Raw genomic sequence first — 121,896 nt, forward strand, 5'->3', positions numbered from 1 at the left:
GTTCCCGGAATGTGCTTCAGCACAAAGTCAAACTCGAGAGGGAGGCCAAGGGCGTGAGCTGGACGCCACCTTCGACGGGGACCCGGAGGAGGTGGAGTATTTCACGATCCAGGCTAACAGCTACATGCACTACTGGGGGAACACTTTCCCCGACAAATTTAGCAGAGTGGACTACCTGGGGTCGAAATTGAAGGGGGCCGCGAAAAGATGGTACATGAACCTGTACAAAGCCATGAGCTGGGAACTGGACTATGTCATTCCGTTCCTCCAGGCCTTGATGGCTCAGTACGAAGATCCCCTTCAGGAGACCCGAGCATTGGCTGCCTTGCGCAACATGCAGTAAGGGTCCAAGTCAATTCGAGAGTGTGCTGCAGAGTTCCGGGCCAATGCAGCAAAAGTGAGAGGGTGGAGTGAGCTTATGAAAATCAAGCATTTCACCAGAGGGTTGAATGCGGGCATCCTGGACCAAGCCCTCACCCAGGCCAGACCCGCTACGTTGGTGGGCTGGATCCAATTGGTGGGTGAGGTCGAGACCAACATGAAGCTGGTGGCCATGCAACACCAAAGCGGCAAGGTGAGCCAAGACCCAAAGACAGGGAGTAAGCCGGAGGTGAAGAAAACACAAGGGGGAGGCGGCAGTGGAAAGGCTACAGGGTCCCGCAAGTGTTTCCGGTGCGGGGACCCCAACCATCTGGCCAGCAATTGCCCCAACCCACCCCAGGCACTTCCAAGTGCGTCCAAGTTGGGCACACCGGTGCCGAAGAAAATACCGAACCGCCCTAAGGAAGCGGCGAAAGGCAGCACTGCGGCCGTGGCAGAGCAGGATGATGAAGCCCTCATCGCGGACGAGCTGAGTGAGCTGGCGTGGCTGGATGAGCCGTCAGGAAACGAGGACGATCTGCTCTAAAGGGTGCCAACCAGCAGGTCGCGGAGGAACCGGCACCGCTCAGGGTGAGAGTAACGGGGTCGCTGTATTTTGTACCTGTGAAGCTATTGAACAGTAGACTCAAAAGATTTGTGCAGGTGAAAGCCCTGATCAATTCAGGGTGCAATCGGAACTTAATCACCCCTAAACTAGTGGAAGCATTGGGGTTGGCCACCACGGCCCTACCCTTCCCCATACAATTTGAGCAAATGGACGGGTCAGTTATGCGGCGGGAGCCCTGTGAACTAGAGACTCAGTTGGTGCCCATGGGGATCGAAGAGCATTGGGATCAAGAGACTTTTGTAATCGCCCCCTCATGTTCCTACGATGTGGTCATAGGGGTGGGGTGGTTGGCCAAACACGAGCCAAGCATCCGGTGGGGGGATCAAACTATAAAGTTTGTTTGGAGCCCGGACTGGGGTCCGCAACCTCCGCCTACAAAGGAGAGAGTCTGTTTAACTATGGAGGAGATCCCTGCCATCCCCAAGGCATACCAAGACTTAATGGGGGTGTTTAGTGAGCAGGGGGCGGATGAACTACCCCCCCACAGGAACACCGACTGTGCTATCGAACTGATACCAGGGCAGTCACTGCCTAAGGCTAAACTATACTCCATGGGGTGGGCAGAAAAAGTGGAACTGCGGAAGTTCCTAGACAGGAATCTGAAGAGGGGATTTATCAGACCAGCGACAGCCCCTCACGCCGCCCCCGTTTTATTTAGGAAGAAGGACGGCACGCTCTGGCTTTGCACGGACTTTCGAGGGATTAATGGGATTTCTACTTCAAATGCCTATCCCATCCCCCTCATCAAGGACTTACTAAGCACGGTGTCCGAAGGAAAGATTTTTACCAAACTGGACTTGAGGGATGCGTACTTTAGAGTACACATTAAGAAGGGGGATGAGTGGAAGATGGCTTTCAATACCCCTATGGGACAATTTGAGTATTTGGGGATGCCGTTCGGACTGCAGGGAGCACCGGGGGTGTTCATGAATTTTATCAATGATGTATTATGGAAGTTTTTGTTTAAGGGGGTGGTGGTGTAACTGGATGACAGCATTATTTATTCTCAGGATGAAAAGTCTCATGTAAAATTAGTGAGGGAGATGTTGAGTACCTTATTGAAGCATAAGTTATATGCCAAACTGTCCAAGTGTGAGTTCCACAAGACCGAATTAGATTACCTAGGGTTTAGGGTGTCTGCACAGGGGTTGGATATGGACCCGGCAAAGGTACAAGCGGTATTGGATTGGGCTCCCCCGAGGACACAAAGACAACTACAGTCTTTCCTCAGGTTCGCAAATTTCTACAGAAACTTCATTGTGGGGTTCGGCCAAATCATGCTCCCCCTCACAGAGCTATTAAAAACAAGGGGGAAGGGCCCCGAGGCGAAAAGACCGGGAGCCCGCCTAAATTGGACACCGAAATGCCAAGAGGTGTTCGACAGACTCAAGCAACTATTTTCTACCGAGCTGGTCCTGACCACCCTAATGAGTTGCGGCCCTTCATTGTGCAATGCAATGCCTCCAATGTGGCCGTAGGAGCCATTCTCATGCAGAAAGACGAAGAGGGGAGGCTGAGACCTTGCGCATATATTTCTAAAAAGTTCTCACCAGAGCAGAGGAACTGGTCAGTGTGGGATAAGGAGGCGTTTGCGGTAACTTATGCTTTGAAAACCTGGCGGTCATGGTTGGAATGGGCCAAAATCCCATTCGAGATCTGAACGGGCCATACGAATCTCGAAGCGCTCACAAGCCGGAAAAAAACTGAGCGAAAAACAAATTAGGTGGGCGGGGTTTTTCTCCAAGTTTGACTTTGTGCTGAAGCACATTCCGGGAACAACACTTTGATATATAGAAAAAGAATGGAAAGTAAAAGGACATTGGGTGATTTTTGAGAATACCACTTAGGTTTTTAGAAGAAGAAAGAAGATGAACTATAATAACTGGGTGGGACTTTATAAAGTATAATGTTATCACCCCTAGAGTGGCTACAGAGAATAGATGCTCTAGGATTTCTACTTCTCCAATGGCATACCATAGAGACTGGGAGAAAAAGTATTGATCTTTGTCTATAAAGCCACTAGGGGCTTGAAGCTGGTTAGGGATTGAGGGAGGGAATCATCAGGGCTGGCTCTAGGGCGCATAGCACCCCAGGCAGCCTCGCCACCCTGCCACCTCCCTCCCCCCCACGGCGCCTCCTCCCTCCCTTGTCCCTTTGTCACAATTTTAATGCCCGGGAACTGGTGGTGAAGCACCACACTCCTGGGCTCTTTAAAGGCTGACCCCCCTGCCAATCAGCTGATTGCTGGGTGAAACTGCGCTGGGGGCTAGCAACTCCTATGCCACCCCTCCGGTGTGCTCAAGATCAGTGCTGGGGCATCAGCGGTAAGCTAGCTGCTGAAAGAGCAGCTGCGCTTTCTCCTCCCTATTTCCTACCTGGATTGCATGGGATGAGGGAGGGAGGGAGAGAGGAGGAGGCCAATAGGGATTTGCCTAGGGGGCGGGGTGGGGGTATATGGAAATGTTGTTAGCCCAGATCTTTAGAGCAAGCCGGAAATCTGGTACGTACTTTTTAAATAGCCACAGCTGTGAGCAATAAACTCTTGGTTTTAATTTGTAGTATAGTAGCAAAAAAGAGAGCAAGCTTTTCTCTTTCTGTTGGTAAAGGCTGTTGGTGGGGGAGTGAGAAGAGACAGCAATCTTCACTCCTCAGACACTGGTTGACTGCTCAAGTTTGCTGAGATTTACATGCTCCTGTTTGTTTCTGTTTGCTCCAGGGGCGTTGTCCCACAGCCTGGCTTCAGAAGAGACTCTGACTTTTCTCCCTAATCAGCATGCTGGTATGGAGTTTTAACAACTTGACTGTTTGCTTATAGGACATGCTGTCCATGCAATGAAAGCTGTGCTTTGTTTTAATCTGATTCTTTTTTCTTTTTGTAATAAATTCTTGTTGGACTTTAATTGAAGAACGACGTGTGGAACAGCATTATTTGCAAGTGCCTTTTCCCTCTGGAATCGAACCCTAGATCAGAAAGGGTGGACTTTTGAAGGAGCAACCCTTTGTAATCAAAATAGACTGGATTCTGTCAGCCTAGAGTGCTTAGTAGCTTTATTGCAGAAGGAAGAGGCTCAGGGTGAGACCCTGAACCCATATGGGGGTGGGGCGAATTCAGCGCCCCTGCCCTGCTGGTGCCCTAGGCAAATGCCTAGTGGGCGGGCCGGCCCTGGGATCATGCTGATGTTTGCTGGAATTCTCCTCGGGGTCATAAGAGTGGATTTTTCTCTTCAGCACTGAGGAAAAACTGGGGATTTTGAGAGCTTTTTTTTAGGTTCATTGGAATATAGCTGGTATAGCATCCACCAGTAATACCATCACAAAAATTTAGGAAGAAAGATTTAGTATAACGAACAGAAACCTACAATAAATATATGGCAGAAGAAAACGATGGGGAAAGTAATATAGGACAAGAATTTTGAATTTAAAATTTGAATTTTGGCGGGAGGAATTGTCCTCAGAGGAATTGGAAGAGTTGAAGGAGCTGAACTTTGACATGGATATGACATCACAGAATGTGGCATCACAGGACATCCCAGCTGAACTCTCTCTCCTCCTCCTCACATTCTGTCTTCTCCAGGCACACCTGCCACAAATCTCCAGGGATTCCCCAAGCCAGGATTGGCAACCCTACCCAAATTCTAGGGGAAACACTGTGCCTCCTAATGCAATAATTACGCCATTGCTCCCTGGCAGAGCTTACCTGCAGAGCTGCAGGGAGGGGGTTATTGGTGGCCCCTCCAAACTTTAAACCCTGGTATGGCCCTGGTGGATAGATTCTTCTGACAAGCAGGGGCAGCTCATCCATTAGGCAGCCTGAGGTGGCTGCCTGGAGCACAGCCCTGGTGGGAGGGCACTGGTTTAAGACATAGCGAGCTTGGTGGACACTACTGCGGGGCTTCCAGCCTCAGTGCACACACATGACACTGGCTAGCCATCGCTCCACCCCTCGTGCCTGTGCTTCCAAGCACAAATGTGAGGGGTGCAGCACTGAGACCAGAAGCCCCACGGCAGTGGCTGCCTTGAGCACCAGCCTTGTGTGGGCTGTCTAGTGACAAGCACAATTTTAGCGAGAGCCCCGTGTTCTGCTGTTTTCTTTGAGATTTGATCTCACACACACACACAGATCCCATTCCCTCCATTGACTGACTCGGGTCTCCTCCTTTGGGAGGAAGGGTGGGGGATAGGGTTGCGAAGTCCAATTAAAGAAAAATCTGGGGACTTTGGGGGCAGAGCCAGGAGACTTTGGGGGCGGAGCCAGGAACAAGGGTGTGACAAGCATAATTGAACTCCAAGGGAGTTCTGGCCATCACATTTAAAGGGACAGCACCCCTTTTTAAATGCCTTTCTTCCATAGGAAATAATTAAGGATAAGGACACCATCTTTTGGGGCTCATAGAATCGGACCCTCTGGTCCAATCGTTTTGAAACTTGGGGAGTATTTTGGGGAGAGGCACTAGATGCTATACTAAAAATTTGGTGCCTCTATCTCAAAAAATAGCCCCTCCTAGAGCCCCCAATACCCATGGATCAATTCCCTACTATTCCCTATGGGAATCGTTCTCCATAGGGAATAATAGTGCCCAGTAGACATTCCCCCCCCCGCTTTCTAAAGTGGGGGGGGGTTCCAAACCAGGGAATCCCCTGCCCCCTCCCTCTCTCACACACACAAATACTTACTAGATCTTCTTCCTGCAGAACTCGCTGTGAAAATGAAAGCAAAAGAAAGGGAGGGGCCGTTCTCCATGGAAACTATTACTGACCCTTTCCAATGAAGCCCTTCCTGTTTCCTGCACAGCCTTAAAGGCACACATTTTACAAACGGATCAGTTTTCAGGTTTCTAAACCTGCAAGAGCTCTACAACTACATGATGCCTACATGCATGTTCTCCCCCCCCCCCTTCTGGATTTTTGGAGAGCGGGGGAGGAGGCTGCAAATTCGGGAGTCCCCCGCCAGGGCGGGGGGGGGGGTTGGGAAGCCTAGTGGGGGAGGCAAAGAGCAAGAGAGAGAGAGCAAAATCTGAGTCCCATGGTGAGTTCCCTTTAAGACCAGCAATGTTTTATTTCAGGTATAAGCTTTTGTGTGAACGCACATTTTTTCAGAGGGAGGGAGAGGGAGTGGGTGGAAACTTCCAACAAGCACTTGTTTAATGACTGGAAGTAGATAGCTAAGTATTTAAAATACATTTCTGGTTCCATATATTCCAGTTCAACATGTCTCCTTTTCTCCACTCCCACCTTGCTGGCTGCCTTTCTTCACTCCCCCTTTGCTTTTTAAACTGTTTCATTTTAATAATGAAACATTTTAATATATCCCGCCCTCCCTGCCAAAGCAGGCTCATCATTATCATCATTAGTCCACTCTGAAATCAACACATTATTTCACTTGAAGGGGGGGAAAGAAAGCCTAACTGCACACTTTGCAATCTTTTTTAGTAGAAACTAACAAGTGTCCAGTAGCACTGAACAAAATGTGTGGCCGCTTTTGTGAATCACTGCTCACTTCTTCAGATACAACCATGAGCATTGGTCCTTATATCTTGGAGAGTGGAGTGATTTCAGATGCCAAATGACAATTGCAAGCATTGGTAATGTGACAGAAAACCTAGGTTTCAATTCAGTCCTGGAAGATGCATTGAGCTTCATTATCAGTTGCAATTCAGCAGTCACTCTTTCTAATCTCCCTTTGAAATTACTTTATAGAGAACTACTACTCTCAGGTAAGCAACTAAGTGTCCTGGAAAGTTAAATGTTCCCCCACTGGGTTTTGAATGCTGTGGTTTCGAATGTCAGATTTATGTCCATTTATTCTTTGCATCCTCCTGGGCTTAATCCTCTTGGACCACACTGATAACTAGGTTTCCTGTCTCAGATTACCAATGCTGGTATCTCTACACCTACTACCCCTGTGCATATCACCTAATCCAATTAAGCCTGCTATTGTCATTCATCTGCTATTGCCATTTGGCCTCTGAAATCAGCTTTATAAAATTTATATCTCCATTACCTCATGTTACATGTTATGGCATAAATGGCCTGGCCCTGACCCTTGTAACAACTGAGTTTGACACCTCTACACTAAAAGTCCATAGACCTCTCAGTTTCGGGGGGGGGAGGGGAGCATGGGGCTGAACCTGGTCCAGATTAGGGTTGCTTGGTTGTTGTGGGTCAGCCAGGGCTCAGTGATAGTGAGGACTCCTCAGGAGTCCATGTAGTCAGCTCTGAGTCAGCAGAAGCTGGCAAGCAGGAAGATGAGCTGCAGGCTTGTCAGGATTCACAGCCAGCAGCTGGTGCAGAGCCACTGACACCCTCCAGCCCTGATTCAACAGGTGAAACTCAGTTGGTTGCTTCCAGCCCTCCAGTATCACCCATACCCTTAGAGTGCCACAGACAATGTCTAAGAACAAAACTACAGGAGAGACGACAAAGTGCACACCTTCTGGCCCCAATGCCAGCTGCTTGCTGATAGCAAAGAAAAGTAGTTGCAGAATTACTCCCAGTTGCAAGCATGACTCATAAGCATATGGCTATGAAAACCAGCCAAGGGAGACTGTTATGCATGGATGTGATGCATATACTTGCCTGATATTGGAGCAGATTTTAAAGGTATCAGTCAGCAAGCACATAAAGGACAACTTGGTGATCTGGAGAAGCCAGAGTGGATTTGTTTCAAACAGGTCCTGCCATACCAACTTCATTTCCTTCTTTGATCAAGTGATGAACATACTGGATTGAGGGAATGCTGTTGATGTTGTTTACCAGGATTTCAGTAAAACTTTTGACAAGGTTACCCATGATGTTCTGATGGATAAACTAGAAGATTATGGACTGGACTCTAGGATAATTAAGTGGATAGGGAACTGGTTGGAGAACCACACTGAAAGAGTAGTTGTCAGTGGCATTGCATCTGAATGGAGGGAGGTGTCCAGTGGGGTGCCACAGGGCTGTTCTGGGCCTGGTACTTTTCAGTATTTTTATCAGTGATCTGGATGAGGGTGTGGAGGGGCTACTCGTTAAATTTGCAGATGACTCCAAATTGGGAGGAGCAGTGAACACACCAAAAGATACAGAATTCAACATCCAAATTGCAAGATGTCATAGTCCTAGTGTACACTGCATTGGTCAGACCACACCTGGAGTATTGTGTGCAGTTTTGGAGGCTTCACTTCAAAAAGGATGTGGATAGAATAGAGCAGAAAGCGCAAAGAAGAGTGATGAGGATGATCAGGGGCCTGGAGACCAAGCCCTATGAGGAAAGGCTGAGGGACTTGGGAATGTTCAGAAGAGGAGATTGAGGGGAAACCTGATTGTTCTCTATAAGAATTTGAAGTGCGGTCACTTAGAGGAGGGCAGGGAGCTGTTTGTGTTGGCAGCAGAGGAGAGGACCTGCGATAATGGGTTTTAAGGGTGGTGTTATGTCTTGAACATAAGCTGTTGTACCGCATGGTGATCGCTGCTAAAGGCGACCTACGGGTCCCCGGATGTGGCTCGCCAGACACCCCACCCATCAAGATCTACGGCGGGAAGTTTGACTGGCCAGGATTGGTCTGGTCAGTCAAGGGGGCAGTTCCGGGTAATGTATATAAGCAGGACCTGGCCCGCGTGTTCTCTCTCATGATGTGCTACTGAATAAACCATGTTGCCTTCAAACCGTCTCGTTGAGGAATCCTTGAGGAAGCTGTGCCCACATGGCCGGCCCAGACTGCAACCGTCATGTTTTGTGCTACGGGACTTCCAGAAAAACCCCGTTCAGATCCTGGGATGGGCAACGGTGGGGGTGGAGTATAACGGGTTTAGGGATAAACTCGACATACTAGTGGTTAAATGGCAGCTCACCACCTTGTTGGGCCTGGCCTGGTTCAGGCCGCTGGGAATAAAGATCGTGGGGGTGCAGCGGCTGGGGACGCGGGGATTCGAAAATGTGTGCAGGGAGTTCCCTGAGGTGTTCGATGGGGCCCTGGGGTGCTACAAGGGCCCTCCCATATCCTTACCCCTCGATCCCCATGTGCGACCCATAAGGCTGAAGGCCAGGCGGGTTCCATTCGCTCTGAAGCCTAAAATTGAAGCAGAGCTAGACCGCCTCACAGCCCAGGGAGTGCTAGAACCCATGGCCTATGCCTCATGGAAAACCCCAATAGTTACCCCGGTGAAGCCAAACGGGGAGGTGCGCATATGCACCAATTATAAGTGCACCATTAACAAGGCACTACAAGATAACTCCTACCCCGTTCCAGTAATCAGCCACGTTCTGGCGGCATTAGCGGGGTCCAAAATCTTCGGGAAACTGGACTTGGCCCAGGCATACCAGCAGCTGCCCGTGGATGCTGCGATGGCAGAAGCACAGACCATAGTAACCCACAGGAGGGCGTTTAAGGTGCGACGGTTGCAGTTTGGGGTGAGCGTGGCCCCGGGAGTGTTTCAGAGCCTGATGGATTTTCTCCTCAAAGGGATCCCCGGAGTGCAACCGTTTTTCGACGACGTTTTGATCGCTGCACCAGACGCGGAGGAGTTTAGCAACTGGCTGCGAGAAGTACTCCGCCGTTTCTAAGAGGCCGGTCTGAAAGTTAAGCAAGAAAAGTGTTCCCTCGGGGTACCGAGGGTAGAGTTCTTGGGGTTTGCGGTAGACACAGCGGGGATCCACCCAACACCGGACAAAACTAAGGCCATAGTGGAAGCCCCCACCCCCAAGAGCAAGGCAAAGCTACAAAGTTTCTTGGGGTTATTAAACTTTTACCATTCGTTTCTGCCCCACAAAGCCGCCATAGCTGAACCCCTCCACAGACTCCTAGACAAAAATGCCGCGTGGGTCTGGGGAAAGAAGCAGGATGCCGCTTTCCAGGCGGTCAAAGGGCTGCTCATATCTAACAATGTGCCCCACCATTTTGATGAGAGCCTTCTGGTGATCTTAGCATGCGACGCGTCACCGTACGGGGTGCGCGCCGTCCTGGGTCACCAACTCCCGGACAGGAGGGAGGTCCCGGTAGTCTACTACTCAAGGACCCTGACGCCAGCGGAGCGAAACTATGCCCAGATAAAGAGGCCTTAGCGATCGTGGCAGGGGTGCAAAAGTTTAACGACTACCTGTATGGGAGACGTTTTACCATAGCCACGGAGTTCTTGCAGAGATACCTAATACACTGGGAGTTCTTGCAGAGATACCTAATACACCACATACGGTCCGCCCCATTCCATCCGGCCACCAATGGCCAAGCAGAGCGGATGGTGCGCACCACTAAAGAAGCCCTGGGTCGTATCGTGCAGGGGGATTGGGACCACCGCCTAGCCGCCTTCCTATTCGATAATAGGATAACCCCCAACCCAGTCACTGGGGTCAGCCCAGCCGAGCTATTAATGGGACGGAAGCTAATCACACGATTAGATCGGCTGCACCCCGACCGGGCCACTGACATCCGCAATTCCCCCGAGATCAGAGAAGCGGCCAGGGAATTCTTCCCAGGGGATCCGGTGTACGCGAGGAGCTATGCTAGCGGCCCCGAGTGGGTAGCGGGCCAGGTGCTACGAGTAATAGGGTCCCGCCACTATGACGTATCAACGGAAGGAGGCAGTATACTGCGGAGGCACATAGACCAAATGCGCCGCTGCACCTTGCCGGAAGAGCCAGCTGCAATACGGAATGAGGGGAAACCCACGGCCGCGCCCATGCACAGAGCCAGCCCGGCCCTGCTGACCGCTCCGGCCAATCGGGCGGTTGAGCCACTCCAAAGCGGGGGCGATCCCCCTAGAGTAGGGACACCAGACGAGCAGCAAGGCTCCGGCAACCTTAGGCCGGGGGTCCTCCCACGCGGGGAATCCGCCACCCCGTCCGCCACAGCAGACGTGGCCCCGGCGGCACCGGAAGCCGCTCCGACTCCACTAGCAACCCCGAGGAGGTCAACCCGGGAGCGTACAGCACCCACTTACTTGCGGGATTATGTGTCCTGAGCTAAGGGGGGAGGAGTGTTATGTCTTGAACATAAGCTGTTGTACCGCATGGCGATCGCTGCTAAAGGCGACCTACGGGTCCCCGGATGTGGCTCGCCAGATGCCCCGCCCATCAAGATCTACGGCGGGAAGTTTGACTGGCCAGGATTGGTCTGGTCAGTCAAGGGGGCAGTTCCGGGTAATGTATATAAGCGGGACCCAGCCCACGTGTTCTCTCTCTTGTGATGTGCTGCTGAATAAACCATGTTGCCTTCAAACCGTCTTGGTTCTCAGTACATTACAGGTGGGAAGGTACTGGCTGGATATTAGGAAAAACTTTTTTACAGTAAGAGTTGTTCAACAGTGGAATCAGCTACCTAGGGAGGTGGTGAGCTCCCCCTCACAGGCAGTCTTTAAGCAGCAGTTGGACAAAGACTAGTCAGGGATGCTTCTAGGCTGATCCTGCATTTAGCAGGGGGTTGGACTAGATGGCCTGTATGGCCCCATCCAACTCTGTGATTCTATGATTCTGGAACCCTTATGCACAAAAGAATATCAAAGAAATAACTGTAACTGTAATTCAGGGTGAGTCCAGGATTCGAATCTATGTATTCCTTTGCTCTGACAGAATTGAGGTGGGGGAAGGGCTTCTCAGAAAGGTAAAATAAGATGATTGCATCCAGACAAGGTGAATAAAAGAGCAGCTTGGATGAAGGCTTCACTCATGTCTGATGCAAGCTAGGAGATATTCAGGTAACATTAAGAAAAGGTAATTAAATGTACCTGAGATTTTGCACTCAGGAAGACTTTCATTTGTTGAGGAAATTACATGGGTGCAAAGTTTTGCAAGCTCGCTTGGGGATGAGAAGGCATGTGGATGTCCCATCAGTGAATCAGTCTCCCACCCAAGGTTTTGGTCACTCATTAGCATAGCCTATGGAGAGCCTTGATCTCATCTTCTTCAAAGCAAGGCATCGCTAGCTGCTAAATGGGTTTTTCCACTACAGATAGTATTATCCATTGAAACTCCCCTCCCAAACAATTCTGTGCCTACCATGAACTTAATAAGTTCCTAAAAACAAGGCTGACTGAACTTGAGAATCCAAAAGCTTGAGCAGCTTCGTTATGCTCCTGGCAGCCCAGGTGGGGCATTGCCCCCAGGGAGAAATGCAGGAGGCCCTGGCAAGTTTACACTCCTGCCCATTGCAACCATGATTGCTGATCAGCAAAATCTGGAAGCTGGCAAAGAATACTGGGAAATCTGGCTTTCACACCAAAAGGCACATTTCTAGCCCTTATACCACATTTCTAACCTTATACCAAGGTTGCAATTCCCTAATCTATGTGAACTGAAAACAGATGTCTGCAAGCAGATTTGCTATACCACAAGTTCAAAAAGCCTCCAGCACAGCAGAAAAGAAAACCACATCCAGAAATCCTGTAACCCACAAATAACCCACAGGAATCTCTGAGCACTCAAAACTTTGAAATGGATGCAGTGGCCTGTGAACAGCCTGACTGACAGGGAAGCAATGTGCAAGACCTTCCTTTTGGGACAGATCCAGGGCTTGACTATTCCTTCTATGATAGCAGCAGATAGCATACATGTGATTTGCCTGGCCTACTCCCAGAGGCATGATATTTCTCTCATCAAGGGCCATGCAAAGGCCATGCAGCCATCACAGATTCCAAACACCTTATTCTGAAGCAACCCCTCCCCAGTCTAGTTTGCAGCAGGGCAAGTCTAGACAAATGAATAAGGGCACCATTCATGAGCTGTGGCTAAATTTCTGGGTCACTGAAAATCCTACCGTAGATGGGAACAAGGCACAAATTCTCAGCTGTGATGGTGAGCAATCCTTGGTGCAACCAGCGAGGAACAGGAGGTAAATGAGCAGCAGGTTAAATGTTGAGGTAATAACCAATGGAACTGCCAGCTCCTAAGAAATTTCAAAATGATGATATGGTAAGTTTGTCCAGGAATACAGGGATTTCTGAAGCATCCATATCACTGCAACTGTCATGCAATTTATTGAAAAAAGGATGGCGCTATGCAAATGTTCACTTGCTGCCAGGCCTTCTGAGATAACCTCACTCAAATGGTGAAGACCATTAGGCTGGCCAATTCTAATCAACATGTTCACCACATGATAACTGCTATTATGTTATGATGACAACATGGGATGTATGAAAGAGATGTTTCTTCTCTTTGTTTCTTACTACTCCTTAGTATATTTGCTGATCATGTAAATAAGTCTTGATTCTGTTGGAGGAAAGAAGGTGCAAATGAGAAGCATGGGAGATTCTGGTGGTACAAGCATGTATGCATTTTATGTCACCAACATTCACGATTTTTGTAATGAATCCTGAAAACCATAGTATGGTGAGGTGCTTGTCATTAGAGATTATTATCTCCCCCCCCCCCCACACACACACTGAAATTGCCAGGATTCCATGTGAGGAGGGAATTACATTAACCTGTTTCAGTCTGTAATGTAGATACCAGAGCACAGTTATGGTCATAATGAACAAACTTTTTAAAAATAGCAAACCAATTTCCATTCTAACCATGGGTGAATTAGTAAGAGATTGGTTATAGGTAGGGTTGCCAAGTCCAATTCAAGAAATATCTGGGGACTTTGGGGGTGGAGCCAGGAGACTTTGGGGGTGGAGCCAGGAGACATTGGGGCGGAGCCAAGAACAAGGGTGTGACAAGCATAATTGAACTCCAAGAGAGTTCTGGCCATCACATTTAAAGGGACAGCACACTTTTTAAAATGTCTTCCTTCTATAGGAAATAACAAAGAATAGGGGCACCTTCTTTTGGGGCTCATAGAATTGGACCCCCTGGTCCAATCGTTTTGAAACTTGGAGGGTACTTTGGGGAGAGGCACTAGATACTATATTGAAAATTTGGTGCCTCTACCTCAAAAAACAGCTCCCCCAGAGCCCCCAAAACCTCCAGATTAATTCCCCATTATACCCTATGAGAATTGATCTCCACATAGGGAATAATGAAGACGTTTCCCTCTCCTCCTCCCTCCCCCCCCCCTTTCTGGCAACTGAAGCGAGGGACTGGCCTTTCTACTCACGAGTTGCTGCCAGCTTCTTTACAGCAGCAGTCACACCATCCCAAAGTGGAGCTTGCAATCAAGCCTCCGGAGGTGCAAAGGCACATGGTCCTTTGCAGGCGGGGCTTCTCTCCTCCCCCCCCCCCCCCAGCCAGCTGACTGGGCGCGGGAAGCAGCTTGCGAAAAGGAAGAACGGCTGCTGCAACGGGGCTGGGTGGGAAGGGAAGGGAGGAGGAGAAGCATCGGGCATTGGAGTCCGTCAAGACCCGCCTGCGTTCGGCAGCCACCTCCACCCGCTCGCTGGCGAGCCAGCCTCCCTTCTCAAGATTCCCTTGCCAGGCTCAGCGCCTCCTCCCCGGACGACGCAAATGCTCCTTGGCGCCATTCCCCCCTCCTCCCCCCGCTTCCAGAGTTTTGGAAAGCGGGAAAAGAGGCTGAAAATCCAGTATTCTCCCGCCAGGGCGGGAGGCTTGGGAAGCCTAGTTATAGGGCTGGGGCAATTCCACAAAGAGGAACAAATGGCTTTGGGGATTCCTAACTGGATATACAGATGAGCGTTTTAGCTGAAAAAAGGTGATATAGACCAGAGCTTATCCGTTGAACAAAGAAGGAAATTTAGTTCCCCCCTCTGTATAATTTCTTCAGTCAGTCACCAGGCTGCTGTATGCCTCAGGAGGTGTGTGTGTGTGGGGGGGGGGGGAACCAGATACCCATATTGTACCCACCTTTTTTCTCTACCAGTGTCTCAAGTATCCCACAAGAACAATTTTGGTTAGGGAAATCAGCGTGGGAGGAAAGGGTTGTTGTGGAGCAGTGCAGACTCCAACTCTAGCCAGATACCCCTTTTAAAGAGCCACTGCCCAAACAGCAGCTGATTAGTGGTGGCTGAGAGATAGGGCCCAAATATGAGAATGAGCCTATTGATTCCCTGTCTCTTGCAATGTGGACTAGTGTCCTCAAGAGAGATAATAAGCAGTGATGAGGTATGTGGGAGCTCCAGCACTGTCTTAAATGGGATCAAGGAAGAGGCCAGTGAAGAGGGGCTCTTTAGCTTGGAGAAATGATGACTGAGGGGTGACATGATAGAGGTTTACAAGGTTATGCATGGGATAGAGATGGTAGAGAAAGTTCTTTTCTCCCTTTCTCACAATACAAGAACTCGTGGGCAATCAATGAAACTGCTGAGCCGTCGGGCTAAAATGGATAAAAGGAAGTACTTCTTCAACCAAAGAGTGATTAACACATGGAATTCAATGCCATATATGGTGGTGGCAGCTACATGCATAGATGGCTTCAAGCGAGGGTTGGATAAACATATGGAGCAGAGGTGCATCAGTGGCTATTAGCCATAGAACTCCCTGTCTGGGACAAGCGATGCTCTGTATTCTTGGTGCTTGGAGTGAGGCACCAGTGAGAGGACTTCTAGTGACCTGACTCCACTGGTGGACCTCCTGATGGCACCTGGGTTTTTGGCCACTGTGTGATGGATGGGATCTCAAATGTCACATGTGGCTTGGCCCTGCGCCTGAGATGGCTTGGTGAATACTGGAAAGCCACAATGAACACACTAGCGGATTTCAGGAACTGGGACTTCGTTGCCCATGGTGTGGCTTGGTAGTGTGCATCCTGGTTCCTGCTTGCTTCTTGAGTCTTGGGGTGACACTGAGGCCCGGGCTTCCCTCCCCATGTAAACACCCCAATGGGATGTTTAAATGGGAAGGGGGAGGCAAATCACTTGCCTTTGCAGTCTCCCCAAGAGGCAGGGAGATAGCAAAGGCAGCCCCCAGGTTTCCTTTCCCATTTAAACACTCGATGAGGTGTTTACATGGGGAGGCGGAGTCAGATCGCCTGCCTTTGCAGTCTCCCCGCGAGGTGGGGAGACTGCAAAGGCAAACCCCATGGCTTTCCTCCCCATTTAAACACCCCACCTGCCTGCCTCCCATTTTTTGAGTGGGAGGGCACCATTTTTTGTTTTGCCCCCACTCAAAAAATATCTAGATCTGGCCCTGCTGCACTTACCCCCTTTCTCACCATTCCAAAATGTATCTCAGATCCAGTGAAGAAGAGCTGTGGTCCCCACCCTTTTTGGCACCAGGGACCAGTTTTGTGGAAGACAATTTTTCCACAGACCGGGGGAGGGGGGGTGTCAAGCATAGGTATTTCGAATAATCAAGCAATTGTATGATACAAAGACTTGCTTTATTAGAGATGGACAAATTAACTAAAACTTTAAGAGACTATGACTTAGACTTATTCAAAAAGGAGTGGAAGAAATTCAAAGGATATATGGAGAAAGAGTGGAACGTAAAAAGACATTGGACAATTTTTTAGTATTAATCAAAAGTATTACATTTTGATAGATTAGTGGTACCTTTAGAATTAACTGGAAATTTATAACTTCGGGGAAGTCAACATTGGAGGGAGGGGGGGGGTGAAATATCATATGGTTTAGTATAAGAAAAAGTTAATTAAATATTGTAACCATGGGTTATTAATAAATTCTTAAAACACAAAGATTTGCTTTATTCATAATCCATTGTTGCTCAAGGTGCAGTACCTTGAGAGTGATACAGAATTGCTAACGGCATAGTGTTTTAAGGATTACATCAAAGGGTATAGAAAAGATAGCCTCAGGACATAGCAATCATGTGTGAATTGTTACAACTATGCAAAATTACTACACAGTACTATCTTGTGGTTGAAATTTTCCTCGGTCTCATACATTCTCGCTCCTGTTGATAAACAATGAATGCGAACTGTTCGGGGGAGGCGCCTCCTTTCTTTCTATCATCAAAGTTACAGCATTCCTACATTTGCTACCCAGAGGTGGGAAAGAGGAAAGGGAGGTGAGAAAGTAAGAGGGGGGGGGGTGTTGAGCTTTGATATGCAGCTATGGGAAATAGCAGTTGTCAGAGCTAAAGAGGAAGGAATCAGAATCCAATAACAGTATTGATTTAATACACAGAAATAGCATGCTTGACAGGGGGGGATGGTTTCGGGATGAAACAACTGTGCACTTTATTTTGGTGTGATGGTTAAGTGTGCAGACTCTTATCTGGGAGAACCAGGTTTGATTCCCCCTTCTCCACTTGCAGCTGCTGGAATGGCCTTGGGTCAACTGTCCTTGAAAGGGCAAGCTGCTGTAAGAGCTCTCTCAGCCCCACCTACCTCACAGGGTGTCTGTTGTGGGGGAGGAAGATAAAGGAGATTGTGAGCCACTCTAAGATTTGGAGTGGAGAGCAGGATATAAATCAAATGTTGTCTTCTTATTGTTATTACTACATTGTAATATATAATAAAATAATTATACAACTCATGGCTCAGTTGCTAACAGGCCACGGAGCAGTACTGGGCCACGACCCTGAAGAAGATTATCCCAATCTGATCACCTGATTGGCTTTAAGAGGGGTTGTTTTGCTACCAGATTCTTAAGAGTCAAACTTGCTTAATGTAAGAGCCACAAAGAATAAACGTCAGGTGTTTGAAAGCCGCAAGACATTAACAAATATTACACACGTCTTTCTTAAAACTCTTAATACTGTCTTTGTACAGAAAGATAAAATACATATGTATGTGCTTGACAAGACCGTGCTAGGATACTTTAAAAAAAGAAGGTGTGAATAACAGTCCCCCATAAGACCAGCATAGGAAAAGGTTAGGGAATTGTTTTTTGGCACCAGTGAGAGAAGGAAATACGCATGTACCACATAAACCACTGACCACCATTTGCATTGTTATGTATCTCTCTTTGCCTTGACACCAAGGTTAGTAAATACAGCTCTACAAGAGCTATGAAACTAAGGGGAAACCCTGTGCCACCCTCTTAAATTCCGTCCCTCCTTCCTGTGACTCCCTCATCTCTTGCACTCTCTTTCCCCACTCTAGGTCTCCAGGCAATCTCTCCATTGTAGGAGAAGAGCTTGCAAACCTATTCTTCCCACCTTCTCTGCTTCACACATTTATTTTTATTTTATTTATTACTTTGCATTTATATCCCGCCCTCTCCGCAAGCGGACTCGGGGCGGCTTACAGTATCATAAAAACAATTCCATAAAACATATAAAACCATAATACATTTATCAGTTTAAAACTATTACGCTATCTCAATTCAGTCTGGCGGTATTCGGTTCTGACTATGACCACCAGCTTCTGTAGGATGTCCGGTGGCAGCCCATTTTCAGTCAACCAGAAAAGCCTGTCTAAACAGTTCGGTCTTACAGGCCCTGCGGAACGCCGACAAATCCCGCAGGGCCCTTATAGCTTCTGGGAGGGTGTTCCAGAGTTCTGGTGCTGCCACCGAGAAGGCCCTAGATCTTGTTGCGCATAGCCTGGCTTCTTTTGGGCCAGGGGCAGACAGCAGATTTTTTGTCCCTGATCGCAGTGCTCTCGGGGGGATATATGGGGAAAGGCGGTCCCGTAGATAGGCAGGTCCCTGACCATAAAGGGCTTTAAAGGTTAATACCAACACCTTGAAGCGAACTCGGAACACAACAGGCAACCAGTGCAGCTCTCTCAGCACTGGCCGAATGTGCTCCCGTCGTGGTAGCCCCATTAACAGCCGTGCCGCAGCGTTCTGCACTAGTTGTAGTCTCCGGGTTAGCGTCAGGGGTAGCCCCATGTAGAGAGCATTACAGTGATCTATTCTTGAGGTGACCGTAGCATGGATTACCGTCGCTAGGTCGCTGCAGTCCAGGTAAGGGGCCAGCTGCCATGCTTGCCGAAGATGGAAAAAGGCAGATCTAACAGTGGCTGCCACCTGAGCCTCCATTGTAAGGGAGGACTCAAGGAGCACGCCTAAGCTCTTGACCTTGGGGACCGGTATTAGTGGCACCCCATCAAGGGCCGGCAGCTGGATCTCTCTCCCCGGACCGCCCCGACCCAGGTAGAGAACCTCCGTCTTCGTCGGATTCAATTTCAGCCGACTCAGTCTGAGCCAGGAGGCCACGGCTTGTAATGCAGAAATAGTCACCTACCTATGGGTCAACACTCAGAGGCTGACTGAGGTCCCAATGCTAAGCAAGCTTACTGGAGAATAAGCCTGAATTAAGTTCTTCCTTGACCTCCAGAAGCTGCTCAATATGTGTGAAAGAGCTGCATGTGGCTTCTGAGCCACAGTTTGGCCACCCCTGTATTAGACAATCCTGTTCTGTTAGTAACCACAACAAAACATGTGGTTCAAGCTATGTAAAGATAATTGTGTGCAGTGCTTACCCAAACAGAATAGTCATTTAAGTTTTCATTTAATGAGTAGAGGAACTTTTCTGCAAGCACAGAAATGTTTTCTTCTTTCAAAAGGGTGTTGATTTTTTAAATATTGCCAACAGTACACTGAGGCAGACCAAGAAGGAGGGGAATAAGAAGCCGCCGGGACAGCCTTGCCTGAACAACCTTGAAACAAGAACATCTTTGACACTGTAAATGTCCAAACTGAGCTGTTTATTTACACAAAACACATTTCAAATTAGCTGTGCTGTAATTGTGTGAAAAGTTTCAATGGCTGACTCAGAAAATGCCAAGGCTGTGACGTTCACATTCAATGAGTCTTACCAGAAGGCTGCCCACAACCACTCCCCTACCAGGCACCCCACTCTTTGGGCATCATCATTAGACATTCTGCAATCCTCTCAGAAGCTTGGGGCATACCAAAACTTGTTTTTTTGTCAAGCTTTTCCAGAGTAGAACCCAGCAGTTCTTTGCATACCTATTTTTTACCTAGTCGGATTCATACAGATAATACTGATCATATACATAAGCGGGGCTTTTTCGGTAGCAGGACCTCCTTTGCATATTAGGCCACCCACCCCGGATGTAGCCAATCCTCCAAGAGCTCACAGGGCTCTTAGTAAAGGGCTATTGTAAGCTCCAGGAGGATTGGCTACATCAGGGGTGTGTGGCCTAATATGCAAAGAAGTTCCTGCTACAAAAAAAGCTCTGTACATAAGCATGGTGGTGTCTCTGCCCCTCCACAACAGTGTCACTATCCACCATGTATATGGGGAGGTCAGGAATGGGAACCCAATTATTCCACTGTACATTGGCCCACAAATACCCAGGGCAGGGACTGCCTCCTCTTCCCAGCCCTCATAAGCCTGTTGTACGGTAAGATGCATAGGAGTGATCTACTTACATACACATAAGTAATTTCAATATTCAGATCACAAGATCTAAAAATAAGGCATTCACTTATGAATCAGCCAATCCAGTCACTCCTAAGGACTGAACTGACACTGTACGGGAATAGAATAAGATTTTTTTTTTTTAGTCCATTAATTTCAGATAACCAGTTGAAGATACCCCTTGTGACCCTTTGGGCTCTGGCTAAATAGTCAGTGTGCCTATGGATTGTTGTCACATTTTCTCCCATTTAATACCTGTGTCTGCTTTCAGTCTCAAGCAATTGATGTGTCCTCTCCATGGTGGGAGGGTCTGAAGACCTAACTGCAGGCCAGAAATAAGAGGAACAGAGCCAGGAGATTCTGGAAAAAACATCAGACATAAACTAACTGCTAAAAATAAACTTAGGAAATGTGCACAAGAATGGGTGGAAATGCAATAGGAATCTTGAGTCTTGGGGAGTTCACAGGGAAAAGCTGAAAAGGAATTCAATAGACTATGGATTTCAGATACTTAGTAAAATGGAAAAAGAATACTATGTTGTAAGAAGGGTGTGGTAGGGGAGTGGGAAATCATCATTGACCCCCATTTAATCTGGCAATGGAGTACTACCACCCTCATAACCATTACAGCCAGACTTGGTATTATCTTGGTATTGCAGTAGTTGTATATACACAGCACGTCAAAGCAAATAAACAGAAATGCATTCTCTCACCCTGGAGGCTACATTGTGCATTGGCCATCAGGGATTAAAAATCTAGACTATAGTGTTTGTCCTTAGACGGTCAAGAATTAACAGCTAGTGCAGATGTTACCAGGGCTTTCTTTGTACAAAAAGTCCAGCAGGAATGCATTTGCATATTAGGCCACACACCCCTGACATCACCATTGTTTCACATAGGGCTTTTTTGTAGAAAAAGCCCAGCAGGAACTTATTTGCATATTAGGCCACACACCCCTGATACCAAGCCAGCCGGAACTACATTCCTGTGTGTTCCTGCTCAAAAAAAGCCCTGGAGGTTACTGACCTGGCTGACCTGCAAAAAGAACTGGTGTCTTCATACAAACAGTGAAACATTGGAGAAGGAGACTCACAAGATTCAGGTTGCTGAACCTCCAAGAGGGTTATCTCATAATCTTTTTTATGAATCCTCATCTCCCACATTACCTTGATTGTGCCTGCAGACTCAAATTTGAAAACTCAGGTACTTCTTGACCTAGAAAAGAATACACTAAACAGATGAAGACAGACATAACAGCAAGACTCATCAGCTTACTCTTACTTTCATAAGTGAACTGATAAGTGAATGCACATTTGGTCTTGGGAATGCTTACATCAGTTGCCAATGCCCAGAAGTGTAAGAGTTTATAGGAATTAAACTTGTAGGAGCTTTACTCATTTGGCTGTTGGGTCACATGCTTTGATCATGTGTGGGGGGGTGATGTCTGTATGCTACAAGTTCATTCTGCACCTCCTTCTCTTGATAACACTAAACATCAGAATAGACAGTGTGATTCGCACAGAGAACAATATTGCCTAAACTAGACTTATGAGGTAAGGCAGTTCTATGGAGCCAGTCCCTCCAGTTTCTGCTCGGCCTGTCTGAAGATGGAGAGTGGCTCTTTGGTGGCCAGTCAAGCTGCCAAGATTGTCTCTGATGCGGGAGAAGTAGCTGGAGAGGTTCACTGCTGGGCTAGAGGGGATACAGTTATGATGGGAGTACAGGTGTTCAAACCGTGCTTCATCACAGCTTCCACATGAACCTTTTAGACTGAAATTGCCATTATTTGCTTGCTCAGTTAGAATGAAGAACTCAGATGTTGCTGGTGACCCACTGCATTCCACCTTTTTCCTTGCTGTCCTCCTGTCTTTATTCAGGCCTGGTTTGTGGCATCTTTAAAAATGTATACAGATGCAGCACCAGACTGTCCCATGGAGAAATATATATACTGTATATATGAACATATGAAGCTGCCTTATCAGACCCTCGGTCCATCAAAGTCAGTATTGTCTACTCAGACTGGTAGCAGCTCTCCAGGGTCTCAAGCTGAGGTTTTTCACATCTACTTGCCTGGACCCTTTTTAGTTGGAGAGATGCTGGTGTCAAGCATGCTATTTCTCAGTGTTGCTTTATTCCTACTTTATCATTCTCCTGTCCTTCCCCGCCCCCCTCTTCAGCTTCCCTTCTTTCAGTAGATGCATAATAAATTTCCCTCTTTAAGATATATAAGTAACCTTGTATGAGAAATGTAAAAAGCCTCTTTCACAGGTTCTCACCAAAAGGTCTTATCAGCAAGTATAGAATGTGTGAGAAAAGGAGATGTCTACATTCTTTAGTAACCACAGAGACAGTTGTTAGTAGCTTTTGAACTGTCAATGCAATTAGCATCTATATGTTATTCTTTTGAAGTTATCTGCAATCCTGCCTTTGAAGTAACCTTTAAGATACTTTGCACTTTGACAATCTGTATCACTTCCAAGGTTTGAGTCTTTGGAACAAGTCATGAAGTTTCAATGAAACAAGTCTTTGATTTTTAAACAAAAGCTTGATTATTTCGAAATATTGATGCTTGACAGCTGGGGATTGAACCCCGGTCACCACGGTTGATACAGTATGTGAACTGGAAGCTCCTTGATCATTGTCTGGTCCTATATTGGACCACTTCAGTCGACTCACATTGGAGGATATAGACAGAATCCTGGCTGCGGTGAAGCCTACCACCTGCCCCCTGGATCCCTGCCCATCCTGGCTTGTGAAGGCCTGCCAGTTGGTGTCAGGGGCTCTCTGGGTGATATTGTCAACATGTCCCTCAAAACAGGGACATTCCCAGAGAAATTAAAGGAGGCAGTGATTCGGCCGCTTTTGAAAAAACCAGAACCCTAGGGTATTAGCCAACTACTGCACAGTCTCAAACTTACCGTTCCTGGGAAACGGTAGTTGAGAAAGTGATGGTGGAGCAGCTGCAGGTTTTCCTGGATGAAACATCTGCCCTGGACCCATTCCAGTCCAGTTTCTGCCCAGGCCATGTGATGGAGACAGTATTAGTCACCCTCATAGATGACCTAAGATGGCATCTCCTCGATCTGTCAGCAGTATTTGACATGGTAGACTATGACCTTTTGACTCACCACCTCACCTTCACCCGAGTACGGGGGGAGCCCTGCAATGGTTTTCCTCCTTCGGAGACGGGGACAAAGGGTGGTGCTTGGCAAGCAGACTTCCATGTGGCACCCACTTATATGTGGAGTGCTGCAGGGGGCTATTCTCTTGCCAATATTATTTAACATTTATGTGCGCCCCCTTGCCCAGATTGCCCGAGGCTTTGGACTGGACTGTCACCAGTATGCTGATGACACCCAGCTCTATCTGTTGATGGGTGGTGGACCATCTTCTGTCCGAGGCATTGGGAGCTGTGGCTGGATGGCTACAGCAGAGCCGACTGAAGTCAAATCCAACTAAGACAGAGGTACTGTGCCTAGGTCGAGGGGGGATGGGTCTGTGCATCCAACTCCCAGCCTTGGACGGTGCTGCTTTAGTAACGACCCAAAAGGTGAAGATTTGGGGGTGATCCTGGATTCCTCGCTTTCCATGGAGGCCCAGGTCACAATGGCTGCTGGGTCTGCCTTCTACCACTTCCAACAGATCAAGCAGCAAGCACCATATCTATCCCCCAAGACCTGGCTACAGTAATCCATATAATGGTCACTTCCAGATCAGAGTACTGTAACTCGCTCTGTGCTGGCTTGCCCTTGAAGCTGATCTAGAAACTGTAGCGGGTGCAGAATGCAGCCGGCACTCTGTGGCCTGCACTGGCTGCCTATAGAATACCAGATCCGTTTCAAGGTGTTAGTCTTGACTTTCAAAGCCTTGCGAGGCCTGGGACCAACATACCTGCGGGACCGTCTCTCCCCAAATATGCCTCAGAGGTCACTTCGTTTGGCCTCCCAAGATCTTCTGACCATCCCCGGCCCAAGAGATGCCCGTCTTACCTCTACCAGGGCCAGGACTTTTTTGGTCCTGGCCCCGACCTGGTGGAATCGTCTCCCTATGAAAATCCGGGCCCTACCTGGTTTGTTAGCCTTTCATAGGGCCTGTAAAATGGAGTTGTTCCACCAGGCTTTTGGATGAGGTGGCGGGAATCTACATGTTAGATTGGCTGCCCCCCGCCCCCGCTATATCACACTGCAGTGCTATCTTGTTATACCATCCTGCTGTACTATTAACTGGTTATTGGAACTGATTTTATTGTGATTGTCTTGTTATTTATATTGATGTAATTTACTTTGTGTACTCCGCCCTGAGCCCCCATGGGGGAATGGGTGGAATATAAATAAACAGATGATAATAATAATATAAATAAATAAATAAATAACAACCTGGGACCTTCTGCTTAACAAGCAGATGCTCTACCACTAAGCCACCATCCCGCCCTTAAATATTGACTTCTTTTCAATATTGACTTCTCTTAGGGCAACTGCCCCTTTAAAATTTACTTCTTTCTTTCTGCTTCCAGTTTAATTATTTCCTGTTCTTTCTTGTTCAGCTGCAGCACTTGTTATACCATTTAGGGGGAAGTGTTTGTGAGTTTCCCGCATTGTGCAGGGGGTTGGACTAGATGAATCAAATATCAAGTGTCAGTTCTTGGTGAGTGTGGGGTTTTTTTTGGGGGGGGGGGGATACTGCTTTTCATTTTGCAGTCAAAGTGATTACTTATTATTTTACTTTTATTTTGAAATCATAATTTTGTAATCACACTATTATATTAACAAAAATAGAATTTAAAAATGAGCAGTGCATCGCTTCTAAGTAAAAAGCCGAATTCTGTCTCTGCAGTAGGAAGAATTGATAAGGAACAGTTGATTTTTGAATGTAACGGCTAGAAAATAACAGGAAGCAATTAATTGGGTCATAAAGTGTAGGCATTATAATTTCAATGTGAAATAAATACGTTTCTTTTATGACATTGCAAATTTCATCAAGAATTTCCTTAGGAAAGTAATTCTTAAATGGTTGTTGTAGATTTTCTGGTCTTGGCGTTGTGAGACGTGATGTTTCGCCAGCAACTGTGACTGGCATCCTCAGAAGTGTTACCCAGAAAACTGGAGTTCTCTCTGGGTCAAATTGAAAAGAAGCTGGTAGGCAGGTAATTTATATCTACTCAGGCAGGTGGGGGTAGGGCTGAGAACCAATCGGTTAAAATTAAATTAAAAGAGTTTCCAGCTCAACATTAGGAAGAACTTCCTGACCGTTAGAGCGGTTCCTCAGTGGAACAGGCTTCCTCAGGAGGTGGTGGGTTCTCCTTCCTTGGAGGTTTTTAAACAGAGGCTAGATGGCCATCTGACAGCAATGAGGATCCTGTGAATTTAGGGGGAAGTGTTTATGAGTTTCCTGCATTGTGCAGGGGGTTGGACTAGATGACCCTAGAGGTCCTTTCCAACTCTATGATTCTATGATTATCTTGTAGGAGCTTCCTGGGCTGTGACATGCTAATGGAGGAGCCTAACTGAGGGGGTTCTTTTGTATATGGATTGGCTATTGAAATTCTAATCCTAACTGTCGTGCTGTTGTAAGTTGTAGGGCATTTTGTGTTTTTCAGGACTGGAAGCCATGCTGTGAGGAACCGGTCAGGGTCAGCTTGGAAGGGTGACCACTATGAATTTTTCCAGTCACCTTTCCCCAGTACCTCAGGCACACACACTGAAAACCCTGTCAGAAATTATAAACTAGGCACCAGACATTTTAAAGTCAAACACCAAAAGAATATTTATTGGTTCACAAAAGGTAAGGAATAAAATAATATTAATTAGGCTAATTAAAAGGCAAATCAGTTGGGCAGGCAGGAATTCAAAACAAACCATCTCTAAATTAGAGATTTGTCAGGCTGAAATACTAACAAAATTTTGTAAACTGGCAGAAGATATCTAAACGCTTTGAGCAGGGAGGCTTTTTAAATAAACAAGAACTTTGGATATGGAGGCAGTGCCCGTCTGGCCCCAGAAACACTAGCCAGAGATGGCATAGCCCTAAACTCAGGCTTCTTTAAATCATAAAGATAACAAACTGACATTAACTTTTCCATCCACACTGAGGACTCCTGACTTGTGCCAGATCAATACTCCCTCACAGATGTACACACTAGCATTCAGAATTCACACTTTTGAGAGCTAATTTCCAGCCCCTCAGTCCTGTGTGTCCCAGGTCCATTCTGCATAGACAGCTTACTTCTGATTTTCACCGAAGTTGAGTCAGTTGGGTTTACTTCGAATGCTGTACCTACATTCTACATCTTTCTCTCTCTCTGTGTGTGATTTCTATTGAGAGTTGCCGTGTATATATTCTACATACCAATGAGAAAAGCCAGGTACTATTCAATAATGCACAAGCATATTTTTTTTCACAATTGTTTTTAACCCCTCTTCACTCAACATACTACCTTACTAACCTTTTAACCAGCTTCATTCTCTAAAGAAATCCACATACCATTATTTATATTTGCATATCCAATCATAGGGCGGTGACCCATTCCATAGTTTATATTAATTCTATTCTGTTCACAGTATATTTCTTTCTTTCTTTCTTGGAGGATTGAGATCATTTGTACAAGCTAAAATTTTGACCTCTTCCTCACCAGCCATGGAGTTTTTCTTAAGACCTTAATCAGTAATTTTTAATGACTGATCTGTTAAAACTTTCCAACTTGCCTCCTTGCCCATTTTTCTGTTAGAGGTACTATGAACTTCCCTTGGAGAAGAATACTTTCTATTATGGGCTGAACTACCCTTATATGAACCCTCTATTTCTCCCTCTATATCCAAGGGCTCCATTTCCATAACTACTGCCAATGCATCACTTGATATTTGTGATAAATCTTGTTTTTGTTCTAGAACCTCTTGAGGTCTCAATTTATAAATTACCTGTTCCATCTCAGGATTAAGTAACCTTTCTTTTTCTATCTCTTGAGTTATCTTATTTACCTCCAATATTTGATTAGCAACCTTCCTTTTAATATCAAGAAGTTTTAAAGATTCAGCTAAGCCCAGAATTTCTTCCTTAGTTTCTATTATTTGTTCCTGTAGGCCGTCCATTTTTGAGTTCAACCCACCCATCTGTTCTGCTAGATTCACCTGCATCTGATTCAGTACTGTCCTGAAATATTGTGGGCCCCATTGATTTTGGGGCATGTAGTGAGGCTGCTGACTTGACTGATATACTCATTATTTTAAATAATGATATCTCTCACACCATTACCTTTCACACCTTTCTTTCCATTCTTTCCTTTTGATCACACACTCCTCCCTTCACACAACCTATACCCCTGCACAAATTGCACACATACACACAGTCACACCCAATCACTTCAATCTCTCCAGCAAAGTTCTTTGTATTTTCTTCCCTCCTTCTTGTCTTCCTCTCTCCCCCTCTCTTCTTATCTTCTCTTCTTCTTGTCTTCCTGTCTTCTAAACCCTTCTTCCCTTCCACTCCTCTATGTCTCCTCTACCTCTATGTCTCCTCTACACACAAAGTCATGTAGTCTCTGTTATTCTGTTCTGTATCTTTAAGGCTCTGTTGGTCTGTTGGTCTCTCTCGCTAGCTAGCATTGTGCTTTACACACTGACACACCATTCAAAACAGCACAACAACAAGCAACAGCTGCTTGTTACAGCCAACTGTCCTCCCGCTAAACTGGTTAGCTTACATTCCTCAAAGTCTATATGCACGGTTCCTTCTTCGCTGACTGCTGGCTCTTCAATTCACATGTCTTCATTCAGAAGCTTTCATTATGGACCGTTCCGCCTCTCGCTCTCTCATCACACCTCATTCTTCACCTCTCTTTTTGCCACTCCTCGTCCTCTTTCTCTCACCACTCGCTACCTCTTTACTCCAAATACTCTTTATCTGTTTGCCCTGTTCTTGGCATCATATTTCTCTACTTCTTAGGGCTTTTCTCACCTTTTGTGCCACCATTAATTGCTGCTTCCTCCTCACCTTTCACGGTAACATGGCTAACTCGCCATAATGGCGTCTGCCTCATCTCGGGCATCAGGGATTAGAAGTCGTAGACAACTCACCAAGCACACCTCAGTTAAGTTTCTGCACTTTGTTTAGCTCCCCTTGCTTCAGAATGTCAAGCATTGTTTATTCCTTTCTGATAGTAGTTATTAAAGTATAGAAATGTTACTAACCCTGAATAAAACCTAGGCACATCGAAGTAGAGAACTCTTTTGCTTTTACTAACAAATGCAGGAATGTACTCTTTGAAGATAAAACCTCCTGGGACCAATTCCCAGGCCAGCCAGGCTTGGATCCAGGAAGCACCAGTCATAATAGAGATAAGGAAGTTACAGTGTGAAGTTTCACACATGAATGTAGAATGGTTTAGAGAATGTAGAATTGTTTATAGAATCCTTTGATGTGCCATCTTTAAGTATGCATTTCACTGTTAAACTGTATCAGTTCCAATACCCAGCTCGACTGAGCCACATAGATTATCAATAAACCAAACTTTGTATCAAGAACCAAGGACTGGTTATTTTGAAATCTAATGCTTGACACAGAAGCCCCCACGACAGGGATTTCCTCGGGTCTTTGCACATCGAAAACCCCCGAAATTGTGTGGTTTGGCCTCCATCTCTGCAGGAGCTCTGCAAAGCACATCAGCCCTCCATCACATCAAAACCGGAAACACCAACAAAGTAAGTTAAGTTCTACAGCATTATTCTCACGTTTGAAATGTTTGTGGTCAGAGTCAATTTAAAAGGAAAACTCCCCCCTCCCAAATACAAAATAGCTCAGCATCTAAACTAAGCAATTACTTTCCTCATCTCCTATTTCAAAAGACATGCATAGCGTGAAACTGACCAATAAGAACAGACCAATTAGCTTGCCAGGGGAGGGGAAAAGTCCAAGGAAATTCCTGCTTTTAAAGGCTTGAAAGCGAATTAACAGGAGGGCGGTGGAAATACTGCTCTGAAAAACCACTCTTGGAAACTACCGAGATACAGGGGAATGACAGCAGAATGCTGGGAAAGGATGTGGAAGGAATTTCAGAATTCGATGGGAGAGTGAGGTGAGTGCGCATGTGAATATGGAAGCAGGTTTTTAAAGCAATGGAGATGAGAGCCATAGTAAACACAAAAGCAGAAAGGGCCCCACCCAGCTAGATTTCTAGTCTGTATCTTGGGATTCCTTCTAGCCACAAGAATCCAGTCCTCTCTTCAGAATATTAGAGTGTTCTCAGTTTCACTATAAGTCTGTCCTGTTGTGCTGATAGACCTCCACAGAGAGTTTTATATCACAGAAGGTGCCTGGCTGTGACCCCCCTTCAGACCAAAAACTCTCTCACTAACAGGAGCTTTTTATTCAGCTCTGTCCACACAAGGAACTCAGCCCCACTGGCTGTTCTCAGCTCCTTCCAGTTGCTTCCCACAGCAACTCAACAGTTTAAGTACCCAGTCTCCACTCCCCTGTTCAGTACTCAAGCTCCAACTGAACAGACTCTAAAACTCTGAGGTGTTTTACTTCCCTCCAAGGGTCTCTCAATTTGCTACATTTTTGTTACCATAGCTGTAGCCCAGCCAATCATTGCAAGGCTGTTCCCAGCTTCCAAGCTAAGTGCCTGAGTCCATCACACATGCCCTCTTCATTTTTAAACTTTCTTCCTTCCTGCTGAAATTGTGTTTATGTTTATGGATTTCAATAACTTCTCTGTGTAATCTGGTACTTGGATGTGCAGCATTACGGTGTCTTGGAATAAGATACTGTGTCCTGTTTGAGTTAGGCTATGTTCAGTCACTGCTGATTTTCCAGGTTGGCCAAGTCTACAGTGTCTTTCATGTTCTTTTATTCTTGTCTGGATGTTACGTTGTCGCAATGTAAACTTGTCCACAACTGTAGGGTATGTTGTATACTCCTGTAGAACTGAGGGGGGTCTCTTCTGCTATTTGCTGATCATAGCATCTGATGTATTTTTCTAGTGGGTCTGAACACAGTTTGTAGGTTATGTTTCTTCATAAGTTTTCCATCTGATCAGTGATTCCTTTGATATATGGTAAAAACACCTTTTTTGTGGGAGACTGTTTTTCTTCAGTTGTCTGTTTAATCCTTGGTTTAATTGCTCTTCTGTTTTTATTCTTAGCGTAGCCATTTGCTTGAAGTGTGTGGTTTAGAAGATTTAGTTCATCGTTGAGAAAATGCGGTTCATGTATCCATCTTGCATGGTCTACTAATGTTTTAATTATGCCTCTTTTCTTAAATGGTTTGCTTTATCTGTCTTTTCCTGCTATCAGCCTTCACTTTACAGGAATATCTTCTTATCCAGAAACTGTCCTTTCCCCTCTCTTCCTTCCTTCCTGCCTGCCTTCCTTCCTTAACCCCCTGCAGTAAAATATGGAATCTCTCAGGTATGGTTGTTGAGATGGTAAAATGGAAGGAAGGAGAATGATGAAAGCTGCTTTGGGTACCCCTTGGGAGAAAGGCAGGGCATAAATGCAGTACATACGTAGATAAACTGGAGAAAGAAGGTGAAGAATTCTCATATGACTGAGCAAATAAGCAACAAGGGACAAGCCCTTTTCTTGATTTCAAAAGACTGCTGCTCTGAGCCCAACAGGGGAGGGTGGGATATAAATATAATAAAATAGATAAATAAATATATAAATAAGCACATCGTCAGGGGGAAGAAGGAGCATTCTATTGAGAGGTACTTCACACCATGAAGCACTTGTACCAAGAATGAGTGGAAACAACCACTATTTACAATTTGTTGTTGTTGCTGTCAAGTCACAGCTGATTTATTTTATTTTAGTAAATTTCTATTCTGCCCATTCCCCGTAGGGCTCAGGGCGGAGTACAACATATAATAAAACAATAAAATACAATAAAAATATTTTAAAACAGACAACTCAACAGCACTCCGATTACCATGACATCACATATTGCCCAGCCTAGCCATCTCACATAATGAAATCGCATAGGGATGGCAGTTTTTATTCCAATTCCTAGCACTTTTCCAGGCCCTGCAGCAATTCTGGCCGGCCAGCCAGGCCCCAGGGAGGCTGCCACACATAGGGTTTTCAGGGCAATAGGAGTTCAGAGGTGGTTACCAGGGATGGGCATGAACCACAAAGCAATATTCATGATGAATTTTCCCTATTCATGGTTCGGGAACAGAAGTTTGTGACAGGTTCACCATCATGAACTTCCACAAACTTTTAGAGCAGTTCACGCTGTTCATGGTGGTTTATGGGGGGAGCAGAAAGTGGGGCTTTAAAAGAACTCCAAATCCCTTTAAACCCCTGCTTTCTGTTCCCTGTGAAAACCGTCACTCAGTTGTTTTGGGCTGCTTTGTGCAGTCCCTTTAAACTTTAAAGGGAATGTAGAAGACAGCCTGAAAACCACCTGCACAGCAGGGAGGCACTCTGTGTTGCTCTTGTGGGCTGTCTTGTGCAGTCCGTTTAAAGTTTAGAGCTGCACAGCAGGAAGCAGCTCCTCACTGTGCAGCTGTTTTCTGCACTGTTTTGCAATCCCTTTAATCTTTAAAGCAGGAGTGGGGAACCTCCGTCCCAAGGGCCATATGCAGCCCTCGAGGTCACTTGGTGTGGCCTTGGGGATTGCTGAACAGATACTTAGATTGCCAAGTGGCAGCTTCCCTGGGGCCTGGCTGGCCAGCGAGGATCGTGGGGCCCAGCCACGCTGGGCAGCAGCCTTCCCAGGCCCAGGCAGGGATCACAGGGCTCAGATGTACTGTGTGGCAGCCTCCCTGGGGCCTGGCTGGCCGGCCAGAATTGCTGCAGGGCCTGGAAAACTTAGTTACAGTTCAGTTTGCACTTGATTATCCCAGAAGGTGTGGCCTAATATTCTAATGAGTGTGTGACCTAATATGCTAATATTAGGGAATGTGGTCTAATATGCTACTGAGTTCCTGCTGGGCTTTTTCTACAAAGAAACCTGGACCTATGCATTTGCCTAGGGCGGTGGGCCAGGTGTGTGTGTGTGTGTGCCAGATTAGGCTCTCCGCACATGGTTTCAAATAGAAAAACAATTATTTGCATTAATTTTGCTGGCCTGAATCATTCTCCCTTGGTGGAGCACTGTTTTTCAAGTTGATCGTTTTTTATGACCCACGATAAATGTTATAAATATCCATATGGCCCTTGGCAGAAAAAAGGTTCCCCAGCCCTGCTTTAAAGGGACTGCACAAGACAGCCTGAAACATCGGAGCGGCAGGCAACAAGCTGATGCCTGCTTCTCAGCTGTTTGGGGGGCTTTTTACAAACCCCGTTGAAAGGGGGAGTGCCCCTTTCAGTTGGCTATACAGGGCCATGAACCGCACAAACCAGTTCCGTTTGTGAATGAGCCTTCCAGTTTGTTTCAGTTCATGGTTCAGCATTTTCCCAATTTGTGCCCATCCCTAGAGGTTAACCGTTGTCTGCCTCCACATCATGACCCTGATATTCCTTGGTGGTCTCCCATCCAAATATTAGCCAGGGCTGACCCATGTATAGCATCAGTGTCCCACTCAGGAGTAGAAGGGTAACAAATTCTCTTTAAAAATATTTTTCTTCTCTTTCAACTAAAACTTAAATGCCTCATATAAGAATAGCTTAATGCAAGCACGTGACCTCAGATCATGATTCCCCAAATATTCCTGAATCTCCCTTTTTTGTTGGTCCAATGAATTGCCTTTGACTCATCTCTCTCTTATAAGCAGCTGCTTCAACAGGGAATGAAGAACTGCCTTGCGCAGTTGACTGTCTCATCTTGCTTGTAGATCCAAAGCATAGTGATGGACTAATGTATCTGCTGATGACTGGGTGGCAACGCTGCAAAGCTGTCAATGGCTCTCCATTCAGGAAAGCTGATGGCACACATTGGTAAGATGCATTATTTCAGTCGTAGCTCTGCTCATGACCTGAGTTTGATCTCGGCGGAAGCTGGGTTCAGGTAGACGGCTCAAGGTTGACTTAGCATTCCATCCTTCTGAGATCAGTAAAATGAGTACCCAGCTTGCTTGGGGGAAAGTGTAGATGACTGGGGAAGGCAATGGCAAACTACCCCATAAAAAAGTCAGCCATGAAAACGTCGTGATGCGACATCACCCCAGAGTCAGAAACAACTGGTGCTTGCACAGGGAACTACCTTTATATATCATATAAATCATATATATATATATATATCATATAAATTATATATATATATATATATATATATATATATATATATATATATATATATATATATATATATATATATATATATATATATATATATATATATATATATATATATGATTTTCTAGTGTTAGGCTTGCGTGATTGCAGAAGAACGTCATTCACATCCTGTGGAATCTATCAGGTCTCTGTCTGAATACTCCCAAAGCCATCAAGTTGAGGTGGTTCAGATTGTGATGATATTTTTTTTTATTTATTTAGAATTTATATCCCGCCCTTCCCACGAATGGCTGAGGGCGCCTTCCAATAATGAATCCAACATAAAAATTAAACAATATTTAGGCATGTAAAGGGTTAAACATTTAAAACAGATAAAACCTTAAAATTAATAAATAATCCATGTGTATATAAAAGAGATCTGGCAAGTACGTTAAGTTCTCAAGCTAGGTATAGGCTAGCCGGAAGAGGGTCGTCTTACAGGCCCTGCGGAACTGGACAAGGTCCCGCAGGGCCCTCACCTCTTCCGGCAGCTGATTCCACCATGTAGGGGCCATAACAGAGAAAGCCCTTTCTCTGGTGGATTTCAAGTGGGCTTCTTTCGGCCCAGGGACAGTAAGGAGATTTTGTGTTCCCGACCTCAGTACTCTCTGGGGAACATGCGGGGAAATATGCGGGGAAATATGATTGTGATGACGCCTGGACCATTTCTGCATTAGAAGCTTGCCTCTAGTTCCCTGCGTATTCTCTTGTTCTGGATCTGGTTCACGGGTTCCATATTAATTCTTTATCTTCGCAGCTAGTTATCTCCTGTCCCACATCTGAAGTTCCACATAATTTCCTGGTTGTTTTAACTCCCCCTTCCCATCATCCCCTTTTGTGCCACCCCTTTCATTGAAAAAAAAATGAGGCAAAAAAGGAAGGAAGCTGTCAGTATGCTGCCATGGTTCCTTTTTTTAAAAAAGAGGTGTGGTGGTGTGTGGGAGGGGAAAGACTTTAGGGTAGGTGTGGAATAACAGTTTGTCTTCTGAGTTCATTTGTGCCCATCTGCTGCTCAGGGCACCACACCATTAAGGCTAGGGGTGTGCAAAGAAAAATATTTGTTAAAATTTAGTTTTGGGTTGATTAAACAAAAAAAAAAAGTTATTGCCATGGAAAGCCGAATCTCATATTAGGTAAAAGAAAAAAAACGTGGGGGAAAAATCGGTATTCCCAATTTTTTCCAGCTCCATTATACTCTATGGGCCATTTTAGTCAATGGCAAAATCCCATAGAGAACATTCCATGGGCTGGAGGGGGAGGGGGTTTGAGCGAGAGGCACCTAATTTGCTGTGTACCTGCTGGAGCCTCTCTCCAAAAGAGCCCCCACGTTTCAAAAAGATTTGACCAGGCGGTTCAATCCTATGGGCACCCAAAGAGGGTGCCCCTATCCCAATTGAAATCAATGGCTGCGAAAACACCATCGGTTTCAATTGTGGGGGAAAAATGACTAAGGTCAAATAAGAGAATCTCTTACCAAAAAACCCAGAGTTTTTTCAGCCAGTAGCAGAACCAGTGCATGTGCCCAGCATTGGCATTGCCAAAAAAACCCCCAATGTCACGAGCTGGGGCTAGGCCAGGCGAAGTCCAGGGGCAGTCCAAGGTCTGTAACCGGTGAGCAAGAGTGTCCAAGGTGCCAAAGCCAAATCATCGTCCAGGTATCGTAGGTCAGAGGTTCAGAAGCCGTAGTCAGGGGGTCCAGAAGTCAAGCCAAGGTCAGGAGGTCCAAAGTCAAAAGCCAACGTGGATGCTAGGACGTCAGGTAGATGACTAGTTGCTTCCACAAAGCCTCCTCCCAAAGCCTACAGCTATATAGCCCTCTGCTGGCTGTTGCCCATTTGGGCTAATTGCTGACTCAGAGGGCAGCCAGGATCCTGCTGGGACTCAAGCACCCTCACTCCTAAAAGGGCCAGAATCCTTTCAAAACTCAGGGCTCAGGGAGCGTCTTGCTTGTGAGCGTGCCACCCTCCTCCGATCCCTGAGGTCCTGACGAAGGCGGTCACGCACACAAGCCACCCGAGAGGGCGAGGCAGGGGGGCTTGGATCTTCTCCAGCAGGAGGCAGGGGCACTGGTGCAGGTGGCAGGGGCACTGGTGCAGGTGGCAGGGGCACTGGTGCAGGTGGCAGGGGCACTGGTGCAGGTGGCAGGGGCACAGTTTCTTCTGCAGGCTTGGCTTCTTCTGCAGGCCCCCCAGCACCCATGACACTACCCCCCCCCCCCACCCAGGGCCCCCCTCCGTCAAGGGGCCTGGGAGGTCGGGATGGTCGTTGTGGAACTGTTGCACCAAGTCCGGGGCATGAAGATTGTCCACGGGCTCCCAAGACCGGTCTTCCGGGCCGTATCCCTCCCAGTCCACAAGGTACTGGAGGCCTCCACGATGGTACCGGGAGTCCAGGATCTGGCGCACCTCATATTCTTCTTCGTCACCCACCAGCACCGGTGGTGGCGGCAGTGGGGAAGGAGGCCGAGCTGGGTCAGGGGGTGCAGCCGGAACAAGGAGGGAGCGATGAAACACAGGGTGAATGCGGAGATGGGGTGGCAACTGGAGCCTGAAGGCGACGGGGTTTATTTGTTCTATGACGGGGTAGGGTCCAATGAACCGTGCATCCAGCTTGTGTGACTGACCAGGCCGGCGCAGGTAGCGAGTCAAGAGCCACACCTGATCCCCCGGCTGCACTGGAGGGCCTTCTTGCCTCTTCCGGTCCGCAGCCAGTTTATACGCCTCCTTGGCCCGCTGTAGCTGCTCTCGGAGCAAGTCTTGGCTGGCGCGGAGTTCTTGCAGGTAGGCATCGACGGCGGGGACATTCGTGGGTGGCAGGATCACTGGGAAGAACCGAGGGTGGTACCCGTAGGTTGCAGCAAACGGGGTCATTTGGGTGGATGAATGGACCGCGTTGTTGTATGCAAATTCCGCTAGGGGCAACAGGGTGGTCCAGTCATCCTGCTGGTAACAGGTGTAACAGCAGAGATATTGTTGATAACAAAGTAGCTAGTTTATTGATATCATGGTTCTCGACTACAAGGAGATTGAAAGACTAAAGATCATACAGTAGAATGCAATCATATAAGGTACACTTCAAAGGGATTCTTGAGGGAGGGGTACTATGCAGGGCACATTCACACATTGATGTTACAATTTTGTTCTCAGACCTGCTTTGGCCTCGAGCGTCTCCTCGGCTCCAACCTCCCCCGATGCCCAGCCTGAGAAGGCCCGATAATCTCTTTCACATATTCCCATTTCAAAGCACAACTACATAACAAAGGAAAGGAGGGGGGGTGAGGAGAGTTCAAGCTAGCAGCATTGGCATACAGTATGGTTTTACCCAGGACGCTTCTCTCCTGAACCAAAGACTGAGTGCAGGCTTGACCAGAGTTAAAGCAGACTTGACACATTCCTTCACTCTGAATAAAATCTGCAAGAACTCCTAACTTAAAAATTCTTTTAAGGGAGCAGGCCAAATCTAGACCTTTGTTCACATAAAACTATTGGGTGCATGGCTTCTGCATTACAGATGGTATCCCAGTAGAGCCATTCAAAGTCCTAAAAGACAATGCTGTTAAAGTGATGCACAAATTATGTCAGCAAATTTGGAAAACACAACAGTGACCACAGGATTGGAACAGGTCAGTTTATATTCCAATCCCAAAGAATGGTAATGCCAAGGAATGTTCAAACTATCGCACCATTGCACTCATTTCACATGCCACCAAGGTCATGTTAAAGATCCTACAAGCTAGGCTTCAGCGGTATGTAGATCTGGAACTACCAGAAGTTCAAGCTGGGTTTCGGAGAGGTAGAGGAACTAGAGATCAAATTGCCAACATTCGCTGGATTATGGAGAATGAATGGGAGTATCAGAAAAACGTCTATTTCTGCTTCATTGACTATGCTAAAGGCTTTGATTGCATGGATCACAACAAACTGTGGCAAGTTCTTAAAGAGATGGGAGTACCAGCCCACTTCACATGTCTCCTGAGAAACCTATATAAAGGTCAAGAAGCAACTGTCAGAATGGGATATGGAGCAACTGATTTAGAATAGGAAAGGGGGGTTCGACAAGGATGTATACTGTCACCCTGCTAATTTAATTTATATGCAGAGTACATTATGCGGAATGCTGGCCTGGATGAAGCAGAAGCCGGAATTAAGATTGCTGGGGAAAACATCAACAACCTCAGATATGCAGATGACACCACTAAAGGCAGAAAGTGAGGAGGACCTAAAAAAACCTCTTGTTGAGGGTGAAAGAGGAGAGCACAAAAGTAGGCCTGAAACTCATCATAAAAAAACTAAGATCATGGCATCCAGCCCCATCACACCTTGGCAAATAGAAGGGGAAGGCATGGAAGTAGTGACAGACTTCACATTTATGGGATCCAAGATCACTGCAAATGGTGACTGTAGCCATGAAATTTAAAGACATTTGCTCCTTGGGAGGACAGCTATGGTGAGCCTAGGCAGTATAATAAAAAGTAGAGACATCACCCTGCCAACAAAAGTCCATATAGTCAAAGCGATGGTGGCTGTGAGAGTTGGACCATAAGGAAGGCTGAGCATAGAAGAATAGATGCTTTTGAGCTGTGGTGCTGGAGAAGAATCTTGAGAGTCCCTTGGACTGCAAGAAGATCACATCAGTTAGTCCTAAGGGAAATCAACCCAGACTGTTCCCTGGAAGGTCAGATGCTGAAGCTCAAATACTTTGGCCACCAAATGAGAAGGGAGCACTCACTGGAGAAGTTCCTGATGCTGTGAAAGACAAATAAAAGTTCACCTTCTTTATTATCCTGGCAGAATAAGGTGTGGGAATGTTTCTCCACTGCAAAATTACTAGTTATTATCTCATGCCAAACCTACAAAATTATCAAAAAAATTTTACAGCAGTATGGTTTCCAGTAGTATCATACTGCTGGCTCTGCACTGGCTTCCAATAACATACCGGGTCCGGTACAAGGTGCTGGTCATTACCTTTAAAGCCCTATATGGCCTGGGACCTGCCTACCTGAGGGACCGTCTCTCCCCACACGTTCCCCAGAGAGTACTGAGGTCTGGCACCCAAAATCTCCTTAATATCCCCGGGCCCAAGGAAGTGTGTCTCAAGACAACTCGAGACAGGGCCTTTTCTACAATGGCCCCTATGTGGTGGAACCAGCTACCGGAAGAGTTGAGGGTCCTGCGGGATCTTACTCAGTTCCGCAGGGCCTGTAAGACGACCCTCTTCCGGTTAGCTTACGCCTGACTGGACTAATGTAGCTCTCTAGATATCTGTGATTACCGTATAGTTAATACTAGTTTTAAGGTTTTTAGGTTTTTAAATGTTTGATTTAAATGTAACTATCTTATTCCGATTTTACTGTTTTATTGTTTGTTGTAAGCCGCCCTGAGCCACTCGTGGGAAGGGCGGGATATAAATCCCGGAATAAATAAAATAAATAAATAAATAAATATTTGACTCTGCAAAATGTGGTTCCTAATAAAGTATACTATTGGGAAGTTATTTTTCTAACACATGTCATGTGGTTTTCTGCATTCCGTTATTAACTTTTTTATTTGTAATTTTGTAAACTGATTCAAAGTTTTGACATATTGGCTTGGTAGCATATGTAAAGCATAAGCTTAAATAAAGATTACTTCATAACTGAAAAATAAAAAGCACAAGGCTCTGACTCTGTGGAAACAATGAAATGGCATTGTAAGCTTCAAAGAGCGTTTGAAGCTACAAGACTGAAACTGAAAGGGGCTCAGTCTTAGAGCTTCAAAGAGCCTGGGAACTGTAAGAGACTCAACCTGGGAGCTTCAAAGGGTAAGAACAGGAAGGGGAGGAAAGGGGAGAAAAGAGCCCCACAGGCCTGGTCAAAGCCCTGGGTGGACCAGTCCTGGCCTCTGTTTGACACCCCTGCCATACAGTATGAACTCCAGCTCTATAGCAAGATAGAAATCAGAGCTGCAGTGGTCATCTGTAATCTTGCCAGAGGCAGGACTGCCATAGTAAAGGCCATATATGCCAAAAGTTGCAGAATTTGGTAGATGACCTCCAAAGGCAACTGGATCGAGGTGGCGTTGCGGTGCTGATGCTGTTAGACCTGTCGGCTGTATTTGATACAGTCGACCATTGGCTACTGACGCGCCGCCTCGCCGACATTGGGGTTGAGGGGTCGGCCTTGCAATGGCTTTCCTCCTTTCTCCTGGGTCGGGGACAGAGGGTGGCTATTGGGGGTCAGCGGTCCCGGAGGCGCACACTGGATTGTGGGGTGCCTCAGGGAGCAGTGCTCTCCCCGATGTTGTTCAACATCTATATGCGCCCCCTTGCCCAGATTGCCCGGCGGTTTGGGCTGGGTTGCCATCAATATGCAGATGACACCCAGCTCTATCTACTAATGGACGGCTGGCCCGACCCTGCTCCAGGGAATCTCGACCGGGCCTTACAGGATGTTGCGACATGGCTCAGGCTGAGTGGGCTGAAGCTGAACCCAGCGAAGACAGAGGTCCTATGCGTGGGTCGCGGCGCTCTGGGAAGGGAATAGCTCTCCCGGCCTTCGATGGTGCGCTATTGAAAGCAGCGCACCAGGTAAAGAGCCTGGGTGTTTTACTGGAGCCTTCATTATCGATGGAGGCCCAGATAGCAGCCACCGCCAAGTCAGCATTCTTCCATCTGAAGCGGGCAAGGCAGTTGGCCCCTTTCCTTGAATGCTGGGACCTCACAACAGTGATCCACGCAACGGTCACCTCGAGACTAGACTACTGTAACGCCCTCTACTTGGGGCTACCTCTGTGCCGGACTTGGAGACTGCAGCTAGTGCAGAACGCGGCGGCCAGGCTGTTGTTGGGACTCCCAAAACGGGAACATATACGGCCGGGGCTACGTGAACTGCACTGGCTGCCGATTATATACCGGGTCCAGTACAAAGTGTTGGTCATTACCTTTAAAGCCTTATATGGCCGAGGACCTGCCTACCTGAGGGACCGTCTTTCCCCATATGAACCCCAGAGAGCACTGAGGTCAGCCGGGAAAAACCTAATGACCATCCCTGGGCCGAAGGAGATTAAATACCAGAATACTAGAGCACGGGCATTTTCAATCACGGCCCCTACCCTATGGAACCGACTCCCCGAGGAGGTGCGGGCCCTGCGGAACCTTGATCAGTTCCGCAGGGCCTGCAAGACCACCCTTTTTAAACTTGCACTCTTGGACTGCTAAGAAGATCGGTAACTAAAGATCCGCCAATGCGGTTTGAAGACCTATACCGCTGAATAACTGTACTTATTGGATTGGTTTCAATGTTATTAAGTTTAATGTTTTATATTGTTAAATCTAAAGGTTTTTATCTACTATTGTATGTTTTATAAAATGTTGTTAGCCGCCCTGAGCCTGCCGAGGTGGGGAGGGCGGGATATAAATAAAATTTATTATTTATTATAATTTTCCAAACTGATTGGAACTGGTGAGATCTGAATTGTCTTACCAACAGCCCCGTAGCCAGAAAATTCTGGTTGGGGGGGCCCATAGAAAAAAAAATTTGGATGGAGGGCCCCCCTCTGGCAGCCCCCACTTTCTCCGCTGCCACTTTTCTCCCTGCAGCTCTGGCGGCCCCCCTCCATGCAGCACCTCCCCCTCCCTCCCACTCACCCACTGAGAGAAACTAAAGAGCGGGCTCCAGGGCTCTTGCAAGGCGCCCCCCCCCCCCACCGATCACGTGATCGGCTGGAAAAGTGGCTCTGAAGCTGGTGGTATCTACGCTGGCTTTCCACCATGATTAGCAAGTTCAGCACTGGGGCGGCCAGCACTGAACTTGCTGATCATGCAGGAAAGCCAGCATAGAAACTGCCGGCTTCGGAGCTGCTTTTCCAGCCGATCATGTGATCGGTGAGGGCGAGGGGCACCTTTCAAGAGCCCCCGGAGCCCACTCTTTACAGTTTCTCCCAGTGGGTGAGTGGGAGGGAGGGAGGTGTTGTGCGGAGGGGGGCCGCCAGAGCCACAGGGAGAGAAGTTGCGGCAGAGAAAGCAGGGGCCAGGGAAAGGATCCAAGGGGGGGTTGAAGGGGGGCATGCCCCCAGGCCCCCCTATGGCTACGGGCCTGCTTACCAAGGCTAAGATGGCCTGGGTCTTCTGTGGAGGTTTACAAGATTACACATGGGATAGGGACTTCCGGGTTTCAGCGCAGTGCCTTCAGACTTGTCCTGAGGGGCTCCTCGGATATGAGCTGATTCACATGGGTTTTTCGCGGCTCCAACAGGTTTGGAGCCTTTGGAGATCTCTGGGGAGAGGTCTTTTATGATGGGGGGTGCTTCGCAAACTTCAGCGCTGGGTGGTAGCCAGCTGTAGCAAATTTGTGATCGCCCTGAAGTGCGTGCCGCATGGACGCCATTGGCAGATAAGCTGTGATTACCCACTTCTCATCTAGCTTCTGAACATACCTGAATCTCAGCTGAAATTCTTTCTTGCTGTTCCTGTTTCTCTGAGACTGTATTCCGTAAGTTCTTCCTATATGTGAAACTTGCCACAACTGGGATTTAAGAGTACACAGGTTAATGATTAAAGGTGAACAGATAAGGTTCTCAGAGAAATTCCTTGGACAAGGAGGCAAAAAAAGAGAAAGAGTATAGCTTCCTGACCTCTATTTTGAATACTAATGGCATGCCTTTTAGATGGTTGACTCATGAAGGTCTTTTCTTTAATTTTGATCACAAGAAGTTTAATATTAATACGGTTCTTAAAGCACAGGTTTTCTTAGAAAGATATGGAGCCAGACTGTCTAAGGGAAAAAGGAACTCACAATAAGACAATGATACACCAGACAAAGATCGACCATAACAGGAAGCTAGAATGAAAGAGAGAAACCTAGAGATTGATGAAGCAATCTCTACCCATATGGTTATAAGAGGTGCTACAATAAGAGATAATCAAGACAGTAATAAGGTGCAAACATAATGGCAGGTGAAAAAATAAAGTTTTTTCCAGCTAATGTAAATGGCTTAAATTCCCCTACCCAAAGAAATTCTATACACATCACAACATAAAAAAAATTAAATTGGATGTAATTTGCTTGCAAGAAACCCACCTCAAATTGAAAGATCAACACTTAATGTGAAATAAAAACTTTGGCCAGCCCTTTTTTGCCTCAGACTCTAAACATAAGAAGAGAGATCTAGCCACATATGTAAAAGATTACCTGAATTCCAAGTTAATTTATGCAGCTGAAGATGGCAGATTATTTGTGGAAATCCAGAAAGAGGAAAAGAATCAAATATATCTTTTTTTTTTTTTTAAATGAAATATATATGTTCTATATATTAAGGCATAAGGGATGCTAAATAACCAGTATATAAAGGAAATGGGGGTTTTGTAGGATTAAAGAGCTTCTTAAAGATGCTTCACAGAAAGGGAAATGATAGATGAACTGTTGCTAGTAATTCAGGTGCAAACCATGCAGAGATTTGTGCCAGTGCACTAAAGCAATTATTCAAGGTGTTCCTGTGTATATTTGTTACTTATTGTGAGACCTCTTGTGTGCCACTTCATAAAGGACTCACATGAATGGGTGTCTGGGTGTCAGCAGAAACTTTATGTTTATTAATTGTCAATTATCAGTAATGTTTCTATATGTAAAGGGGCTTTCTTGTACAGGCTATTTTGTGCTCTAGGCTTTTACATGGTTTGGCTGCTTAATTAGATATATATTGTTGACACCTGGTCTAAAGACTAGCCTGCTATTTTTGTCTAAAACAAGTCTTAATTCCAAGTATCTCTTTATAAGCCTGGCTTCTCTGGGATGCCTGCAATTGTGTCTGGATCTTAAAATTAATAGTGACAATGTACGGTTGAGGTAAGCGACCTCCAAACTTCTATGCAGAGTGTGAATTCTAAATCCATAACGGCATGCCCAATGTGGTTTCAGCTGTAAATTAGCATTGAAATGCTAATACCAAAGCAAACTCAGAATATCAAGGCCTAACGTTTGCTTATATTCAAAAGCAATTAATATCCCCGCAAAACACAGCCAAATACTGAAACACTGTGTGTATGTATACACCTTCTATTGGCGGAGGGGAGAAGAACTGTGTAGGACAGATGACTGAGCCCTTCCAGCAAACATAAAGTAGATTCCTTTGCTAGGAAAATATGCTGCAAACTTGCCTCACAAGCCTTTTTTGGTTTGTTTTCAATCATGCTCCTCTTTCAAGAGAAACGCTGCCTCCCTTTTCCTGCACACTTCCTCCCATGTCTGAGATAAAGGACAGACAGATCCAGGCATTCACAGGAGGAGAGAAAACTGACCATGGCACTGAGACTTGCAAGGAGTCTGCTGAGTGGCACAAAACAGGGTGTGGGAATGCCATGTGTTGTGAATGCGGACTCTCTCCCTGACTGCTGCCCTCCCCCTCCCCCACATTGTGCCTCTGAGCTATGATAGGCATTTAAGAGGCATGGCTTTCCCTGATGCAACCTTGTCAGAAGATTGTCCTCCAGATGGGTGGCTCTGTTGACTGGCAATTATGAAGACTCAGAACCTCTCTCTGTGAAAAGAAGAGGCTGGCTTGAAGCACAGAGAGAATGCAGGGCACCCACTTTTATTTTACTTGCCTTCTTCTTGTACCTTTAACAATAATATAATATGATATTCAGAAATTAAACAGGTGAGACTTTCCCTGTTAATTCATCTTAAGTTTTATGTTGGAATGTTTAGTGTTGGGAGAAAACATAGACATTGTGGGAATTTCAGAAACTTGGTGGAATGAGGAGAATCAGTGGGACACGGTGATTCCTGGATATAAGTTATATCGGAAGGACAGGGAGGAAAGGGTTGGAGGTGGGGTGGCTCTGTATGTCAGAGAGGATATACGGTCCAGTAAGACTGAGGTCAGAGAATTAGATTCCCTTTTAGAAATGCTTTGGGTTGAAATAGAGGGCCCAAAAGGAAATTTAACTATGGGAGTTTGTTATCACCCACCAAATCAAAAGAGAGAGGACGATTATAAGATGATGGAAGGCTTAAAGATAGCGGCTAAACGTAAAAACTGTGTCGTAATAGGTGATTTTAACTACCCGCAGATTGATTGGGTCAATATGTGTTCTGGTCGAGAGAAAGAGACTGAGTTTCTTGATGCTCTCAATGACTGTGCTATGGAGCAGATGGTCTCAGAACCTACTAGGGGTGGGGCGATCCTGGATTTGGTCCTAAGTAATGCCCAAGACTTGGTGAGAGATGTAAAAGTGATCGCGCCACTTGGGAGCAGTGACCATAATGTTATTGATTTCACCGTTTGTATAAATAGGGAGTTGCCCAAAAAGACCGCCACAACCACGTTTAACTTTAAAAGGGGTAAATTCTCTGAGATGAGGAGGCATGTGAGGAGGAAACTGAAAGGAAAGGTAAATACGGTCAAAACCCTTGGGGAAGCTTGGACACTATTTAAATCCTGAGAGACAACTGAATTGAACCTCCAGCCTCGAGGAGGGGCGTGCAGGGCTTTCGTCCTTCTTTTGCAAATAGAGAAGTAAAACTGCAAAAGGTGAGGAGCAAATTTTTAAACGTAGAAGCATTTTGAATGATGTGAGTTTGTAGCAGGCGGAGTCAGTGCTCAGTAGATCTGGAGCAAAGCTGAATGGAGAAAGGGCCATTGTCTGTGCTTCTCTGTGTGACATGGGCATATTTAGTAAGCATTATGCCATTAAAGGTTTTAAGAACATAAGAGAAGCCATGTTAGATCAGGCCAATGGCCCATCCAGTCCAACATTCTGTGTCACACAGCGGCCAAATATATATATACACACACACACACTGTGGCTAATAGCCACTGATGGACCTCTGCTCCATATTTTTATCCGTTTTAACCTTTCTGCTCAGCAATTTCATCGAATGCCCACGAGTTCTTGTATTGTGAGAAAAGGAGAAAAGTATTTCTTTCTCTACTTTCTCCATCCCATGCATTATCTTGTAATCCTCTATCATGTCACCCCGCAGTCGACGTTTCTCCAAGCTAAAGAGCCCTAAGCGTTTCAACCTTTCTTCATAGGGAAAGTGTTCCAGCCCTTTAATCATTCTAGTTGCCCTTTTCTGGACTTTCTCCAATGCTATAATATCCTTTTTGAGGTGCGGCGACCAGAACTGCACACAGTACTCCAAATGAGACCGCACCATCGATTTATACAGGGGCATTATGATACTGGCTGATTTGTTTTCAATTCCCTTCCTAATAATTCCCAGCATGGCGTTGGCCTTTTTTATTGCAAACGCACACTGTCTTGACATTTTCAGTGAATTATCTACCACGACCCCAAGATCTTTCTCATGGTCAGTCTCTGCCAGTTCACACCCCATCAACTTGTATTTGTAGCTGGGATTCTTGGCCCCAATGTGCATTACTTTGCACTTGGCCATTGAACCGCATCTGCCACATTGACGCCCACTCACCCAGCCTCAACAGGTTCCTTTGGAGTTCCTCACAATCTTCTCTGGTTCTCACCACCCTGAACAATTTTGTGTCATCCGCAAACTTGGCCACTTCACTGCTCACTCTCAACTCTGAATCATTTATGAACAAGTTAAAGAGCATGGGACCCAGTACCGAGCCCTGCGGCACCCCACTGCTTACCGTCCTCCACTGCGAAGACTGCCCATTTATACTCACTCTCTGCTTCCTATTACTCAGCCAGTTTTTGATCCACAAATGCACGGTTTGCCTTTGCCAGTCTGTTGTCAATCTCCTTGTCAATCTTGGCATCTGAGGAGATGATGCACCCCAGGTAGCTGAACTGCTGGACTGTCTTCAGTACTGATTCACCCACAGTGATGCAGGGAGGGTGATAATCTTCCTGGGGTGCAGGCTGGTGGAGAACTTCTGTCTTCTTCAGGCTAACTTCTAGGCCGAATAGCTTGGCAGCCTCTGCAAAGCAGGACGTCATATGCTGCAGAGCTGATACCGAGTGGGAGACGAGTGCAGCATCATCAGCAAATAGTAGCTCTCGGATGAGTTTTTCCATTGTCTTGGAGTGAGCCTTTAGTCGCCTCAGGTTGAACAGGCTGCCATCAGTGCGATAGCGGATGTAGACACCATCGTCATGAATGACCAAGCAGCCTTATCTAGGGACAGCACTGCTTGCTCCACACGGAGAGGGGCCTAGAAAAGGTGGCCTAAACAAAGCTCATCTCCCCCACCCCAGTTGGCTAGCCGCGGTCAACGGGCATCCTTACTTGCGGTCAAAAATAACAACAAGAAAAGGCATGCACCTGCCTCACAAAGTGTGCAAAAACTTAAGCTTGCGTGTTGGAACATCAGAACCATACGTATGGTACCTTCGCTCCATAAGACACACACACTTCCCCCCCCTTTTTTGGGGGGGGGGGAAGTGCTTCTTATGGTGCGAAAAATACAGTATATCAATTCCCTTAATTCTGTATCTCAACCTGGGCTGCTGACATTTGCAACACACATCATATAATTATTGTGATCAGAGTTCAAAAATCCTTTAGTAAAGTCAGCTGCAGTTCACTGCTGGAAGCTCTCCAATGTGTGCATGAAATGCTGATGCAAGAGGAACTGTCTTCAGCTATGGCTTCAGCCATAGCTGAAGAAGGTCTTAGGACTGAAACCGGTTCCTCTTGCATCGGCATTTTCATGTGACCACTCTGACCCAGTCACTCCCAGCTACTTCTAATTTAACATTACAGACTTGTGAGGATTAAAGGAGAGAACCATGCATGTGCCCTGAGTTACTTGGAAAAAGCTAGAGATAAAGATGAAATAGGCACAACTGGAAGTTGACATCCTGTGGTTCAAGCTGCAATGCTTTGAAGACGGACAAACATTTCCAGTAAAATCTGACGCACAATGAATGGAGATGCCACTTTCAAGATAAGCCTTGTTGCTTGCCTTGTCTTTGAGAGGCATATAATCTTTTTGTTTTTTGCTGTTTCTTGCTTTGATGGTTCTATGAGGGACCAAACATTATGATATAGTCAGGAAACATAGTTTCCCTCTAGTTCCTTTTATGAAATCTTGGTGGTTTTGCACTTCTGCCAGTTGTATTTGGGCAACCATGAGCCACTGCTGTGTTGAGAATAAGTAGTATGTTTATTTTTAAGGAAAATCAAAGAAAGTGATGGGTAAACAAGACCCCAGCAGCCAGTGGGAGGGCAGAAATTTTAAGAGTCTGAAAAACAGATTTTTGGCATAGGATGTTGAAGTGCTACATGAACCAAGTATATTGTATAGAAATATTGAAGAGTTCCTGATTAAAAGATTTTTCCAGTACCTGAGACTGGCACAAATATGCTCTGCATTGTTCTACTGCATCTGAAGTAAAGACTGAGAATTTACACCACGAGTGGAGGGGAAGCGCACCGGATGAGAGAGAACCTGTCGCCATGGTGATTCTGCCCATGCGCACACTATTGGCCCGCTGCCGAGGCGGGGGAGGCACAGGCTCATGCGGGACCATGGGATTGGCCAGAGTGTTGTATGTGACCAGGAGAGGGGGTGGAAAGCCTGCACCTGAGAGGCCGTCAATCCCCTCACATGCTCCCGCTGTCAGAGACTCTGCCAATGGCAGACAGATGGGCAGAGGCATGCACAAACAAGAACCACAAACTGCAGAAGTTCGCTGCCCTAAAGTGGCTGGAATGTGTGTCTGGGAGTGGGCAGACCACCAAGTCCAAAAGACACCCCCAACCACCACCCGGAGCCCTCCCCTCAGTATTGCCCTGCCGCCATCCCCTGCTATGTGCAAGGAACACCTCCCCTGGGGCCCGCAGAACTCAGAGTGCAAGCTGCTGGACATGCATTCACTTCATCAGCCCCCCCCCCCTTTGTGCCCTGTGCACAACAGCCCTGTGGGGTCAGGTAGGCTGCCAGCCCGGGCAGGCTGAGGGGTGGCACTCCCCCTCCCCTGTCCAGCCATGCAGGGGCAGCATGGTGGCTCATAGCCCGCTCCCCCCCCCAAGAACCAAGTCTGCCCAGCCTCCCAGGCATTTCCTTGGAGAGGCCACTGACCGGGGGGGCGGGGTTGCCCAGGGAACGTGCAGCAGATGCCAAGCAGGAGAGACAACAGAGGGCACAGCTCAGACTTTATTTTTCCAGAACAGAGTGCAACAGTTTCCCTGGTATGTGCTGGGCAGTCTCGCCGTGGGTGGGGCTCCATTCAGAGCAGTGGGCAGAAACAGCTGAGGGAGTGGGGGGGGGATGGAGCAACACGCGGAAGCCTCTGTGTTGGATTCCCACCAGGAAAACAAAGACAGAGATCAAGAGCACCTGAGGGGCGGCAGCTGGAGGAGCAGGCTGTGTTGCAGCCGGGCGCTCCCTTAAAGGGACAGTCTCTGAAATGTCAAAATTTTTAGGTTATGACATCAAGAGGTCTCCAGACTCTTTTTTGTTGGGATTACAAATGGAAAGCTTTCCAAAACAAGATAGAACGATGGTGTGGTATCTGCTTTCAGCTGCAAGGACATTATATGCGCAGTTATGGAAGCAAGATAAAATACCAGAAAAATGGGATTGAATTTCAAAAGTTATGTCATGGAGTAAAATGGACAAACTTACATGAATCTTAAAGGCTATGATTTGGAGAAGTTCAGAAAGGAATGGGAGAAATTTCAAAGTTACGTTGAAAAACAATGGAAAGTAAAGGGACATTTAGTGATTTTTGATAATAGCTGAAGTGTGGTGGAATAATGGACTAAAGTCTATGAAGGGAAAATTTCTTCTTTCTTTGAGTTTAAGGAGAAAATTGAAGATTAATTTTTGATTTATTGTTAGAATTTTATGTTGTGAGCTGCCCTGAGCCCGCTTCGGTGGGGTAGAGCGGGATATAAATCGAATGAAATAAATAAATAAAATAAATAAGATGAATTTATAGTTAACTTTTCTTATTACTTGTTTTTATTTCTTCCTTATTGTTATAAAGTTTCAAAATGGGAGATTCTTGATTTGTTAAGTTACCTTGGGTTTTTTTTTATAATTTTAAATAAACACCGGTGGGGGTCAAGAAAAGGGGAGGTGAGGAGAAGGGGGGGAAAGTGTGATGCATTGTTTTCAATTTGTATTTTTTTTAATTTTTTTTAAAGAATACTATAACAATATATTGCAAACTAATAAAACTGTTTTAACCTCAAGGGACAGTCTCTGACCCACCTCCCCGCATTAGGGCAGCTGCCACACACACACACCTTTGCCCTGCCAGGGGTTGGGAACGCAGCAGAGGGCAGACCAAGGGAAGGGAGCAGGCAGCACCACAGGGGAGCGGGGTCAGCAAATGCCCCCTGTCGGAGCCCACTGCCTAGTTCAAGTCCCAGAGACGCTCGCACACTGAGCAGTCAAGAGCGAGGGGAGGGAGAGGACAGTGGGGGTGCACATGTCAAGTCTGTCTGTAACTCTGGCTCAGTCAAAGAGCATTCTGGGTAGAACCAAAGTATAATCAAATACTGCTAGCTCATACTCTCCCTACCCCTCCCTTCTTGTAGTGTGTAGCTTTGCATTGAAATGGAAAGATGTGAAAGTCTTATCTGTGCCTTCTCAGGCCTGGCTCTCGGAAGGGAGTCAGGAGCCCACTACGATCAAGGCCATGCAAGCCTGAGAACAAATTGGTAACATCAATGTGTGAATGTTCCCTGCATAATCCTCCCCCCCTTTGGAATTCCTTTGAAGTGTCCCTTATATGCAATGTATCTACTGTATACTCTATAGTCTTTTCAATGCTGGCTTAGCCTCAAGTATCAGTATCAATAAAGTAGCTTCTTTGTATCAACAACGACTCGTTATTGAATCTGCCAACTTGACATTTTGAAAAGACTCCTGATTCGAAGCTCAACCGTCCTGGCAACTTTCTAACCAGATGTCCGAAAAGATTCCGGGCTTCCCAACGAGGAAGGAGAGCAGGAGGCACCTTGGCACGTCCTGGATACCAGGAGAGTGGCTGCCTCCCCTCCGCAGTTCCAGCTCGTAATCACCCCCTGGCAGTACCAACAGCGGACCTCAACCACCACCATGGACGAGGCGCCGATCCACCTGGAGGCCATCATGACCCGCCACATAAGGAGAGTACGGATGGCCGAACCAGAGCCCATCAACCCGAGCACCATCGAGCCGGGTGAGGTGGACAGCATCATCGTCGTCCAGGTGCCGGAGGACGACGCTGAGTGTGCCGGGGAGGGAGAAGAGGAACCACTGCCGAAGGACATGCACGAGGAGGACGCCCGCATGTTCCGAGCCATGGTTCAAAAAGAGGTCAATGGGGCGATCAAGGGGCTAAAAGACGAGATGCAAGCGATGACCTCCCAGCTCTCCCGCGCCCTGGGCTTGGCCGGATCCCGGAGGCCCCAACTGGCCCCGCAGGCTCGGGCCCTTATCGCTCCACCGCCGGTAGCTCCCCCCGTGAGAGGGCCGATGCCACAACCAGTGGGTCCCGCCGCCCCGAGATACGGGGGGCGAGGCAGAGAGCTGGAAGCCACCTTCAACGGGGAACCAGAGGAGGTGGACTACTCTGCCATCCAAGCGAATAGTTACATGTACTACTGGGGAAACACCTTCCCCGACGAGTTCAGTAGAGTGGATTATCTGGGGCTCGAAGCTGAAAGGGGCTGCGAAGAGGTGGTACGTGAGCCTATATGAGGCCATGAGCCCCGAACTGGACTATGTGAAAACTTTCCTCCAGGCTCTGATGGCCCAATACGAAGACCCCCTGCAGGAGACGCGCGTGCTGGCGGCTCTCAGAGACATGCAGCAAGGGTCCCGATCCATCTGAGAATATGCTGCGGAGTTCCGGGCAAATGCTGCTAAGGTCCGGGGGTGGAGCGAGCTGATGAAGATCGAACACTTTATCCGGGGCCTGAATGCCAGTATCCTGGATCGGGCCCTTACCCAAGCCAGACCCACCACCCTAGTGGGCTGGATACAACTAGCGGGGGAAGTCGAGACCAACATGAAGCGGGTGACGATGCAGCGCCAGCACCAGTCGGGGAAGGGCCAGCAGAAACCTCCCCCCCAAAATCCGAGTCTAAGAAGCCCGCGGGGGGGGGGGAGGAGGAGCGGCCATGGGGCCCTGTAAATGTTTCAGGTGCGGCGACCCAAGCCACCTGGCCTCCAGCTGCCCGAACCCCCCTCTTCCCAAGACCCCACAAGGGGGGGGAACCAATGTCCCGACCCCTAAGAAGCCGGCCAGCCGCCCTAAGGAAGTGGTGAAGAGCAGCGTCACTGTGACCGAGGAACCGGACGAGGAGGTGCTGCTGTCGGCGGAGTTAGACGACCTGGCCTGGGCGTCCGAGCCAGCGGGAAACGAGACCAACCTGCTTTGAAGGGTGCCAGCCAGCAGGTCGAGCCGGAAGAGGCACCAGTGAGGGTGATAGTAACGGGGTTCTTGCTTTATCAACCACCGACAGCCCGACTGGGTTGACCTGCTCCCGTTCGCCGAATATGCGTATAATAATAGTGCACATAGTTCCAACAAGGCCTCTCCCTTCTCCACGGTATATGGGTATGAGGGAAAGCCCATGCCCCTATTGCCAGGAGGGGGACCCTCCTCAGATCCTACAGCCTTTGAGCAATGGTGGCAGGGGCCGAGCGAGAGTTGGAAAACTATTCAAGAGAACCTAAAGAAACCTACAAAAAGCAATATGACAAGTCCCACACTCCCGCGTGGGATTTCAAGGTAGGGGACTCTGTATTCGTGTCCACCAAGAACCTACCACTCAGCCAACCTTCCAGGAAACTAGCTTATAGGTTTCTGGGGCCCTTTAAGATCAAGAGGGTCATAAACCAGGTGACAGTGGAACTAGAGCTGCCAAAGGCACTGAGTAAAATACACCCTGTATTTCATTGCAGCCTTCTTCGTTGGGACCCCGGGGCTTCGGCCTGGCATCCTCAAGCACCAGCCCCTCAGCCTGTGTTAACTGGAAACCAAAGTCACCACGAGGTCCAAGAAATCCTGGACTCTAAAGTCAAAAGAGGGGCCCTGTATTACCTAGTCAAATGGAAACACTTCCCAGCCAGCGAAAATGAATGGGTGGCTGAGGAGAATATCTCAGCACCAGATCTGATCAAAAGGTTGCATCAAAAATGTTCCAATGGGGCTGTGGAGGCGGCTTGAGGGGGGCAGTACGTCAAGTCTGTCTGTAACTCTGGCTCAGTCAAAGAGCATTCTGGGTAGAACCAAAGTATAATCAAATGCTGCTAGCTCATACTCTCCCTACCAATCCCTTCTTGTAGTGTGTAGCTTTGCTTTGAAATGGAAAGATGTAAAAGTCTTATCTGTGCCTTCTCAGGCCTAGCTCTTGGAAGGGAGTCAGGAGCCCACTATGATCAAGGCCATGTGAGCCTGAGAATGAATTGGTAACATCAATGTGTGAATGTTCCCTGCATAATCCTCCCCCCCTTAGGAATTCCTTTGAAGCGTCCCTTATATGCAATATATCTACTATATACTCTTTAGTCTTTTCAATGCTGGCTTAGCCTCAAGTATCAGTATCAATAAAGCAGCTTCTTTGTATCAACAACGACTCGTTATTGAATCTGCCGACTTGACAGCACAGTGCAACTTACCCAGCCATGGGCGACAGTCCTCGCATGCAGAGCCTCTGGGAGCCCAGAACCTGTGGAGACCTGGAAACAAGAGCAGTTCGCCCCAGGGGAGAGACCTCGCTCTCCCCCTTGCAAGTCGAAGATACTGTCAAAGCAACCGCACAGTGCAAAACCCATCACCAACGTGCCTGCCTTTCCCTCGCTCAAAGTCCGTATGGCTGGGAGGTCCCCGGCAGAGCTTCCTGCCATGCGAAATTGTGCGAGGTCAGAGCAGAAGTATTTCTAGGAGGGGGGGACTGCGATTGGGTGCTAGGGAGGCAGGTCATCAGCCCGAGGCACGAGGGGATTGGTGAGGCAATCACACCGCTCCCTAAGGGGTTTGCAAGCTTCCGCAGCGGCGGAGCCGACCTTTGTTTTTGGTTTCCATGAGTGCCTATGGGGCATGCTGCTGTTTTTGCAGATGTAACGTTGCGCCTCTCAGGGGGGGGGGGACATGTCATGGCTTCATGGTCAAGCCATGAGTCTAACAACTCTTATATTGGAGCTCTCTAATACAGAATGGGATTTGGGACTTAGATTTTAAATGGGAAAATGTAACTAATAGGGAGAAGTCCCTGTTGGGACTTACATTTTGAATTATGCTCTCAGCTACTGTATGTTATGCTTTATGTTGAATTATGCTGAATTCTGTGTAAACTGTTTTCTGTTCTGCCTTTCTATCCATATATCTGAAGACATCTGTCAAAAGGAGAAACTGAAATGTACTAATGGTATCTAAACTGTTTGCCTTCTGTCTAAAGAGAAACTTGGAGTCTAATAAACTGTTTTTGCTTTTAAAAACCTCAAGTCAGATAAAGTTTATCTACGAGATCTTAAAACTTATTAGTGAGTACGTATTAGCCTTCTGATAACTGCAGGTTGTTTTGGGTTCCTGCAGGTTTTGATTTTGTGGTTTTATATTATTGGGGGTACAATAGAAATCCCCCAACAAGAGCTTGATCGCAGTGCTCTCTGGGGAACATGTGGGGCAAGCCGGTCCCGCAGATAGGTAGATCCTAGGCCATATAGGGCTCTGAAGGTTAATACCAGGACCTTGAAACGGATTTGGTATTCAACAGGCAGCCAGTGCAGCACTCTCAGCACAGGCTGAATGTGCTCCTGATGGGGAAGCCCCATTAGTAGCCTGGCTGCAGCATTCTGCCCCAGCTGCAGGTTCTGAATCTGAGTCAAGGGCAGCCCCATGTAGAGAGCGTTACAGTAACTGATTCTTGAGGTGGCTGAGAGGTGGATCACCGTTGCTAAGTCGCTGCGCTCAAGGTAGGGGACCCACTGTCACGTTCACCGAAGGTGAAAAAAAAGCAGCTCTGGCAGTGGCTGCTACTTGGGCCTCTATAGTTAAGGAGGACTCCAGGATTCCCAAGCTCTTAACCCTTGATGCTGGCGTCAATGGCACCCCATCGAAGGCTGGTAGAGGAATCACCCTTCCTGGGCTGCTGGCAACTTAGAGAACCTCTCTCTTCATTGGATTTAGCTTTAGCCGGCTCAGCCTGAGCCATGATACTATGGCTTGCAGCACCAGGTCCAAATTCTCCAGGGTGCAGCCGGACCGGCCACCCATCAATAGATACAGCTGGGTGTCATCCACATACTGATGACAACCCAGCCCATACTTTCTGACCATCTGGGCAAGGGGGCGCATATAGATATTAAACAACATTGGGGAAAGAACTGCCCCCTGGAGCACCCCACAAATAAGTGGGTGTCTCTGAGACAGCATTGATGAGGAAGGTCAGCATGTAGGTTTTGTGCAAAAGACAGAGTATATGACTCTTCAGTCATATGCGACAAATAAGAAACGTGGGGTAACTTCATGCCGACAAATAGGTGCATCTTTGACATCAAAGGCTGATGGTTAAGGGGACCATACACAAAGGTCAAGGCTCTGGGTTACATTATGTGGAAGCAAATTTAAGCAAATTCCACTTTTCTCGCCCTTCCATGGTAGTCTGTACTTCAGGACTGTTCAAATACAACTAATCCTGCAAAATTATTTTGAACAATCAAAAGAATTATTTTACCCTAAATCCAAATACCTTCCCTTCCATTCCCAGGCCTAACAGGGATCTCAGAAAGTCCTATTATGTTTTGATCTCTACTTCGTTTGGTACACCAGGACTAGGAACACTGAATGTCTCCTCTACTGTGAGAACCTGTTACATGTCAAGACTTCCTACCTGGAATACTCTGTACATGACACCACAAAACGTGATCACTAACTCACATTTCTCATTGTGTTGCTTGCCAGAGAAAGATCAAGAGGCCATTTCAGAGATGAACTGGAAGTTCTTTTATCACTTGGATTTGCAGCAACAGGAAAAAAGATCTCTTCATCCTATTTAATCCATCAGCAGACAATGATTGTTATGCATTTTCCTAGTAAAATCCAGGTAACTTGAATGGTTTACTGCTGGTCATTAAAGCCATTTTAGCAGACTGGTAGTTGACCCCTAAAGTAAGCACATATAGAATGGCAAAATATGGAGAATGGAGTCACAAAAATCAAAAAGCCTGGTCTCTGTGATGGTGGCCTCAATTGCTCCACAATTTGATTAGTCTTGCTGTACAGCTTCATTTCAGCTCTGCTCAAGCCATGGCTACTAGCTTTAATGTTCAAGGGAAGGTGTTTAAAGCATACGTCGTAGCCTACCCCAGTAGCCAGTGTGTGTGGTGATGAAGAATCTGCTATTTTTGTGGCTGGCCTCTTCTTCCCAAATATAACTCTTCTAGTGGCAAAGTGGCCATCTGAACCATTTGACCCAAGCAGACTGCAGTCTGGCATATCACTTCACTTTTCTGTAGTGGACACATATGTGGTATAACCAATTCTCAACTTTCAATACGTGATTCAAAAAGCCATGTTACTCTGAGTAGAGCTCAATCTGGCCCTCTCTTTTCCAAAAGGCAGCTGGGTGTGTGCACCCTGGAGCTGCATGACTTGGCCATCTCACCAATGCTGCAGAAGGACCTTGTTTGAAGCCATACTGTTGCTAGTTACTATAATGAGAAATACTTCATTCTTTTACACATGGGCAAGCTTTGTGAGTTCATTGCAGATTATACTTATAAGGCAAGAACGCAGCAGGAGCAGGTGAGACACACCAGCCCTTTCACGGCAAGCCAGGCCTGTTGCCACAGGAACTATTACTCCTATGTGTTGTAACACTTCCTTCTGTTGGTTTTGTAAACCATACCCATCCAAAATACCACCATCTCAAGAAAGAGGAATGTTGGGGAGGGACGGTGGCTCAGTGGTAGAGCATCTGCTTGGGAAGCAGAAGGTCCCAGGTTCAATCCCCGGCACCTCCAAAAAAGGGTCCAGGCAAATAGGTGTGAAAAACCTCAGCTTGAGACCCTGGAGAGCCGCTGCCAGTCTGAGAAGACAATACTGACTTTGATGGACCAAAGGTCTGATTCAGTATAAGGCAGCTTCATATGTTCATATGTTCACACGGCAGATAACCACAAACTTCAATATAATGTCCAGTTTCCATATGATATACGAATGGATCTCCAGAGGTGGTCAGATGCACTTTAACTATCATACAGACTGGCCCGTACAGACAGCAGGGATTAGGGAGCGAGGAAAAGGAACCTTCTTCTTCTTTTACCACCAGGGTGGGGGTGATGATGGGCAAATGGGGGCACTCATCATATCTGGGCAGAAAGAAGTTGCCAGTGACAGGACCGCTTATTGCAACTGGAATGGGGGGGGGGAGGGCTCCATTGCTAGAGGATGTGTCATGTTTGTCCTCATTACGGACTGAATTGTGATGTGCTGTATCTGACTAGCTCATAAGGCTTATCCAAATGAGGACCTTGTTTTGTGCTCAGAATGCACAGGCTGACTCAGTTGCCAGGCACAATCCAAACAATGTCTTTGGAGTGAAGATTTTGAAGGCCGGGAAGCATTCCCCTGCTCCCGCCAAGCTAACAGCAAATTTGAGTTGCTGTGAAGTGATTCCTCCTCAAATGGTATAATAATGCTTGCAAGTGCTAGCTGGACTATAACCGTACAAATCTCAAAGTTGCGACCTGCAAAACACATAAAAATTCCCTCTGCCGAAAGACTGGATGGGGCCTTGGACACCCTAAGAATTGGCCCAAAGAACTGGACAGGGAATGTGATTTGTTTTCATATATTTCTACTGGGTCTGGTTGGTATGAGGACGCAGGCCAAGATTCCTGGTAGGGGGACAGGCAGACTTGTTGGCAGCCCCCCACCCTGCACACACCCATCATAAAACAATAGGTTGAGAACAAACACCACAAAAATACTTATTCACACAATACATAATTAACTTCTGGGACACATTACCACAACGTGGTTATGGCTGCCAGCTGAGAGAGTTTTAAAAACCGTTAAGAAAACTTAATAGCCGTTAGCCACTATAGGTAAGGGTGATCTCTATGTCCAGAGGATACGCTTCAAAAATCGATGTTGGGGTTGTACAACCGGGAAGGACTGTAGCTCAAACTTCCCGAGGGAGTTGGCTAGCCACAATCTGGAATAAGAGCATCAGGAAGACCTTTGTTCTCTCTAAGCAGGGATCTTGTGAGAGGATTTGTATAAGCATAAGTTCTATTGTTTTTAGTACCTCTGCTCAGAGGATAAGTACTCCCTCTTGCACTAATGAAGCAGGAGTGCTCAGCAAGTCTCAACTCTGAGAGCACTAGACCAAATATTAGAAAAGACAGAGCAAGGGCATAGTAATGAGGACAAAGAGAGAGGTACAGGGATATTGGACCGAGGCCAGTTTTTCCTTGTGTGATGATAAATGGCTCTGAACTAGGGTAGCTATTTCCACAGGGAATCCTCACCTCGCATTGAGAAGTAGCTGCTTATCAGGGCACGGGTACAAGAACAGAGCACAGTCTCCTCCAGCAGACATCCTAACACATACTACACTGTGCTGTTTATGAGGCACAAACAGCTATAGGTCCAAAGGTAAATAAATGTAAATAACATTGAATGGGAAGGGTAGAAGGCGTAAAAAGAGAGGGCAAGACAAGAAGGGAAAAAAGAGAGAGAGAGAATAAAGTGTTGCTTAAAGATAGAAGTTAAAGAGAGTAACTGCTTATCTCACCTTCATTGTATGTTATGTTTTTCAATTTTTTGCTTTTATTATATTGTATAAGAAATTTTGTGAATAAAAATTTTGAAACAGTAAAATTATTCAGAGTACTATGTAGATAGATCCAAGAGGGCCGTGTTGGTCTGAAGCAACTGAACAAAGCAGGAGTCAAGTTGCACCTTTAAGACCAACCAATTGTTATTTAGAATGTAAGCTTTCGTGTGCTCTTAAGCACACTTCATCAGACGAGGAATCCAGCACAGTGAGCAAAGCCATACATAGCTGAGCAGAGCCATACATAGCTGGTAGACAGTGGCCCAGAATGCAACATGGTACAGATTTAAGAACCAATACTGCCTACCAGATAATTTAACTTCACTGTCATTGGTTCTTAAATCTGTACCATGTTGCATTCTGGGCCACTGCCTACCAGCTATGTAAGGCTTTGCTCACTGTGCTGGACTCCTTGTCTGATGAAGTGTGCTTAAGAGCACACGAAAGCTTACGTTCTAAATAAAAATTGGTTGGTCCTAAAGGTGAACTTGACTCCTGCTTTGTTCAAAGTACTATGGTTCTAGACTTAGCAAAATACGAACAAAAATTTCAGACACTTTGGTTTTTAGTGGTTAACTTTCTGGTGGAGCAAAATGTTATTCCAAATAACACATATTAATGTGATTTATTATTCGGTTAATGTCCTCTATTATTGCTAAATTGTTTATAAACCTGTCTATACCGGTCTGTCTATATATGTATACAGTATATCTAATGTATGATTATACTACCCCTGTTGTAACATTTTATGTAACTTGAATTGGTTTAATAAGAAAGAGATGCAAAAAAAGAATAAACAAGCCAAAAACAAAGGTAAAGGAAAGGACGGATGGTGCATCCCACAAAGATATGACAAGATCAGCTCGAAGAGCAGGCTCTCTGGGGTATTTTTGCTCACAGGTAGGGGGACGAGGAATACAGCTGAGAGGAAGACAGGTAAAACCTTTAGCTACATGTTTTTTTCCTTTCTGAACCTTCTCTTAATTGCTTAATTAAAAGGATGTATGAAAAACAGTTCAGTTGCCCCAGTGGTCTGTACTGCATCTCAGTTTAGAATGGTCACCTGGCACATCCTGAAGAGACAAGCAAGCAGGCGCCCCGCCTCCCCGCTGCCATTGTTCTACAAGGGAAGGCATCCCATTTCCTGGCCCAGCTTAATTGGCAGGAAGGCATGTTTGTTCCTGCTTGTTGCCACTTGAGGACACTTCAATGAAATGCTCCTCCTGTCGTCTGAGACACAAAGCTCTAAGTTCACCTTCTTCACAATCTCCACTGAAGAATGGAATGGCAGTGATTAGAGCCCAGAAGTTCGGGACAATAATAATGGCTATTCAAACTACAAAAGAAAAGATCTCTTGAAACCTCTTTGCTATTTCCCATGCTAAATATATATATATTACCACTAGGCAAAAGTTAGAATGAGTCTGGGAAGGAGGCAGATCTACTTCCTTCCAATTGCAGATATCATTTTGCATAAGCAATGCATCTGACTTAGGTCAGTTCAGCAACAGCTGCAGAAGGCCAGAACACCCATAAAAACTCCACACAGTGAAGCATCTGGCTTGTGCAGAGCCCTTTTTACAAGCCAGCACTTGGCAAAAGAACCAACTTATCTTCAGACTGTCATGTACAGTAAGATGTAGAAGTATTTGTTTCAAAGGGAAGGAACTGAATTGAAGGAAGGAATTGCAAAAGCCCTACAAGGCCTAGAGCCTCACCTTGGATACATAATTTGCAGCTCTTGCCAGAATTCAAACCTAAAGTATTAATGCCCAAGAGCTAGTGGATGGCAGGCAGGCTGACTCACTCAGATGTAGGCTCCGGAGGAACCACAGATGTTGTGACCATGCTGACTGCAGCATTTTTACCTCGGGCATTGGTCAAGGCAGTCTTTTGTGGGATCTACTGTCTGCCTCTTTGAGATAGACTATAACTCTTCTGCTGCACCTCCTTCTCTTCCTCAGCAGCAGCCTAGGAGCCATCTTGTTTACCTGTCTCCACCCCACTACACATACTGATCCAACCCCACAAGCTTCCCTCTTCAGCAGCCTCTTTCTCTCCACACCAGTGCAGTCAGAGGGCAGAAGAAGGGTAAGAGTAGAATGCCATTCCTCACACTCTTTACACACACACACACACAAACACAGAGACTACTAGTGTCAATATATTTTATCTTAAAGATGATTTACACATAAAATACAAAAATATGCCAAGGAGAACATGGTGCCTAGTCCATCCAAGAAGCTTTCAGTGCCAGGACACAGGTAGGCAGGGCTTACCCTCTCTGAGCTTGAGGTATGGTCCAGAGGGCAACAAGGCTCCATATCCTATCTGGGGTTAGTGCTTTAAAGATACAGTAGGTGAACTGGGTTATGAGGTGTAATTCAGTGGAACCTTCTTAGCTCTTGAGACAACCAGGCACAACCCAAACGACAGGCCTGGATGTAACACCGGTTAGAGGATCAGTATGTTGGGAGTGTATGTCACTGAGAGATAAATAATTTAATACAGGGAGCTTTACAGACTAACTAGGTCACTCTGGGAGGAAGGTCAGTATAATAAAAATGAACAGATTAGTCAAGACAGATATTGATAAGGGCATACCCAAACCGAGAACAGTGAGCAAACCCTGCTGCTGGTCTTAGGAGGGCCTCCAAGTGCTGATGAGCAGCATCTTAAGGAGAATAACCTGGGACCTCTGGGGCAGAACTGGTGCCCAGATCCACAGGGTTTTTTTTTCCCTTTTGGAAGGACATCTATAGAAAACAAGACAGACAACAAGTGTGTCCCCTCCTCTCCTCCAGAGAACCATGGGATGTCTCCCCTATCTTAAGGCCTATAAGTGAGCTGCAAGGAGCAAAAGGACACTAAACAAACAGGGCGCACTCTAAAAAGGCTGTGAGGGTTCATGTGTGTATGCAACAGAGTAAATGAAACTGCGCCTTTGTGGAATAAGCCTACTGCAAGAAAAAGGACATGCCAACATGTATCTCGTACCAAAATGAAGTCAAGGTGGAGAAGATGATAATTCTGAGAAAGAAAAGAAGAGAGCATACCCTCTTAGGTCTTGATTTGCTTACAACAGAAATGTACAGCTAGGAGCATCTGAGGCTGCAAACAGCTAATGTAAGCCATCCCTCACCAAGCCATCTCCACTGCAGTGTCTGTGGGACTCTCCAGGTATGTCAGGATGCCAAAACCAATGTGTCGCTCTCTCAGGTCTCAATTCAGCATCCTGTTATCTTCTCTGCCACACAAGGACAGGCTGGGGAACCAGAATGGGCCAAAACATGCTTAAATCAGACAAGGAAACTGACAAGATGCCCTCCTGGAAGACTACACTCATCTGTGGGAGGAGTCTCTATGCTCAAGGAGGTGAGACGCAGCAGCAACAACAGTTTTTCTTGCCCCTCTTACATTACACTCCTGTCACTGATGAAGGTTACTTATTGCTCTGTGGCCCCTGTAGCCCTGGCTCCAGTCCCTATAGAGAGGAAAGAGGTGGCCCAGCATCAAGGGGAGGGCACAGTGTTGTGCCGGGCCCACCAGTGGGCCTGCCCAATGGTCCCGCCTGCAGGGTCCAACAGAGCGCAGAGTCCTAGTAGCGCCCAACCTTGGCATCTCCAATGGCTCCCCAGACATCAAAGACAAACTCATCTGGGAAGGCAAAGTCACCAAGTTGTTCGTCCAGTGCCTCAGCAAATTCGTCAGGGTTTTGCTTGTCCTTGCCCAGCTCCACCATGGTAGCAGCTATTCAGGGAAAGGGAGGAAAGAAAGAGGTGAGCATCATTTCTAGTAACCAGCAGCCTGAACAAAAACTAGTCTGAAGATAAAGAGAGACGAAGGACCTCACATTTGCTTTGTGAGAGGCTCCCCGTCATTCCCATTCCTCAGAAGAGCACATTGGGATGCTGCTGATTGATCATCCCAACTCTCTTAAAAATTTCACTTTTTGAAAACTATTTACTATTCAGACTGGTAAAAAGAAGAGAGGGACCTTACCGAGTTCTGTGTCACGGATGCCCATGTAACTTTCTAGAAGATCATCAACCTTCTCAATGGCTTTCTCTTCAAATGCAGATGGCTGTGAAGAGGAACAGGACAACTACTGATGTAGATGTGGTAGTGAAAGAAAGCTGAAGGGAAGCTGAAAATTTAACCCCCTCCTACCTGCCAACTTGGCTATGCCCAGGAATAAACAAGGCCATCTGAGATAATAGAGGGGAACATGGTTGTAGCGTGATTAGAGATTAACAAAATGGAATAAAACCCAGGACTGATAAGCTGAGAACCACACGGGACTCCGCCTCTTCAAAAACAGTGCCTGGATCCAGAACTAAACTATGGTTTGGTGCCACATCAACAAAACTCAGGCCTATATACTTCCTCCTCCATGGCTTACAATTCTTGTTTACAAAGCAAGTGCAACCTACATGGCTGGACCCTACAAATCTGTTCTGGTAGCAGCAGAGCCTCTCTCTAGCAGAAGGCCCCTCAGTTGTGTTGGAGGAAGCTTCTACTACTGGGTGAGTGGGCGTCGACGTGGCAGATGCAGTTCAATGTGGCCAAGTGCAAAGTAATGCACATTGGGGCTAAGAATCCCAGCTACAAATACAAGTTGATGGGGTGTGAACTGGCAGAGACTGATCAAGAGAGAGATCTTGGGGTCATGATAGATAACTCACTGAAAGTGTCAAGACAGTGTGCATTTGCAATAAAAAAGGCCAATGCCATGCTGGGAATTATTAGGAAGGGAACTGAAAACAAATCAGCCAGTATCATAATGCCCCTGTATAAATCGATGGTGCGGTCTCATTTGGAGTACTGTGTGCAGTTCTGGTCGCCGCACCTCAAAAAGGATATTATAGCTTTAGAGAAGGTGCAGAGAAGGGCAACTAGAATGATTAAAGGGCTGGAGCACTTTCCCTATGAAGAAAGGTTGAAACGCTTGGGACTCTTTAGCTTGGAGAAACGTTGACTGCGGGGTGACATGATAGAGGTTTACAAGATAATGCATGGAATGGAGAAAGTAGAGAAAGAAGTACTTTTCTCCCTTTCTCACAATACAAGAACTCGTGGGCATTCGATGAAATTGCTGAGCAGACAGGTTAAAACGGATAAAAGGAAGTACTTCTTCACCCAAAGGGTGATTAACATGTGGAATTCACTGCCACAGGAGGTGGTGGCGGCCACAAGTATAGCCACCTTCAAGAGGGGTTTAGATAAAAATATGGAGCAGAGGTCCATCAGTGGCTATTAGCCACAGTGTGTGTGTGTATATAACATTTTTTGCCACTGTGTGACACAGAGTGTTGGACTTGATGGGCCGTTGGCCTGATCCAGCATGGCTTCTCTTATGTTCTTACTAGTGGGACAGATTCAGAGGACCTCAGTATTTAGCAAAGATTAGTCTGTAACAAATCATGAAGAAATGGAGGGGGGAACACGCTCATCTGAGACTTGTTCCGGGGTCTTTTGTGTAACACTGACCATGCTTTGCCATTACACTTGAACCAAATCATGGGGAGGTCTGAGAAAGGGCTGACCCATTCTTGAAATGAGACAGAACTACAAGTTCCTCATGTGGTTGCTCATCTTCCCTGCAGGCACACACCTGTTCCTCGACAGTGGCTGGTCCCTTGGCCCGAAGCCGCAGAGTGCCCCTTCCTGTGCCAAGCTGAGTGCTCCCACTGTGTTTGGCTCCCGCAGACCTCTGACTGATCATATCTGGAAGAGAGCAAGAAAAAGGCTCTAGTGAATTTTGTTCAACATACACACTGGTAGTCCCTTACTTAGGAATGAGCCCAAGTTCTCCTATGTTAGCTCTCCATGACTACTACTGTTGCAACAATACACAGGCTTCAGCTTTAGGTATTACACCACTACCCCACTTTCATGCGGCACTGCTAACCGGCATACACAAACACTTTGCATTTTCATAATGTAGGTATGAAGTGGGTAATAACTGAAGAGAACTGAGGGAGGCACAAGTGCACATGGAGGTAGTGGGACAGCAGCATAATCAGGCATAATATTCAGAGTTAGGAGTAGAAGACATCCTACCACATGTCCATCAACAGTAAAGAGCGGAAGAGAAATCTTGCTAGCAATGTTCAGAGAATACTTCCAGTGGGAGGGAAAGACAACGTAACACAGAAGCAATGACAGAAAGACTAACAGGAAGAAGCTGTGTTTTGTAAAGACTCCTAACAAGTTCAGAACTTTACTTGACCAAACCACAAATGCTTCTGTTCCAGTCCATTTTCTTCTCAGAAAACAGTCATATACTCTCATGCCTGCACTGCTCTTCTTTCTACTGTTCTTATCTGTGTGTTCCCAGGAAGCATCTTTTCCCTAGATAATGTACTATTGATACTTCTGTGTCTATGTGGCTCCTGGGGCATTTTTAATTCCAGCTACACTGCCGATTAGAGCCTCTGGGAGAGGACAGCTAACATTTAGTGGTGTTTTCCCTGTGCTAGCTGGAAAAGCAGATGCCACTGATCCAAAATGAGAAACATGGCCTACAAAGGGATCAAAGCTTCTGCAGCCTGTAAAGTTCATAGGAATTGTGTGTGTGTGTGCATAGCGAGAGAAGGGACAAAAGCCCACCCAGCAGAATGTCAGCTCCTGGCTAGGATTAGAAACTGTTTCCATCCATAAGCAGGAGGAGAGAATGATCTGGGAAGAAGCCAACCATGTCAGCAGCAAAGAGAATTAAGAGGTCAAAAAGAGTAATGGGGCTGTGGGTGAGAGAAGACTCAAGAGGGGGAAAAAGAGAGACAACCTGTTTCCCAACAAGACCCCATTTCCATTAGTCAGAGTCACTTGCCTTTCCATGACTAGCATTCTTTTTTTTATATATATGTGCATGTGTGTATGTGAGTGTGTGTGCACCTGGAAGTTATGGTGACCTCTGGTGACTGACCCCTCCTGAGGGCCTGGAGGATCTTCAGGGAGATGGCTAAATAAAGCCTGCCCCTGCCTCCTGACTCCCAGTATTCCAAGGAGGTCTCCCCGCTCAGTTTCCAAGATCTGATGAGACTACTCTGGTCAGGGCTAAGACAAACATTCTTAAATTCTTTTTTGTCAAAAAGAAGGACAGGGCCTCAAGAGTTTGCACAAGCATCTTGAACGTATTTGTTCACACTTCCAGTTATCTTTGCTGATACTCATCATGGGAAGATGAATACTTTTCAAATGCAAATGCATAGTTTCCCCTTTGCTTTATATGAGGAGAGGTGGAAAGGAACAATACAAGAGGAGGAGGTCTTACTCTCCTTGGCATGCAGACTCCTTGTGTCCACTTTTAGGGTCTAGAATGGTAATTCCTTTCCTCTTTCACTTAAGCGGTATTTTCTCTGCATCACTAATCTGAAGGAGCTTGAGGAAGTTTTCTTTGCTCACTTCCCTGTAATCAGTATGCAAGGTTAAGAAACGATTGCCCACAACATCCTCATTGCCTCACTGTTATACTGGTTCTGCAATTTACATAGGACAAAGGCCCACCTTCCCTGGGTACACAGCTTTCCAAAAAGCTGGTTAGCTAATGGAGCCTTTCTACACAAAACTGCAACCGTCTGCCTTGTGGTGTATTTGTATTTTCCCTTCACAGTGGCTCACATTATGCTGCTTTTTAAACAGTTTCTGACCTCTGGGGAGTCTGTAAACAGAAGGAGCACTTGCTAATCCAGCTAGATTTGATTTACGGTAGTACTTTGAAGTAGCAGTAGAAACAACACTAGATGTGGGGTGTTCAGAATGCAGTTGATTCTTTCCTTCAGCCGTTGCTACTTCAGATGGTCAAAAGTTTTGTTCATACAGCACTGTGCTGAAGTATAAATGAATGTATATATACATATGAAAGTACCTGATTAAAAAGTCAGACCGCTAGACCAGCTAGCTCAGCACTGTCTACCCTGACCGGCATCAGGCTTCTGGGGTGTCAGCCACAGAGAGATCTTGCTACCAGAGCTATTTTTATCTGAAGATTTCACACACCAACCCCTTCTTCATGAAAAGCCATCGTCACATAACAACATGCTACAGTCACATAAGCAGAGCATCTATGGGAAAGATGTTGCCTGTTCAAGTTTCTAAGGCTACTGTTATAATTTAGGCACAAGATGCTAGCTTCACAGTGTTTGGATAACCATGCCAAGTCACTGCTTATGTAGCATCTAATGTTATTCATAAATATTATTACAAGTATAACTCAGTTATAATCACCGCTATACATCAAAGCAAATTATTGTTGCAACATACTTGTGAAATAGATTCATGTACTTTCCCCCGTTACGTTGTATGCAAGGAAGCCATATGCTACCTTGGTTTCCAAGTGGTTCTTGTTCAAACCAGTCCATAAATCAAGCCTGTTAGATCAGTGTTGGTTCATGATCTGAACACAAATAAGAGAAGATGGATCCAATATCTACCTTCCAAACCTCAAAAATTGACCGCTAGAGTTGTGGTGCCTGCAATTCCCCCCCCCCCCTTTTTGTTTGTTTGGGTATATTGAACTGAAAAAAATCCCATTTCCTGAAAAATCCCAGATTCCCATACTGATGTGGTATTCAGATCCAGGATTTTCCAGAAATCCTCATTCTTTCCCATGTCCAATAGACCCAAGAAGAAAAAATTGCACCCCAGAAGCTGTGCTTGCACAGCTGATTCTGGGCTGACTTCTCTTGCAGCTGGGTTTAAACTGAGCTGCAAAAGGAGCCAAACCCAGATGAGGTGGAGTCGAGCTCTCAGTTCCCACCACCCTGGCTGATCCTTGGATGACTTCTCCTGCAGGTCAGTTTAAACCAAGCTGCAAGAGGAGACAGCCCCAGCTGAGGCTGATTTTGGGCTGACTTCTCTAGCAGCCTGGTTTAAGCCAGGCTGCAGGAGACCCCAGCCAGTCCCCTGTGGAGTCAGTGGGGGCTGCCTCTTTAATGCACACTTGACAGTGATGTGGGTCAGCAGCTGCACTAAGGGAGGACATGTCAAAATTGCCCCTCTTCTATCAGTACAGCTGCATCTGCAGAAGAGGAAGGTGGTTTTGCTCCCTGCCACTTCTTCCCTGCAGCTCAATGGACCAGGTGGCTGGCTGTCTACATTGGTCCTGCATCTCCCAAAATCAACTTTACTAGGGTCAGAAAGGACTGCTGGTAGGGAATGTGGTCAGACCCACATCTGTCAATGCTTCCCAGTGACAATTTGCTAGATCCATATTCTAGAAGAGTGTGGCCAAAACTGCTTAATGTAAAAGTCACAAAGAATAAACAACAGATGTTTGAGAACCGCAAGACATGAATGTCAAATTTTTGAGAGCCACAAGACATGGAAGTCAGACGCTTGAGAGATGTAAGGCAGGGAGGCAAATAAATGGGAGAGGGAGGAAGAGGTGGAAAGAAAGCAACTTTAACTTTGAATGCATTCTCCAAGCTTCTGGCTGGCTTGCAAAGTGATTTAGAGAGACAAATGCTTTCTCCAAGTCAACTGATGGGGTGGTAGGGGCTTCAAGAGCCACATAATATGTATGAAAGAGCCACAGTTTGGCCACCACTGTCCTAGAATGAAAGCTGAACTAAGAAGCTAAATGGGAAGAGTTGGTTTGTGGGAATCAAAGTCATTGTGGAAGCCCATCCTTGGTGGGTCCAATTAAAGCCTTCTAAGCAGAATACTGAGTTTGCAAAATGCTTCGTTAAATGTTTTGAAGCCATCCTATTAGAAGCTTTATTGTATTGTGCCTTTTTAGAACATTCATAATTTGCTTCTTCCCTAATGACTTAGGAGTGTTCATATTTATCTCCCTGGATTTGAAACTCTGTGTGTGAACTCCCTTCAAGGAAAAGTATTTGATTGGAGATGACAATGGGTAACAATAACTTCTGCCAGTGGTAGATCTGCAGTGCCTTGTTGACACTGATGTCATCTAGCAAGGATCAAGCGCTTTGCCAGGATGCACACAACAACAAGTTCATAGCAAGTGGTGCTGCCAGGCAGAGGGGATTTTATTTGTAAGTTGTTCTGAAGGAAGACCTGAGAGTCAACATCTGGACATTCTCCTGCAAGGACTGGCAATTCTTTGAAACGGGACTGGCTAAGGATGAGGTTGTGATTGTTCAGTAAACAAAAGTTATTCTCATCCAGAATTCTTCTTTTCGACTTCATTTTTGTGGGTAAAGACTAGAATAATTCAGCATAAGATGGTGGCTAGGACTGCTATTTTCCGTAACAGTGAGGCTTTAGGACTGAAGGATATTTCATTTCCAGAAGCTGGCCAATCAATCCCTCTGAAGAAGTTACTTGAATAATCTTCCAAGTGGAGAACGGGATTACAAATGTACATTCAGAGTTTTGTTTCAACCTGTATGCTGAGCAAGCTGCCTCTTAACTTCCTGCCTTGGAAATGATGGAGGAACATTCAGTTGCTTGGATGAGAAGAGAGGAGGAGGCAATAAAAGGCAATTTTCTTATAATCATTTGCAGCTGGTTGGATTTATTGCCCAAGGCTGGGGGGAAGTCCTTGCTTTTCGTTTGTCCTTTCAAAACAATGCTTTACTTGTGTCTCTTTCTTCAAAAAAATTGAAGAGGGCAGGGGACAAATGGCCTCTTGACGACAGACAGGTTTCTTCAAGGGAAACTACCGTATTTTTTGCACCATAAGACTCACTTTCCCCCCCCAAAAAAGTGGAGGGAAAAGTGTGTGCGTCTTAAGGAGCGAATACTGCAAAAAATTCACACAAATGCCTCTAAATTCACACAAACAGTTCTAAAAACTAGGTGCGTCTTATGCTCAGGTGCGTCTTATGGAGCGAAAAATACGGTATCTGTTTGCACTTATGAAGAAACCCATAAATCTAGAACCGAACTACACATTACAGTTTACTCATGCTTATCGTGGGACTTGCAGAAGAGAGTTCCCAGTGGCAACTCAATTCAGATTGGTGTTGGGGGCACAAGGGAAAGTAGTTTCGTTTTTCTCCCTGCAACCCAAAATGGCCCTGGGTAGTATTATTCGCCCTGTTGGGAGGACTCCACATGCACTGAGTGCTTGCAAATGCAGCCCCCTAACAGGGCAGTGAATGTTTCCGAGGGTCATTTAGGGTCAGAAAAACAGTGTGGGGGTGGGGGGGGAAGCCCTCCTCTGCCATACCATGGACCTGACCAGAACTGGGCCCCTGCAGTGCTTCTAAATTGAATCGCCATGGGGAACTCACAGCTGGTATCTTAATGCAGGTCCTCTTTGGAACCACATGTCAAATACGATGTGTAGTCTCTGAAGTACAGAAGAGAATAGGTCAGGGAATGCATGAAGATAGAGGGAATATATGAAAATAGACCATCAACAGAAAATATCTCTTTCACAACCACTTATGAAAGGGTAGAGAGGAGGTGTCAGAGATACAGACTGGAGAATTCTTTCCCATCCCGTCCAAAGAAAGCGGTAACACTTTATATTTGTTCAAATAATCACTTGTAGTAGATGAAATATTAGGCACAGAAGACCTAAGGTCTGAATCCAACTCAGCCCTGAAGGTCACAAAGTGATCTTTGGCTTGATACACACAGCCTAATCTCCTTCAGACTTACTGCAATGGTAAAAATGGTGGTAATCTTCCTGAACTCCTTTAGGCAATGGTGGAATATAATTAGAAATATTTATTAATAATTACACAAAAATATTGTGTGTAAGGACACTAAAGCAGCTTTGAAAAGGGAATCAAACAGCTGCTGTGGATTTCAAATTTATTTTGTTTGCTGGAGACAAGATGCCATAAAATCTAATTTGTGGGAGGTTCTGAAAGTGTGTGCTCCTGGAAAAAAAACCCAAGCAAGTTAAACCTCATATTGAAACTGGAAGAATATAGTATTCTAGGAATGTGGATGGGGTGAGAAGTAACCAAAGCTGGTAAAGTACTAGGGTGCCCTCTCTTCTTAGGTGCCCTCTCTTCTGAGTTAGTGGTACTGGTCAGTACCAATGGCTCATCCATCTACAGTTAAAGTCCAATATAATCACATCATGACCATGTTTCACACCTTAATAGAATATACTATATCAACAGAATGTAATTATCACGAGTCCTCTCCCTGGTGGGCTGGTCCACAACAACTTAATCTAAATTCAGGAGGCATAAAAGCACCCAAGCATAAAAACATAAAAGAATAAAATCCGGTACCAAATGGCAAGGACCTATCCTAATATGTTAGATGGACATACACCCACTGCTAAAATCCCATTCTGTAACACAATCGGCAGCAAACTACCATCCATCCAGACCACTATGGAAGACAAAAAGACAAGCAAAGGTTGATTCAGAATCCTCTGGGGAACTCTGTCTCAAACCTTAACCATCAATCACCCGAGAGCAAGCTCAGTCAGGCACTACTCAGTTATGTCCAGTAAAAATGACTGAGATGTTAAGAAATATCATCGAATCACAGAGTTGAAAGGGACCTCCAGGGTCATCTAGTCCAACCCCCTACACAATGCAGGAAACTCACCAATACCACCCCACCCCCAAATTCACAGGATCCACATTGCTGTCAGATGGCCATCCAGCCTCTGTTTAAAAGCCTCCGGAGCTCACCACCTCCCGAAGAAGCCTGTTCCACTGAGGAACCACTCTGTCAGGAAGTTCTTCCCAATGTTGAGCCAGAAACTCTTTTGATTTTTATTTATTTATTTATATTTAGACTTATATCCCGCCCTTCCCACCAAAGTGGCTCAGGACGGCTTACAACATTATAACTCACATAAATTCAGTTTAAAACATTTACATAATAGATTAAAACCATAATTAATAGGACATAGAAATAAAAACCAGCGGTCTGCTAAATACATTTTAGTTCCATCCAAGAATATTCTCAGTGTCAGTTAGTTGTTATAGGCCTGCCGGAAGAGGGCTGTCTTACAGGCCCTGCGGAACTGCCCTAGGTCCCGCAGGGCCCACACCTCTTCCGGCAGCTGGTTCCACCAGTAAGGCGCCATTACCGAGAAGGCCCGATCCCTGGTGGATTTCAGACGGGCCTCCTTTGGCCCGGGGATTACTAACAGGTTTTGTGAACCCGATCGTAGTACTCTCTGGGGAACGTGTGGGGAGAGACGGTCCCTAAGGTAGGCAGGTCCTAGGCCATATAGGGCTTTAAAGGTAATGACCAACACCTTGTACCGGACTCGGAATGTTATTGGCAGCCAGTGCAGATCCCGAAGCCCCGACCGAATGTGCTCCCATCTTGGGAGCCCTAATAACAGTTTAATTTCAACCTACTGGTTTTGGTCCTACCTTCTGGAGCCACAGAAAACAATTCTACAATATCCTCTATATGGCATCCTGTCAAGCATCGATATTTCCCAATTATCAGTCTTTTGTTAATAAATCAAAAGTTACTTTATTGTAGAAACTCCATAGCTTTGCCAAGGACAGATTCCTTGGAAGTAATGACGTATACAGACTCACATAGTTACTTTATAGAATAGCTTCAAAAGATAACATACAGATGCAATTTGAGACACGGGTTCAAAGGTTACTACAAAGTATCTCTTTTATTACTAAGGAATGTTAGTTAACAGAAACATCTCCCTTTCTCACACTTTCTCTGCGAGTAGATACGACCTGTCTGTGTGAATCTGGGGGAGAGGCACCTCGCACTGTTACCAGCCAAGCTAATCTAAACATCCTTGAGCCAGATGCCCTTAGGTTGTAAAAGAAGGGGGAGCAGGAGAGCTTGGTATCCTGCTCTTTGTCTGAGTAACCATAATGGCACTTAGAAATATGCATGCTTGACACAGTCTTTCAAGTACTTGAAGATGGTGATCTTTATAATTTTTTTATTGATTTTAACTATAAAAAGAAAAAGAATAAGCATAGATATAGAGACATTAAAGAGGGGGAGGGGTGGATACAAAGTGGGAAGCCAGAAACAAAGAAAAATGCAAATATATGTTACATTTCTACCTCCAAATAAAATACCCAATTCTTTCTACCTGCAAGTATTAAGTTTTCCCCTTATATTTTACTATTTTTGTCTTACAAAATACTTTTTACTAAACTATTACTTAAAATACAAGTCTAAACTATTCTTCAGCACATATAAATATAGAAAAGTCAGAGAAGTCTCAACACAGAACTAACTGGCTAAGCTTAACCATATTAAATATACAGACTAACGTTATTTTAACAATGTCATCATTAAAATGAGCATAAGAAACAAATATCTTTATTCTTCTAACTTACTTATTTCAAATGGAAAGAAAAAAAAACAGATTTAAAATACCATAAAACGCAGAGAAAAAAATAAGCAGAAAAAAACATAGTAATTTATCTGTCTCAGTATAAACAATTTCTCCAAACATATTAAGAGCCGATCTACCAGATTACAGAATAATTGTGTTGTCTGCCTTCTTAAAAATTGATCCAAGTTAACTATTTATTTATATAAAATTCTTTTCAAACTTTTCAATCCTTTAACTCTTATATCCACATTGCTCTAGGAGGAGCAACTTAATATGACCCAAAAATCTTACTTGGCCTTTTACAATCACATGTCAGTTCTTATTGAGAATTCCATATCCAATTACCCACAGAGAGAAAAATAGTTCAAATCTTCTTCCTGAAAGATTTCCATGTCTTAATTTGTTTGCTGAGATGTACCTTCTCTCTCCTTAATGCAGTCATCCCTCTTGGTGAAAATAGTAAGGATTCCACATGACTTGTTCCTCTCGAAAAAACTTCAATCAGTCTCGATTTCCGGTCCTTCTTTTTAACTGTGCAATAATGTTCCATTTTGGTTTTCTTCTGTTTGTTCCCCAAAGGCTCACTCTCCGTTTCCAATTCCACAGACGTCACCGAGATCTCTTTAACACTTTGCTCATGTAGATTTGAGATTTTGCTAGCTTTCAACATAAAAGCTACCATTTGCTTTTTAATCAACTCTGTTAATGAACCAAGATCTTGCTTTAGAGAAGTTATGGTAACCATTATATCTTTTTTATGAAACATTTCGCTTGGTAATGCCATTTTTCTCTACCAAATAACTCAGTCTATTAATCCAAGTTCAAAAGTAACTCAGAGACCCAGTTAGTCTGTCTCTCCAAATCTCCAGATGTGTTTTGGTTGTTGCCATTTCAGTTGCACTCAGACGGCAAAGACAAATCTCTCTAAAATATATCTCGTTTTTGTTCAGGCCATATTATAGCCAGATAATAGTCTCATTAACACACATTCAATTATAATTTGGGTCGATTTAAGTATCTATATTCAGTCTAATTCAAATGGTTGCCAATGCTCAAAGCTGTTCTTTGTCTTTTCGAAGCCTCATTCATGGGAAAGTGGGGGGGGGGGGAATCCAACTCTTTCCCTTCCTTTGAACTGTCCTGTTTGTTGTTATGTAAAATGACCCATTAGCCGGTGGTATTGATAGCAAACTTACGTGCCGAGTAGAATTGCCGTGCTTGAGGTAGGAAAGCAATGCATCAGAAGCTTGTTAATAAAAAGAAGAGCAAGCGGTCGGGTGTTCACCTCTTACTGCCATAATAGTGATCATGGCGGCAGAGCTTTGGGGCATACAAGAAGGACAGGAACAGCCGCCGCTATGCCCCTGACTTCTTGCAAAGTCCCATGCCGAAAGGAAACCCCTTCAGGGCCTCCCTGGAGATGCCATGTCAGTGGCACCTCTCCAACCACCTAACTCAGGGGGGCCGCTAGAGACGAGCTCTGTGGACCCCCACTGAGCTCAAGGTGACAAAACCCGGAAAATCTGAAGATGGTGACCATTTCACCTCTCAGCTGCCTCCTCTCCAAGCTAAACATGCCCAACTCCTTCAACCTTTCCTCATAGGACTTGATCTCCAGACCCCTCACCATCTTCATCACCCTCCTCTGGACCCGTTCCAGCTTGTCTATATCCTTCTTAAAATGTGGTGCCCAAAAATGGAAACAATACTCCAGGTGAGGTATTACCAAAGTAGAGTAAAGCGATACCATCTGTGGCACCCCCTACTGACACCCCCGCCCAGCGGGACTTCAGCCATGATGGAAGAGGGTCTGGGGAAGGGATGTTTGTGGCCTCAGAATGGAAGGGTGAGCCATGTTGTGTCACACAGTCACCACCTCTGTGGAGGGATATGCTTTCAAGCCCTCTCGTTCTCTGTCTTGACCTCAGCTTCCTTCCCTGCTACTTCCTCCCTGGCCGTCAGCGCTCCCTCCCCTTTTATTGCCCTCATACAGCTGTTCCCACCTCTGTGCCTTTCCTTCTTCCACTGCCCCTTCACTCTCCCTTCCCGCTATCCCATTGGTGCTGTCCTCCTCCTCTTCCCTCAGGCCCCGTCCCCCTGGTAGCTCAGTATGAGCTGGATCTGGGTGGGGCGAGGCCCGGGCTTTGCTGCGTTAGCCCCTGAGCTAAGCACTGGCTTCCGACTGGTGTAAGGGCTCCTCCCCCACCCCTCTGCTGCGCTCGCCTCCCTTGGTGACCCTGTCTTGAGGCTGCCCAGATCTCCATGGCTTGGCCGTGATGCTCCGCCTCTGCCCCTTGGGACCTGAAGACGCTCTGGAGCCCTGCGCCTCCGCCGATGCCCACCTCTAGCAGCCTTGGTAGGTGAGTCTGGCTGTCTTGGGGGCACGGCAGGCCCTGCCCTGCTGGGGCCGTGGCCCGGGGGACTCCAGTTGCCAGGGAGCCAGGAGAGGCCGGGATGTTGCGGCCCGGTCACCATCACTTCATGTGATCTGGACACTATACTTCTGTTAATACAGCCCAATATTACATTTGCCTTTTTAGGCACCACATCACACTGTTCAGCATATGGTCCACTACGACCCCCAGATCCTTTTTGCACATACTACTGCCCAGACAAGTCTCCCCTACCCTATAACCATGCATGTCATTTTTCTTACCTAAATGCAGACCTTTATATTTATCCCTGTTAAAATTCATTTATTGGTTTCAGTCCAATTTTCCAGCCTGTCAAGATCATTCTGGATCCTATTTCTGTCTTCTACTGTATTTGCAACCCCTCCCAATTTAGTATCATCTGCAAATTTAATAAGCATTCCCTCTATTCCTTCATCCAAATCATTTATAAAGATGTTGAACAAAACAGGCTCCAGGACAGATCCTTGAGGCACTCCATTTGTCACTCCTCTCCAAGAGGATGAGGAACCATTCACAAGCACTCTTTGGGTGCCATCTGTCAACCAGTCACAGATCCACCTAATGGTAACAGGAGCAAAACTACATTTTACCAACTTGTCAACAAGGGTAGTCTGTGGAACCTTATCAAAAGCCTTACTGAAATCAAGATAAACGATGTTTACAGCATTCCCCTGATCCAGCAAGGTAGTCACTTTCTCAAAAAAAGAGATCAGGTTAGTCTGACATGACTTGTTCTTGAGAAACCCATGCTGGCTCTTAGTAATCACAGTCATCCTTTCTAAATGTTCCAGGACTGACTGATTTGTTCTAAATTTTTTCCAGGTATAGACATCAAGCTGATGGGTTGGTAGTTACTTGCATCTTCCTTTCTCCCCTTCTTGAACATGGGGACAACATTTGCCTTTCTCCAATCTTCTGGCACCTCACCTGTTCTCTGAGAATTCTCAAAAATAATGGCCAGAGGCTCAGAAATTACATCTGCAAGCTCTCTTAGGACTCTTGGATGCACCTGGAATATTGTGTTCAGTTTTGGGCACCAAATTTTTAAGAAGGATATAGGCAAGCTGGAACGGGTCCAGAGCAGGGCGACGAAGATGGTGAGGGGTCTGGAGACCAAGTCCTATGAGGAAAGGTTGAAGGAGCTGGGGATGTTTAGCCTGGAGAGGAGGCGGCTGAGAGGTGATAGGATCACCATCTTCAAGTACTTGAAGTGCTGTCATATAGAGGATACTGTAGAATTGTTTTCTGTGGCCCTGGAAGGTAGGACCAGAACCAGTGGGTTGAAATTAAATCAAAAGAGTTTCCAGCACATTAGGAAGAACTTCCTGACCGTTAGAGCGATTCCTCAGTAGAACAGGCTTCGTCAGGAGGTGGTGGGTTCTCCTTCCTTGGAGGCTTTTAAACAGAGGCTAGATGGCCATCTGACAGCAATGAAGATCCTGTGAATTTAGGGGGAAGTGTTTGTGAGTTTCCTGCATTGTGCAGGGGGTTGGACTAGACGATCCTAGACGATCCCTTCCAACTCTATGATTCGAGTTCATCTGGCCCTGAGGACTTGGTTACATTTAAAGAGACTAAGTGTTTGTTTCCCTTGAGGCACCAGCTTTGTGGTTTCCAGGACTTTGAAAATACTGTAATTTTGGATTTTGCATAGTTTATAAACAGGGAATTTGTCTCGCAGTAGGAAGTAAAGGTGAGTAGCAGGCGCTTGAGGCCCTTCTGTCAGCATGCTAGTACAACTGCATCATCAGCAAAAAGCAATAAAATGGTAACGCATGGCCCAAGTTTAGGAGAGTGACCATCGATAGCATTTAGGGAGGGGGCCACATCATTCAGGAATATGTTGAACAGATAAGGGGCTAGAATACAGCCCTGTTTAACTCAATTGGAAGTGATCTTTGGAGTTAACGCACCTAGGCCGTTATACCGCACTTGACAGCTATTAAGAGAATACATTTTACAGATAAGAAAAAGTAGGCATTTGTCCAGACCCATGATGTCCAGTTTATTTCAGAGAAGGTCCCTGGGAGTAGAGTCACATGCCCCTTTTAAATCAAGGAAGGCTGCAAACAGCCTTCCTCCCACCCTGTATTTCTCTATCTGATGATTAAGAGTTATACAGTGGTCCAATGTAGACTAGCTGGGGCAAAATCCCTACTTGGGAAATTTTGCTCTTGCATTCATGAAGCAAGTTTTCCCAAGAGATGTCTTGCGTATAATTTGCCTGCTATGTCAAGCAGACTAATTGGGTGGTAGTTCTCTGGTGCTTATGGGTCATCCTTCTTTTAAATTGGGACCACGATGGAATTTGTCCATCATTTGTCCCTGTTTTATCGATCACTGCTATCTAACTGATGTCCCCATATCACAAGCCTAGTTGCAAAGTATCTTTTGGCTGCCATAACAATCAGGGAGCAAAAGACTAGTTCCCCTTCTTGATGTTTGACCGGTTTTTATAACTGAAACTCTATGTAAATTTGCCATGCTGCACTTTTTATTTCTATGCCAATAAAGGTATTTGGATTGGAACAGGTGTTTATGTACTACCCCTATGCTGATCCTAAGTTGGATGTTCTGTTTTTGCCACATTGAGCACTGTTTCCCTCAGAAGAGAAGACTGAGGAAAACTAGGAATTGAGCAATTCTGCCCTCTCCATCACCTGTTACAATTTCACTTTCCTGCCCTCGCAATGGGCCTACCAGGTCCTTGGTTGTTTTTTTTACTCTAAACCAATGATTCCCAACCAGGGTACTGTGGTACCCTGGGGAACCACGAACACTTCCTAGGGGTACCGCAAGATGTAGATGTACTGCAATGCCAGCCAACCTCCCTCTGACCACGCTGGCCAGGTGCAGGGCAATTCCAAAAAATGCATGCACACAAGGCTGGCAGTGTTTCTGTATGCATGCGCAAGGAGTCTCTGCCTGGCCCCACCTCCTCAGCATCTTCTTTTTTGTGCACACTGTGCCAGTCAGCAGCAGGCAGCGAGCAGAGCAGCATATGTCCTCTGTCCCTTTTTCGCTGCGCCACCAGGCAGATCACCCGGCTGCTTTCCTCCTCCTCCTCCTCCATCCCTCGGCCTGATGGCTGGACGCTGCTGCTGGACATAGTGCTGAGTTGATAGCAGAATGGTAAGCAGCAAGTTCAGCCGTGCCACGAGAAGACCGTGCAGGGGGGAAGTTGGTTGGGCGGGCCTCGGGGGTCCGGGCTCTTGAGGCTGCTGAGCATGATTCCACTTGCACAGAGGGAGCAAGAGGGAGCTAGGCAAGGCAAGCACACAGAGCTGGGGCTACTGGGAGATAAGTGGGTCAAGGGGATGGGGAGGTGAGGCAGAGAGCAGGTGTTGCGCAGGTGGCGTTGTCAGTGACAGCAAGAGCTCTGCCTCTCTTCTCTAAGGCACCTAAAATGGTTGGTGCCGAACTAGTGCAAAATGCACCCCCTCCCTCACTGGCATGGGAAGAGATCCTCCCACGAGTTGCACTAAATTGCAGCACAACTCTCCCAGGCAGGTCAGCTCCTCAGCTCCAATTTACTTTTAATGATCTGAAAGAACAGCACAGAGTATTTAGACATGTTTTCTAATTAGGTTTATTTTGGAGTAGCCACTCTTGGATGAATAATAAAGTCAAAGAACACCGGAATAACACTTTTACGCATTTATCAAAATACATTTATCAAAATATATGCATAGCAACAGTCATCATTAGTAACTTATAAACCACTCCTGAAACTAAATTCACAAACACTCATAATACAAACTCAGTTGGAAAAAGTTCTTTTCACTCCCCCACACTGTCTGCTGTATGAAGATAATAAGGTACAGTTCCTCAGAGGCAATTGCCTTCCTGCTCTTCTCCCTTATGTTCAGCAACTTGGGTGGAGTCCTCATATCTCCAGCACAGCTTGTCTCTGAGAGAGAAAGGGACCGCAGCCCAGGACCCCTCACGGTTTCAGACCTTCGTCAGCCTTTTTCTCTAAGTTACTAATGATGACTATTGCTATGCATGTATTTTGATAAATGTAGCTTGCATATACACGATGTTGTGTAAAAGTGTTATTGTTATTCCAGTGTTTTTTGACTTTGTTATTCACTCACATCGAAACCTGTTGATATTTACTCTTGGATGAACGGCTGCAAAGTTGTGCTGCACCCTACCAAGGGCTAGCCATACTGTGTCAAGCAGAATCACACCCTAAACCCGCTGGCATCGATGACTTTAGAAGGATTAAACTCCATTTAGGATTGCACTGTCAACCTGTTTTTTCCTACATACTACTCATATTGATTTTAAGAACTCACACTGGAACTCTGAATGTAAAGACTACACTGGCTAGAAGAAGCATTCAGTTAAAAATGTGCTTTCTGCTGCCAGTCATATTTGAATGAACCCATACCCGTGTCTGATGAAGTGTGCTTTTAGCATACAAAAAGCTTGCATTCACAAGTTGCACATTCCAGGCTACCATCAGTTCTGACACTGAAATTTTTTGAGTTACAGTTTGGTGAACATTTATAAATCGCATTCAGAAGAGTTCCTTAACATTACTGTTGGGACTTGTGTCTGTTGTGTGCTTTGAAGAATTTTAAAATATCATACTATTCTGCCTTAATTTAATTAGTTTAAATTACATTCATTTTCACATCATTAATTAATGAACAAACAGAAACTTAACAGCAATAAACTATTATGTCTTTCACATTACTAGAAAGTAAATCAATTTTTAAAAAATTGGTGTTTTCCTCAAGGGTACCGTGAGACATGAAGAGCGAGGTCAAGAGCACCACTACGTTGAAAAGGCTGGGAAACACTGCTCTAAACATAAGAAAAGAACCCTTTTTTGCTGTTTTGGCGAGGCTAAACTCATACTGAGCTTTAGCTTTCCTTGCTCTTTCTCTACAAGAACTGATGATTTGTTTATATTCATCCTTGGTTATAAGGCCATCCCTTCATTTCCTAAATGAGTCTCTTATTTCTCAAGTCTTTAGAGACTTATTTACGGAGCCACCTTGGCTTCTTTGGCGCGAGCCGAAGGGCGAGAGCTAAAGGGCTCTTGGCCTGTGGCTCTTTGCCTGGGGGCTTCCTAAGGACCAGGAACCCAGATCCCTGATTTCCTTGTTCTCCCAATAAGGTAAGTTGACCTTCCAGAAGGGGAGACATGTAAACAACAGCATTTAAAGAGGACTGTATATTTAATATATATATCATGAAGGTAGAATGCCAGCAGGGGGGTGGGGGCTTTCCAGTGTTTTGCACTGAGTGTCACATGTATGACTATCTGCCCACAGGACAGAAGTCTTGGGTGTGTGCTCGATGCAAGGAGCTCCTGGTCCTCAGGGAACGAGTTCGTACCCTTGAGGCCGAGGTGACTGCCCTGGAGAAGCAGAGACGGTCAGTTAGGCAATTGGGGAAGACTCTTGGGGACGTATTAGATGAGCCCCACTCTGAATGTGGCAGCCCCGTTGCTGCCAGAGAGCATGAGGGTCTAGAGGGAACAGGGCACTTTGCTGAGGATAAGGGGAATGCGCCCTCAGAAGGGACCTCTTCTTCGGTTGGTGAGCGGGTATCCTTTCGCGCCAAGGAACCATCCCTGGGCAGGGGGAGAGGGGGGGTCTTGGTAGTTGGTGATTCGATCCTTAGGCAAGTAGACAGCTGGGTGGCGAAACCGCGTATTGACCGTATGGTGACTTGCCTGCCTGGTGCGAAGGTAGCGGACATTACGCGTGTAGAAGATAGGCTGATAGACAGTGCTGGGGAGGAGCCTGTGGTCATGGTGCATGTTGGCACCAACGATGTGGGGAAATGCAGTCGTGAGGTCCTGGAGGAGAAATTTAGGCTGCTAGGTGGGAGACTTAAGGCCAGGACCTCCAAGGTGGCCTTCTCGGAAGTGCTACCTGTTCCACGTGCAGGGCAGGAGAGACAGGCGCAAATTAGAAGTCTCAATGTGTGGATGAGACGATGGTGTAAGGAGGAAGGGTTTAAGTTTGTTAGGCACTGGGATGCTTTCTGGAACAAGCCGGAGTTGTACAAAAGAGACGGTCTCCACTTGTCTCCGGATGGAACCAGGCTGCTGGCGCTTAAAATCAAAAAGGTGGCAGAGCAGTTTTTAAACTAAATCTTGGGGGAAAGCCGACAGGAGATGGAATGTCTCTGGTTCGGGAGGACTCGTCTCAAAGAGATGAAGGGTTGGCTTCTATTTTTCTACCGAGTAACGGATCAGAGTTGTCCACTGTGATGGTGACAAACAGTATGGACTGTCTGCTAGAGTCTCGAGGCGGCAGGAGAGAGGTGGCGGGCCTAGCTTGCTTGGGAAATTATAAATGTTTGTATGCAAATGCTAGAAGTGTCCGAAGTAAAATTGGTGAATTGGAATGTTTAGTGTTGGGAGAAAACATAGACATTGTGGGAATTTCAGAAACTTGGTGGAATGAGGAGAATCAGTGGGACACGGTGATTCCTGGATATAAGTTATATCGGAAGGATAGGGAGGGAAGGGTTGGAGGTGGGGTGGCTCTGTATGTCAGAGAGGATATACGGTCCAGTAAGACTGAGGTCAGAGAATTAGATTCCCTTTTAGAAATGCTTTGGGTTGAAATAGAGGGCCCAAAAGGAAATTTAACTATGGGAGTTTGTTATCGCCCACCAAATCAAAAGAGAGAGGACGATTATAATATGATGGAGGGATTAAAGATAGCGGCTAAACGTAAAAACTGTGTCGTAATAGGTGATTTTAACTACCCGCAGATTGATTGGGTCAATATGTGTTCTGGTCGAGAGAAAGAGATTGAGTTTCTTGATGCTCTCAATGACTGTGCTATGGAGCAGATGGTCTCAGAACCTACCAGGGGTGGGGCAATCCTGGATCTGGTCCTAAGTAATGCCCAAGACTTGGTGAGAGACGTAAAAGTGATTGCGCCGCTTGGGAACAGTGACCATAATGTTATTGATTTCACCATTTGTATAAATAGGGAGTTGCCCAAAAAGACCGCCACAACCACATTTAACTTTAAAAGGGGTAAATTCTCTGAGATGAGGAGGCATGTGAGGAGGAAACTGAAAGGAAAGGTAAATACGGTCAAAACCCTTGGGGAAGCTTGGAGACTATTTAAAACTATAATCCTAGAAGCTCAGATAAAATACATACCACAAGTTAGGAAAGGCACAAACAGGTATAAGAAGAGGCCAGCATGGTTAACAAACAAAGTAATGGAAGCTGTAAAAGGTAAGAAGGACTCCTTTAAGCGGTGGAAAACCAGTCCAAGTGAGATTAATAAAAGGGAACACAGGCAGTGGCAAATCAAATGCAAGACTGTGATCAGGCAGGCAAAAAGGGACTATGAGGAGCATATTGCAAAAAACATAAAGACCAACAATAAAAATTTCTTCAAATATATTAGAAGTAGGAAACCAGCCAGGGAAGCGGTGGGGCCCTTGGATGACCATGGGGTAAAAGGATTACTGAAGGAGGATGGGGAAATGGCTGAGAAGCTGAATGCATTTTTTGCCTCCGTCTTCACCGTGGAAGATGAGAAGTGTTTGCCCGCCCCAGAACCACTAATATTGGAAGGGGTGTTGAAAGACCTGAGTCAGATTGAGGTGACAAAAGAGGAGGTCCTACAACTAATAGACAAATTAAAAACTAATAAGTCACCGGGTCCGGATGGCATACATCCGAGAGTTCTGAAAGAACTCAAAGTTGAACTTGTGGATCTTCTAACAAAAATCTGTAATCTTTCATTGAAATCTGCCTCCGTTCCTAAGGACTGGAAGGTAGCAAATGTCACCCCCATCTTTAAAAAGGGTTCCAGAGGAGATCCGGGAAATTACAGGCCAGTCAGTCTGACTTCAATACCGGGAAAGTTGGTAGAAACCATCATCAAGGACAGAATGAGTAGGCACATTGATGAACACGGGTTATTGAGGAAGACTCAGCATGGGTTCTGCAAGGGAAGATCTTGCCTCACTAACCTGTTACATTTCTTTGAGGGGGTGAACAAACATGTGGACAAAGGAGACCCGATAGATGTTGTTTACCTTGACTTCCAGAAAGCTTTTGATAAAGTTCCTCATCAAAGGCTCCTTAGAAAGCTTGAGAGTCATGGAGTAAAAGGACAGGTCCTCTTGTGGATCAAAAACTGGCTGAGTAATAGGAAGCAGAGAGTGAGTATAAATGGGCAGTCTTCGCAGTGGAGGACGGTAAGCAGTGGGGTGCCGCAGGGCTCGGTACTGGGTCCCATCCTCTTTAACTTGTTCATAAATGATTTAGAGTTGGGAGTGAGCAGTGAAGTGGCCAAATTTGCGGATGACACTACATTGTTCAGGGTGGTGAGAACCAGAGAGGATTGTGAGGAACTCCAAAGGGATCTGTTGAGGCTGGGTGAGTGGGCGTCAACGTGGCAGATGCGGTTCAATGTGGCCAAGTGCAAAGTAATGCACATTGGGGCCAAGAATCCCAGCTACAAATACAAGTTGATGGGGTGTGAACTGGCAGAGACAGACCAAGAGAGAGATCTTGGGGTCATGGTAGATAATTCACTGAAAATGTCAAGACAGTGTGCGTTTGCAATAAAAAAGGCCAACGCCATGCTGGGAATTATTAGGAAGGGAATTGAAAACAAATCAGCCAGTATCATAATGCCTCTGTATAAATCGATGGTGCGGTCTCATTTGGAGTACTGTGTGCAGTTCTGGTCGCCGCACCTCAAAAAGGATATTATAGCATTGGAGAAAGTTCAGAAAAGGGCAACTAAAATGATTAAAGGGCTGGAACACCTTCCCTATGAAGAAAGGTTGAAACGCTTAGGGCTCTTTAGCTTGGAGAAACGTCGACTGAGGGGTGACATGATAGAAGTTTACAAGATAATGCATGGGATGGAGAAAGTAGAGAAAGAAGTACTTTTCTCCCTTTCTCACAATACAAGAACTCGTGGGCATTCGATGAAATTGCTGAGCAGACAGGTTAAAACGGATAAAAGGAAGTACTTCTTCACCCAAAGGGTGACTAACATGTGGAATTCACTGCCACAGGAGGTGGTGGCGTCCACAAGCATAGCCACCTTCAAGAAGGGGTTAGATAAAAATATGGAGCAGAGGTCCATCAGTGGCTATTAGCCACAGTGTGTGTGTGTGTATATATATATATATATTTGGCCGCTGTGTGACACAGAATGTTGGACTGGATGGGCCATTGGCCTGATCTAACATGGCTTCTCTTATGTTCTTATGTTCTTTAGGCTTCTTCCATTTTTTCTTCTCATAGAAATTGTCTGTGATTGGGCTTTCAATATTTCACTTTTAAAAAACTCCCACCCCTCTTGAACCCCTTTAAGTATTTGTGACCATGGGTATTTTACCCAGCATAGTTCTAAGTTTATCAAAGTTTGCCTTTCTGAAGACCAATCTATATGTCTGACTACATACAGCTTTTTCCTTTCCCAAGACTGTAAATTCCAAAATCACAAGGTCACTACTGCCCAGGGTGCCCACGATATCCACCTCATCAACCAAATCTTCCTCGTTGGTGAGAATCAAATCCAAAATTGCAGATCCTTGTTTCCTTCTCCACTTTCTGGAAAAGGAAGCTGTCAGCAAGACAAGTCAGGAATTTATTTGACCTTTAGGTTTTAGCAGAGTTGGACTTCCAACAGATGTCCGGGTAATTGAAATCTCCCATGATCACTGTGTCCCTTCTCTTGGAGAATTTTGCAATCTGTTGCAGGAGTATCTCATCCAAGTCCTTGCCTGGCTTAATAGTCTAGAGCAGACCCCCTGTAGTGCAGCAGCCATGTAAAAATGTTTTTCTGCTGTTAACAATGGTCAAGCTTTGGCCTGCTTTCTAAAAAAATCTTAAATTTGTGGAGTTCTGCTCAGTGTTAAAGAAGGTGTTTGCTTGCAGAGATAAAGAGCACCTGCAAGGTCGCTGCAGGAGTATACCAACTAGATTCTCTTTCAATTAACTTGTTAGGCATTTCTGCCCAATTACCACTATGTGAACTTAATTATCGCTGAAACTGCAGAACAGCCCTAATTAGTTACCATGAGTGCCATCACTAGTTTTGATTGGCTTTCCAGGATGGACATAGGGAACATCAATTTGGGATGCTATTGGGTTTCCCTAGTTACCCCAAGAGGGTCCTTGAGGCATACAAGTAATTATACACATGTAACACCTGGCCTAGCCTGGAGTCTAGAGTCTGGTGTGGGTCTTATAATCCGGAGATAAGACTCTCTCCTTCTTGTTATGCCTGAAAACCTCCTGACTTGACTTCTTTGTGCAACTACCTGATTACATCTGGACAGTGGACTCTATTTGCGGGCTATGTCTGGAAAACTACGATGCACTAAGTTTAGCTAGTTATAATTTACAATGTCTTTATTTTCTTTGGCTCACATATCAAATACTATTGTTACGCTTATTTTTTAAATAAATTTTAACTATTCTACCTTTTGTTGTTTGCTCTTTGAAGTCACAGCAACTTTGCCAAAACTTACCCATTAGCCTCGGAGTGCCTACTACCATTTTCTGTAAAATTACTTTGGGAACTCCTTGCTGCAAGAGAGTGGCTTGGTTTTCCTTATTTTGTCCCAATTAGGCAGAGGCTTAATTGGGGGCCTCTGTGCTAGAGAGTAACCCAGTCTGGTGGCAGCCTACCCCCCCCTGGTGTTTCGGATTTGAAATATCAGGCTTTATGTTTTGTGTGACGCTGTGTGAAATGTCCCGTAATGATTCCGGGAGTGCTGTTTTCGCACCCTTTTTTGCCTGCCAGCACGCGATCTCCATTTTTTTTTTTTAATGTCGGGCTAAGATCGCTATAGCGATGTTTCAAAACAGCACCACCATAGGGATGCCTGGGCTCCATTGAGATGCCTGAGATTTCTGTGGCTGACACTTTGTAACAAGTGCCCCATCGAATACACAGTTCAAGCGGCAGATCAGGGCACCAGGCATTGGTCTTTCACCTGTTGCTATCACTTCCATGCCCACTCCCATCCCTGTCCCGGACTACTCCAGGCCGGCACAATACCGGCTCCCTTCTGGTTTCCACTGGTAAGTGTGAAAAGGGCCATAGTCTCTTTTAAGACGTTCAGGGATGTGACAGGCAGTATCATTTGTTCCCACATGGATCAGCAAGAAAGGATAATAATCTGTGGGCTTGATAAGTCTTCCTGTCCTTTCTGTCACATTCTGGATGCGTGCACTCGGTAGACAGCAAACCTCTCGGGATAACAAGAAGAATTGAAGAAGAAGAATTGCAGATTTATACCCCGCCCTTCTCCCTGAATCAGGGACTCAGAGTGGCTTACAATCTCCTATGTCTTCTCCCCCCACAACAGACACCCTGTGAGGTGGATGGGGCTGAGAGTGCTCTCACAGCAGCTGCCCTTTCAAGGACAACTCTTGTAATAGCTATGGCTAACCCAAGGCCATTCCAGCAGGTGCAAGTGGAGAAGTGGGGAATCAAACCCGGTTCTCCCAGATAAGAGTCCACACACTTAACCACTACACCAAACTGGCTCTCCAGTCGGCACACTTTGGGCTCTAGCTCTCTGAGCAAGGAGTCTCCAATTACCACCACTCTCCTCTTCCTATATTGGGGAGCAGAAGCTCCAGGCTTCTTACCAACAAGATTCTGAAAAACTTTCTTCAAGCTTCGTGGAGGCTGGGTAAGTAGCCCTTGTTTCAATGGTTCAGAGTCAGTATCTGTGGGAAGATTCTGGAACTGATTGCTGAGTAGCAGACGCTCAGAACATCTCCTGATTTTTCTGCTCCGTCAGGTTACATTTTTCCATGAACCCTTCTCCTGTGCTGGGTTCTCTTCCAGTTCCCAAGACACCACTTCCTCTTCCTCCTGTTGTCCTTTCAAGAGTGCTTCATGGGTTCTATCAAGAAAATCCTCACCTTCCTTTATACACTACTGGACACTATCCTTCTGTTAATACACTATTAGTTTACTGGCTTATGATGTAGATATCCATACCACTGCCATTACACATTTCTGGATCAACATATTCAAGGAAGGACAAAGAAGCTATCAAGGAAGGTCTCATGAACTTAATGGCACCTAAATACATGTTCAGACTGAAAAAGGTGTTTTAACGGGGGGGGGGGGGGCTATTTATAAGTGTCCATAGATCCTTTCATAAAAGTTATAACAACTTTCTGAGGGGAAAGAGTATTCATTATCAAAGCTGGTACAGTGTTAAAAGACCTCTGCAAGATGTATTTCAAATGGAATCACAGATAGAATCTTCAGATGCAAGAAATATGTAAACAGAAATTCCAGAACAGGCAGCAATAGACCGTTTCAGATGAACTATCCAGGGAGAACTATTTATCATACTTCTAGCATGGCTGCTTAAAGCAAGCCTACAACGGAGGTTTTCCACAAGTAATTATTACAGCCTATACAGTATGACACAGGAGTGAGTACACCCCCTCACATTTTGTAAATATTTAAGTATATCTTTTCATGCGACAACACTGAAGAAATAACACTTGGCTACAATGTAAAGTAGTGAGTCTACAGCTTGTATAACAATGTAAATATGCTGTCCCCTCAAAATTACGCAACACACAGCCATTAATGTCTAAACTGCTGGCAACAAAAGTGAGTACACCCCTAAGTGATAATGCCCAAATGGGGCCGAAGTAACTGTTTCCCCTCCCTGGTGTCATGTGACTCGTTAGTGGTACAAGGTATCAGGTGTGAAGGGGGAGCAGGTTATCGCTCTCACTCCCTCATACTGGTCACTGGAAGTTCCACATAGCACCTCATGGCAATGAACTCTCTGAGGATCTGAAAAAACGAATTGTTGCTCTACATAAAGATGGCCTAGGCTATAAGAAGATTCCCAAGAACCTAAAACTGAGCTGCGGCACAGTGGCCAAGACCATACAGCGGTTTAACAGGCCAGGTTCCACTCAGAACAGGCCTCACCATGGTCGACCAAAGAAGTTGAGTGCCCATGCTCAGCATATCCAGAGGTTGGCTTTGGGAAATAGACACAGGAGTGCTGCCAGCATTGCTACAGAGGTTGAAGGGGTGGGGTGGGGGGTCAGCCTGTCAGTGCTCAGACCATACGCCGCACGCTGCATCAAATTGGTCTGCAGGGCTGTCGTCCCAGAAGGAAGCCTCTTCTAAAGATGATGCACAAGAAAGCCCTCAAACAGTTTGCTGCAGATAAGCAGACTGAGGACATGGATTTCTGGAACCATGTCCTGTGGTCCAATGAGACCAAGATAAACTTATTTGGTTCAGATGGTGTCATATCACCTGGCGGCAACGAGGTAAGGAGTACAAAGACAAGTGTACAGTCAAGCATGGTGGTGGGAATGTCATGGTCTAGGGCTGCATGACTGCTGCCAGCGCTGGGGAGCTACAGTTCATTGAGGGAACCATGAATGCCAACATGTGCTGTGACATACTGAAGCAGAGCATGATCCCCTCCCTTCGGAGACTGGGCCGCAGGGCAGTATTCCAACATGATAACGACCCCAAACACACCTCCAAAACGACCACTGCCTTGCTAAAGAAGCTGAGGGTAAAGGTGATGGACTGGCCAAGCATGTCTCCACGTCTAAACCCTATTGAGCATCTGTGGGGCATCCTGAAATGGAAGGTGGAGGTGTGCAAGGTCTCTAACATCCACCAGCTACGTGATGTCATCATAGAAGAGTGGAAGAGGACTCCAGTGGCAACCTGTGAAGCTCTGGTGAACTCTATGCCCAAGAGGGTTAAGGCAGTGCTGAAAAATAATGGTGGCCACACAAAATATCGACACATGATGACGCTGGGTTCCAGTGTCGGTCCTAGTCGCTCCTCTGCTCACCAGCTATTTTATTGTTTTTAAACCCTTATTTTTTCAAGCTTATCTATTATTTTAAGATTAACTACTTAGGAGTTCTGGCTGAGTAGAGTGAAGCTGGAATCTGAATTTTCTTTCACTACCAACAACTTGGAGCAGAGATAAGGTTCCCTCCTATGCCAGCTTTGTTAATAAACAGGAATTTGCTGCTGTTACAGCGAAGTGTTTGCTGACCTTGCTCACTTTTTTCTGGAGGAAAAAAAGCCTCTCACTGCTGGCTACATTTTGCAGCTGGTCTTCGAGCTACCTAAAGTTTGGGGGTTTATTAACTTTAACAATGAAAACATCTAAACGCTGGAGAGAGGAAGAGGACTGTGCCACACCCTCTTCCAAACAACTGAAGATTAATGATTTCTATTCATGTCTGATACCTACCTGAAACCAGTTTGCAGTGTTGGAAAATTTAGCAGAACCCACGGAAATTGCTGCTGAATTAAATGTATCACTCCCTGAGCTGGAAGCTGAAGCTGGGAACTCTGCTGTGGGTGAGAGCCAACCAGACCATCTTAAAGGTACCGAGAATGTGGGTGTTGGGGCTGGGCTCGCTGAGATTTTACAGCTGACTGCTAGAACTATTGACCACCTTTGTAAAACGATCCATTTGCTGCACCATAAAATGGATTCTATGAGCAGCATTCTAACAAATATGTCTGACAGGAAGACTAACGTTCTTAAGGATGGAGTGACAAAGGTGCTTATACAATAGTCTCCTCTTCTTCCGGAGGACATTTCTACCAGAGATAAGGAGCTAATAGCTACAACTGGTTCACAATGGCTAGTGCTATTACCTACCAAGGTTAATTTGACTCTCTGTAAATATAATGGAAGCATCCCCTCGTGGAACTCAAAAATGCTGGTAAAAAAGCACTTAAAAGCCTTATTGGGCAACCAGTTAAAGACATTTGACTTAAAAGACCTAGAACTGTTGCCCAGAGTGCATCAGACACAGAGAGTTATACTGTCCTTCTGTACTTCAGGAATCCCCTCAATCCTTCTTAGAAACAAAGGGCACTTGATGTCCAAAGGGATTTTTCCAACCCCTGTTTACATGAACACTGTTTTGGCTCTTCTCTGCTCGGAAGTGAGATATGAAGAAGAAAGTCACCGGCTCAGATCATGCATGAGCCCTAAGAAGAACATAAGGGCAGCAATGAGCGTTGTCAACCAGAAAGACTCTGCTGTTTGCCAGGTCCTTGCAAACAATAAATCTGTGCCTTACTTATCAGATCTGCTATCAGATGTGACTCCAATGGAAGCAGGTATCCAAGATGCATTTGTGGAACTCCCCAAGCAATGGATCACAGACAGATTAGAGCTATTGAAAACCCAGCTGCTCAAGTGCAGATCAGAGCAGAACCGACGTGCTAGTTTTGCAGATGTTACGCTGCATGAGAGCATGGAGGCAGACTGTCTATCCCTACTGCAGTCCTTTCTAACCAGATGGAGGGTTGCTTAAGGGGTTGGCAATGCAAGCAAGTCTGCACCAGAACTGCGACCCGGCCCTACAGGACAGTTCTCGGATTGCAGTGAATGACAATTGTACACTGACTACCGAGCCCAGCTCAACTTTGATCTCACTGGTCCCCCGTATGGAAGCACAAGTTAAATCCCCATGTCGTGACATTGGAAACTACCCATCCTCCCACGATACTGATTATACTTCACTATCCTCAATAGAGCCCCAAATCATCTTCAGTTCTGATGATTTATTACATCTACCCGCAGAGGTTCCTCTCCCAATAATGACATTCAAAAACTCCACCAAAAATGGCAGCGTATTTCTTGACCAGGGGAGAGTTCTGGATAAGATATCGGAGTCCAACTGACTATTCAAAGGTACCCAAGAACCAGCCCTAAAGATTTTATCCTGGAATATTGCAGGTTGGAAGAAAAAGGTGACTAGCACAGATTTTCGGACTTTCCTCAAACAATCTGATATTCTATTATGCCAGGAAACTTGGGCTCAGAGTGAAATACAATTTGAAGGTTACAAATCCTATTCTACGCCGGCAATTAAGCTTAAGCAAATGGGCCGCTGTAGAGCAGGCCTGTGTTGTTTGATTTCTTACCAGATTAAAGCAGAAACTACCTTTCTGCCCCCTTGCTCTTCACTGGCCCAGGCGCTTCTGTTTAAACTATCAGCCTTAGCATTAATAATGGTTAATGTATATTTATCCCCTTGTCTAAATAGAGGAGACCTTTCAGCACAATGGAACAGTTTTAGCATGTATATTGAGAACCTGAAGCAGGAGTACCCCTCTGCCGAATTTATAATTATGGGTGATTTTAATGCTAGAATAGGTAAAGATAATTACGCGTTATGTAAATCCTTGGGTCTTGACCTGCATGACTCCTTCCCCGAATTCCTGATTTTTTCAAGGAACCCTAAGGACCCCCATGTTAATGCAGCTGGAGTATTCCTGGCAAATTTTTGTAACCCCTCTAACAGATCTATATTAAATGGGTCTATGCAACATGACTTGCTGGGGGAGTACACATTTAGTTTCAGATGAGGCAGTAGTGTTGTCAATTATGTTATTGTTTCGCCCAATCTGAGAAAATTTATTGTGGACTTTTTAGTGAGCGAGAGCTTGGACAGTGACCATTTTCCATTGATTACCTTACTAAAATTTGAGGCTGTTAGCCATTCATCTCTGGGTCCTGTCGATATGCCTGCCCCTCCAAGAGTCAGATGGACAGAGACAGGTCGAGAAAGCGTTAACCTGTTGCTCCAAACAAATACATTAATGGAATTAAATCAGCAAAGCTGCACACCCTTCTGAGGCCCTTCAAATTTATAGCAATATAACTTCTCCTATAATTAACTTTTATAAACAGCAATCGACCGCTAAATCCAGTCCCCTTGTTCAGAAGGCAGACGCATGGTATGATAAGGAATGCCAAAAACTGAAACGCCAACTGCGTGCAGTATATCGCACTTATCGTAACAGCCTCACTGCTAATATCCCCCTGAGCTACTTTGAACTGAAAAATAAGCTTAAAGATACAGTGGCTCATAAGAAAAGACAATTCTCTATTAAGAACTGGGATTTACTTATTAGCACCTCTACTGCCTCTAATGTAAGCTTTTCTGGTCATTAGTTACTGGTGCTTCTGATGTGAAGAGCCACTGTTCTGGACATTCCATTCCTGCCAAGGTCTGGATAGACCATTTCCATCATTTATTTTTTGACCCTCTGATCATTGTATCTGATCAGCAAGAACAAATTCCCCCTGATCTACCTGAATGGCCCCGTTAGTCCTAATGAGATTAATAATCTAATCAATCATTTGAAGGCAGGGAAGGCCTCAGGCCCAGATGGACTCCCACCAGAATTATTTACAAACAATTCTGACTGGTGGGCTTCCCCTCTGGAGACTCTCTTCACAGTGATCGATAAAGCAGGGACCATACCTGAATCATGGACAAATTCCATAGTTGTCCCAATTTATAAGAAGGGTGACCCACAAACACTAGAGGCAGGTTCTGCAATGAGAGGGCCACGTCCTTGGCATTGAACTGACCCCAGATACCCTGGTTGGGTTTGGGATGGGCTGATAACATCCAGTGCTTATCTGGTCATTAGTTACTGGTGCTTCTGATGTGAAGAGCCACTGTTCTAGACATTCCATTCCTGCCAAGAGACATCAAGTATCTGCAAGAAGACACCAGACCTGCCTTGCAAACTAGCATGCTATCTATATTGAAGAAGAAGGGGAAACCTAACAAATCTGGCCACAACTGACCTATGGCTTCTGTAAAATCTCACTGCCTCTCACAGAGGGATACAGAATGAGCTTCCTTCTGCTGCAGTGGCTTCTGCTCTGTATGCCTTCCTAATATGCTCCAGCTTGGCCAGCCTTAGCCTTAGTTCAGGAGCACAAGGCCCATTTTGGGTATTCAGAGACCAATCAATAACCTTTTTAATAAACAGTTTTTAATTAACACAATTGGGTGGGGGGGCTTTGCCCAAGTCCAGTTCCACTCCCTCCTGCAGCCAAGCACCCCACAGTTACATAAAGACACTAAATGAGCCTCAGCAGTTGCTCACAGTCTTCTTATAGCTCCCCACGACAGAGCTAGAAATTCATAACCCAAAACAGTGTGAATAAAATATCTGGTTGTTCTGTCTCATGTAGCAGCGACATGCACTTGGCCCAAGGTTGAGTAGTAGCCCCAGATGTTTCAAGCCTTGTTCTTATTAGATTTCCTGTCTCTGTCCCCCTAGCTCCAGCATGGGACATTCCAAAGAACAGTACGATCCTTCTAACTGGGCAACAAAGCCTGACTTGGCTGGGTCTCTAACAGCTAATAATTTTATCACCTTGAATGAAGAGCTTTGGCTTACTGAGGAATACAGAGCCTGAAGAAACAGCTAGGTGAAGAGGAAGAACAAGCACCTACAGGCCATGCATTAAGCAACCTTGTATGGGCGTACAAATATGAATAAGGAAGGGGAACTAGACAGGGCCAAAGAACACACCTAGAATTAGGGTTGGTGGAAGCTCCATAGATCCCCCTGTCTCCAATGCTGCAACAAAAGATTGGGATTCTGTAATCTAAGTCTCAGTTTAAAACACCAAGAGAAGTTCTAGAAGAATCATAGAATTGGAAGGGACCTCTAGGGTCATCTAGTCCAACCCCCTGCACAATGCAGGAAACTCACAAACACCTCCCCCTAAATTCACAGGATCCTCATTGCTGTCAGATGGCCATCTAGCCTCTGCTGAAAAACCTCCAAGGAAGGAGAACCCACCACTTCCCGAGGAAGTCTGTTCCACTGAGGAATCACTCTAACGGTCAGGAAGTTCTTCCTAATGTTGAGCCGGAAACTCTTTGATTTAATTTCAATCCATTGGTTCTGGTCCTGCCTTTTGGGGCCACAGAAAACAATTCCACACCATCTTCTATATGACAGCCCTTCAAGTACTTGAAGATGGTGATCATATCACCTCTCAGCCGTCTCCTCTCCAAGCTAAACATCCCCAGCTCCTTCAACCTTTCCTCATAGGACTTGGTCTCCAGACCCCTCACCATCTTCGTCGCCCTCCTCTGGACCTATTCCAGCTTGTCTATATCCTTCTTAAAATGTGGTGCCCAAAACTGAACACAATACTCCAGGTGAGGTCTTACCAGAGCAGATACCATCACATCACATGATCTGGACACTACACTTCTGTTGATACAGCCCAAAATTGCATTTGCCTTTTTAGCCACTGCATCACACTATTGACTCATGTTCAGCATATGATCCACTAAGACCCCTAGATCCTTTTCGCACATACTACTGCTAAGACAAGTCTCCCCTATCCTATAACCATGCATTGGATTTTTCCTATCTAAATGCAGAACTTTACATTTATCCCTGTTAAAATTCATTTTATTGGTTTTAGCCCAGTTTTCCAGCCTGTCCAGGTCATCCTGTATCCTGTTTCTGTCTTCTTCTGTGTTTGCAAGCCCTCCCAATTTAGTATTGTCTGCAAATCTAATAAGCATTCCCTCTATTCCTTCATCCAAATCATTGATAAAGATGTTGAACAAAACAGGTCCCAGGACAGATCCCTGGGGCACTCCATCAATGCATTTGTATTATAAGATGGTAATGGGTGCTTAGTCTTTGTTCAAGCCAGCAAAGCAAGCAGATGTAGGACTTCTCCAAAAATCCTGGGGCAGCTGCTCCAAAAGATTCTTCCATTGCTCCCAACCTGAGGCTCCCTGTCTAAACTGTGTCCTAAGCATGCTAAACGTGAAGGATGAAGCCTGGCAGCTATGAGGCAAGACAGTGAAGAAGCATGCAATACTCCCTCTAAGCTGTGGAGTCTTGGGAGCAAAAATTCTACTTTGTGAGCTACTGGCATTAGAGTTGTGAGCTCCTGCATAAATTAGTTTGCTCTGGGACCATTTTTCCTGAGCTAAGACAAAAATGTATGAGCTGAAGGCTAAAAAACTGAGATAGCTCACATTAGCTCAGCTTAGAGAGAACACTAGAAGCATGTATAAAATATGAAAAGAATACTTGTGGATGCAGGATGGGGGTGCAGGAGGACAGCATCACAACACACACTGAGACGGAGAAACTCAAGCCATTATCCTTTTAGACTAAGCCTCAACCAACAGGCAAGCTCATCATTACTGCTATCCCACAACAGGCAAGCTCTGCCTCCATTCCTTCTTAGTAGGATCCCAAACTGTTCCAAGAATTTGTTATATAGATTTTTGCCATCCATCCCGACCCATCATTTTATTTTTAATCAACATGCTTGCCAGCTGCTGACTTTTAAAATATGATTATTCTAAAATATTACCAAATTCAAATTGATAGATTTCAGAAGTGGTGAGAAAAATTCACAAAATATCAACGATATACTTGGATGAAATTTCTACTACAGCCTACTGTACCACTGGGTTACCTTGGTAAAGGTAAAGGTAGTCCCTGTGCAAGCACCAGTCGTTTTTGACTCTGGGGTGACGTTGCTTTCACATTTTCACAGCAGACTTTTTACAGGGTGGTTTGCCACTGCCTTCCCCAGTCATCTACACTCATTTTACCGACCTCAGAAGGATGGCAGGTTGAGTCAACCTGGAGCCGGCTACCTGAACCAGCTTTTGCTGGGATCGAACTCAGGTCGTGAGCAGAGGGTGTCAGCTTGTATACATTGACGTTTGCTTTATGACCTGAACTGTTTATTTACTGCTAACTAACCCCATGCCTTTTGCTACACTAACCATAGTATTAGAGAGAGATGGCCGGGAGGGGGGAAGTCAGAGTGCCAGCAGGCCTTTTGAAGTGTAAAACATCTAGCTGTTCCCAGGAGTCTCGAGGAGACAAGCAAGGCCATTGCAGAGGAGGAGAGACTGCTATGTGGGTGGGAGATAACAGATAGGCGCCCTGGCTCTTCTCAACAGAGAGGCCCCAGTTTTATTGTGGGAAATGATTTAAAACCCTTATCCTTTGATGTGTATCCTTATATGCCCATGCTTGCACCCCTTTCATTATTAGTATCAATGAACCTGCGTAGTGGAATGCATTGCTGTAATCAATAAACGGAAACTTTGTTTTCAACAAAGCTAAGCCTGTTCATTGTTGAAACTTCAGTGTCCCTTCGCTGACAGAGGGCTCCGATTGCAGTACTGCAGCTTTACCACTCTGCACCATGGTAGCACTAAATAATATAGAATAGATGACTCAACAGTTTATGCCCCAGAATTACTAATCATATCCACATATTTGAACACAGACAGTAACAACATACATTATTAAATAGCTAGCTATCTAACAAGAAATATTCTCAGTTTTGCTCTCTCTAGTCAGCCAAGCCAAGGTCAGCATCATTAGCACTCAATTCAGCATAACCATTCCTAAAGCGCTAATTCACAATGCTGATTCTGTGAACTTAGGCAGATCATGAGTAGAAGAGCAGGAAGGGTTGCATCACTGCTTTGTTCTCACGGCCCTTTCTTAAGTGCTTAGGGAAAAGCTGATTGCCACCTTGGGGCCAGGCAGCAATTTTGCTCCTGGCCGGTTTTGCCAGGGATCCTGGAAGTTTTCTGCCATCTTCTGGGCATGGAACAGGGGTTACTGAGAGTGCGAGGAGAGGTACTAGTGAATTTCCTGCATTGTGCAGGGGATTGGACTAGATGACCCTGGAGGTCCCTTCCAACTCTATAATTTTATAATTCTAATATTAATACAGCAGTGAATATGAAAGGGGGGAATGAAGCACAGACCCGTGCACAGCAGCTGTAGCCAAGGAGAAAATAACTTGGAAAGCAGAAAATCATAATCCTTCCCAGAACTGTCCAGTGAGTCACTCAAGGGGGAAGGAAGAATGTGCAGAGGCAGGGTGAAATGATGGATAAAGTAGTGCAAAGAGCAAGGAATGTAATGTCTTTGGGAACTGTAATTCTTGGGACTTATTCTGGGAAGGAGGAAGAAACATCATGCATAGCAGGTACATGAGGAGGCCAGAATTCACATGTTTGTTGGATGATCACCCAACATAGTGATCTTGAGACAAACTTCTCTCTGCTAAACAGAATACCAAAGGCCATGAAAGATGCTTAGTAACAGGGTTTGAAGACATCCTGTATACAGAGGTGGGAAACCTTTTTTCTGCTGAGGGCCATTTTGATATGTATAACATCATTTGCGGGCCAAAAAAAATAATCAACTTAAAAAACAGTGCAAGGGAGAATGATTCAGGTCGACAAAATTAATGCAAATAATTGTTTTTCTACTTGAAGTCATGTGGGGAGAGCCTAATTTGGCACACTGACACACACATACACCCTGGCACACCGCCCTAGGTAAATGCCTAGGTCCAAGGATTTTTTTTGTAGAAAAAAACCAGCAGAAACCCATTAGATATTAGATCCTATCCCCTACTATTAGTATATTAGGTCACACACTCATCAGCATATTAGGCCGCACCATCTGGGATAATCAAGTGCAAATTGAACTGGTGGTAACTGGTTCCCACGGCCCACCCCTGCTACCCCTCCCTCCCTGCCTCCTTTCATGTGGAAACTGCAGCTGCTCCCAGCAGACCTTTAAAGGCACCCACATCCCCCAGCAACAGTCCTTCACAGTGCCCACCACTCAGGCTCCACAGAGAGAGAGAGAAAGGGGGGGGGGAGAGGGGGAGAAATGGAAAAAAGAAATGGGGAGAAGAAAGAGAAATGAAACAGAGGGAAGAAAAGATAATAAAGGAAAATATAGAAATGGGGGGAAGAAAGGGAAAGAAAGGGAAGAAGAAAAGGAAATAAAGAAATAGGAGGAAGAAATGGGAAAAAGGGAAATAAAGGGGAGAAGGAAAATAATGAAATGTGGGGAAGAAATTGAAAGAAAGGGAAATAAATGAGGGGGAACTTACCAGAACTGTGACAGTGACTTTTCTAGGCCCTGCAGTGATTTTGGCTGGCTGGCCAGGCTTCAGGGAGGCTGCCGCGCAGTGTGGCTGGGCCCCGCAATCCCTGCTGGCCAGCCAGGCCCCGGGGAAAGCCACTGCACAGCGTGGCTGGGCCCCACAATCCTCACCAGCCGGGCCCCAGGGAGGCAGCCACATGGCTTGGTTCAGCCCAGCAATTCCAGAGGACCAGACCAAGTGATCTCGAGGGCCGTAAATGGCCCTCGGACCAGATGTTCCCCACCCCTGCTGTATGACCACCAGGCGGTCTTAAAAGGTGCTACTTGACTCCTGCTTTGTTCTTCAGACCAACATGGTTGCCCATCTGGATTTATAATTTCAGGAGATGAGATATGCCAAGCTTAGCGCGTGATCTTGATACAGTGCTTCCAGCATGTCTCCTCCTGGTTGGGCAGTCAGGCAGCAGTTCTGCTGCATGTATCTCCCTTCCTCAGCACTCCTCTAGGCACCTGTGTACAACTTTCACATCCTCCTTCCCTTCCAATTGCCAGAGCTCCCTTTTTATGCCAACTAAATACAGAATCCTTCCCCTCAAGGCATCTTGACAGAGAAACCTTTCCTGACTGGATCCATGGGCCCAACAGAACCCAGAATGTGTTCTGAAGCATTTCCCTCTCAGCAGAGATTTGATCTGGTGGAACTGAGCTCCTGCCACTCTGACCTCTGCTGGTTGAGAGGAGGCTGCTGTGTCACAGCTTCAAACTGCCCTGGACGCGAGCCACAACCTGGCTGCTTCTCAAGGCCTTTTCACACAGCACCCAAAAGTCACTGATGGCTAGTATGAAGATTGGTAATGCACAGTATAGAGCAGAAAATAGTACTTTAAAAAAATCAGATGACACTGCAATGGCCCTTAGAATCAGGCTTTCCATTTCAATTTTGCTTGGCAGAAGTGGTAAATGCAAACAGCACTTTTGTCACGCGTGAAAACCCCCTCAACTACCTTGCAAACAGTATGGTGCAGATTATATGTATGCAATTCTCGATCTGTGTAGCTCATGGGTTCCTACTGGAATAATAAAAATATAAACTACATTATTTGTTTCATTGATAGATGCCTTTTCCACTGAGCTGCTATCCATAATTGTTGGGGAGATGAATTTTGCAAATGCAAGACTTGTTTAATATTCAAGTAAGGTAAGGAATACAAAGCCCAACCTCAGTCACCATTTTGTTCAGAGCTTTACTCAAGATGTATCACATCTGAGATTAGCAATATAACAAAGTAAACCAAAGACATAGTGCTGTTTAAACCCCAGCTGTTGCTTAAGCCTTCACTCTGCTCATGAAAAAGACAGGGAAATTACAGCCACCTACTTGTGCCTTCTGCCATAGCTAAGATAGCAAGAGAACCTTCTGCAAATCGAAGTTTGCGTACTATCTTGTTAAAGTTAACTGCTGATGAGATGCAGCAGCATCTACTGGTCAGTTTATAACACAACAGGCAAGTCTTAAGGACATGCTTATTGTCAGAGTGGTGCAAACGAAAAACTAATCGGTACTCATGCAATCCAAATTCTGTGCTGAGAAAAATGAATTGCACAAATGATATTGAATAGCTGTCAAGAGGGTCTCTTGCCATTGTTTATTGTGGCCCAGTGTGTAGTAACCTTAGACCTGACTTTTGCTTGCATTCCTTCTGCCTACTATTGCTATCTCTCTTTAGTAACAAGCACAAGTATCGCTCTGCCTATCGCTCTGAAGGAGCCACTGTCAGTGTCCGGTTCCCAGCAATTATATTTGCACCTGCTTGGAGTACATGGGGAATGTAACTGTGGGGGAAGGGACGGACAGCTTGGCACTTTTGCTTTGAAATGTCACAGCTAACCGAAGGTATATGAGGGGATGTGTTCTCGCCATTGTCCGTTTTCGCAAGGAGCCTCTTGCCCCGAGGTTTCAGTATCGTAATAAAGAACTACTGAATGATCCTTGAGTGTGTGTGAACTAAAAGTCCGGGGACTTGACAATAGCCTGCACCATTTCTCTTACTATGCATAATCTATTCTGCATTCTAAAACTACTGCACACAACGTATTCTGGCTTTGCTATTTATGGAAGGAGGCAAAGAAATACAGAAGGCACTCTCACCCCATCCCCAATCACTGGAAACCTGATTCTGTTTAGAAAGCTACATTCTGCATTCAGCACACTTTTTGTCCCATGCCCCATCTCTTCCTGCCTGGAGAACCAAGAAAGGAGATGATCTGCACGGGATTCCATTTTTACCTGTGGAAGTATCCTGCCCTCTTACAGTTTCTCAAATGCACACTAGGGTGCATCCGTACTCATGTAATTCAAATTCTGTGCTGAGAAAAAACAAACTGTGTAAATTATGCATTCATAATCTTAATATGTATATGTGGACAATATACCCAAGAGGGCAAGCCTTCCCCATACCAAGCCAATTCAATGAGATCCCTGAATCAACAGAAAGCCGGCAGCTCCTTTGGTCCAGGTAGTTTGCCAACTGAATCAAAAGCACACATGCACCTCTCTCAGTCCATCTAATCCCAGGATATGGCTGGAAGGCACATGATGCGCAACCATGGTGAAGCTGTGCAGGTATAGATCTGGTCAGTGCTCAGACTGAAGACCTTCCGGGAACCCCATGGATGCCACCTGGAATTCCATAATGGAAAGCGGCTGGGATACAGTAAATAACACAATCCATACTCTTCACAGGAACCTAGCTGAATATTGATGTTAGTTATAGATGTGATTTGTTCTGTGGCTATCGTTTTGCACATAGCATTGTGCTCTGCGTGACTTGAATGTGCAGTGAGAGGAAACCACTTTCTCCCAAGGTGTTTATTTACATAAACATCTCTATGTCCCCAAGGTAGTGAATGTCAAAATATTTCAATATTACAACGTCTAAAACAAGGTATATGTAAAATTCAATAAAAAATAGAAACCTGCATAATATCGAAACGGGGGGGGGGGGGGGGAGAGAGAATAACCATAATTTGGTTAAGCCACACAAAACAACGAAGTCTTTACCTGCTGGTAGACGACAACAATAGAGGGATGTTATAAAATGTTAACACTACCAAATATTAGCAGTTGTTCCCCTTTAAAATAATCATCCACCTGCTTAGAAAAGGTCCATAAAATTCAGTGATTCTCTTCGTTAGGGACAGATAGCTATGCCTTATCCCAAGTGATGTGTGCAACTTAGATTTTTCTTCTTTGTCATTTCACATTCCTGTTATTTATACCAATGAGTGAGTTCTTGAAGGATGCTAATGCTGAGAATTAAAGTTTTTGAAATTGGAAGCCTGTGAAAAATTCTGAGATGAATAGGCTTAGAAAGAGGTTAGCAAAACAAGCTGCATTTTTGGCTGGAAGTTAGTTTTAATTTGGAAATTGACTCAATAAATCCTGTTCAATAATAACCAAATTCGGGGAGGCTTGGCATAATATTGAGGGCTAAGTCAGATTTCACATAAGTTAAAGAACTCTGAACCCTCTGAAAACAGTGAATGGGAGAAACAGCACATTGTAGCTCCTAATTAACTGTGCCTTTACCTGAAACAACCTGGAGCCGGCCCCATTAGAAAAGAGGTTCAAATGTTATGCTTCCTAACAACCCACAGACAAACCACAGAACTGGCTGTGTCCACTTACCAAAAGCCTTCCGGGGCTCGGTGAGCTTCATTATAAAAGTGCGGCCCTTGGGCAAATCCTTCAGCATTTTGGCAACCTCGTAATGCCGGCACCCGATGAGGCTCTGACCATTGATGGACTCGATCATGTCCCCAACGTTGATGACTTGAATCCGGTCTATAACGCTGCCTTCCTTGATTCTCTGCCGGTAACATATGGGAAGAGTCACTCTGAATCTGCAAGCCTAGTTGCTTCCTGATCTAGGTCACCTCCTTCCTACCTTGGGAACTTCAGAAGGCAATCTGGTCATGAATGAGAGGATGAACTGAATTGCAGTGGAATCAATCTCCTACTTGACTCTGGTCTACTCACTCATTCCAGAATTATGACTCTTTCCCTGTATGACTGACAACTGTCAACTTGCCTTAAAGGAAGGAACAGATGAGCACATGGTGGAAAGAAGTTCATGATATATCAGGTCAATGGCGACATAATCCTTGTCTAAGGTGCTTTTCTAATATTTGACAAACTGACAGAGCCAGTTTGGTGTAGTGGTTAAGTGTGTGGACTTTTATCTGGGAGAACCCGGTTTGATTCCCCACTCCTCCGGTTGCATCTGCTGGAATGGCGTTGGATCAGCCTGTCATGATCCTGGGCCCCAGGGAAGCCTACTTAGGAGTACTGGGAAGAGCCTACATTTCCCAGGATCCCCTCTACCCCTGATTGAGTGACAAGGGTTTTTGGAGGAAAACTGGCCAAGAGAGGGGTGGGGCCTGGGAGGAGGAGATAAAAGGGCCAAGCCCAGGAAGGGGGTGTTCTTTTCCTAGAAGGCAGAGTTGAGGAAGGCTGCTGCAAGGAAGAGACCCTTGCCCTTAGAGAAAGGGTGAGTAGGCCCAGGTCTGACTGAGACAGTAGGGACTGTACAGAGAGACGCGTTAGGGCATTTGTTTATTTTCCCTTCACCCCTTTACTCTTTAATGCACCTTGTTCGTTTATGTTGCACTGAACCTCTCTTTTAAAATAAAACCTTTTTGTTGTTCACTCTCCCTGGTCCTCATGCCTATTATTTGGCCTAAGCTACAGGAGGCCTGAAGGGCTTGGGAGGATACTGTGGGTCTTCTCAAGGGGAACCCTTAACCCAGAGTGGTGGCAGCAATTGGTAATACCCTCCTGAGTCGTGACATGGTGGCTGCAGTGGTGGGATGGACTAGTTTTGTACCCTGGTGAGGCAGAGTGCCATTTGGCCTTTTGGGGGGAGGGGGGGGGCTCCTGGCTTAAGGAAGCCACATTTTCTGAAGGTCTAATAAAGGTGGTGAAAGGGTATTTTCTTTATTTTCTAGCTCTCGGGTCAACTGGATAGTGAGGCTAGATAGTGTATGCTCCTCCGGTCTGGGAAAGAGAAGCCAGAGGACACTCCTGTCCCTAGAACGAAAGACCCAAACAGGAGCTGTTGGTCTGATGTCTGAGAAGAAAACACCAGATGGCATTCCCGAGTGAAGAGGCCTCGTGTCTCCAACTGCAACTTAAGCAGGCAGACCTTGAGAGAGCCAGACTCGAGGTAGAGCTAGAGAAAGAAAGGATGCAAAAATTGAAGAGAATACAACCAGGATAGAGCTGCAAAAGCAAGAGAATGCAGCTAAAATGAGCTGGAAAAAATGAAGCTGGCACGAGATTGAACTTGTGAAAATTGGAAAAGGGCTGCTTCCTCCAGATGCTGCTGTGCAAGGGGACAGGCGGAAGTACCCTTTATACAAGCATTTCTGCAAAACTTTTAGCAAGTTTGCATGGACTACAAGCTTCCCCCAGAAGTGTATATGGAGAAGTTGAGACCCCAGCGAAGTGGAATTCTGGCTTCAGTGTCTGGGCAGATGGAAGGTGAAGAGGTCAGACTGCAAGCTGTTTAAACAGAGAATGCGTGAGAGGGTGGGGTTCTCCAAAGGAGGAGGCCACAAGAGGTTCAAGGAAGTGAAACCTGAACCCAAGGAGTCCTACTCACAATTAATGTATAGGCTGGGGAAGGCCTATGGCTTGAAGTAGCTGGTGCCAAGATCCTAGATGATGTGAAAGCTCTAATGTGCATTGATCGGTTCTTGACTCTCATTCCTGAGCACATTAGATGCCCATTGATTGACAAGAGCCCTTTCACCATTAAAGAAGCTGGACAGTGGGCAGACCACCTGGCTGAGGCATATGAAGGGTGGAGACCCAGCACCAGTTGTGATTGGCGCCCAAAGGAAAGCCCAAAGCTCCCTCCTGTCCCTGATGCCGAGAAGTCTGAAGGGAAGGAAGAACTGTCCCAGCAACAGCCTACAGGCGCAGGTCTGAAGCTGCCAAATGGAGATAAGGTACCCTGCTGTTTTTCCTGCAACGAGTTCGGGCATATCCAGAGCCAGTGCCCAAAATCTACCAGTACTGTGGCATTCCACATGATTCCAATGGGGCCTGGACCCACTGTGTATTCCTCTGTGTCACCGCAGGGAAGTGACTGTGGATGGGCATGGTGTGATAGCCTAGTGAGACACTGCTTCCCTTTTGACATCTGTCCATCATTTTCTTGTGGACCCAAAGTATTTCATCCCAGCTGAGGGAAGGAAGGTGCTGCGCATCAATGAAGTTGGAGGAGTTGCCCTTCCAGTGGCCAGAATACCCATCCAATATGAGGGGTGGAATGGAACATGGAAAGTTGCTGTATATGACCACAACCCTGTGGCTATGTTTGTAGGGGAGGATTTGGCAGAAGAAAGCAACTGAATCCAAACACTCTCCTGGAGTGGATTGGACGGAGAAGAGGAAAACTGCAAAGTGCCACAAGAGATCTTCACAGAGACAAGGTTTTAAGGAACCAGAACAGCTGAGGAAACTATTTGTTGGTGGCCTGAGCTTTCAGACTACTGAGGACAGTTTGAGGGAACGCTCTGAAACCTGGGGCACACTCACTGACTTTGTGGTAGTGAGATCCCTAGACAAAACGTTCCTGTGGGTTTGGGTTTGTGACCTATTCTTGCCAGGAGGCAAATGCTGCACTGGCAGCTGTCCCACATAAAGTGGATGGTTGGGTGGTGGGACTAGAGAAAGCAGTTCCTAGGGAAGGTTCTGTGAAGCCTGGTGCCCACTTGACAAGAGGGAGAAGATGCAGACTGCTACTGCGAAGAAACCCGCTTCATGGGTTGTGGAAATTGTAGAGGGAGGTGGCTACAGGCAGCCAAACTCACCAACCCTAAGCTCCTGAGCTAAAGACTGTTTATTAATCTCTATATCGTGTATAATTGGTTTCTATTGCTTATTTGTATGTATTAATGTTTAATGGTGGGTTTTCTAAGGCAACCCCATTTTGGGTAGACCTCATCGATGGGGATCTAGATTGCCAGACCCCATTATTTGGTCTAGGAGGGGGTGTCATGATCCTGGGCCTAGCGAGGCCTGCAGGCCCCAGGGAAGCCTGCTTAGGAGTACTGGGAAGAGCCTACATTTCCCAGGATCCCCTCTATCCCCGATTGAGTGGCAAGGAGACACGTTAGGGCATTTGTTTATTTTCCCTTTACCCGTTTACTCTTTAATGCACCTTGTTTATGTTGCACTGAACCTCTCTTTTAAAATAAAACCTTTTTGTTGTTGTTCACTCTGCCTGGTCCTCACGCCTATTATTTGGCCTAAGCTACAGGAGGCCTGAAGGGCTTGGGAGGGAACTCTGGGCCTTCTCAAGGGGAACCCTTAACCCAGAATGGGGGCAGCAATTGGTAAGACCCCCAAGTCGTGACACAGCCATAGCTCTTGCAAGAGTTGTCCTTGAAAGGGCAGCTTCTGTGAGAGAGCTCTCAGCCCCACCTACCTCACAGGGGGAGACAAAGGAGATTGTGAGCCACTCTGAGACTCTGATTCAGAGAGAAGGGCGGGGTATAAATCTGCAGGCTTCTTCTATAAGTAAAGCAAACAGTATGCTTAGACCAGTCCATCAACTTGCCAAGGAGTGTTTTGCCTCACTTAAAGCTGAAGTGCGTCAGGACTAACTCCCTTTTACACAGCCAGGCCACATACCAAAGAAGTGAACTTGAGTGTTCAGTATTCATATTTCAGTCCCATCCCTTTCTGCTCGTTTTGGTCTTGGGATCCACCACAGGGTGATCCACAGCAAGAGCCTCTCTAACTCTCAAAAAAGGCTGAGCAGGAAAGCAAGGTTTTTTTAACCCACATGAGCAAAACAGACAAAAGCACTCAGTGGCAGGGTTTTAAGAACATGATTCAAAACTACGAAGATCCATTGCATGTTCCCTCTGCTGAAGTGCTGAGCCTGCAACACTTCTTTGAGATCTGCTGAATCATAATTATATTTCTAATTTATTCACAGTGGATGCAAGCAGCAGCTCAACCAGTCTGGCATCCTGTTTCCTGCAGAAGCAGGTTCTCAAATACCTTGCAAGGAGGCATAAGCCACACCCCACCAGGCAAACTTGTACTCCTGGAAGCAGCTCAGCAAAACAGCAACACTTCGGAATCAAAGAACCTGCACCATCAAGCCCTGGGGATCAAAGCTTTTACCGGTGTCTTCTGAAGCCACTGCAGATACTAAGCTCCTGAATCCGCCTCTTTCTTAACTTGTTTCCCAAGCAAATAATCTGTGCTAAAAAACTAGCATTCCTTTTCCTTGGGTAAAAGATTTATTTTTGTCGGGGTTTTACTGTAACAATGAAGCATTTACTAAGACAATGGAGTGTTAAAAAGATTTGTGTGTGTATGCACATGCGTGTTTGTACTGCAATCCCGATAGCATGGCATAATCACAATGTGAATTAAGTATACAAAAGGGGTACACAGTTCCTGGTTCTAAGAATCCATCAGGATGTGTAGACTCCTGGAATAAAATATAAAAGGAGGCGATGAGAACCATAGAAAAGTTTACTGACAACAGACTTTCACTTCTGTTGAAACCAAAGCAACCAGACAGTGTTGGTTTGGAGAGCCTTCAGAGACTGTTTCATTTGGTATGGGACTGCATAGGCAATGGTAAGGAGACTTCTGTTCTACAGTGCCTTGTGACAAGAACAGCAAAGCCTCATGTTAAACAATAAACACTGCAGTGTTGTTTTTACAAGGCCACAACCCCTCCCTCACATCACCCTGTGGCAACACATACTCACTTCCTCTAGGACTGAAAGGCAAACGAACCTTTGGAGAATAGCTGTTAATTTAACCATAAGAACATCCATGCTGGATCAAATCAGTGGCCCACTTGGTGTAGCATTCCATTCCATATTGGAGACAACCAGATGACCCTAGAAGGCCTACAAGCAGGGCATGAAGGCCAAAGTCTCTCCCTGTCGCTGCTGCTTCTGAACAAGGAGGTTCTATTTAGTCACCATAGCCACTGATAAACAGATTGTTTTATTTAGTTATTCATTTATTGTCTTGCCTCTCTCACTGAAACGGAACCCCCCCTTCTATTACAGGATGAGTATTTCAGTTCTATGTCCTTGTTACTGCTCAGAACCAAGAAAAAAGAGTATGTGTAATTATTTCCAAGACTGCAGCTAGCAAATTCTTAGCTTATGCAGGACCTGTACCAAAAGATCACTATAACAAGGCTCTAAAGAGAAATTAAGGCTCTAGCAAAGCAGGCCTGCTCAGTGGGCATAGCTGTTCCATGAGTCTAGGTCTTTCCACTAAAGCAGAATCCAAAACTCCTTCATTGTTTTAGACCTAACAAGTTTCTAGAACTCTTGTTTCCTTGTGGCACATTAAAACTTGTACAGATTCATGTCATAATGCCTGCATTCCTTCCCAATCTCTTAGTTCTATGACCACTCCACCTCAAATGATCTGTGGTGGGATAGGCAATTTGCAAACATGCGCATACAGGCTCTTTTCTGCCTTTGGCAGAATCTAGGAAATTCCCAGCTCAGAGCAAGAGAGATTTTTTAGATCTTATGGCTTCAGTTATAAGTTTGAACGTCAGTCTGCTCCAATTCTCAGTGCCAAGCAAAATGTCAAAGACTGATCTGTTCTCCAACTGTCTCAGACCATTAAAAAAATAATAAATGGAATAAGCATTCCAGATTGTACCCCCTATTCTGCTCAAATTCTGCTTTCAAGCACGTAAAATAAGCACCGCTTTTTTGTTAACTTTATTGTTGATTCCAAAATGAAGGACTTTGGGTTGCCTGTAAATCTTCAGACAGCGCCACAAGATCATTTTATTTGCCAGGATGGTAGATATAGACTGCAGGTATTTATAGAGAGGAAGAATTTAAACTGTTCTCTCTTTCATTGTAATTTGTAATCTACCTCGGGCCATGATAAATGGCAGGATATGGATATTTTAATAAATAAACAAGTGCTTGGGAATTCTTGTACAAAGGCCAAAGAACAATCCAGCTGCATCACTCTAAAATTCAAAAAAAGCTCACGCTGGAATAAAGTCTTTAAGGTACCACTGGACTTGTTTTTATTTTGCTACAAATGGGTACCCTTCTGGAATTAATCTAGTCTCCCATCCTAGTTTCAACTGTGCTTCTCCAGGTGCTTCTGAGGGGAAAAAAACAGTGCATGAAGACAGTAATCTTCCACACTACTGGGTATTCAGAAGCATTCTGTATTGGAATCCAAAGGTTTTATTTAATTACCATGGCTAATAGTCACTGATACACCCAACCTCTATGACAGAAGGATAAAAATTTCTTTCTAGTAACTTTCTCTACAGTATTCATAACTTTATAAATCTTTATTATATTTTAAAGAAGAAAGCCCCAAACACTTTTGCTTTTTGAGGTACACTTATTTACTAAGTCTTTCCTCTTTATACCACCAACACTGACGTCCTAAACTGAATTATACTCCGGTAAGCCCACTGACTTCAGTGTACTTAGAAAAGTATAATTCATTTCAGGACTGCACTGCAAGAAAAAATTTGTCTTGGTCATAATACTTCTTGTATAGGAAATACATAACAATGCTATGTGATCATTCAGTAGAGTAGGCAGGTCAGACTGTCCTTGCAAGGAATATATCATATGTGAGCATAAGCTCACACTTTTAAAGACATGCCCTCCCTTCCAAGTTTAGAACAGTCAAGAAGCTCAGCTCAGAAATGTGGATTAGCAATACTGATGTCAGAGGACTGGCAGCCTAGGGCATCTTCCACAGGCTCCCCACTATCAATAAGCCACCCCCACTGTGAACCAGCAAAGGGTCACAGCTGCTTGCTTTCCCCATTTAGAAAGCAGGACCAGGCCCTCCCCAAAAGACGGAGCCTCCCAGGCCCCTCATCAACAGCTTTTCCTCCCTCAGGAAGCAAAAGCAGCACTTCTCTGTTTCCCTGTTCTTCTGAGCAAGTAGCCTCCAACCACGGCCCCCCCCCAGTCCCTTCAGGAAGCAGGAGGCCAACAAAAAGCAGCAACTGACAGTGCTCATGTCCCTCCACTTACTCTAGGCAGTTTACAGAAAGGAAACCAAGGAGGAAGACTGGACCAGGAGGCAACAGCTACCCTGCAGAGTAAAGAGTCTCTGTGTGAAAAAGCAAAATATGCAAGTGGCAAAGGATGACTGGACAGGAGCAAATGGCACACATGGGGGGGGGGGGAGAGAGAGTTTGCAACAGAAGGCAAGAATTCCATAGGAGAGAGCCCAAACAGGATTTATCCCAAAATACCTTGATAAAAGCATAGCCAGCACCATTGTCTGTGATGGTCAGGCCCAGCGCCTCCTCAGACTTGAAAACCTCAACCTCTTTCCTCTGGCCCTTTGTGTGAGCAAAGATGAAATCTTCCAGGCCAATTTGGCCACCCAAAAGCTTGTCCATGTCCACTTTATGGGTATTTAAGGTGCAAAACATCACCTAGGGAGCATCAAGAAAGAAGTGTGAGAACCTGATGCTAAACATTTCCTGATTGCTTTTAACTGCTTCTCCAGGTAATACTTACCTGGAACTGCACTCCTGGTTGCCCCTCAGTTCTTGAATGTTTTGGGGAACCAACCTCAAGCTTTATTTCCCTAAACACAATCAGTTCACCACTCCAAACCCATCTAAAGTGTGGTGCCACTCCATGGAGCCTGACACTGCACACAATTTTCTTGGAACTGAGTGCACATTATCAGGAAAAAGCAAGTTCTGTGCTTACCTCAAGTGGTGAGATTTTGAAGGCTTCGGCAATTTTGCTGTACAATTCCTTAACATTGGTGAAGCCCTCAATCCGGCCAGTGGGACTGCCATGGGCCAGCTGAGTATGGAAAACAAGGCGGGGGCGGAGGTTGGCTGGTGGTGGGGGAAGGCCAGGCTGAAGAGCAGCCACACCACTAACACCACCTACCCCCACCCCACCCAGGCCACTCCGAATGGGCTCAGCTTCCTCATTCTCCACCAGTGGTGGGGCCTTCTTCCGACGTCCTAGTCCAAGTGGCATGAGGGTGATGTGGCCAGTCAGCCGGGAAGGTCAGTCAGCCAATATATGGACCTAGAGGCAGAAGGGATGGCAGACAGAAATTTAGTAGGACATTCAAAATGAAAAACAGGTTACAAAATGAATGTTAAGGACAGACAGGCGTTGGAAGGGATGTTTATTTCACTTCCAGGAAGTTCTTTTGAATATGATGCCCAGGTAAAGAAGAGAGGAATATGAGATAGAAGGGGCTAGAGAATTTCTTATCAGGAGAAAACAACCTCCAGATCAGGTCAGAATTACTAAGTTGATAAGCAGCCAAGAGTAGCAGCTTTGCAAATAACCTACAATTATTTTTTATACAAAAAATCAGCATGTTTGCTCACAAATATCTACTGTTGTCCTTTGAGATATATCAATATCCTGAAAAGGAAATGAAGCTGGTAGGACCTGGAAGCACATATGTACAAATAATACAAACTAAATACTGCAGGATCACAGCCACCCAGAGTGGATAAAAATCAGTAAGGGGGGTTTTAATCAGATTTTTAAAAATTTAAATAAGATTTTTTAAATTTAAATTGGATTTTTTAAAAAATAAACTGCTTTTTGAGGAAAAATCTATTTAAAGGTAGTTTTTGATTTAAGATACATATATAGTCCAAAGGTTATTCATTATGAAATAAGGATTTCTTTCGGGGGTGGCCAAACATGTTTAACGTAAGAGCCACATGGAATAAACGTCAGATGATTGGGAGCCACAAGACATGAACATCAGCATGTTCGAGAGAAGGAGGGCAAACAGAGGGGGCAGGGAGTTTGTGTCTGCAGAGTTAACATGCCTCTTCAACAAAATAATCATACAGAGTTAAGAAACCTCAGTTCTATTGATCCTCTGCAAATCTATGCACACAGAATTAACCCATTAAATCTAAAGTGCTAAGTTTCAAGAAGTTCAATGAATATAAGATTATCAAAGATTTCAGGTTTTCACGGCTGGTAACATCATTAGGGTTTGTAGAATCTTTCGGGATCAAGTGCCGTGTTCTACTGGAGTTCTACTCCAGTAGAACACGGCACTTGATCCCGAAAGATTCTACAAACCCTAATGAATATAAGATTGTTTGGGTGGAAGAGATCTTAAGAGCTAAGTGTGAGGAGGGAGGGGCAAGCAGTACAAATGAAAGTGAAGCTTACTTAGCAGAATACTCCAGAGATTTTGAGATCTTTATGAGTGTATCCTCATGGAAGTGTAAGGAAACACAAGAATACATATGCTATATAATGTTGCTGTTTTGGTTAAATAAAACAATTTAAATGGTTATGGTTAATGATTATATTTATCCTTCAATAAAGTACAGCAGAAAAGTTGTCCAAATATGAATAATTAACCTATTAAACTGGACATAGTTATGAAATCACTGCAAGGTGAACTATCTATATAACTAAAACTATCCTTAAAAATCATTATACTAAAATAAAATCTTCATTTGGGTTATAAATATTAAGGACAGCAAGAATTAGCCTTTATGTAGAAAACCATGATTTAAATTGAATCTTACTGACTAGCGTCATCATTTCAATCCAGTCCACCCTGCAGCCACCCACCGTCCAAGACACTGTAAACAAATCTCACAATCAGGGTGGATAAAAATCAATGGTTTTTAAAAAAACAAAACAATTTTTTTTAATTTAAATCGGATTTTTTTAAATAAAATGCTTTTTTGAGGAAAATATCTTATCATCCAAAGGTTATTCCATCATGAAATAATGATGGAATAATGATAAACATCCCCGCATGTTCCCCAGAGAGTACTGAGGTCGGGAACACAAAATCTCCTTACTGTCCCTGGGCCGAAAGAAGCCCGCTTGAAATCCACCAGAGAAAGGGCTTTCTCTGTTATGGCCCCTACATGGTGGAATCAGCTGCCGGAGGAGGTGAGGGCCCTGCGGGACCTTGTTCAATTCCGCAGGGCCTGTAAGACGACCCTCTTCCGGCTAGCCTATACCTAGCTTGAGTACCTTGCCAGATTGCCTTTATATATACTTGAATATTTATTAATTTTTAGAGTTTTATCTGTTTTATCTGTTTTAATTATTATTCCCTCACATGTTTAATTACTGCCTATTGTTATGTGGGATCTATTGTTGGAAGCCGCCCTGAGCCACTCGTGGGAAGGGCGGGATATAAATTCTAAATAAATAAATAAATAAGGATTAGTTTTTAATTCTGAAGCATAAGGCTGAATATTCATGCAATGTTTAAATTTTTTGGTAATAAATTAATCCTATTAATCCATTCACAATGTGATGCTCTTCCAGAGGTTTCTGTAAGATTACTGGGCAGTTTCTCCGTCTACAAGATATTATCACAGAACACAGATGCCTGGTTTGGCAGTTCTCACAACTGTAATTTGTGTCTGCAGAGATCACATGCCTCTTCTACACAGCAAAAATGTTATAAAATGAACAGAGTTGAGAAAAAGACCTTCATCTCATTGTTCTACAAACCTATGTACACAGAATCAACCCCTTAAGTGCTAAGTTTCAAAAAGTTCAATGAATAGAAAAAGAATGCTCGGAGTGGAATAGATTTGCACAAGAAGAAACTTAAGCATGAGGAGGGAGGGGCAAGCAATAAAAATGGAAGTGAAACTTTTTGAGCAAAATACTCTACAAGACTTTGGATCTTTTGTGTGTATAACCCAAGGTTTATCACGCTATTCCTTCCCTGGAGGAGAAAACTTATAATGGCAACAGGGCGTAAAAGAGACCCAGTTTGGGAATATTTTAATGACATTCCTCTACCTATTGGTAAGGCAGGCAGGCATGTGTTCAAAATGCAAACACTGCAACAAAGAAATTGGCAACAAAGAAACTGGAGGCCTAAATGAGGCAACGTCATGAGAAGTGCTATGATGAAGATGACAACAGAAACATGTTTGAACAGGCAGGATCTTCAGGTTGGTAAACGTTTTTATTTAATCATATTTCTTAAAGAGTGCCTTGAATTGTCATGTTTGAGCAAAATTATATTTCTTATTATTACTGCATGTTACTGTCACTTTGATACAGTTATGAAGAAAAGCAAATATTCCTTTTTGGGAAGTGCTGCATAGCAATGAATACAATAAGCAGAAATTGTATAAATAATAAAATAACAGCATTGATTTTTTTGTTGTTGTTCAGGGGAATTCATCTTCAACACTAAGGATTCTGGAAGCTCTCCACCTTCAAGATCACCCTCCTCCTGTTCTACAGTTTCAGAGTTATCTATCCAGGATAGTATTCCAGTTGCACCACAGACATCATCATCAGACACCCGCAGTTTATCACCTAAAAGAAAGAAAAAACCCTTCCCTCCTGGAACCACCATAGATACGTTTTTGATTAAACCAGCAGATTAGAAAAAGAGTTAATTGACTAAAAAACTGCCCAGTTTGTTTATGCAACAAACTCGTCTTTCCGTCTGACTGAGAACCCACACTTCATTAATATGGTTCAGTCACTGAGACCAGGATACAGTCCACCCAGCAGAGCAGATGTTGCAGGGAAACTGCTGGATAAAGTGTGTGATAGAGAAATGGAGCAATGTGCAACAGCTCTGGAGGGTAAAATTGTTAACCTAAGTCTTGATGGGTGGAGTAATGTCCACAATGATCCAGTTGCGCTTGTATAACAACAGAAGAAGGGAAAGTCTTCCTTGCACAAACAATTGATACGTCAGGAAATGCACACACAGCAGAATACTTACAAGAAGAGCCAGCAAAAGCTATAACAACATGTGAAAAAAAATTCAGATGTCTAGTACGCAGTTTGGTCACAAACAATGCTGCAGATGTATCCAAGATGAGAAGAACTTAGAAGAGCAGGAAGGGAATACAAAGCTAATAACATAGGGTTGCAGTGCTCATTTGCCGTACCTCCTAGCCAAAGACTTCAGTGTTCCCGAAATAAAGTCTAATGTTGTTGATATTGCTAAATACTTCCGTAACAATCATTTTACGTGGAACCAAGCTAACGCTCCCACAAGATGTTAGATGGAACTCTGTGGTGGACTGTTTTGAGCAGTATTATCAAGAACTGGCCTATTCTGATGGCAATTTGTGAACAAAATTGAGATAAAATAGATGGCACTGTCACGGCCAAAATCCTCAGCATTGGGCTTAAGAGAAATGTTGAACATATGCTGAGCATCCTGAAACCCATTTCTGAAGCTTTAAACAAAATACAGGAAAATAGCTGTTTTATTGCTGATGCTGTTGAAATTTGGAAGGAACTAAGTGAGTACTTAAAAACAGAACTACACATTGACAGAATTAAAAAAGCATCAAAAAAACGAATGGGACAAGCACTGACTCCAGCTCATTTTCTGGCAGATATTGTCAATATGCTGTACCAGGGTCAAAACTTAAGTGCTGAGGAAGAGGAGTTAGCTATGACATGGGTATCCAGCAATCATCCATCTGTAATGCCAACTTTAATAAACTTCAGTGCTAAGGGGGAACCATTCAAGAAATATATGTTTGCTGAAGATGTTTTAAAGAAAGTAACACCAGTGGACTGGTGGAAGTCACTTAAGCACTTGGATTTAGAGACTATTCAAATAAGGATTTCACTTTTAACAGCAGTAGCTTCTGAAGGCATAGAAAGAATATTCTCTTCCTTTGGACTCATTCATTCTAAACTGAGAAATCGTTTGGGACTCAACAAAGCAGGAAAGCTTGTTTTTCTTTTCCAGATTATGAACAAAGAAAGAGATGAAGATGACGAGTGAGCTAAAGAGGACAGTATTTAAGTTTTTCATGTGTAGGATGGGCTAACAGTTTAAGTTTTTGAAATACCACATCAGTTAACAAACATGGATGTTTAAGCAAACATATGCTATAATGTTATTATTTTAGTTGAATAAAAACATTTAAATTGTTATTATTAAGGTAATGCTTATTTTTCTCCTTCCAATAAAGTACAGCAGAAAAGTTGTCCAAATCTATTAAACTGGAGATAATTCACCTCACAATAATTTTATAATTACCTATCTATAATGTGTTTCCAATAGTATTAAAAATCAATAGTTTTATATGACTATAAAACTAATATGAACAGTTGTTATTCTAAAAATGAAATCTTCATCTAATTGTGAATATTAAGGTTATACCAGCAAAAATGAGTCTTTATGTAGAAAACTATGATTTAAATCCAGTCTTACTGACTAGTGATTTAATTGTGATTTAAATCAAATCCACCCTGCTCACAATAAAAATAATGTCCCTTTACCTACTGAACCTAGAAAGGAGGATGCTGGAATAATTGTCGTAACACAAAGCACATTTCTTTTGACTATACATATCCCACAACCAGGCTGTGAGAACACACCAGTGAAAAGCACAGGTACGGCCTCCAATGTCTCCATTCAGGAATCAGGGTGGAGTGTGCTCTTGCAAGTCCGTTCAGAGCAGAGAAACTGGATACAGGGTGTTCCCTACCGGGCGGGACAGCCAGGGAAATCAGCCAAACTTTGTGACCTACTCTACAACGAAGCACAGTCTAAGCTAAGCAACCGGGAAGTGTACTCTAGAGTCTGAAATGTTCCTTATCCATGAAAATAAGTGTCTCTTACCACAATCACGTTCTTTCAAAGTGAGAGTTGGTCTTGTTTCATGCCGTGTTTGCACTCATCTTGTCATCTCTAATTGCCACAGAGCCTTGCACTCACTACCTGCTCCTTAAGTCCCCTTCTTTGCCATCTCAGCCACAGAGACCAAGATCACAGCCCCAACCCACTTTAGCCAATTAAAACCCTAATTTAATACTGTTTGCATCTTTGTTCCTGTCTCAAACACCTGTTCAGAACAATAAGATCACAGCTTCAGAAATCTCAATCTATCAAGAGTGTAAATATTTAAAAGCCTTGGTATTATTCACTCAAAACACTCATTTCATGCCACAACCCAAATTATTCCCAGAAGCATTGGATTTTAATCTGTCTAGACTGCAGACAATTAAAAAAGTGCTGATAGGTCCCACCATAAAAGAAATACAGTATGTGAAGATGTTATCATTTCATAGAACCAAAACATTTTAAAGAACTAAAAATACTGCACTTAAAAAAGATATAACCTTGCACAACGATTCACACTGAGTCGGTATCAATACAACAATCCTAGAAACAACTTAAGATTTCAAGTTTAATTTTGGGAAGAACCAGCAACTTTAACAATATGCTCCACAACTTCTCTGTATAGCAATCCACACTCAATGTTGACATTCCATTCTGATACAGGGATTTCTCAACCAGCTGCCTTTTTTAAAAATTTTATTTTATTTTTTTTATTCCAACAGTATTACATTTAAAAATCAAACAGAAAACCAATGGAAACATAAATACATTGCTATAGCTAATCTAATACAATCTTTCAAAGTCTGACCTTCATTGCATGTCACATAAAAGAAGAAGATATTGAAGATATTGGATTTATATCCCGCCCTTCACTCCGAAGAGTCTCAGAGCGGCTCACAATCTCCTTTACCTTCCTCCCCCACAACAGTCACCCTGTGAGGTGGGTGGGGCTGGAGAGAGCTCTAACAGCAGCTGCCCTTTCAAGGACAACCTCTGCCAGAGCTATGGCTAACCCAAGGCCATGCTAGCAGGTGCAAGTGGAGGAGTGGGGAATCAAACCCGGTTCTCTCAGATAAGAGTCCGCACACTTAACCACTACACCAAACTGGCTCTCCTAAAACTAACCGAAGTTTAACAACTAACCGAAGTTTAACAACTGGTTGCATAATGTACATAAGCAACAGGATTATCAAAAATAAATTAACTTTCTATAATATTGATTCTGTGGAATGATGTCATTTTCAGAACGAAAAGTAAGGGGTCCCACAGATACTACATGTGTTTCATATTGGCCATAAGATATATCGTATGAATTATAAGCAATTTTGCATAATATGAACGTTTCCCACAGCCTTTGACACCAAGCTTCTAATGTGGGTGCGTGTTTATCTACCCAGCGTGAGGCTATGGCTAGCTGTGCCATGGCTATTAAAATATGAATTAATTCTGATGTACTAGAACTTAACCTTTGGTCTTCCCAATTATGACGTAAAAAATAACAGGTTCTAGTGCTAAGGTTGTATGAGTAATTTTGCTTATTTGTCTATATAAGTGTTGCCAGCTGCCTTACAGTACTGTTCTAAGTGGAGCTACACCCTTCTGTCCACTGAAGGCAATGGACTTAACAGGATGTAATTCTGTTTAGGATGGCACTGTTATATAGACATCAAATGCTAAGCTCCAGATAACTGTATTTCTTGAATGGACTTCCCTTTTGAATACTCTATATTAAGATAGCAATTACTTTATCTAGTTCTAAACAATTGGAAGAGATGCCTGCCAAGACCCTTTGTAAGCCCTCCAATGAAGAGGACTGTGAATAGACAATTTAGAAGAAGAAGAAGATATTGGATTTATATCCTGCCCTCCACTCGAAGAGTCTCAGAGCGGCTCACAATCTCCTTTACCTTCCTCCCCCACAACAGACACCCTGTGAGGTGGGTGGGGCTGGAGAGGGCTCTCACAGCAGCTGCCCTTTCAGGGACAACCTCTGCCAGAGCTATGGCTGACCCAAGGCCATGCCAGCAGGTGCAAGTGGAGGAGTGGGGAATCAAACCCGGTTCTCCCAGATAAGAGTCCGCACACTTAACCACTACACCAAACTGGCTCTCCTATTTAACTATGCCTGTATGCATGTCATCCATAGCTATGCCTCTATGCATGAAATTCATTGTTTATATTGTTTGATGGTTTTATGTTGAAAGCTGCCCTGATCCCCCTCTTGGGATAGGGCGGGGTATAAATTAAATAAATAATGTTTACAAAGAAGAGCCACTGATTTCAAGATGATTTACTCCCAAGTTATGCCTGCAGCCTAAATTTTTGATCCTGTCCATCCCTGATGGCTGTTGGTACCAGTTAACATTTAGTCTATGCTAAATGCTGCATAGTTCTGCCATATGAAGCAGTTCCTTCACAGATGTTTAAAAGGCAAATAAAACTGAGAAGACAAAGGTGAAGAAAGATAGCAGGGTTTGCTAAAATGGCAACAAGACATGGGTTACCTTCTGCATTACTTCAATGTATTTATTTATTAGATATTTACAGGCTGCTTTTCTCACTCAGTGGGGTGAGAAACTTACAATATCTCATTCATTTTATCTGTTTTACTGACAAGAACAAAATGGGGAGATCATATTGTTCGAAAATGTCATGGGAAAAACATGCCCAGGAACTTTCCAAAATGCTATTTTCTATTTTTGACACCAGCCATGTTTGTGATCCATAATTACTTCCAAATCTTTATCAGCAGAGCTACAGCCTGGGTAGCCTAGTTATTCCTTCTGATACCATAAACACATTATAAAAAACAGTGGTTATTTCCTAGACTAGTAAAACATGGGAGCCTGGATATTAACTTAACCACCATTATCATTATAATGGAAGAGGGTCTATTATTTTGATAAATGAACATTTAAAAAATGAAAATGGGGCTGTTTGCAGCTGCTGGTCCCTCAATTATGTGAGAGAAAATAACAAATGGCACCACATACTAAAGTGGAATGTTTCCTGCTTCAAGAACAGATGATCATCTACCTCACACTGATAAGTTAATGAGGTCTCTAGACATCAGATGGGGAAAAGTGGGAACTAAACTAGCAGAGCTAGTTTAAGGTGCTTTATTTTGTATGCATCTTCATGGACTGGGCAGTTGAAATTTCATTAGTAATGACACAGCAAGAGCTCTGTTGTCATATACCGTTAACACAAATAAAGCTGAATTCCCCTATAATGGCTTGTTTAACCCAAGTATGATGCCTCTGGGATTGTCAAAGACTTCAGAATGTTTGCAAAGAATGGACAGAGAATAGTAAGCACCGGTTTAAACGACCAGCTGGAAGAATCCTAGGTGTAGGGGGTAAGAACAACTGTGCAGCAGCTTTAAAATGCTAGTTCCTCCCCACACACAAACACAGTGAGTATCCTGACTTGAATCTTTCTGGAAAGACCTTCATTCATTTGAAAAGTTATCTAAACTACAGCACTAGGAACAGAAAAGCCAAAAGGTAAAGCATTTTATTCCATACACGTGCACTGAACTGTCAGATATAACATAGTTGTGACCATGGGTTAGGCCTGTCTGCCGTCACCTAGGTGTATACCAAACATATGTTCCCACCTCATTTTTCCACCTAAATCGCTTATGGTTAGAAGTGAGAAGCAGCCTGTGTCTGTATTTGTTTTGCTTTAACACAGGAAACCTTACAGTATCTTTGAGGTAAAAGACGAAATGAAGCAATTCTGATGTTTCAATAATAAGTAGGCCACGATACACAGATCTTTTCATCTAACTTTTGCAAACATGGAGCCCAAGTCCATCAATTAGAGGCAAACAATCAAAATCCTCTTAAAACCAGCCACTCCTTACCACATAGCCAAATATGATCCTGCCAAAACTAGAGAGAAACCACTTTTAATCTCGGCAAACATACCTATGGAAAGTTGAACTGGGGCTTCAATAAGGTTTGGTGTAGTGGTTAAGTGTGTGGACTCTTATCTGGGAGAACCGGGTTTGGTTCAATAAGTTTGGTGTAGTGGTTAAGTGTGTGGACTCTTATCTGGGAGAACTGGGTTTGATTCCCCTCTCCTCCACTTGCACCTGCTGGAATGGCCTTGGGTCAGCCAGAGCTCTGGCACAAGTTGTCCTTGAAAGGGCAGCTGCTGGGAGAGCCCTCTCCAGCCCCACCCACCTCACAGGGTGTCTGTTGTGGGGGAGGAAGGTAAAGGAGATTGTGAGCCGCTCTGAGACTCTTCGGAGTGGAGGGCGGGATATAAATCCAATATCTTCATCTACCTCACAGGGTGTCTGTTGTGGGGGAGGAAGGGAAAGGAGATTGTGAGCCGCTCTGAGACTCTTCGGAGTGGAGGGCGGGATATAAATCCAATATCTTCATCTTCTTCAACAGTGACACAACGTCTGAAGGATTAGCGCATACACCGTGTGTGCTTTTTCCTGTGTCTCCCAGTAACTTAGAACAGACATCACTGGTGAGCCACTAAAATCAACCCATAAGGACTGGGAAGCGAGTTTTCTCAGTTAATGGGCATATTGGGCGTCACTATCAGGCTGCACCCCTAACTCGTGCAGGACAATCATGGGAAATAAGGTCAACGTCACGAGCAGTGAAACCGACCCTCCCGTTTCGAACGAGAACGCAGAGGCGACCTATCAGCGGCGTCTTGTAGCCTCCCTGCGCTGCAAACAAGGGGAAGAGAGCGACTCAGAGCACCGCGGGCAAGAGCTGATAAGAAAATCTCCTGCGAGGCGCTCCCCCCTCCCCGGGCGGGCATGCACAGAACTCAGCAGCATTTGATGTTTGGGGTCAGAGGAGAGCGACGCTGCAGAAACGCCACGGCCCGTGCAGCAAAGCGGCCCCTTCAGGTCCAATGCACTCCCCTCCCCTCCCCCACTAATCCGCATTCCTGCTTAAACGTCGCTTCCCCTCCAAAACGCCGCCGGGGCAGGCGCCTTCACACCCATCCCGTATCCTGGCAACCTCGGCTGGGCTCCTACATGTGCAAACAGGCAGGAAGGCTGCTCGGGCAAGGGGGCGCGGAAGAGCCGGACTACAGGACTTCTCGGGTCTTCTTCCCGCTCCTGACTCGGCCTTGCCCCAAACCCCCGTGTATCAACGCGCATCTTCCCCCTCCTCCTCCTCCGCCGCCGCCGCCGCGTCTTACCCTCGCCTCTTCCCTCGCCGGGCCCGTTCCTCAACCAAACTACAGCCGAGGCATTCCGGCCCGGCCCGCCCCAAGGAAGCAGGCGGGGCACACGGCCGCCCCTCGCAACCAATCGGAGCGCACCTCGCGCAGCTCGTCGACCAATCGGAGCGCACCTCGCGCAGCTCGTCGACCAATCGCCTCTACGGGCCTGTCCTCTCCAGTTTCGCCAACTCGGCTCCGCGGCAGGAGGGGAAATCACGGGGAGCCTGACAGGCTTTCTTGAAGGGGACGGGAGCGCTTCGTGGCGGCTGCGCTCTTCAGTGCTTGTCGCGGCCTGTTTGTGGCATCCCGTTTTCCTCAGCGGCAGGGGAGGGGAGGGCTTGGCGGTGCCTGGCGCTTGCCTGCAAGGCAGACTCCCGTGGGAAGGCAGCATTTGTGCGCAGGCCTTGCTGGCCACGTGGTTTTTCTTTCAGTTCTGATTGGGCGGCAAATGCAACGAGGAGGCGCGTGCTTTTCCCTCACAAACCTTCTCTTCTGTCATGCGCGAGAGCAGAATAAGCGCTTCTATTGTAGTTTTCAGGCAGCCTTCGGTTGCACGAGAATCGCGCTCGACATCTAGAGCGGCTATTGAAACAGACGAAGTTCAGGAGTGTCTGATGAAGAGTGCAGGCGGCCCCCCAGCATGACTGGGCCAGGGACAGGCAATGGCAGACTGCAGTCTGTTCCTCTCTTCCTTTGCCTGGAAGCCCTCTGCATGGAATGGGCATCAGAAACGCCAGCTACCTTGTGCGGGCCTTGGATACAGCACGAAAGAGTGGGAAAGGGTAAAAGTCGGATCTACACGGTTCTTCATGAATTCATATGATTTTTACATTGAAATGAAATCAAGCCACAATAATCCTGTAGATCCTGTCTTAGGCTACAGGCAGGACCACAAAAATCATGCCTCCACGAATTCGTGGCACCTCAGCAATGCAAAAACTGGCTTCCAAAGCAGGGATCCTCATGAATTCATATGATTTTTATGGGGAAAGGAAATCAAACCACCATCATGTTGTAGATCCTCTCTTAGACTATAGGCAGCACCAAAAAAAAAATCATGCCTCCACGAATTTGTGGCGCCACAGCACTGAAAAAACATGTTTCCAAACCGTGGATCCTCATGATTTTTGCTTTGGGCCACCCCAAGATAACCAGCCAATCACATTTCATGTCCATGGGCAGATGTTGCAACACAGAAATCATGGATCCACGGCTTCATGGCAGCACCAGGAACCAAAATCTTGATTTTGGATCAAGGATCCTCATGGATCCACGTGATTTTTGCTTCGGATCCCCCCAAGCCCTCCATACAGCCACATAGTATGTCCATGGGCACAGTTTACACCACAGAAATCATGGATCCACAGTTTCGTGGCAACGCCAGGGACCAAAAACTTGGTTTTCAACCACGGATCCTCATGGATCCACATGATTTCTGCTTCAGATCCCCCCAAGCCCTCAATCCAATCACATACCATGTCCATGAGCAGAGTCTGCACCACAGAAATCGTGGATCCACGGCTTCGTGGCAGCGCCAGGGACCAAAAACTTGCTTTTGGGCCATGGATCCTCATGGATCCACGTGATACCTGCTTCAGAACCCCCAAGCCCTCCATCCAGTCATATATCATGTCCATGGGCAGAGTTTCCACCACAGAAATCATGGATCCACGGT

At 45.4% G+C, this 121,896-nt stretch overlaps 1 protein-coding gene across 1 annotated transcript; it reads right to left on the bottom strand.

The window, feature by feature from the left end:
- Window positions 1–60,143: 60,143 nt before the first annotated feature.
- GIPC1 (GIPC PDZ domain containing family member 1) lies at window positions 60,144–120,587 on the bottom strand. The gene is made up of 7 exons (XM_060240710.1): window positions 120,198–120,587; window positions 109,139–109,471; window positions 108,670–108,855; window positions 101,049–101,229; window positions 63,604–63,716; window positions 61,992–62,073; window positions 60,144–61,739 (listed from the first exon to the last, which is right to left on the bottom strand). Exons 2-7 carry the CDS (start codon window positions 109,418–109,420, stop codon window positions 61,588–61,590), a joined length of 996 nt encoding a protein of 331 aa, XP_060096693.1. The 5' UTR covers window positions 109,421–109,471; window positions 120,198–120,587; the 3' UTR covers window positions 60,144–61,587.
- Window positions 120,588–121,896: the final 1,309 nt, after the last annotated feature.

Source organism: Heteronotia binoei, chromosome 5 (genome assembly GCF_032191835.1).
Source record: "Heteronotia binoei isolate CCM8104 ecotype False Entrance Well chromosome 5, APGP_CSIRO_Hbin_v1, whole genome shotgun sequence".
NCBI lineage: Eukaryota > Metazoa > Chordata > Lepidosauria > Squamata > Gekkonidae > Heteronotia > Heteronotia binoei.

What these genes read in the sequence shown, in the direction of transcription:
- GIPC1 (XM_060240710.1), bottom strand. Translation starts at nt 109,420, where the DNA reads ATGCCACTTGGACTAGGACGTCGGAAGAAGGCCCCACCACTGGTGGAG. An exon ending in CAGCCACTGTCGAGGAACAG is followed by an intron (nt 62,074 to 63,603) that starts GTGTGTGCCTGC and finishes TCCTCTTCACAG; the next exon opens with CCATCTGCATTTGAAGAGAA. An exon ending in CATCCGTGACACAGAACTCG is followed by an intron (nt 61,740 to 61,991) that starts GTAAGGTCCCTC and finishes TTCCCTGAATAG; the next exon opens with CTGCTACCATGGTGGAGCTG.